Genomic DNA, 144,179 nt, shown 5'->3' with positions numbered 1-144,179 from the left:
AATGGTTTGTTGCGCTTCAATAATCAAAACAGCCATGACAAGGAGCTTAAGCATATTTTCAAATGTGAATGCAAGAGGAAATGAACTTCGATGGTTTAAGAATCGTCGCATCGATAACTAGAACTATTCATCTATTGATTCCAACATCTGGTCTCATGTATCGTCGTAAAAATCAGCTTTAGGATCAACAAAGAAGTCCTTTGCGCTGCCCGATTATGACAACACAGACGATGAATTATGAGAGACGATGAAAAACTTAGAGAGGAGAAAAGCGAAACCTCATCTATTGATCGACAAGGAAAAAGAGGAAGATGCCGGAGCTGTTCAGGTTTCCTTTTCTGTATTCGTGAGTGTGTTCAGTGTTCCGCAAACACATTAGTGAACTTGTTTCGAAGCCAAAACAATCCAAGTAAACGATACATAGTCAGCTAGAACAACTGAGTTTGAGAAATGATGTAGACAAAAAAGACTCCGCAGCCATAAAACTTCCTTTGTTTTCCTGCATCTACATCAGTGTCCGTTTCAACCTTCATTTGCTCTTTCTCGGCGACCTACTTGAGTCTAAATAAATTTTTTTGCTGACATCAATAAATCATGTGGTTGAGCTGACCCTACTTGCTGATTCCCTGTACTAAGGAGGAGATATATGGATCTCTGTTTCGTTCTGTTTTTCGAGGGGATGTTTCAGTCTGGGTTGTATTCTAGTTTCTTGTTTGAATTGATTGCTCTCAATTTTCTTACACTCGTTGATTGCTTCCTGATGATTGGTAGCAAAATTTGTGCTGGAAAAGTGGATCGAGGTTCGTCAATCTCCTCATGAAAGGGATTGGGCTCCTGGTTCGATTCGGGTTCAGCAGGAGTGATGGTTTGGGGCAGTTCGCTCCTCCGGAGGCTCATCTCTTCGTTAAGGTGTGAGAAACAAGCGGCCTTGTTTTGCACTATTGTTATGGCTGAGTGAGTTAATGTTGTTTTGCATCTTGATGCGACCTGAATCCAGGAATCACTAAATAACGAAAGGAAAAAACATGCTCAAACTCCATGTTCAGTTATATGTTTTTGATGGATTTGGGCTTTTGACTCGAAACTGAACGGAATCGTACCGTTTCTTTTACTTACATACCTCAACCGAAAAGACTCGAATTTTTTTGTTCGGTTTGGGTTCGAATTTGGTTTGGTCTAGGGGTGTCAATTCCCGAACCGAAAACCGAACCGAACCGAACCGAAAAATTCGGTTTTTTCGGTTCGGTTTTCATTCGGTTCGGTTTTCATTAAAAACCGAAAATTTTCGTTCGGTTCGGTTCGGTTCGGTTCGGTTCGGTTTTTATCGGTTAACCGAACCGAACCGAACCAACAAGTAAAAATGGAGAAATCTAAGTTTAACAGAAAAAAAAAAAAAAAAAAACCGAAAACCAAAGGCTAAAAACCGAAAACCGAAAAACCGAACCGAACCGAACCGAACCGAACCGAAATTTCGGTTCGGTTCATATTCGGTTCGGTTCGGTTTCGGTTCGGTTCGGAAGATTTTCTAACGGTTCGGTTCGGTTCGGTTTTCAAAAACCGAACCGAACCGAACCGTTTACACCCCTAGTTTGGTCAATTCTTTTTTACAATCTGCGGGGAGTTGGTTGCAGCCTCACGAACGGAGATGGATAGGGGGTCATCATCGGCAGTAGAGCTGGGGAGAAGTCCTCATGGTGGGAGGCGGTGGCGGTGACGGCGACAGCGGCCAGAAGCGGTGGTGGATGAGCTAAGCCTTGAGTTGGTCTGAGAGTTTCGGAAGGGCTGAGATTTTGTTATTTGGTTCTAAGCATTCTCGGAAAGGAAATGACAAACTTGGGAATGAGAAAAATGAACGGTTCAGTAAAATCAGCGTGTAAAAGGAGTCTGTAAAGCTAAAACTCAAGGTGCAAAAAAATGTATTTCTAAATAGAATTAATACCACTTACGACCAAAAAAACAAATAGAATTAATAGCACAAAAAACTCTAATCTTGTACGTCCGTCATAAATTTACCCCTAACTAATTTTTTGATCACAAAAAACTTTCAAACTGATATGTTTATTACAAATTTACCTTAAACTAATTTTTTTAATCACAAAAATCCCAAATCAATATATCGTAATAAATTTACTTTCCATTAGTTTCCGTTAAATTAAATTAATATTGCGAAAAATCACAATCTAATATATAAATTTTTCACTAATATACCAGTTTAGGGTTTTTGATAATTAAAAAATTGGTTTGGAATATATTTGTTGTGAATGAACCAATTTGATGTTTTTATAATATTAATCCCTCTAAATTTAGAGATAAGAAAATTGTTAGGTGAGAAAAAATGTTAGGCAATTTTTCGGCATTCTCCTTATAATCTTGCTCTAAATAAGACACCGAAACTTTTGAATTTTGGGTTGGTTGAGAATTCAATTCGGAATTTATCTCAGTTCCTATTCTGAAGTGCTAGAGTCCAATCTTTATTCTTGGGTTGAGGTTTGAAATATATTTAAAGCGTGTGGACTAAGATTACGTAATGAACCCTACAAAAAAAAAAGTACTGCCACGTCAAACCAAAATGACTTTAATAAATTTGAGCTGTCCAATTTGCTTTTTGTTGAAGTGTTCGAGGGGCTAAACTTTACCTAAGTTTACAGGATCCTAAATTTGGAAGATCGCTGTTCTATTAAAGGCATCAACTTCATACATCGCATGCTGATTTAGACTACTAACTGATATATCAATTTGGGATATTTTATAGTCAAAAAATTAATTAAGAATAAAATTATTACAAGTATACTAGTTTGAGATTTTATCTTCCTAAATATATAGATAAAAAAAATTGTTAGTGAAAAAAAAATGTTAAATACGTTTTCGGCATTCCCCTTGTAATCTTGTTCCAAATTAAACGCCGATACTTTTGAATGTTGGGTTGGTTAAGAACTCACTTTTGGATTTTATCATAATGCCCATTCCAAAGTGCCAGAGTCCAATTTTAATCTCGGGTTGAGGTTTCAGATATATTCAAAGCCTGTGGACTAAGATTACATAATGATAAGCATGCCCTTGAAAAAAATGCTGCCACTTCAAACCAAAATGAATCTAATAAATTTGAACCGTCCAATTTGCTTGCTGTTGAAGTGTTCGAGAGGTTTACTTTTTGTAAGATTACAGGATCCTGACTTTGGAGAATCGCTATTCTTACGAAGGCATCAACTTCATATATCACGTGTTGATTTGGACTACTTACAATATGTGCCTAATCACATATCCAACTTTCTCAAATTAAAATTTTTATGTGATTTTTGTCTTATCTTTTTTTTCCTGGGTATGAATAACTAAAATCTTCCGTTTTGACTAATCATTACAGAGACAAGTAAATCGTTAAGTTCACGTACATCAAAGAAAATGTGTTACTAGAGTCTAGAATGATGGCATATGGTCATATTTGTGCCAGGGTTATCCAAAATCAAACTTAGAAGAACTCTCTTGCGCACATACCCATCGATGCCGTGGGTGGCAGTCGTTGCCATCACCCCCATCGTTATAGACTCGGAACGGGGAAAACAAAGTGAATTACTCTCCATCAATTCTAAATGGCTTATTCGCGATTAAAGTCGCACTTTTGGAAAAGCAAAAGGGAAAGATCACCGAAATCGAAAGTGAAGACTGTGATGCAACAGGTTCCACTTTTTGCATGTAGAAAAGCTTCGCGGTGCGAGAGCTCAAATCATCTAACCTCTGATCCTGCTAATAACCCTGCTAATATGACCTGACCGTTATTTAATAAGAGATTTTGAAGACCATAACTAAAGAAATATTGAAATGTAAATTTATGGCGTATAGTTATTTTATTACGGAATGACGAGGTCAAGGAACATTGAACTCGGAAATCTTTTTATAGTTCTTTTTATGGCATTAAAAGTGTTTTCTCTTATTATACTTCCGGCCAAATCCCAAAGATAATGCGTAGGTTACACACAAAACATAAATATCCTCACTTTTCAAATGACCCCAGGAGGCAAATGACTCATTTACTCAAGGAATAAAATAACCCATCATTAAGTTTTTTGTCCCTAAAAATTGGTAGATTCAGTCGAAATCATCAATTTGGAACACTATGGGGGCTGCATGTTTTCATTTCTTTTTTCTGTTTAAGAATAGATTTTTGTTTTTTTTTTTCCGGGAACAAAAAAAGAAGCAAATGCGTTTGTTTGCGTTTTTGTTCAAAATCTGTTTTTTTGTTCCCGAAACAAAAAAAGAATAGAAATGAGAAACAAAAAAAAATTGTTTTTTGTTCCAGAAACACTTTTGAATAAACCCTTCTCTCTCTTCTCTTTTCTTCTTCTTTTCTTCTTCTTTTTTTTGGCCGATCGCCGGCCTTAGCCATGGCCGTCGAGGGCCAGCGACGCCGTCGAGGGTCGGCGACCTCGCCGACCCCCAAGGCTCGGCCTCGCCTTGGCGGGAGGCCAAGCTCACCGATGCGGGCAAGGCGAGGCTCAACCTCCCCTTGGCCGGGCGAGCTCAAGCTCGCCCGGATCCGGCGAGGCCGAGCCTCGCCGGGGCCGGCGACGCTCGGCCTAGCGGGATCTAGGCGAGGCCAAGCCCGCCCGGCCAAGGTAGGTCGAGCCTCACCCAACCACGTGAGGCTCGGCCTCGCCGGGGGCCGGTGATCCTCGCGGTGGCTAGGCGAGGCTGCCCGGCCCCGTCGGCCCCGGTCGCCAAAAGGCGGCGACCAGCCAAAAGAGGAAAAAAAAAAGAAAGGAAAAATAAAATAAAAATATTAAAAAATTAAAAGAAACAAAAAAAAGAATATAAATTTACCAAACCTATTTCTATTTATTTTTATTTCGAAACAAGTTTACCAAACGTGTCTTTTGGTAAAAATTTGTTCCTCGGAACGAAATAGTTTTTTTTTTTTTTTTTTTTTTTCTCCCTAGAATAATTTTTGAACAAAAACGTTACCAAACACGCCTATCTTTTGGTTTGGGATGAAAGAGAACACAGTTTTTTTTTTTTTGTCTTGGAGGAACCGCTTTGACCAACAGGCCACAACGTAAACCCCCAGGTGACGCTAGTGGGAAAACCACCACCCCGACACCACGCGGCAATCACCTAATAACCCACTAGCCCCTTTGCAACTTGCGTTGCAAGGGCTTCGAACTCCTGACCTTCTTTCAAATGACTGAAGCCTACCTAGTGGAGCCACCACAGCCGATGGTTGAAAGAGAACATAGTTCACTAATCATTACTCCCTCAATTTGGGGCGACTCTTTTTCTTTTCTTTTTTTCTATTTTCTCATTAAAACATATAACTTTTTTTATTAAAAAAAACTAAAACAATAATCAATATCGTTTGAAATTCTTGGTATATGCCATCGTTTCATTTTGCGGATGTGTTTATCATACGCGTCCGCTGTTACTTTTTTTTTTTTTTTGTAGGCAACTATTTTTTTCTTTTATCTTTTAGAATTTGCCACTGTGAAAATATCACTTTTCAATGATACTTGAGGCATAGATAAAGGAAAACATTTTCTATTTAAATCATTCTGAAAAAATGATTAATTTTTATTTATTTGATAATTTAGAAAAAGTGATTGTTTTCTTTTTCTCCAATTTAAACTTATTGCTTTTAATTTATGAAAAATATTTTCCGTAAATCAATTAATTTTCTATCATCCAAACACAAAAAATCGAAAAAAAAATCAATTTTTTTAAAAATAAATGGACCTAAATTGTTAAATTTCAAACAGATGTTTCTTGCAAAATTGGAAACATGGATTTGCCTGTTTTAGGGGGAAAATAGCAGATGGAGAGTGCTTGTGAGGGTGACAAAGCCATTGCCTTCTCATATTTCTCATCTTACTACTATGTAAAAGAAGGTTTTAAATATGCATGGTGTTTCCCCGCCGTTGTTGGAGATCGAACCCAAGACCTCAAAACGTTCGAACCAAGAAAGAAAGAGATCCAAAAACTCAGAGTCATCACCCAAACACCTGACCAGACTCGGACTACACGTGATCAAGAGCCTGGCAGTCAAAACACAATCAAAATGAGCCGGGCCTCATGATCAATATCCAATTTGCCTAGCTCAAGATCTTGGGCCGGTCCAGTACTGCCCAACGATCAACTCTATGCGAAATGTTTAAAGTCCATGAATCATCAGTATGAAGTCCGGAAAAATCAAGAAGGCGAAGACCGGTCAATGATTAATTAAGCTGATGTTCATAGCCCTTCTTAGCCTCTCCCTTCCGAGCTTACGATCAAAAGAAAGTTACGATGAACTCCACCTGATTAATCATGCTGATCACCGATTAATTAAGACAAGAAACTCAGAAAGACACGCTTCGTAGTATATACTTATCTTCCCCAAACCGAACCAGACCACAATTTACACAGACTACAGAAGATCAGATCTGAGGAAGCATGGCTTGTAAACTTACAAAAAATCTAACAAGCCCGCACTCCTCACTACTACACTCGCACGATTGATCTCTCCTCGCTAATTACGATCATGATACATACACAAGAACACGCTGATATACTTGAAACCCGACTCTTAATCACTTAGACAAGAGAGGGAACCAGCGCTCCTGCAGCGAGGACTGGTAGGACACCATGAAGATCAGGAACACCAGCACCGCCGCGACGCCCCACGGCGACCCGCCGGCGCGGTGGAGCGAGTCCTGCTCGGGCATGGCCAGGAAGAAGGGCACCCGGTTCCGGTCCGCCTCGTTCGAGAGGAAGTGGACGAGGAGGAGCAGGACGACGGGGCAGAGCATGAGGAAGAGCTTGAGCTGGGACATCATGTCCTCGACCACCGACTCGTAGTTGATGTACCACGAGAAGCCCAGCACCAGGAAGAGGACGCCGACGAAGAAGCAGAGGTGCAAGGGCGGGAGGGAGAGGTAGTCGGCGTAGTAGGAGTAGTAGCCGTTGTTGCCGTAGTATCGCGCCATTGGAGAGGGACCCTTTGAAGCTCTAAGCTAGAACTGAAGAAAGACACAGAGAGCTCTCTTCCTTTCGTGTTGGATTTGAAGTGGTGAGCGTTTATGCTTCTTGATGCAGTCAATGAGCGAGAAGATTCAAGAACGTCTCGTCTATTTATGGAGAGAGAGAGAGGGAGGGAGAGAGTTTTAAAGTTGAAAACTTAGCGAGTTTGACGGGGCGTCAAGGAGAGCTTTACTTAACTCATGGGGATTCACTTTTTCGTGGTGATCTACGATCGGGGCGGTGGGATTGCCCTTTTTTCTTTCCTGTGGCCGAAAGATGCGCAGCTGACAGAGAGGCCATGACCAATATCGCAATGCCACGTAACGCCGACCATGAGCCCCCCCGTCTCGTGGGTAAGACAGACAATATTGTATTCCTCATATTATATGACTTTTTTTAGGAAATACAAATGTAAGGTGGGAGAGGCGAGGCAAGGCAAGTGTGAAAATTCAAGGTCTAGTCAGCACAAATGAACCTGGAATGGATAAGAATTGACGTATTTTCAGTTTTTATAGTTAAAGAAAGTCTATTGTAGATTTCAGACGCATGGGAGCATTTATAATTGACAAGGATATGGTGAAAGGATCGAATTATCTCAAATGCACAATAATATTGAAAAAGAAAAATTGCACTGCCCATGAAAATTGAACCAAATACATGAAATTTTTCTACCTAACACCAAGCTAAAGAAAACTTTTTATGAGAGTGATGGTCTAATGTTAGCGAGGCTGAGTCTCCTTATGTATAATCACAAGTTCAAGCAATGTCATTGATAAACATATAGCCAGTCTATATCTTGATGAATTGCTATCTCCTGTGAAATATCTTCCAGCTTGTATCAATTAGAAAGTGGTTACAAACTCATTCATTGATCAAACTTCCATTTTAAGATAAATTGAATCGTTGTAATATCTATAACGAATATGAAACCTTACCACAACACATGAAGGAGTTGCTATGAATAGCCGTTCATCCCCACCCTTTTACCTAATCATAGAGAAATTCCAACTAATGTGACAAAAAAGTTTGGTTGTGTCATAGGAATTTTTGGAAAAGGAGGCGTATGGGTTTTTTTGCAACGGAAAAGCCGTATTATAGGGGAAGTAGCTTGACTACTGGCGAATCCACAGGACCCTAGCACGTGGCCTATATCACTTTGCGGGTACGCTTTTAATCTTCTCCATGACAACGGCAACAGCTTCATAAACCAGAAAACTTTCCTAGATTATTAGGTTATAAATAATATGGGAGGATATGATGAATCCTGGTACAGAAATTATATGAGAATTTGTGCTTTTCCGAGGATTCCGAGCACGGTTTCTCAAAATTCCTACAGTCAATCACGTCTAATACACTCATTCCATTAAAATACCTATAGAATGTGAGCAAAATTGAGTGACAATAAACGTGAAGTCCTTATTTCTTCTTTCCATCTACTATTGTTTTAAAGCTTCTTAATTTACCAAACTAGCCGTTTCTGTTTTTGTTTTTTTTTTCTCAAGAGAAATTAAAAAAAAAAGTATAAAGCCTACTTTGCCTAATCGGCGGAGAATGATGAGACTTTTTTTTTACCAATTGGTTTTAGCGAGCTTCACGAGGGACGCACTAAGTCGGAGCATCAATCATTGGCCTTTTGAAAAAGAGGTACTAATTAATCATTATTGCTTTGATTGGGTGCGTGGTTTAAGGAATGTTTAGCTCCTTATGGATTCGACTGTGGGACATGTTCAAATTATATATATGTCGTAATAAATTTTGCACCGTTGCTCCGTGACTCATCTTATGCCAATACACCATCATATCATCCAATTTCTTTTATACTGAGGCTCCGTTTGTTTTTACTTTTTAGAAAAGTAAGTGATTTGGAGAACAGTTCTTAAAAATGATTATTTGTACCACTTACAAAAATAAATGAATAAAAAAATTTCATCCTCTATATTTTCAATTGATTAATCATTTTAAATGATCATTTTTAGGAATATGTTTTCTAAATCATTTAAATTTGGTGAAACAAACAAAATCTTAGATCAAATAATTCCTTTTTTTTTCAAGGCATGTGTGGGGGCAAACTTGAAGTTTTTTTTCTTTTATTTTTAATTTAGGAAAATTGAGGAAGCTTTCCTAAATAAGTTTCCTCCGTACCCACGAAATAGATCTTAACTGCACGAAATTTTCTATGCCTCATGGAATGAGGAATCAAACGAGTGTTGTGCGCATAATTCACGTACACATTTAACTCTTTGAATCAACGTAATGGAATTGATTTAATTTTAGTTGGTGTCAAAATGAAGATTACCTAAGGATGTATGATCCATCTCAATTACTCTATCTAGAGTAAGATGAACCAATCATGAATTTTCATTGAATACTAAAGATTCGTTTGTCTTAAGAAAAAAATTTATTTCCAAGAAATTATTTTCCTACTTTCTAATTTTTAAATGACGGAAAACTAATCGATTTACAAAAAATGTTTTCCATGATTGAAAAAATAAGCTTAGATTAGGAGAAAGCCGAGTTCTTCTTCTAGTTAGAAGAAAATCACTTTCCTTAAATCACTAAACTGATAAAAACTAACCATTTTTGTTGAAAATAATTTACATAAAAATATTTTTCTTGATTATCAAGTCTTTAGTAAACAAACTCACCCCATTAAACGTTGATAGGAACTGTGACCTCCAATCAATTAGTAAAACACACCCGACCCTTGAAAGCCAGACGGAAGCTGTTGATTCCTACTTTGTTGACATGGATTGATGTGGATAACAATTTGACTGAGCTCATATTCATTTCGGTGCCTAATTTCATGGGCAGACCTAACTGATTAATTTACTATATCTTGTGAATGTTATTGACGAGGTAGGGCTCACAAGGTACAAAGACCTAGGGATGGGTGGCCCGCAAATGGAGGCCAACCCATTCATCCATATCGTAAATGTCAAGGTAAAACCTCCAATATTAGGTATTAGATGTCTATTTCATTGAGTTTTAATGAAGGAAATGTGTTTCTCCTATTTTCTTCTTTCTCTCTCTCTCTCCTATTTCCATTCTTCTCCTTCTTCCTTAGCAATAGCATGTTGCACAATCGGCCATGCTCGACCTTCCGCACCAAACCCGGAACATTGTTTTTCAGGGTTGTAGATGTTGTGGTTGGGATGCTAGATTTAATCACTGAATCTACTCTGTCTCTATCTCTAACGTGTGCGCTTAAGCAATGGTACTTTCATGAGGGTGCCTAAAATCGGAGAAAACATAAAGGGGTCGGTAGCTTCTAGTGTCATTTAGATATGGGCTGCATTTTTTTTGCTCCATCAATTGGTTCGAGAAAACTTCTTTCGACTAGGCTCCTCCTTTGTGGAAGTCGTAAACTTATAATCATGGACATCATACGCATTTATTACGGGGATAGGTGATTAAAAGTTATAAAATTTATTGCAAAAATATAATTAAATTCTAAATTTTTCAAAAAGTACAATCAAGTCTTAAAAATTATTGAATTTATTCAGTAAGTACCTCCGTTAACTCTGTCCAATTTAGCTACAAGAAAAGATAAATGATTGAGTGTCGGTATTTAATCTACTATTAGAATAATTCAAGAATTTAATTGATCTACTATGGTTTACCAACTAAAAATCTTTACCAGATATGGTGAATTATCCCACAAAAAATCAAATAACAAATAATTATAAAGTGTTATGAGTTTCAATCCTTCAAGAATTCGTGAGTCACAATAAGTTGTTATTATCACAATAACCAAAAACTGTTATACTAGTAAAGCCTAAAAAAAATGTCAAATGAACTTTTTCTAATCTTTTCTCGAGACAAATGGCGCTTATGTGGTATTTTGTATTTTGTTCATTTTTTTTAAGAGAGAGACGCCGATCCGACATCTTCTCCTTTGTCAGTCCAGCTTCTTTTGCTTCCTTAGAGCTCGACCTCTTCCATGGGAACGACTTGCGAGCGAAATGCTCCACCGCGTCCGCCGACACCACCTACGTCATCCGATTGAAGTTCAACAGTGCGTTTCGGCTGCTTGGGAACCTTCTCATATGACCTAACGACGGCGCTTTCTCGTCGGAAACTCTATCAATCTCTCCCTCCCTGCGATTGTCCGTAGCTGCACCAGAAGTAGCAGATTTCCTCTTTTTTCTCGCTCTCCATCCTCTTCTCCTTCTCCAAGTTAAATGTGCCTCCTCCAATCAAGAATTCTAAAGCGCAAGAGAAAGCTACAAGCGCTCGATTTTCCAATGTCGTGGTCATCAGTTTTGGTGCCATCGTCGATTACACATCTAGATATAGAAAAAGAAAAAATGAACGCCACGAAGATTGCAGTCGATGATTTCCATCCTAAGTTCGTTCTCAGAGTGGCTCTACACATTAAGAATTCTGAGGAAGCTGGTCAAAAAATCTTTCTCGGAGTCATTCTTAGAGATTTACGTGGGATCATTACAAGCTTGCTACTATGGTTGTTCGTTGTCAACTCGAGCTTGAAGCTCACGGCTTGCTGTGGGCACTCAAGCTCGATTGATCCTCATGGCCACGGAAGAGCTCAAGTGCAAAGGAAGAAGGAGATGTTGAACCAAGGAAAGAAAAGATGCCACATCAGCCTCTCTCTTCAAATAAATAATAAGAATAAAAAAATATTATGTTGGCATCACACATCTTAAGAAACATGAGATTGGAGAGCCTAGAATGTGTCAATTTGACAAATTTAATGATTTAATTATACTTTTTAAATGACTCGGACCTTAATTTATATTTTCTTATTAATTTTAAGACTTTCGGTGTATTTTTATCTTCATTATTGATAACTCGGCATGTTCGAGGTCAACATGAATAAACCCGTCAATCAAAATTATTGTTAGAGAAAGGTTGCTAAAATTTGCATTGCCACATGGATGTTCAAGAAGGGCCTAAACAAATTCCGACATCACATGCCCAAACAAACAAAGCAAAAGCATACACAATACACGTATCATCATTACCTAACTCTGGATTTCATGTGGGCCCGGTCCAGATCTGAGTTCTTGGTATCGAGCCATGTCGATTCAATGGCCGACAGGAAGCGATGGGCCGGACGTCAACAACTCGTCCTTGACTAGTGGTATCCCATGACTTGTGATCAGTTGACCACAAGTCGGCGCTTATTTTTTTATTTTTTAACTTTTTTTTAATAACTTTGTTTCGATTTAAAAAAAAAAATCTGAAGAGAAAGTAATAGGCTACAACGTGTGACTTACAAGAAAAGGGTATTTAGGACTAACGCATTCATAATTTTGTTAATTTGCAACTCTACACATTTGATTAATAAATGAGGAAATCCTTATGAATATAAAAATTGCTACATTGACGACATCTTTTAATAGAATCTGGTTATATTTAAATATATAGACTCAAAAATTTTAATAGAGTAGATTGCGATTCTCGAGAAAACCTCATTTATGTGTAGAGCCAGGTTTCTTGTTTGTTCTCGAGAAAACCTCATTAATCTGGTTATATTTAAATATAAGGTTTCTTGTTTGTTCTAACCAAAACGGAACAATAACAAAAGAATGATGAATGGAGGCAATGCTCATTAACATTCGAATGACCACATTTGAAACTTTTTTGAGACAAGAATAGAATCTATTTATGACTTAAACATCGTGGTCTTCTTTGTGGCTCAACTACAATCATTATGACTAGATCTCCATAATCCTCTCCATTGCTCATCACAACACTCGTTTCGGCCATGAGAGAAGCAATGTTAAGTCCACTTAGCATGACATATATAAGGAAGAATCTCACCTAGTTTGCTCAACATTGGTGAGACGTTTCCCTCCATATCTAAATCCGTCAGTAATGACACCAGCCATGCAAGTTAGGATAAGTCTTCGACAGGCTACGATTAGGTATCAAGTCTAAAAACCATAATCTCGACCCATTCATGACAAGAAATTACTAAATAAAATTGCATTATTTATCGTCGGCCTAAAAATTTCTTCCCCTAACGGGACTAAGGCATTCACATTTTATTTATTTATTTGGAATTGTATGCATTTTATTAGTGAATGAGGAAACCCTTCTACACATAATAAATGATACACCGAAGACATTTTTAATTGAATTGGGTTATATCTAAAAATATAGACTAACAAATCTTGATTCGGTGAGGTCGCAATTCTTGAGGAAACCTCATTTATCATTAGGTCTCTTGTTTGTCCTAACCAAAATAGAATAATGAGAATAGAATAATGAAAAGGGGCAATGGTGATTAGTATTTGAATGATCACATTCGATAACTTTTTTAGGATAAGAACGGAATCTATTTATGACTTAAACATCGCAGTCTTCTTTATGGCTTAGCTACAATCATTGCGACTTGATCTCCACAACCCACTCCACTACGTGTCACAATAACCGCTTTACCATGCGAGAGGCGATGTTAAGGCCACTTAGCATGACATATATGAGGAAGAAACTCACCGAGGTTGCTCAACATTGGTGAGATGTTACCCACCTTATCTAAATCCATTGGTAATGGCACTGGCCATGCAAGTTAGAATAAGTCTTTGGCAGGCTATGATCAAGTGTAGAGTCAAAAAACCCTCATCCCGACCCGTTCATGACAACAAAATACTAAATAGAACTAGGTTATTTATTGTCGGCATAAATATTTCTTTCTCAAATGGGACTGAGGCATTCATAATTATGTTAATTTGCAATTGTATGCATTTGATTAGAGAATGAGAAAACACTTCTACACATAATAAATGCTACACCGAAGACATTTTTAATTGAATTGGGTTATATCTAAAGATATAGACTAATTCGGTGAGGTCGTGACTCTTGAAGAAACCTCATTTACCATTAGGACTCTAATTTGTTCTAACAAGAACAGAACAATGAGAACAGAATGATGAAAAGGGGCATTGTTAATTAGCATTCGAATGATCACATTTGATAACTATTTTGAGATAAGAACGGAATCTATTTATGACTTAAACATCATGGTCTTCTTTCTGGCTTAGCTACAATCATTGCAACTCGATCTCTATAACCCATTCCATTACTCATCACAATACTCACTTCGGCCATGCAAGAGGTGATGTTAAGGCCACTTAGCATGACATATATGAGGAAGAATCTCATCTAGGTTGCTCAATATCAGTGAGACATTACCCGCCTTATCTAAATCCATCGGTAGTGGCACTAGCCATGCAAGTTAGAATAAGTCTTTGACAGGCTACAGTCAAGTATTGAGTCTAAAAACCCTCATCCCGACCCGTTCACGACAAAAAAAATACTAGATAGAATTGGGTTATTTAGTGTCAACATAAATATTTCTTTCTCAAATGAGACCAAGGCATTCATAATCATGTTAATTTGCAATTGTATGCATTTGATTAGAGAATGAGGAAACCTTCTACAAATAATAAATGCTACACCAAAGACTTTTTAATTGAATTGGGTCATATCTAAAAATATAAACTAACAACTCTTGATTTGGTGAGTTCGTGATTCTTGAGGAAATCTCATTTATCATAAGGTCTCTCGTTGTTCTAACCAAAACAGAACAATGAGAACAGATTGATAAAAAGAGGCAATGCTAATTAGCATTCAAATGATCACATTTGATAACTTTTTTGGGATAAGAACAGAATCTATATATGCCTTAAACATCGTGGTTTTCTTTGTGGCTTAGCTACAATCATTGGGACTTGATCTCCATAACCCACTCCACTACATGACACAATACCCGCTTCACCATGCGAGATGCGATGTTAAGGCCAATTAGCATGACATATATGAGGAAGAATCTCACCTAGGTTGCTCAACATTGGTGAGACGTTACACGCCTTATCTAAATATGTCGGTAATGGCACCAGCCATGCAAGTTAGAATAAGTCTTTGATAGGCTACGATCAAGTATTGAGTCCGAAAACCCTCATCCTAACGTTCATGACAAGAAATTACTAAACATAATTGGGTTATTTATTGTCGGCATAAATATTTTTTCCTCAAACAGGATTAAGGCATTCATAATTATATTAATTTACAACTATATGCATTTTATTAGTGAATGAGGAACCCTTCTACACATAATAAAGGCAACATCGACGACATTTTTAATAGAATTGGGTTATATATAAATATATAGACGAACAAATCTTGATTCGGTTAGGTCATGATTCTTGAGGAAACCTCATTTATCATTAGGTCTCTCATTTGCTCTAACCAGAACGAAACAATGAAATCATAATGATGAAAAGGGGCAATGTTAATTAGCATTCAAATGGCCACATTTGATAACTTTTTAGAATAAGAATAGAATCTATTTATGACTTAAACATCATGGTCTTTTTTGTGTCCTAGTTACAATCATTTTGACTTGATCTCCATAACCCTCTCCATTATTGGTCACTAGTTGCTTCAATCCATGCGAGAGGCGATGTTAAGGTCATTTAGGGTGCATGACAAAATTTCTACTTTTCTATTTCTCTGTTTTTTTCTTTCTCATAATAGGTTTAAAACAGAAATCCGTTTGATAACGTAATTTCATTTTTCTACTTTTGGAGCAAATTTCTATTCCAAAAATAAATTTGGAGTAAAAATCATAAGGTAAAATTTTTAACTTTTCTATTTCTGACATAGAAATAGAAATGATTTCTTCTTCTCTTCAATAAAGAGAATTTGGGCATCCTCCCTCTACAGATTTCGGGCTTTTCTATTTGGGCGTCCATCCCCCTTAACAAAGCCACGCTTCAACCAAAAACCCTACCACTGTCGACTCTGAATCCATCCATCCTCGCCCTCAACTCCAAATCCATCCTTCTTGCCATTGTTGACTCCAATGCCATCGGCGTCCTCTTGCCGATCAAATCGTCATTCATCTCACCGTCAACTGCAACTCTATCCTCCTTACTACCGTCGACTCTGACTCCGTCCTCTTGTCGGTCACATCGTCGCTCACCTCACCATCGACTCTGACTCCATCCTCCTTGCCGTTGATGGCTTCAACTCCAGCTCCATCCTCTCGCCAGCATCCACTCCATCCGCTCACAAGCATTCACTCCGTCCTCCTTTGCCATCGACTTCAACTCCATCCTCAACCCTAGACCCTCATTGATTGCATGAGCATATCTTCTTGACGCCTCTAGGTAATTGTGATTGACTAGTTTTCCACGTAATCAATGGCTTTCTCACTCATGCTTTATCTCCGACTCCGTCCTCAACCCTAAGAGTTTCCATGGTCATTTGAATAGGGCATGATTTTGGGCCTTTTTGCCTCTTCTTCTCGCGCGTCTAGGTTAATATGATTGACAGGCACCGTCCGGCGACTTGCAACGAATGGCGTCTTATTCATGGTTTCTTACTCCCAATTCCCACATCTCTATGAGATTTCTTTTCTACTAAGTCCAAATATCTTGTAGTTTCGACTGCCTTTGCTTTGTGCTTTGATATATTGCTATGGATGTCCTTTATGTTCATGGTTGTGAGCATAAGTCTTGAATATATGGGTGGAGTTCCAATGAAGTGAAGCATAATGTTCGTGGCTGGAGTGTTGATGTTCTTGAATTAGTGAGCAATCCTTTGGGTTTTTTAGGCATGCTTAAAGAAGAAGACGTTGAAAGGTTTAGAGAAATAGAGCATAAGAGTCATGAGTTTATTTTGGGCATATTTGGACTTAGTTTTATTATAGCAAAAGAGGTGTGAGTTTCTTTTCTTGTTTTTGGTGAGTAGTGTTCATCTTTGTTTTGTCTCTTTAAGGTATGTGCAATTGCCAAAGAACACATTAGGAAATACAAATCTTTATCATAGAATACTTTATTTCCTTCCTTTGTAGGCAGGGGAGAAATAAGTCGGCTGTTGAAAGATTTCGCCTTGGTCTGATTGAATTGTTTGCAACATTGCGGCATGTGATTTTCTTTTTATCCGAATCATACTGTGTGATCGGGAGCTAGCTGATGGATTGAATTTACTAATATGTCCGTTGCTTAGCTTGAGGATGTTATGCGAAACTTGGGTTTGATGCCCTTGAGAAATTAATTGTTTTTTGTTCTGGTATGGAGGTTTTTGAGAGTTTTTTTTTTTTTTCCAATATGAGATGTAATAGTTCCTTTTCAAAAGTACACAAGTGTTGAGAACAATTTATTTTGATATACTTCATGGAACAATTGTTTTGATACCTCTCCTTTCTTGAATTTATTCTCTAAAATGCTTATCACAATTTGTTAACGATTAGTGAGGAGCCGTGCTAGCTTTGAACTGCTGAAGTTTTGTGTGTATAGCAAGAAAAGGTAGATGAATATGGTGGATACTTTGATGGCTAACTATTCTGGCAGCCCCTTTTAGTTAGGCCTCTACACTATCAATTTGATACTTTGCTCATCTAGCGAGCCATTTAACGTAATTTGACAATTATACTAACAAACAATAGTTGGGATTGATTTGTTAAAAGCAACTATAGGGCTTGTACATTAATTTTTCATCCAAAGCTTCGAACCATATTTTTTCTCTAAAAAACCCGAAGAATGGACCTGACCCAACTCATCTGGGTTTCATTTTAGGGCTTATGTATTTTGGGTCGGATCAGGTCAAAGCACATGACCCTTATGCTTTGGGTCGGGTGGCTAACATCAAAACCTGGCCCGATCAATTCACGCGGCTTGTGCACTTCCACCTGTCTAACTCTCAATTTTTTTTGTCTAACTTTTTCTATGCCCTCGCATGGTGGACACACGAACCCAGCAACAAAAGCCAATTCGACAAAGACAATTTGCCAAAAATGGCCACGTCACTGAATTCCGCTCTCCCGATAGCCCATAATCTGCCACGTGACCAGCTCCCCACCCCCCCGGCCGGAAATTCTCCGCCAATCCACGTGCTCGATTAATCACCGCAGCATGGGCCAATTCATGTGCATATCTAAATGTTATCATTGAAACAATTACTTAGTTGAGATTGAAAAATTACAGCTGTCAAACTTAGGTTGCTTCACTTAAGTTACATCTTTGATATGGAACTCCCAAAGCATTAAGCCATCTAGAGATATGCCTTCATGATGTCTTGTTAATCACAAATTCATATGGATGATGAGAATGGGATTCTCAAATCCCCTTTGTTCACTATGCTGAATTCTTATACAAAATTTAAAATAAGAACAAGGCCTTCGAACCTACATTATTTCTTTTATCTTATAGGTAGTCCATGACTTGATGGATCATCTAATTTGCTTTAAATATCTGCTTGGTAGAATGGCTTTTTGCAATTTCCGAAATAATAGTTTCTGATAAAATTGATGCTTCATATATAGTTGAGGTGTTTTAGTAAAAATGTTTTTATTGCTAATTATTGTCGGTAGAAGTAGAGGATTTGAGGGATGGTATGCAAAAATCATATTGCAACTATGGTTAACATGACTCAGCAAATAATACTGGGTTTTCATGGACTATCGAGCATCTTAGAGCGATATATGCGTGCTTGCATAATTTGATATGGTGATGTTCTCTTTCAATTTTCTTTGTGCATTTTGTTTTATTAACAATCATAAAACATTACATTGATATGATCTTAATATCAAAGCTTTTGTTCTTGAATTGGTACATCATTTGATATGGTTCATCGAATACTCAATCAGTTAAGATTAAATGGCACCCCGCAAAGAAGCATTAATAGCAAAGTGAACTGAGCCTTTGACCAATTTGCTTATAATTTTATTGGTAGAAGAGGTAAAAAAGGGAAATCACCCTACCTGTACCTATAACAAAGTATGGAGAAATAACATACATGCCAAGTTCAATAAATAAACAGAACTCCAATTTAATGTAATTCAGTTGAAGAATAGGATAAATAAACTAAAGAGACAGTATAATAGTTTTAAAAAACTTCTTTCACAATCTGGATTTGGATGGGATAATGTAAACAAAATTATTATTGTGGAGTATCAAAGTTTATGGAAATCTCACATCAAGGTATCACTTTAGTTGGGTCCATTTGTTCTTATTGTGGATGTAAGCTTCAATTATATTGTTGATGCATGTCATTACTATGAAATTTGCAGGATAATAGTGAATGGGCTAAAATTCAAGAATGATGGATTTCCTCAGTATCTAGATCTTTGTATTGTGTTTGGTGATACATATGCTACTAGGACGTATGCAACAAGAAATGCAAAAGACTTAGTGGTGTCGGAGGAAAAGATAATGTTGTTTGTGGCGACAATGGTGGTAGTGCTAAAATAGGTGATCCAAAAGAATCTAATGAACACTATGTTGATGAGAGAGTCTTTACATCTGATGCGACTATCACCCAAATTCGTGAGAAGCACAAGTTGAATAGGACTCCAAATTCCAAGAGGAGAAGAAAGAGTAACAACTATGATGTTAGTGACACCTGCAAAGCCATTCAAGAACTGATCAAATTCAAGATGGCCCAATCATCAAGTACCTATGTGACCTCATAGGCCCCACCTCCTATAAACTCCTACTCCATAAGAGTTGTGGTTGCCGTTCTAAGTGGCATGCTTGACTTGGAGCAAAATCTTTACAATAAAGTTGTGAACTAGACATGCCTTAATGCCACTTGAAGAGAGGCTTTCATCGTGTCACTCCCCAATCCTCGAACGCGTGTTCATCCCTCATCTGGTCGATTTATAGCGACGTCTCATAACGTATCGCCAACTCTTTTATTTTAATACACATGAGGAAGCATAAAATAATCCCCAGACAATAAAATAATGGGATAGAAAGTAGGGCCATATTTTTCACAATTGAAAAACCATAACCATACTTTTATACAAAGCAAACCCCATAGTATATAATACAATACTATTCACATAGGTCTGATCTATCACACATCAATCCATAACTCGGGTTTGCAAACAGGATGGGATCTCAGTCCTCATCTGGATCATACTCTGAATCCTCCTCTGGATCATTATCTTCTTCAAACTCTTCTTCTCCTTCTTCAGGTTTGTCCTCGAGCTTTTCCTCCTCAAAATTCGCCTCAGGCTTGTCCTCAGGTTCCTCCTCTAGTTCCTCCTCCTTAGGCTCCTCGTCTATAGGTTCATCCTCTTGTCCCTCCTCCTGCTCAACAATTTCCCCTTCTTCTTCGCTCCAGTTAGCATCTTCGATGGAATACACGGGAGTATGAGAATCGTTCTCGAGTTTAGGATCCTTAACATCCACTACCAACTCGTCCTTAGGATCTGTTGTCCTTTCTCCGAACGCCTCTTCCAATATGTACAAGGGCACACTACCTTCCAATATGGGACCCTCTCTTCGCCCATCATGGTAGTGATGGTACCACAAACAATACTCATGGCGTCTCAAGGAGTCATTACCCACGTCAACCCAAACGGTTGACTTAACTAGTACATACTCTAGTCCCTTGGGGTGGTTATGTATATGGAAGTGTTATGCTATTTCCGAGATCTCTTCGGGAAAACCAAAATGCATAGGAGGATGAGGAGGTGAAGGTGCTACCATCTAGGGGCTATATACTATAGGCTGCTTAAGCACACACGGGTAAGAGAACTTACCTTGACCTTAGATTCCACATACAAATCAGTACAATTCAAACAAGCACCCAATCAAACGTTACCGATTGAAACATCGGTCAATCGACCTAATCGACTTATATGTCAAATAGACCATTCTTGGTCATTTCAATCAATACTGTCCACTCTCCAAAATAACCCATCAAGTTACCGAGCCAATATTTTATATGATTCATTCTCCGAAATGACATACTAAGTCACCAAGTATATTCATTATAACGTCCATTCTCCAAAATGACATGTTGAGTCACCAAGGCGTTATGGCATGTTGTCCATTCTCCAAAATGAAGAAAGCGGCCGTTGCACTACTAGGAGTGTAATTTCATCTATCCATCTTTTCCTTGCGAATACCTACAAAGTCATCGAGCCGACATTACATACCGTCCTTTCTCCAAAATGACATATAGAGTCACTGAGCCGATATATAATATGGTATTCCGATCGTACAATCAATTTGTCATTTTTATCATACCTGATAAAAATAACCATGTGTGGGTACACGATCGGCTTAACCAAAATATAATAATTTCCTTTCCACAAATCCTACCATTTTCTATAGTCCACCAAAACATTTTTGGTGCTATCAACCGACGTCCGGTTATTTTCCAATTAATTATTCAAAGTTAATTAATTTAGGAAAATAATCATAAAATCATTAATAAATCAATTCAACACAATTTAGCACTCAATAAATTAAACAGACTGCATCACGATAATTAGCATAAAATTCCGGTCGTCGACCATCCCAGTCTAATTTCCGGAAAATAAATAATTAACTAATTAATTTCAAAATTTTATTATTAAATAGCAATAAATCCAATTTAGGCCCGTAATGCCTAATTGAAAGCCGAAACAAGCCCAAAAAGTTATCGAGACTCGTTCAATAAATAATAGAGCATGTCTACTTGATATCTACACTAATCATTTGCCTAACATGCATTAATAAGTCTCTAATTTAATTACTCTAATCTAATCTATCCAAATAATTACACTTAATTAAATCTAATCAACCCCTAAGCATCATTAACATACTAATAAGGGATTAGTGAGCTAAACTCACCCGTTTAACAATCCGTTTGGATCAAAACGCCAGGAACGCGTGGGGAATGTTTTTCTCCAAAGCGGGCCTAGGATCCAAGGCCCGGAAACACCTCAAATCAAGCCTAAAAACCTGTTGGAAACCCACAATAAAAGCCCTCTATTTACTACTGAAACATAGAGGAATAAGCCGGGTTAGCACGGGGATTGATCGGGAAAATGGTGAAAAGCCCAAACCGGGCCTTGATAGGGGTTTACCGGCGAAAGGCGGCTCCAGTTGAGCTCCTCAGGCCACAGTACAGTAGTTGGGATGGTGAGGAGACAAAGGCAAGGCGCGACAGCGCGCGGGGCAACTCGCGTGGGCGATGGCACGGCAAGGCGGTGAATGGCGATGGGCGATCGGCTTATTGGCTGCTTCCAACGATCCTTCTTGTTTGTTGAAGTGGTCGAGTAGCACAAATGAGGGAGGAGAGAGAGCTTGGCCGATGGATAAGAGAGAGAGAGAGAGAGAGAGAGGGAGAGGATAGAGAGAGATAAGGGTGGAGGGGCCCTATGCCTTAATTTTTCACAAAAATATCTCCCAAGACTCATCCTAGGCCATGCACACATCCATGGCTACCATTGAGCCACACATACATTCCTCACAACCCTTGGAATGGTGCATCTTGGCTAGGCTATGGGGGCATACGAATTTGTTACAATTCACCACCAAATGGACACTTGATTCACTTCAATTCAACCTCAATTGGCCTTTTCAATTTCAATTGACATATCAATGTTCCCGTTGATATTTTTCCTTACCCATAAATCCATCTTGCATCTCAATTTAGTGACTAAAAATGACCTCCGACACTTTCTGAACAAAACGGTCCTGTGACGACTTTTTCCAAAAAAGTCTCAAATTCCAAAAAAATCTTCTGAGGCTGAGTCGACATTCCTAAAATTTATTGTGGCATGACGGAATCTTCAATTTTTTTGAAATCGAACTTGAATTTGCAATTAATTTTCATTCGGTGCGTTTTTAGCATGACCTAAGCTATCGGGTAGTTTTTAGAAATTTTTAGTACAAATGACCCGTGATCGATTTTCTTCGAGCCATAATGAACCCACTCGACTCAATGGTGACTCTCAATTGTCGTAAAAAATCTCAATGATTCAAATACAAACACAGGGTACCAAAACGACAGAGAAATCAAATTAGTGCCGATTAATGAGAATTTTCCAATTTAGTGGAGTCACCCATGATCAGCCACACATCTTTGTCGAACCGACTTATCTCGATCTCACTTCGATTTTTAACTGTGCCGTAATGGCCTTTAAAGATAAGCACGGTCAAGAAGGCAATTCCTAGTCGAATTCTCAAATCTATTGCATTAAAATTCTTTAATGGCTTTCCTGAATAATCTAGATATCTCGAGAGTATCAGCTTTGAGAACAGCTCATATGCGTGTCAATGAAATGCTCGATTTATTCAGTAGAAAACAGGAGTGAAAATCTGAAATGTCACACATTGTCTCTCTACCTGAAAGGAAATGTAGACTTATTGAATCTCTTTAAGTAGTTGTTAAGAAACATGTTATATATTCATATTTAGTTTAATTTCATTATATGACTTATGTATTTAAGACTTTATTTTATTTTATTTTTTTAAGTTGGAATGATTATGACATTATTTCTAGGGATAAGTGTTCCAGAAGTCCTAAAACTTGTCACGAAAATGCATTTCGATCCTAAAACTTGCAAAAAGTGCATTTAAGTCTTAAACTTGTCAAATTGTTTCAAACGAGTCCTAAAATCGACGCCATTAGCCTTTTTCCGTTAAAAATGCTGACATGGCATTTTAAATAATTTTTATTTTCCGCGTGGATTTTTAAATTTATTTTTAATTATTTTTAAAAAAATAGATTTAAAAATTAAAAATATTAGATTTATTCATTTTATCTTATTTTTCACTAAAAACTAAAAAAAGTTAATATCTTTTAAAAAATGAATAAAAATAATTTTAAAAATACACGTGGAAAATAAAAAATTATTGAAAATGCCACGTCAGCATTTTTAACGGAAAATGCTAACGACGTTGATTTTAGGACTCATTTGAAACAATTTGACAAATTTTAGGACTTAAATGCACTTTTTGCAAGTTTTAGAACTGAAACGCATTTTCGTGACAAGTTTTAAGACTTCGGAACACTTATCTCTTATTTCTATTGTTGATTACTATTTGAGTCCTTATCTAATGAGTTAATGTTCTTATTTTGTGTGATGATATAGGTAATATGGATGGGGGCGAAAGTAGCATGTATAATAATCAAGTAGCATCAGTTGAATCAGTTGAGCAGGATTTTAATGATTTTGATATTGATATATTGATAACATGGTTGGCCACTGTTACAATGGATATGTCCATGCACACAAGAGAACCTATTAGGGACAGCTTATTGTCAGGACCACACTAGATAAGGGAGGTTTTTTATAGGCATTTCAATAGAGTATATGAAGCTTTTAGAATAGAGAGACATGTCTTTCTCAACCTTTGTGATCTAATGAAGAAAAATGTTGGTTGGAAGATAGCCAATATATTGGGATAGATGAACAAATCGGGATTTTCTTATCTACAATTTATCACAAGAACTCAAAAGAGATTTATGTAAAAGATTCCAACGTTCGGGACAAACTATCAGCAAATACTTCACTGAAGTATTGCAAGTAGTTCTCAAATTGACAAAAGAAGTTATCATACCACATTCCTTTAATGTTGTCCCACAAGAGATTCTTATGGATCATAACCATAAACGTTACTTCAAAGGTAAAATTCTCTTATATTCATTTACATCATCAATTTTATTTTATTGATAATCTTGTATAATACTAGTCTTTAATAAAATGACAAGATTGTATAGGCGCTATTGATGGCACCCATATTCATACTTTTGTACTTATGTCGAAACAAATCCCATTTAAAAGTAGGAAAGGCATCACCACTCAGAATGTGATGTGCATTTGTTCTTTTGATATGAAATTTACTTTTGTGTATGATGGTTAGGAAGGCTTTGCCAAAGATTGTCGGGTGCTTTCAACAGTACTAGAGACTCCTCTCTTGGAATTTCCTTGGCCGCCACCAGATATTTGCTTGTCCTTTAAGGAGTAATTTTCTTTATGATTGTATTTATGGTTACAAATTATGACCAATATATGAATACCTTGTTGTAGGCAAAAACTATGTGGTGGATGCTGGTTATGCAACAACTTCGAGATTTTTAACTCCTTCTAAAGATTAACGGTATCATTTGAATAATTATAGGGGTACAGCTGAGACGACCAACAACGGCAAGAGAATTATTCAACTATAGGCATTCTTCTCTACCTAATGTCATTGAAAGATCATTTGGGGTATTAAAGAATCAATTTTTCATTTTGAGGCATGTGCCTTCATTTGCAATTCGAAAGCAAGCACATATTATAATTTCACGTTGTGCCATCCATAATTACATCGATGATTAGGACAAAAATGGATAAGAACTTTTCCCTATATGGAGATCTGCAATATTTGTCTGAACCTACGCAAGATGAGATTGCAAACGATACATTAACCGAGAAGGGAAACCAAATGAATACGCTTAGGAATAGTATTACCAATAAAATAGCAAGAGACCATAATATGCTGAAGATTCCATGAAATTATATTTTCTACTTTTGTAATGTATTTACTATTATTTCGACTATTATTTTATATTTAAGGATTTCCTACGTTATTATCTAATGAATTTATATCCCTAGAAATAGAAATTTTATTATGTTATGTTATCAAACGAATTTATGTTCTAGAAATAAAAATTTTGAATCATTATCAAACAGGTTTCTTTGCTCATAAACTTATATGGAGAGTAAAAATTGATTTTCGTTCGAGAAATTTTGTCATGCGCGCCCTTAGCATGAGATGTACGAGAAAGAATCTCACCTAGGTTGCTCGACATTAGTGAGACTTTACCTACCTTATCTAAATTTGTCGGTAATGGCACTAGCCATGCAAGTTAGATAATGTCTTTGACAGGCCATCATCAAGTATCGAGTCTAAAAAGCCTCATTCCGACCCATCCACGACAAGAAATACCAAATATTCTGTATCAGATGAAATCGGTCTAGGTCAAGACTGACGTTTGCCAGGTTCATGAGGGCGGTTAGTGCCCAGAAAGGGAATTACCCGTCCAAACTCGCCCATTTTGTCTTTCGGACCAACGGGGGTGGGTTCGGCAGATAATCTACTTAATGATAGGTCTAATTGCATAAATTGCATGATTGGCTTTATATGCATTATGATGAAAAGCCAGTATGAATATGCTCATTCCAGATTGCATGAGCATGAATCCGACCTATATATTTCGCTTCCTGCGGGCTGAGTGCAAGGGGGTCCATGGATGCCATTTCTATGATTGGAGGCCCACTCGTGCTCAACGAGCCCATTTAAAGAGAAACTTCAGTACAATTAAGATTGGTAGATTGACTAAATATTGATCACACATGAAGAGAAATTAGCATTTTATGGTGCAATTTTTATGCTGACCTCCACCTGCTATCACTTTCCACCCTCACTTTCAAGGTCTTTTTGTTTTTTATTTATAAAATTTCTATGAATTTTTCATTATTTTGATGCAATTATCTAAAAAGTAATTTTTTTTTAACTTTGTAATAGTTGACACAACAAAATACAATACAAATGTTATACTTTATTGTGCATTGTATGAGAATACAACTTGATCTCAACATACAATGGATGTGTTTAGATTCATGTTTAGTTATTTTTGTGTAATAATATATTTATTTCGCACTTGAATTTGACTTTTATCTGGCACGCACGCATGTAAATTTCTTGACATAAAATTAATAAAGTGTGTTCTATTATAAACAATAAACATGCATGCACTCAAATTACTCATGTCAATAAATTACTTTCAAACTTATCGCATGAAAAGCAGTGACTGGTTTTCTCAATGAAAAGTAGGTTGCCAGCTAGCTACTTCTGATATGTAGACGTTTTGAACGGAGGGTGTTTCAATTTATTTATTTTATATCATTTATTAGAAAACTTTCATTCCATAGAATAAAGAAAAAGAGTACATTTGCAGATGTAAACGACAAAATATGGAGTCGCTGAAAATCCAATATTTTATCCCTCTCATATATTTATTAAAAGATTATTCCCTTTTCACGTTAAAAAAAAAAAAAAAACCTACTTTGTCCCTCTCGTATGTTTATTAAAAGAATATTCCCTTTTCATGTCTAAAAAAATCTGACTGAAATAATAACATTCATCGATGTTCTCTTAGTGCCAAGGTCATGGGTATGAACACCATACCAAGGCAAACCCATGTAAATACCCTTTATCAATGAAAAATAGATACTATGTAACTTTATTGCATATCTCGGAGAAATGATTAATATTTGTTCTATTATTTTTTTAGTAAAAATAGGTCACAATCTTTTTTCTTTTTATCTTAGCCAATGCTTAATCAATAACTTATGTAATGTATATAATGTATAAAGTAAGTAGAATTCTTAGGATTTTTAGAAAAAAAAACAATTTTTTTTTTTTTTTTTTTGGTCAGAAGAGTCCTCCGAAGATTCTTCCAAATATTATTTTGGTCTTGGATTAGTCATCTGATTTTTTTTTTTTTTTTTTTTTGATTGGTAGATTGGAGGATTAGAAACGTGTCTAAAGAATTGTGACTGAAATAATAAAATTCATCGATGCTCTCGTGGTGCCCAGGTCACGGGTATATAACTAGTCTGAAAAGAAATGTACGGGCATCATGCCCTTTCTTTCTCCAAAGCCCCGGTGGCCCATTGCACCTGGACATGCTTGACAACTAGAGAAACCCTAGAATTATCAACATCAACTTACAAAATCAAATTACCAATTCACGTGACGAATTACAATCCATCATGGAACACGGTCTAATCAATCGAATCAAACGACTGCTCACTACATGTCGAATGACTTAATAAACCAATTCCACCGACTAATCTTAGTGCACACGAAGATTGCGTAAAGGAAATTTGGAATGGAAGGTGTTAAATTTTCCGCCTTTCTGCATAAATTAATCTCGAGATCACTCGTAGCTGGATGTAATGATATACCTGCATTATTATCGACCACAAAAAAGATGGAACTGGAGAAAAGCTGGGGACCATCCACTAAAGATAAAGCAAAAAAGGTCTACAAAAGGCAACAAAAGTAAACCAATCAATCATGATCAATAGTGCAGCACGTAGACGTTGTACTCCACGACGGCGTTGCCGGTCTTGAGGTCGAACGTGTGGGTGCTCGCCTGGGCGTACCCGCGGGCGAACCGGAGCACCCCGCACCCCGAGATCACGGGCATCTCCCGCACCTTGTGGAACACCGGGTTCCGCCCCATCACGGTGATGCCGCTGCCGTTGTACTTCCCGGACACGAAGGCGAAGTTCATGATCATCAGCAGCGCCACCTCCTCCTGCGAGGCCGACGAGTAGAGGCCCTGGGCGCGGCCGACGAGCTCGGACGCCGGGTCGGGGAGGAGGGTCAGCGGGTTGTCGATCACGTTGACGAGGCCGAAGCCGGTGGCGGAGGCGTTGGAGGGCGGGGTCGTGACGCGGACGGAGCTGGGGTTGGGGCCGCTCAGGACGTCGTGCCAGTAGAAGCGGAAGTGGCTGAGCTTCTCCTTCCCGAGGTGGACGCCCATGAGGCTGGGGTCGAGGGCGGTGGCGAAGGCGGAGGCCGGCGCCGGCGCGGCGGAGGAGAGGAGGACGAGGAGGAGGAGCGAGGAGATGGGGATGAGAGTTGCCATGGAGGTGCTAGTCATTGAAGGGGACGGTGGAGGGGGGCAGGCGAAGATGGGAGATACATATAAAGTCTGTCGGGTCAAGGAGGGAGCGGAAAGTTGACTGGCCACCTACTCCCTCCCCCCCCAAGGGATGGAAATCATGGCGATGGCGCGTGAAGGGATGTTTCCTCCCTTTGGAAATGAACGAGTTCCGACCGTATGGTGCGTCTGATTTACGTGACTTACGTGACTCGGAGTCTCGGATCAGTGTTGTCTCTCAAGCGTGGCGTACAATCACCCGACAGCATGATTCGGTGAAGTTTCTCGGTAACGAGGCGTTAAAACGATCAAATTGTTTCTCGATCATAATTGATAAGAATAATCGGTTTTAAAATGAATAGATTTTCATTTTGAAATAGAAAACCGGACAAGAAAGGTTGGTTCCCAAATTTGTGGAATTTGAGATTGATCTAATTTTTGGTGAATTCAAATGCGAGATTACAAATGTTTTTAGATAATTTAAAGTCTCATTCTTTAGTATTTTGGATCTCAAATTAATCAAAATCTCCATAACAAGACGTTAAAGGTGTGATAAAATATAATCAAGTATTGTTAATTTATTAATAAAAACATATCGCTTTGGATGGTTCGATTCCATACTTGGAAACCGAGAATCGAACTATAGAATCGAAACATCCAAACCAACAATTATTGGTTCCAAATTTTAATAATCAGGAATCGCCCAAAACTAATCAGTTCGATTTAATTAGGTTCAATTCCAATACAAATCTCTAATAAAAATTACTATCGTTGTATTGCGTACACGACCATCAAACTTTTCATCATCACACGTGACTTTGCCCTCGACACTAATTCCATTGCCGACTTTTCGGAAAACTCGCACGCTCCATCTTGGCCCACCGGACTTTTCAATCGACCTTTATTTTCCACCATCACCAACCTTAACATCTCATAAAATCTCTCTGGAAGACCCTAATGATGGTGACTTGTTTTTTCAACTTCTCTTTTAAGCAGCTTTATTGGGGTAATGAATATTAATTTAATGTTAGTAGTTTACCAATTTCTAGGAAATTCCCTCACGTTGTTTTCCAACCAGTAGCTGAGCTTGATAGTATGTCCGGACAACAGTCAAAAATGGGTCGTCTATAATGTTCAGCTCCAGCTCATACTAAACAGCGACCTTGCTTGTCAGATTACCCCCGAATATTGAATTGAATGAAGCCTGTTTATGTCTTAAGAAATAATCATGCAGTAGTCCCCACGCCCAGCCTCGCTATAATTATTCTTCACTTCCACTTTTTTGGGTCTCCTGGTTTCCACTTTTTTTAAATCTTCACTTAGATATACACGGTCATCAATCAAATCATTTGAACCGTTAAATCAATGGATCATAATTATGATGGCACCCGCATCGGACGATTTGTGTCACTTAATTCGTGGAAGTTTAGGTGAGACTTTGCTCCCATCGACGGTCACTCGATAAAACCCGCATCAGGATTGGATATCCGCTTGTCTCACGATTAAAGAGATTGCTTGGATAGCAGTTCGAGTAGAACTTTCCCTAATATAAACCTTTTGCTTGGAGGTCTCTAAGCAACAAATGAGGTGAGACTTATTAGAGTTGGTGAGAGTGGGTGCGAATCTATGGAACACGATTCGATTGCAAGCTCATTTTGTGGAAACTCTTAATTTCTTTTTTTATGTACTTCGAAAAGAAATTTGAGCTTCCGTGATTGATTAAGTGGACGATCATATGGTATTCTTCATAGGGCTTATACTTTCTCCATTTTGGGATTTATTAGTGCCATCTTTATAACTTAACTTTATTTTTATCCTATTTTCTTTTACCTCAAAGTTTTATGTGGGATATGGTAGGTCTACAATCTATAAGACCGATTAATGCAAATGTTTCTCCTTAGAAAAATAAATAAATAAATAAATAAAGACATATGATTGATTATGCACTGGTAAAAAAAAGACAGACATGATAAGTAGTTATTACTACTTTTGAATTTATGTAAAAAAAAGTTTTGTACTCATGAAATACCATGATAACGGAACGGTAAAATAGGAATATACTTCGCCAGCTAAGATAAGACCGACTTGGAATTGGCATAAACGGCTCAAACACGATATCGTTTGTATTCCGTAACATAAAGAATTGAACATGTACTGGTCCATCTAAAATTGCGAAGAAAGGTCCGCTCGGTACTTCGCTTGGCTAACCCGATCATATGATTAGCTTGAAAGCTCGATTACATCTGAACTGAAGATGATGTTTTTGATCTCTGGCCCAAGTTTTCTCGATATGTAAAAGGGAGGACCGATGGGAACCACAGGATCATCGCTTCCCTAGCTGTCTTTCTTATTTTTTTAGGTCAGAGTGGTGTCTGAGTTTTCTCTGGAAGTAGGTGAAGAAAATGGATGTGGAAAGAATGGCAGCTTCCCATTGCCTTCCTCACGCCGTGTTTGACCCGTGAACCGTGAACCACCTCACGTGATGGGCCACGAGAATTTCAGTGGGCCTGAGTGGACCAAGCCACAAATCGGGCCTAAAAGTGTTTACCAAGCCCAGTCGAGATTTTAAAAATACTAAAAATTTATTGATCAAATATGATTGGGCTCTGAGAGGGCCCACACCGGCGTATATGACCGGCATGGGCCCATGAAAGAATTGTTTGCCCATACCCGCCCGATTTGCGCCGGGGGATTTGTTAGGTCCAGAGAGTGTAAATGAGCCATCAGACTCATGATCAAATCTAATTATGTCATGAAAATTGTATCCGCTAGATATTACCCGACCAGGGATTTGACCTAAACTCGTAAGCTACCCAGGGTAGGGTGATAAGGAAACTTGAACAAGCATATCGGCCTACCCATCTTTCTTTCAATTTCTTCAGTCTTCTATGGAAAGATGGGATGATTCCCTTAGCGCATCCATAGACGCTTGTAGATGATTGGTGTAAGAATTGCGAAGTGGTCAGGTATTTAGTCCTTATGAAGTAGATTTCTGAGTTCAAGTTCATTCGGGGGAAGGATCCAAGAATGGATGTACTACCCAAGAAGTGTAGGGGGTTCAGTGTAAATTTTGTTATAGAGAGGAAGTTTATGGGTGCACAGGGAATCATCACATATATCTTAGGACGAGAAGATCTAGCAAATGAAGTTGGAAGAAAACATGGTGAATTAGGTAGAAAAAGAATGATTTAGCAACTTGTGTTCTTATGAACAACTTTGATATCTAAATGGAGCGCCTAATGTCTAGGATTGACCGGTGCCAGCAAATGCAATGCATCCATAAACTTAGTGACAACGATGAGGAAATTTTTGTCGTATATAAAGACTAGTGCAGAGAGATAAAGGGCATGTAATTGCACTCTCATTTTTGGAATTCTAGAAAGCCCAAATGCTATCTGATCCAGTGCCTTGGGACTTCAGCGGTCAACCTCGCTGAATCTTATTCGCCAAGAAATAACAGAGCAAATTCAAACCAGAGAAGCCTCTAGAGCCCCTCATTAGCATTTAAAATTGACCTTCTATTCATTTGAACCCTCCTTAAAAACCTTAGGCATCACCCCGGTGTTATGCAGCCCAAGCTCTTTTCCTGCTAGAGGCACAAGGAAAGCCAAACAAGGGAAAACCATAGCCATTTTTTGGGGACTTGGACACAAATGGGTACTTTGGTGGGTCATGTTGCACCTGGCCTTGGCTTCTTGCTCATTGGCCTATGGCACCTCTTCAACCACATCAAGCTCCACGTTCTTCACCCAAGCTCCTACAAGTCCCCTCCATGGTTTCCCACCTTGGGATTGAGGTACTTGGAGCTCCTGTCAATCATGGCCGGTTGCTCGATGTCCGTGGCGATGGAGCTCTTCATTGGACCTCAAGGTCACCAGCCCTTCGACTCAGATGGTACCATCCCGTCGAACCATCTCCACAACTTCGAGCACGTGGAGATCTCCCTCGCCTTCTTCGTCTATGCGGGCTTTGCAATCCTCCTTGATCGGGTCCGGACTGTCCCCGATGCTAAGCATGGCCTCACACAATTGCTGGCTGCAATGGCTTTTGGCCAGCAGCTCCTCCTTTTCCACTTCCACTCAGCTGACCACATGGGTATGGAAGGCCAATACCACTTGCTCCTTCAAATTGTGATATCTGTTTCTCTTCTCACCACTCTAATGGGAATTGGTCTTCCAAATAGCTTCTTGGTGAGCTTCGTGAGGTCAACCAGCATTTTCTTCCAAGGTGCTTGGCTCATTGCCATGGGATTCATGCTTTGGACACCAAAGCTTATGCCTAAAGGTTGTTTTATGAACTCGGAAGAAGGTCATCGGGTGGTCCGGTGCCAAACCAAGGCCCTTCACCGGGCCAAATCCCTTGTGAATATCGAGTTTAGTGGGTTCCTGATTTTGATATCCATCTTTGTGGTCTCTCTTTACTTGGTTATGGTTAAAACATACGCCGGCGGCAATGTCAATTACCAGTCGCTTATCGAGGCGAATGAACTCGACGAGGACAGCGATGATGTCGAATCACAAAGAAAAGCGGACTTGTAGATGAGCAAAAGGGTTTCCTTCGTGGGGTGAAGTCCTATGTACCGATCAACGGGGGAAGGTAGACCAAGGAATATAAAACCACTGGTGGTTAATTGTTTGTACAAATTACGTTTGATAGGATACCCCAAAGATGCCTGAATTTGCCGCCTAGTGTTGTGTTGGCTTAATGAGGGCATGACTTTGGAAACAAGGGTTTGCTGGTAGGGGGGAAATGTCTACTTTAATTTATTCATTTGGTCTGAACCAATCACTTTGAATATTTTATTGGCGAGCTTGGTTACTTTAATATTTGTAGAGCTATCAATACAAGCCCTGATTGCACTCTGTCCGGATTTGAGTTAACTTGCTTCTGAAATTCGATGGAAAACAGAGAAAGGGTGATGCCCAATCAAGGTGATGTGAAGGTTAAAGATACTAAGATTAATCTACTGCAATCCGCTTGTAATCACTTACATCTGCTTAAACACTGTCCACCAACTTAAATAGTCATTCACAACTTGTCGCTTATATAACCTTGCTCGTTAAAAGTGGATCCGCTCATCAAAATGACCACTGTTAAGACTGTAAGGACTATTACTCAACACCCTAGTTATTATTTTGCCCCTAGGAGTTGTTGGCGATTGACTTTTTTCATGGCTTGAGACATAAATCAGGCCCATCTCATCATTCTCCTTAAGGCTCAAAATAGTCTTTCCTTACAAGTCGTGCACGTCTGATCACGATCATTCTCATTCCAACTACTAAGCTGTTGTTCCCATTCCTCTCTTTTTTACCAATAGAAAAAGAGGCCTTTATAATCAAGAAACAAAAGTCCTCTTTTTGCTCACGCAAGGAACATCATCCTTGCGCGAGCGAGTTGCCTCCCTGAACCTGCAAGTTCCCCGTGAAAAGGTAACAATCTGCTAGACCTTGCCTTGGAATCAAGGGCAGTGAATACTTGAAGCAACATCTGAGTGTGGAACTAACTTGAGAATGATTTCAGCTGTAGAACATCACGCATCCAATCCAAATTTAGCAAAGCATAATGAACTAGGGCTTCCAACAAGAACATTAATCTGACAATCATGTTATGTTGCCATTGAGTTGGACAATGACGTGCGGATGATGCATTCTTCTAAAGTTGCTGCGGAGAGACAATTTGACATTTCTAATGTCGACAGTAATTTTAACAATTTACAACTGGGGCCAGGCAAGTGCTATAAATCTTTTCCTGCCTAAATCTGTCTTCAGTTTGCACTCTTCACACCTATCAACCTAAAATCTCAAAATCTGTTAATATCATGATGAACGGCCCAGCTTCCGATTGAAGTTGAGTTTTGAAGACCAACAGAGAAACCAAGAGCAGTCATATATACTTTGTCTCGGCCACTCCAAGGAATCAGCCACAGCCAAATGGCAATCATCAGGTGGTTTGCTCACATCTTCACCAAGTGCACATCATTCTGGCCAAATGCAGTACCACATCCAGGACATTTTCGAAGGCGAATTTCTAAATTTCTTTGTATGCACTGATTGCAGAATAGGTGAAAGCATTTCACAATTACAACCTGTCAAAGTGAAAAGGCACGACCAGTTTTACTAGTGCTATTGACATATCAACAAAACTGAAGTGGAAACACACCCAGAGAAAATTGATCAAAGTTCACAATCTAATTGATAACCCAAAAACAGAGAACTAATATGCCAACTGACCTCCTTTGGCCGGTCGAGACACACACTGCACTTGAGCATTGTCCTGCAATCCTTTATTTCGTCCTGGAGCCTCCTCACCGCAGCCTCTCCACTCTCAGCAGTCAATTCAGCAACCTTCTTATTACACTCCACAATCTCTTCCTCCAGCTTCTTCCGTTCCTCTCTGCTTCAATAACATTTGGCTTAAAGGTGGAGATAATTATGTGTAGTTTTTTATTAGACACAGCAACCATCCATAACATCTACTAGATGACCTGCCTCAGACCACAAACAGGAAGTGCTTAAGCACACAAATTTGCCTACAGTGTCTTATTCCTACCAAAGAAGAAATCATGTGATATTGCTTTCTAACCTCCTGAGGAAAACAGGCTCCCTTTAGTATAAAGGTTGAGATGGGATCATTTTAGGAGAGCCTCCCACAAATTTTACTGGCTAGGTTATCACCATGCGTCACTTCTTGCTTAGTTTTGACAACTACCAGTGTACCCCAGCATCGGCAGGACAGCGAATGGAAACCAAAGCTGATAGGAGGGAAGCATCCCCAACACCCTATATAGACACTAATTATTTGTAGAACTGTATGTTCATTGATTGACCATGATTACTCCAAAAATGCAATGTTTCATCACAATGCAATTAGAATCCAATCTATGATGCATAAACCAAGCTTAGACACTGTCATATACATATAAGTGAGCCATCTTCTGGTTTACAGATATCACCTTTCATTGTCTAGTTTCATCTGAATCTCGTTAAGATCCCATTTTATCTGGTCATATTCCTTTTCAGACGAAGCAGATGCAGATCTAAGCCACTTCAACTCCTTCTCAGCATCACCTAATTCTGACTTTGCACCTTCCAGGCTAATTGCAGAGTGCCTTTCTTCTTGACTACATTTTATTGCCTCCGACAAATAAACCTTCATCTGCAATATGCTTAGAAACATCAGTAAAAGATACTAGCAGCAGTATAGTGTCTAGAAAAACTCACCTGCTCTTCACCATCAGAAATCTTCAACTTCAGAGATTCTACTGACAAGTTAACCTGTTCAAGTTCCTTAACCAATGCCTGTTTTCTGAAAGTAAAGAGTTCTGAGCCTGCTTTATCTTCACACTGTCCGAAACCAGCTGCATTACAGATCAGGTGACAGGTTTAAGGATTGGCAAAATACAAGCTGAAAAATTCAAAGCACTGTAATAGAACTGGAAAAGTACCCAAGACAAGCTGTCAAGAAGATCCAAATACAAACCTTAATATTATAGTCATCCCTTTCAGTCACTTGATGCAATAAATGCTGATTCTGTGTCTGCATATCTTCATATGCTTGACCTATGGTCTGTTGAGCAGATAATCTTGTTACATAGTTTAGAAGATGATAATAAAACTCATGAAAGAAAGGAGGGAGCAAGCAAGCAAGGAGACAGCAAGAGGAGAGGCATCGAGGTTTTAGCCAGAAAAGAAAAGACATCCTCTCCAAACAGAGAAAAGATTACACTAAAACCACCTCAATCTCGGATATATATGCCTCTGCCTCCGCAACTTTTATCTTAATTGCTTCAGCAAGCTCAGAAGCATCCCTGCGAGGAATTATATGACAAAAAAGTTAAGTAATACCTCCATCATGCATGCACAGGGATATTTTCCAATTCCAAAAGTTAAAAGAGGGAGAAGAGTCATTGTTCCCCCTTCCTCTTTTTGGGTGTGAGTTGAAAGGATCTGAAGTAAAGAGGGAGAGGGGAGGGCGTTGTCCATTCATCCAGGGAAAACACATCCCACACAGCCATGATGTAATTACAGGCCTAAGTCGAATGTTTTTGGTCGATCACCCAAAAAACAAAAAAATTACAAGCAAGGTTGAGAAAGAGAAAAGGATAAAAGACTAGAGAGATTGACAAAATTTGCAGGGAAAAAGACATCAGAATTAGACTTGTCATCGTGCTCGCTTGCATGCGCATAGAGAAGCAAAAGGCTAAAACTGGATGCTTGAAGACTGAGGGTTCTGTTACGTCACAATCATCTTTGTATACTGCAAACAAATCTAGGCCATCAATTTCCTGTGCACATACCTACAGAACATTATATATGTCCATAAAGAGCTCCAAGCAGTAGATTACATGCATATTTCTTCATATTTATTCTGGTGAGACCTTGTGAGCTGGCAAAGGTATATAGGACTACAAAGAGAGCTTTCAGTTTTCCCTCATTTCTAAAAACAACACGTCCATCCCTAGACTAGACAACAAGCAAGTTCCATATAATTGGTGGATGAAAAACTGTAGACAAGTTGCATACATTTGTGCAATACAAAGACATCTTTTTAGTTAAGATGCCTACTCATTTTGCTGATATAATTCGCTGAAGTTTTTCCCAGCAGAAGCAAAAAGACAAAAAGGACTTGCTTTGTTCTAAGCATCTAGAAGTTTGGCTCTTAAAAGTTAGATATTGGCCTCTAGAATTTAACAGAAAAAGTGATGGAAGGGCTGTCATATGAAGATCTACTATTCAACTACTAAGTGGTGTTTAATTAGCAGGTCCAGAATTAAATTGGATTGCCTGACAAAAAAGTGAATTAGTGGTTGTGGGAAGGTCTGAAGATACTTTCTATACAAACTAAAGAGAGTCCCTAGGTCGTCAGTATCCAATAACAATTCGAGGATAAACAAGCAACAAAAAACAAAGACGAGTGGTACACGCTTAAATAACACTGATAAAAAGATCAATGAACGAGCATGATCAATCTAGACAAACGAAATAATTACCATCAACCATCTATCTTTCCAGTCATTTGAGCCCTAGTCATTTTGCCATTGTGATAAACCACTAGAAGCCAGTATGTCCAAGCTACACCCGTCACTTACCCCACTACCACAAAACAGCGTCCATCCAAAAGTGCAGGGAAGTCCAAGGAAAGGAAAAAGGTAAAAACAATTACCGAGCACAAGCATTGCAATGGAGAGGGGGATAAGAACTAACCTTTCAGATGCATCCAGTTTGGCCCTCAACTCTGCTATTTCAGCTTCAGCAGCAGAAAGCCTTTGTTGACAAGCAACTTCTGCTTCATTGGCAGCTTTAACTCTCAGCTCTAAATTATGTTCCTCCAAAGCATTTCTAAGGACTTCAGCTTGTGATAAAGCTCTGCGTTCTGATTCTCTGATATCTGCAACATCTCTGAATCAACAAAAGTGTTATTATGAGTCATAATCATATGACAAAACAATAACAGAAAAATGAGCTGCCAGAGCACAATGACCCAATATTCTACTCCCATGTCATGCAAATCAAGCAATCTCCACTTCCTTTGTGTAGCCGTCAAGAAAAAAGCATGCTAACCAAAAATCTTTCTCAAAAAAGCTACTTCTTGAGATACTTAGATAAGAGAACAGTCGCACAAGTACTCGTTTAATCACACTAAACCCTTGGAGGAAAAATTGGACCCTCCGAAAGTACACATAGCAAAAGATAGCAATTTTATAGGCATAGGGTGTCCGTGTTTGGGATTTCTTTCGATCGCGTAGGAGCAGGTGTCCATGTCTAGTGAAATAATAAGATGAACAACCATGAGCTCTCTCCATAACAAAAAAAACAGATTTCTCATCATTTACTAAAAGAAGAGGAACAGGCAACAATCAGCCAATGACTGTTATGTTATTTTTACAAAATGAGACTGAATTATGCCAAACAATGCAGTGCCTTCCTATATTCATTAGATCATTTCCAAACACAAGTCCACCACTTTTAAGAAATCATTCAAATTTTACACTGTTTTAATGCTTGAACCATAAAACAACCATTAGAAATCATTGGTTTATTTCCACAACAAATACAAAAAGTAGGTTCGCTATCTAGTGTACTGTCTGACAACAAAAAAGCGATGAGAAAAAGCAAAACCCAAGGTACATTTCATATGGATCCTTAACAAAAGATAAGACTAATTCTTGCAAAAGCTGGAGAGTGCAACAATCATCTCAGCTATGGTTGAGTGCATCATTTAGAAAACCGTGCATTGCAGCAGTAATAAGTGAATTGCAACCTCAAACAAAAACTGCACATTTTCCGCATGATCTCAGAAACAATCACATTATAAACTTAGAGCCAGTTTTCTTTGAGTAAATGCAATGAATATGTGATGAAACTCACAATTCCAACCCTAATATCTCCCTTCAAGACAATAGAAGAAAAAAAATATTAAGAACCAAAATCAAAAGCACCATGAAAACTACCTACTGCAGTTCCACATGAAGATATGGGCAAGTCAGTATTCAAGAAAACACGCTCGGTAAATTTTCGAGACAGATCGTTGTAGCAACTGTGAACTAGTTTATAAAAAGAGGAACCTTTATAGAGGAATATTGATAATTAAGTAACTATCAAAACTCGAGATTTGTTTTATATGCAAAAATCAATTGCAGTTTCCGAGAGCTTAAGGTTGAGTCAAGTGCTTTTGTAACATAGCATCAGAGACACCCAAAACCTAACAATCCCACTTACTATAAGTGAATCTATTTTCTTTTTATAGTGCTTCTGCCTCCGTTTGTCTGTCTTAACGTTTTTACATATCCATCTCTCCCGGTGTAAGTTCCAACTTACAAGTGAGGGAGTAATAACAAAAATCAATAATAATCGGTGCTGAAATTTGAGTTTTTGAGATAAATAGTCCTCTAACAACAGTCAACCAGAAGATCTCTTAACCTGACTGCACAGAACGTGTACAATATCAACTGTTTCAGAAAAATTACAACATAAAGTCCAATTTTTTTTGGCCTTATTAACTTCTCATCATATCACATATATAACCAATTAATGAGGACTTAAAAGCATGGATAAAGCCAGACTAGTTGCTCCTTGGTGATTTTATCCTGATCAAAGTCAAGTTCAATAATAACAGGTTCGAAAAGGGATCTTAATAAAAATAAAGTGTACTAGAGAAAATATGAGCACAGAGCTAAAGTTAAAAGTAAGAGCTAGATGTGTACACAAAATGGAGACTCATCAGGGAACTACCAAGCTATTATATAGAATTAGCAACTGTTGAGTGTAGCCAGTGTTCCATAAATGCGAGTAAATCTGACTGAGCAATTATGAGCCAGAAGGAATAAATAATGCATCTGAATATCATAAAGCAACCTGAAAGTATCAGAATGCAGCAAGCTGCAACTGTATCTAAAAGAAGGGAACATCCAATCTCTATCAAGTCCATGATCAGCTTTAAATCCGCTTACCTGTTGTCATAACTCTCATTTCCATACAAATCCAGGAAGATCTGAAGTTCAAGTTCTTCCTTATGTAGCTTCTCAATCTGCAAAGGATCATGATGATTCAAATAACCACTTCAGGCTCACTAGCTTTACGTTGTATTTATGTTTATTGTAATAATGATTTCTTATTAAAACTTAAAAGGAAAAGAGGGTATAGATTACCAATTCTTTAATGGACTTGATTTCCTCCTTTTGTTTAGTACATCGGTCTGCTAACCTCTTTCGCTCATCAGACTACAACAAATAATAAACCAGTCAAAAACCCAACAAAAGCTACTCTAGAGACAAATAAGACACCAAATAATCCACGTTTGCACATGTAGCATGCAAAAAAATTCCCATCCCCAGTTCTGTTTCACTAGAAATGGTTCCTTATATAAATTCTGAATGATTCATAGAAAAAAAGCTTCTTCACAACCACCAAACATTTGCAGTCAACGCCTCTCTCTCACATAAGTTACAATCAAGTCAAATTAGACCATAAAGAAATTATGTATAAAACATTATTGGTTTGAGGAATAGCTGAGCCAGCAGCACAGAGAGAGGTGAGAAGAATTGACAAACCAGATGCGGTTGACTATTAGAACAACAGCAGGCAATGAAACAAAATGTGGCATGTCATTTAAGTTTTCTCACACAAAACAGCAATCCATGAATATGCTTTGGGGAAGAGAAAGGAAATGTCTGTAAAGTGGGAGCCTCATAGGACTGCATATTTTTAATCAAGGACACAAAAGGACATAGAAGCAAGATTGTGCAGTATCCTCTCAGTGTTCAGAATTTGTTCAAAGAAATCTGGTAGTTTAGATCCAGGAGGGGTTCCAAACACAACACACACAAACGCTTCCTCTGAAGCATACAAATCAGCAGTAATGAAAGCAGAATGCATCTCATTTGAAAAATTCGTATGTATATATGTACCTATAAATCATCAGCTAGAGATTTGCGCACATATGCCAATAATAAACTGTGTGGCACATACATGTGATCCTGATTTTCTGTTCAAGATGTAAGTATATATATTACAAGGCAAAACGCACCAGACTAAGTTTTCTGCAAATTTCAGATTTGCGGTCGTTGGATTCAGGTCACTCAAGATTAGAGAAAAATTTGTTTCAATAAGCACCAACGTGACACAAGGAATTAGGAAATTTGTACAATTCTCTCAAACTAGTCGATGGGTGGTTGTGTGTGCAGTTCTATTGTATTGGGGGCATTTTGGTGAGGTGACCCATGCCATCCCCTTCGTTGTTTGGAAAACAGCGCAAAGTCTTCTTGGATGACGCTACATCACGAAATAACATGTTGAATAAATATATAAAAAGAAAAAAAAAATGTCCAAAGCTAATCCTCAGGACAGCTAATAAAAATGAATTAAGATCCATAGGGGGTTAAACCAGGACGAAGAGCGCAAAAAATCAATGTACAGATCGATATGGCAGACAACGCCAACATGAAAGCTTGCAATTCCATGCAAGAGTACCACTGTAGTTGGCAATAAGAGAAGTTGTCAATAGAGTTTGGAGTGAACAGTGTGGCAGGGATCACAGGCACGCAGAGAGAGAGAGAGTTGTGTCATGTAATGACATCCATCTTTCTGGTGAGCTCCTTTATTTCATGGAGTTCCTTTTCCATAATAATAGGCAACCCCTTTGCATTTGTTCCCATTTATTAACTTTTTCTACTTGTCTACAGAATAAATCTAACACTACCATTCAAGAGCAGCACTGCACAAATCAATGAAACAATTCATAAAGTAAATTGAAGTGACTACTCTCAGTGCTAGAATACCTTAATAGCTATGGAAGCTTTTAGTGACTGTGTTTTCTCACGCAGCAATAGTGCTTCATGAGCTGTATCTTTCCATCGACTCAACTGTGCTTCCATCATTCCCATTTCCCTAGACAAAGCAGACACCATTACACGAAACTCCGATTTGATGTCTTTTCTCCCTTCAGAAAATGATAGTAACTTCATTAGCTAATGCCAGGCATAGCACCAAACCCAAAACCAAACCAATTGTGAATTATATGAACCTGAATCTTGAACAGCTTCTTCCATTTTAATCTCAAGATCATTTTTCTCACTAATGCACTTCTGTAATTGAAGCTCCAAATCTCCAAGCCTAGACTCAGTATCAATGGCATTTCTAGCAGCATCTGCTGACTCTAATTTAGCATTCAGTTCCTTCTCTCTCCTTATGACAAAGGACCTGTCAGCCTGGAACTACACTTTTCAGAGGCCTTTGAAAAGAAAATTTATAAAATAAAGTAGAACTAAAAAAAATAAAAAAAATAAAGCAGTTTAACCTGCAGTGAATCAGTTAATGCTTTGTAGTGCTCCACTTCAGCATTGAAATGCTGGAGCTGATCATTTACCAGAGTGTAAAATCGAGATGAAAGTACATATTTTTCATCTTTCAACTCATTCTGCAAGAACACAAAGCCAAGGAACCATTTGTCATTTGAAAATATAAGGAATTTTGACATGCTACTAGTAGCAAAAAGAAATCAAGCCCCAGAAACAATTTTCACTGCACATAATTACACACCTGAACATCTTGCAATTGTTTTGACAAAGTTGCATTGTACTCTCGAGCATATTGAAGCTCAAAAAGTCGATCAGATGCCAAAATCTTTGGAACAATAAACAAGTGAGAGGGAATATAAGGAGGTAGATGGAAGAAATCAAAAAATTTATAAAATTTATAAGACCTTTTTTTCTTCAATGGAATCCTTTAATTCCCGCAAACAGAGCATCTTATCTCCCGACTTTTCAGGTGATGAATTTCCATGTACAGAACCTGCAGCAGGGTTATAAGCTCCAGAGGCAAAATCCATTTGCATTCTTAGATTGATAAGCTTCCTTCTACTTTCTTCAAGTACTGCCATGCTTTCTTCCAGCTCACCTTGTCATGAACAAAACATGTAAACAGTCAAGAGTGGCATATTGCCATTGCAACTAGCTGAATAATGACAATGCAAACTATCAATTTCCGTGTATTCTTATCGATTACAGAAAGCGATACAGATAAGAATCACGTTTCCCAGAAAAAATCTCTAAAACCTTCAAGGTGTTTAATCTCGGACGCATCTTCTGAATGACTTCTAACATAAATTTGAATGTCTTCTGCGTATTCTTTATGCTTGAGGTGGAGAACATCTATGGCTTCATGCAGACTTTTAGCCTCCTCTTTCATCATTTTATCGATCTCCAACAATAGTACTGTAGGACAACACCATGTAATACAGATTGTCAAGGAGGATATAGACAAATCTGATTGTTTGTCCACAACTCTAAAAGGATATGATACTTGAGACAAAATTTCACATGAGATTATTCATAATTTCATAACATATAGAGAGTTTCTCCAACCTTCTGCAGAAACCCTTGCCTGCAAATTTTGTGATATGGTCATAGTTTTCAAACTCTCAGCTCCAATAGTATCTTCCAGGAGTTTCATCAACTCAGATGTCGACGACTCACGCAAAGCAAGAGCTTCTTCAAAAAATTCAATAATTCCATCACCAGAAGTGCTTGGGATAGAATCTTTCTGTAGCAGTCTACACAAAAAAATGTCTTCAGGCCGAGATGACGGTATGGAACCTAAGAAAATCCCAAGTCAATCTACATCATGCGATGTCCAAAGGTTTAGTTAACTCACTGCAGTATATGAACATGATTATATATTAAAAGCTGATTAAACATGACATTTGAAAGTTCCATGCAAGCAAGGAACCTGCTTAAGCATACCACGGCAATCCTCCACAGCACCCAATATCTTCAAAGCATCCTGAGCTCCTCCTGCTCGCACTCCCAAAAGGACTAAATCATCAACCAACTACACGTCGGTAAAAAAGAAAGAACTACTCATTAATTCAACAGAAGCAGGATAAAGAATGATGACTTTGCACAATCCCACACATAGATGACATGAATTATTAAAGCTGACCTGATTCCATCGTTGGTTCACTTCAATTAATGTGTCATCATAAGAAGTTTGCTTCTCCCTTAGTCCTTTAATTTTGGCTTCAAGATCATGCAACTCATGCTTTTGTATGTCCAATTGCTGCACAAGTTTTTGGTTCTCATAATGGAGAACAGATGCATCAACCTGTGGATCAAATTGTGCTCAAAGTATAAGAAAACGAGGCAAGATCTTCATAACAAAATGCGTCAAAAAAATAAAAATAAAACGAAGAACTCACATAATTGACAGCATTGAGAAGCATCAGAGTCATTCACTAATATGACAATCAAGCATGTGAACAACCACATAAAAGCCCAGATGAGAAGGGGAAGAACAATATGACTAAAAGAATAGACCCTTCTCTGGTTGGTACATTGTATCTAGTCTGTAATCCCCGGTTTTACAATTTTGTCATACAGATTGGGATTCCAATCACAATGGCTGAGAAGGATCCATGGGCATGATAAGGCATATAGGCTTCAAAGGTGAGGAAGAAAGTTGTTTGATATGATCCATGGCATCTAAATTCATAACAGAAAACAACGAAGAGGAACTTCTAGTACCTGTACTACAAAGAAGATCTTCATATTCTGGATTCTTTTATCAGAAAGGAATCAGAGAGTTCATGGACAGTAAGGAACGCACTTGAATTGGCATAGGAAAACTCGGATTAGAACCTTTACTTCCTTTAGGTATAGTGGAAAATACAACTTTGATGTACATATTGTACTAGACATTTTTTTATGTTGGCTTGTGCAAGAAGTCCATGCTTCTTCATCAGGAGCATTTCTGATATATGTCTGTGCCACCTTGGAGCCTTTAACCAGACCTTTATCCATGAAAAGAAAGGTAAAAGGCACTGAGACATAGGTGTAAATTATCCAAGAAATTCAGTGGTGATTGACTATGACTTGATCTGCTTCTTGTTTATCATATTTTTAATCCTTTCCATGTGAGGCAGAAGGGATAAATGTTAAAACAAAGGTCTAGTACCCAAAAAAGAATTCAAATTTATTCTTGACCAGGTCTATTCTATCGGGTCAGTGTTGTCAATTCACATAAGTCCCATTGAGTGGCAATTATGCAGAACAACAAAATAGCCACAATGAGGGCTTTGTGGAAATTGGTTTGTTTTTTTTCTTTGGTTTTTTTTGGGTTGGGGGGGGGGAGGCGCATCAGGGTGTTTGTGCTAGAAGTTGATAAATACGATAATTATCTTCCTCAGGGATCTCTGAAGATGGGGTTTGCCACTTTGCACAAACTGGTCTGTTAGTGATAGCCAAGGTAAGCCAAAGATAGCTGTCATGTCAAACTGACCTATATATGTTGTTTGAGGCTTGGGTGCTCAAGTTTGACAGGGCATGTTACGATTGGTCATGATGATCAATTCGACATTTTGCAACAATCTACCAAGGGAAAATTGGCCTTATTTTCCACCAGGTGCCACACAAGTCCTCAGATAGGAAATATAGGCCCATGACATTAGGCCTCTAGCTATTACATACATATACTTCTATAAGTAGAAATCTCCAAACAAGGGAGCCTAAAGGCATCACCCTTTCCTATCACTCATTCCTGCATCTTTTCATCCGCAAGGGTCAAAATGGGGGTCTAGAAAGGTTTAGAGATTGTAAGGATCTGAACTGACTAAGCCTTCAAAACAGGTGTAGTCTATATTGATGTTAATTTGTGACTCCAACAAAGCCATGTATCTACATGAGAGGCAGAGAATCTAACAAGTAATTTAACACATGTTTTAGATAAATTTCTAATTCATACGACATGACAAAGCAACTCAACCACATAAGTAATGCGCTTATCAAGTTCAACTTTTCAGACTGTCAAGTGCAAGTCAATACCACTTTCAAGATGCTGTTAAGCTCATTCTCTTCAATTTCATGTTCCCACCGAACGCCAAAATCTCTTATCCTGCTATATATGAATCTTCTTCCTTGTCAAGTAGCTTGACTACAAAGTGGTCACTAGTTGTATTCCATAAGCTCGATATAGACCAGGGGTTACTAATAGATAATGACAATATTGCCCATTGAGGCCTTGATCTAGAATCATTAAGAGGAAGAATATGTTATCGTCACTCATCTCTCAAGCACTAGCAGAGTGAGCAAGCAGCTTTCCACATGACAAAATTACCATATTGAACGCACTTCCCATGAAGAATATACAAAAGCAAAAAAAGCGAGTAACATCAATCGAAAACGCCAACTTTACCTGTTATAAACTCCTTCAGTATATAAGCAACCAGCTATGCAAACAACGACAGATAAAAATCCTCCACTAAGCCAAATGAACGGGGAAAATCAGAATTTGTTCAATGGAATTTCCCATCATAACTAAACCCCCGCCCCCCAAAAAAAAAAAAAAAAAATTCTTCCCTCATCAAAGTGAGCTCAACTGGGCCAGAACACCTCTTTCCTTCCACCAACAGCACCATACAGACAAAGAAATCACTGATTATCGCCATTTTCATCGCTCGTAAAAAATTGCAGCAATGGCGGGGAGAGACTTACGGTGCGGTTATCGGCAGGAGAAGCGTTCGACGGAGGCCTCTTCCTCTCTGGCTCTTCAGCTTCTGAATTCTCCATTCGACTGGAGTTTCGCTCGAAGAGAAGAAACTCACGGTGGCGGGCGAGCTCTAGTTCGAGCCCTAAATAAGGAGGAGGAGGGCGGGCGGGCGATCCGGCCGGGACACGGAAGAGCTGGAAGTCCGGGACCGTCGGAACGGCGAGTCGCGGCGGCGGTCCGCCACCGGCGAGCGACGTCCGCCGTCGGCTGGGCCGTTCGCTGGAGAGCGGCTGGGGAGGAGAGAGAGCGAGTGGCGGAAAGCGCAGAGCGCGGAATTGCCGATGGGGAAACTAAACTCATTTCTGGGGTTTTATTCAGTAATTTCTCTTATTTACCCACAAAATCTTTTTTTTTTTTTAATTTTTGTTCTTATAGTTCTTTGATTTTTTTTTAAATTGAATAATTTCTGACAAAATTGTCCAATCAATTTTTCAGCTATTCATTTGCAGTTGGTGGAGCTACGGTGTGACGAGCTCGCTAGATGGGCAATTGACATTTATCGCGGCAATTAACGAAATAGATTTCAACCTCTCCGATTTATTTTTATGCCAAAATCAGTAGTGAAATGTTAATTTTCGAACATCACAAATTGGGAAATGCGTTATAATCTTTCACTGGGTTATAATCATTGAATAATGCCTCGAAATAAGATGTTAATTTATATGCAGCATTTGACAATGATGCGAATAAAATACAAAGCGATGCAAAGAAAGATTTATTAGTGTTCAATTTATGTTTGTTAGAAATAATGATATTTCTATTTTTATTATAGGTCATGAGTCCTTTTTAAGTTTTCAGCTTTAATAAATCTAACCATTAACTCGTGGGGAGTGCGCTTAATTGAGATTTCTCCTTCAGCAAAGGAAGACAAGGTTCGAAATCGTGCGTTATTAGCGATTAAAATGGGAGCCCCGACAGTGGATCGTTGAACCAATTTCCCCCGAGATATAGTCGTTGTTAGGCCTCCACTGCAGAGGCTCGTGAGACCTCAAATCAACATAAGCCGACAAGGGTAAACTCCAGCGGATCCTCGATCACCATTAAAAAAAAAAAAAATTCTAACCGTTGACCTTTAATAATTACATTGAAGAACGAAAACATTTGTATCTTTATTTAACTAGAAGTGTGTATATACTGGTCAGTATAATATTTGTACTCCAACCAAAAATATAATATCTTACATATAATAAGGGAACAAAATATTTATACCTTTCACTTATGTTAAATCAAAATGTTTAAATATGGTATTCTCACTTAAGTATGCAATACATTACAAAAGATTTAAATTATATATTCACCTAATGATAAGTTTTCCTTAGATCTTAAATAGGTAAAGTATTAGCTATATTTCTCAAATTCTCTATTACATCACATGCAAAATGGAAACATAGGAGAAATAACAAAGAATAAGACTTACCCCCGCACGAATGAATTTCTAATTTTGCTTTAAAAATGTGTACTATAACGTCAAAATATTCTTCGGAAAAACGTCCATTTCATGTACACGTCAAAATACGCTAAATACTAACATCAAATTCACGTAGTCTAAACTTACAGATTTTCAAGTAATAGCTTGGCTTTATAAAAATAATTGACTCAGTGCTTACATTTATTTATAAAAATAATAATCATTTTGCATTGTCGAGGGCACAAATCAACTCTGTCCCATGGAAAACCCCAGAACACCTATGAAATATTTCATGTGAAAGAGAGAAATACCGGAAAAGAAAATAAAATAACAAAAAGAATAACCCTACCAGACCCACTCCACATCAGTTGCCATGTCTCAAGGAGCTGTAGGATCAAAATCCTCCTCTATACATAAGCTTATGTGGATTGTCGTTTTAAGGATATAGAGTATCACATGATCCAGCCAATGCCTGCCTCAGGGAAGGGAGGAAAAAGAGGACACACAGAAAAGTGCAAACAACATGGTGCTCTAATCAAATCTGCTACCAACCAATATTTTTCCCATTAAAAGCACATTCTAACTAGTCATTCAAATCTACTCTCGTTGATCAGAGCACATTAGGGAAGATTCAAAACACCAGTAAATGCAAAAGTACAGTTGAAGATTGCTGCACTTAAATTGCATAAACGAAAATGAGTACATTCAACACCGTAATGACGCGGCTACGCTGCTTTCACAAATGATGTCCCCGTGTTCAGGCCTGCACTAGAAGAGAGACTCCTTCATTTCACTCCAACAGAGGCCATCAAGTCCTCATACTCGGGATCATTCTCCTGTCTCTTTACAATTGCTGGATTCACTCCGTGCTGCTGAGGTGCATTAGCAGTCGAGGTCGGTGAAAACGGATCGTAAATTTGCCTCCCACCAGGGCCTAGGGCCGGTCTGCCAGGAAAGGCAGATGGACCGTGTATGAAGTGGTGTCTCGGCGGTTGATTCATCTGACCATGGAAGGCCCTCTGGACTTCAATTGGATTGCCAGGCCTGGAGGGAAAACTGCCAGCAAGGTCAGGTAGTTGCGCCGCTGGATTCATGTTCCTTGGCCGCATCTGGGGTACTGGTGTGGGACCCACCACTGGAAATGAGGGAAATCTCGATGAGTCTCCTGGAAAGGGAATCGGGGACGGGCCACCTTGAGGTCGAGCTGTCTGCGTTCCCATTGATGGCCTTAGGAGGACAGGCGTGATAGATTGAGGATCATGTATTGCTGGGCGGAAAGAATTCGGTTGAGGCACAGGAGTTTGGATGCCTGGCCCAGAAAAGGTCTGTGAGGCTTGCTGCTGCTGAGGCTGGAAAGTAAAATCCCCAAAATTTGGACGATGTGGACTCGGAGCAGCATTAGCTGGTGATCTAATGGGGGTAAAATTGGGTATATTTCCAGTGAAAGTACTGGGGCCCGACTGGAAAGACAGGGCAGGTGACCCAGATGACAAAGATCCTGGAAAAGGGTTCATTGTCACACGAGGGGGAAGTGCCCCTTGTGTGTTGTTTGCAGATTGAATTGGCATTGGTGGTGGCATAGAAGATAACATAGGGACACCAGCCGGACGACTCCCTGACATAGCCATCGAATGTGGAGTTGATTGACCAGATGGGTAGGTAGGACCTGTGATCATGCTTGTGCTCCCTGCTGAAGCATTTGTAATTGGTGCCGAAGAAGCAATGTTTGGTTGTAGGTTGATGGATGGCGCTGGGGGTGGACCCACCTGCATCATATTGCTAGGGCCCCCAGCTGGTAGTATGGGCCAATCTGATTGTGGTCCGGCTGTAGCATTTGCTTTGAGCTGAGGAAATGAGGGTATTGGTGGTGGTCTGGTTTGCAAGGATTGGCTCACAGAAAAAGGAATAGGAGCTGAATGAACTGGTGGAGCTGGTGACGAGGCCTGCGGAAATGAATGAAAGTTTCTTGGTGGAAGGCCAATACCAGAAGGATGCATCATTACTGAATTTTGCATATATTGAGAGGACGGATTTTGTCTTGGCGGGAGCAGAGAAGGATTCTGAGATAAGGAGTTAAATCCAGCTACAGAAGCTGGTCGAGCACCAAACAGAGAAGGCATTGGATGGCCAGGACTATTCAGAATTGGTGCTGAAGTATTTGGTGATGGAATGAAACCGGGAAATTGATTTGCTGGAGCATTGTGGGGAGTGTTGCCAAACCATGGATTTGAATATTGAAACTGAACCTGTTGAGAAGTCTGTGAGGGACCCATAAAATCTTCAATGTGTCCCTGACTTGACACTGGAACAGTGTCCATAGAAGATGAGTTTGCATAACTGGGGACATTCTTGCTCTCAGCCGGACTCGAAGCAGATGTTGTAGAAGCAGGAGCAAGATTACCCTACACATAAAGGTATACAATCACCACAACACAACCAGACAAAAGAATGGCAGAGCACATATGATATGAAAAGGTAAAGCTTAACATGCTGAACAACGAGGATTGTACATAAATATAAAACAAATGAAACTCACAGATACAGATGTTACTAGCAATTCAATGACGGACACTGCTGCATCAACTTTCTCAAATGTATCAGCAGATACATGGACATTTATTTCTTCAAAGGAACCCTGGAAATCGTTTCCATCAGCAGAAATTATTTCGCCCTGGAGAAAAATGAAATAAGGCCATCAATGCGGCTCTGTCAAAACTAATGTTAAATCTTCAACCTTTCTGTAATAATATGAGGTGTCCATCACCGCCGGGATAAATATTACAGCGCAAATCTTAATGATGAGACTGATAGTAATTCCAGACAGCTTACCTTATCCCTGGTCCCAGACTTGACAGCATACACCTGTATCTTAGCTCCAGTTTCCTACATAAAGATTCACATGCATTTAGTTCCATGGATTTTACAAAACCTGGGGGATCCATAAATCCTCACAAAGTGTAACATCAATTTCTCTTTTACCTTTTCTAGTCTCTTTCTATTATCACCTCCAGGCCCGAAGATCAAGCCAATGAAATTGTATCCAGGATATTCCTTTACCTGTCAATGCAAGATAACACTTGATCTAGGAGATTGGCTTGAAAAATGTAACATTTTCTTATACTCTCTGTCAAACATTTAGGGATTTGTACTGCTCCAATCAGCTATTCGTAGGGGTGAGCACCAATCCCAATCCAACCTAGGAACCTGACCAAACTGACCAATTCTCGGTGATTCTTGCCAGAACCGGTCCGGTTCCCAGTTCCAATTTTTTGGAACCGGCACTGTTCAACACCTTAACTTTTGTCTTTCGTTATAAAAGAGCCCTGAGTAGGTTATAATATTCCCAAAACTATGAGAAAAACTCACTAGTCGATGAGGGATCTCACACTTGGGCTCTTTTTTTTCTACTTTTAGTCATCTTAAAAAGTAAAAAGGCAGCATGTCTACTTCCTTGCAGATTGATGTGGGATCTCTATTTTGTTTTTTGTACTTTTAGTCATCCTAAAAGGGTGATCCACATCAATTTGTAAAGAAATAGGCATGCTGCCTTTTTAACTTTCAATCCATTTAGAAGAATAAAAGGCGGACAGCTGTGCTTAGTCCCGGTTGCGAGAACCAGACCAGACATCAGTCTGGTTCCTGGTTCCCAAATTTTGGAACCAAAAGCCATAGAGTCGGTTCCAGGCCAAGAACCAACTCACCTAGGAACTAATCAATCCTATCTATTTGAAGCAGCAGTTTCATGTTTAGCATGGACAGTCAAGTAGCACATATTGGACCAGCCCTCGATGAAAAATGAGTAATTATTATTGAAAGGGCCTTGGAACATCCCCTTCTGGCCGGCCAATGCCTTTATGTTCAAGTATGCGTGTGCGAGCACATACACTATATATATATAACCAGCTTGGTCAAATGTATCAACAGTAGCAGGAAAAAAGCTGACACTGCACAAACTTACAGGAATGAGCACTCTGTCCTCTTTCAACAGGGGTTTATAATCAGGTGGTGCCTTGAAATTTGCATTCAACTTGAGGATTTCGCCTGTTACAAATCAACAACATGATCAATCTATATGGAAGCAAAAGATAACATGGACCAACAGGGATTCTCTTAACCATACCTATAGCTTCCCGCTTTTCAAGCGCCAACAATTTTGTCGACTTCATATAAAATGAAAATAAGTGTTAAGAGTGTAACCAACAAAGGGATTTCAAATCACCACAGAAACAAGTTGATATATACCTCTCTGTCAAGGACATTATCAGAAGATCTTTCACCAGACTGTTCAGCTGCTGACAGTGACTCCACATTCTCATCAATCTCCAAAATTCCCGATCCTAGTTGTTTTGTAATTTGGTCCACCCGAGTCTGCTCAAAATTGTGCCACCATACAGGCAGCAATATCACTTAGTGGCACCTGGAATAGGAAACTTTCATGTGTACTTCTCACATGGATAATGCCAACATATCACCAACAAGAAAAGGAAATACTCAATTGCTGCAGGAACATGTCATCTTCTGACTTGCTTAGATACATTGACTAGATCTCAACCCATTTTCAGTAATAACATTAGAATCTTTAAGAATGATCATTCCCCCACCCGCGGGGGTGGGAGTTTTGGGGGCCGAGAAGTATAGAAGTCAAATGAGGATAAATGCACACTTCCGACAAAATCACTGCAATTATGTCAAGTAAATTAGTTTAAGGTGATAAAACAAGCACTGCTTTTCTTCTTTTTACTTTCGGAGATGTGACAAGTAACTCCAACCCTACTTTTGTAATGCAATTGAAACCTTCAAAAATATCTCCTCCAATGTGGAGTTTAGGGAAATGAGGAGCACTGGAATTAAATGAGGACTCAAATACACACTTTCCATAGAAGTTATGCAAGTACTTCAGATAAATTAATTTAAAAAGATTATAACAAGCATCAACCCGTATGTCCTGCAATACCTGATAAGCCAAAGATCTTGCTCTCCTGACTGCAGCATCTTGGGTCAAGTCAGGTCCCCATTTTGTTTTCCTTTGCCCCTGTTTGCCACTTTCCTCACTAGTTGTATCACCGCCACCTAGCTTCTTATTTCCTCGAAAGATGGGAACCAATGAACCTGATAACTTGTTCTTTGGTATGACAAAACCAGATTTCTTGCCAAACATGGAGACCTTTGAGCTAGATGTTGATGCTGCTGACGCCCCTGCCATCTTTAATCCAGCAGGTTCAACATCAGATGATTGGTCAACCTTCGTGTTCATTCTCTCTACTACGGTAGAACTGGAGTCCTATTTAAGAGATGAGCCGTAAGGTGGTGGCACTCAAAAGACTTCAACTTAATTCACCTTGCATGTTTGCATACAATACTGAGATAGACAAAGCACTTATATAGTCAAAGAAACAGAACTTCCAAGCCAGTATACATTCAAGTTCAAGACATTGGCAACGCTATTCTTCTAATTCAGCATCCTTCCGAGGAAGACAGATGGCTCGTTCACAAGCTAAAAAGAAATGCAAGTTGAGAAACTCTGGTTTTCATCCCAAAGAAGGTGCTAAAACTACCAAGTGTACAATTTATTTATTTTTTTTGTGGTATAAATAATGGACAATTGATGCATCTTAATCCAAACAAGGCTTGCACACACCCTCCACCTACAGCAATGCTGTATTTCTTCTATCCTCCCACTTCTGATGGGCTCCCCCCCCCCCCCAAAAAAAAAAAAAAAAAAAACACCCCAGGGCAGGGGCGCCCCACCCTGCCCTTCTCTCTTTCTCTCCCTCCCGCATTACAAACCGAAAAGGTAAAAGTAAAAGCACAACCAAATCCATCAAGACAAGCAAGGAGAATGGAAGGAATCTTTAGCTTATCAATAATTGACAAGAGCACGGAGTAAACTGAAAGAATTTTAGACCAGTAGTTTTTTTCTAGAGCTAGCAATTGTTTAACTAGCTCAAGCATTTTTCATGTGGTAGTATACGAAGTAATCAATCAAGTGGCGCCACAAAAACAAGCCCACTAATTATGCTCCGTTGGCCATTGGCAAAATTGACATATAGATGTGGTGATTGCAAAAGTAACAATAATCGAGTCATTCATGAGGGTCAGCTACTCAAGTGTGCTTATTCTACCAGTGATCAACGAGGTCCCGTGAAAAAGGAATAAAAAGTGGAGTTTCATAAATTCACAATATATCACAAACACACGGGACTCTAGCAAAGTTATTTTGAGATCCATTCGTGCCGATCACGAAATATGTCCAAACAAGCAAAGCGAGCAACAATTTCCACATCTACTTTTTCTCGAATCATTCTCTACATCAAGTCATGCTCCAAGTCCCAACCCACATCACCACCTCCTCCAACCATTCTCTCCTCTCGCCAGAACCAGAAACCGCCTTCGCCCAATATATCGCATTGGCAACACACTGCCTTGTAAAAAGATATGATCACTTCGACCCGCCAAGACCAGCCCATCGAAATCGACAACGCAAATCATCATAAACCACACTGTTCTGTCAGTTCAAAACGTGTTCACCATCCCATAACCACTACCACCCATCAAATTCGACAAGGGGACTCCGGACCCGACAAACAAGCCCCAAAATTTCCACATTCCCAATCCCGGGTAACTTCGAACGCGGCCGGAGGGAGCTAATTCGATCTTCTTACGACCACTGCCGACAAAAAGAACGCAAAAACGCTCCGGGAATCGATCACAACTGAAAATACAAGCGAAATACAGGAGGGAGTACCGATTCACGCCGAGCCCAGCATCGACGGCTTCGCAGAGGAGAGTCGGTGGCGCTTTGGGGGTGAAGTTCGGGTGCGCTGAAGCTTTCTCTGCGAATGGAGAAGGAGAGGGTTTTGCTTCTTTCGTCTCTTCGTTATCGCTGTCGGTTCTGGTCCTTCTTCTCTTGTTTAGGGCGTCGATTTTGAGCGGGCCCTCGCAGATTTTCTTGACTTTTGGGCTTTTCTTCTTCTTCTTCTTCGTAGCCCAATGCCTTTCTTAAATCTTCCGCCCCGAGAAATCGAATGTGTCCGGCCGGCCAGCGCGGCGGCGGCGGGCCGGGTGGCGTGGAATTTGATCGTAGGTTCTAATGCCTCGCGGTTCCAGTACCATGATATAGGATTGTCTTGACTCTATTCGCGATGGCATATTAATAGAGTGGTGACGACGGACGATTTATTTAAAATGAGCAATAGTTATGACTCAAATCGAATGTTCTATTTGCATATACGGATTTTCTACGATGATGTTTTAGAGGAGATTGTCGATGCCAATCAATCCTTATTTTTTCCCTTTGATAAAAATCATCAAAACCGCATTTCTTAATAAAGTTAGGTGGTGTAGAAATGATATGTTAACACTCTAAACATTTGATGATGTTATTTGACAGAATATTAATGGTGCCATATTTGACATGATAGATCATTTTCATTGCCATGTTAGATTTTGAGAACAAGATTTAGATATAGAGAAAAAATTTATGATTTTTTATGAGGTCAAAATGTAATCAAGCATGGAATTAGTACTTGACATCAAGTTGGTACTTTTTGAGAGAATTGATCATTTATCTCTTTATCCAACTCTCCTCTTCATTTTAATTATTTAAAAAAAATGTGTTTTTGACATTGTTTTTGTGCAAATTACTAAATAGTAGAAGGAAAAAGGGAAAGCTCAACGGGAAATCAAATAAGATAGAGGAAGAGGGGAGAAAAATCGATATGAATATGATCAAAGACACCATTGAAAAATGAAGGTGCGAGGTATCTCGAATCTCTAATCCCTTTTTAACATAGAATCAATTAAAATATTAAATAACCATGACTAAAATATGTATTTAAGCATAGATACATACGGCATCAACGTATTGTACCCGTATAAAACACACGTCGTAATTATACCCTAGAAAAGTACTTCAAGTTTTAGCCTATATATACTTTTTTAATTAGTCAATTAATTATGTAATATGTCAATTATCCCTCATGTACTAAAAATATCGATCATTAGATGCCGCCTTCACAAAAAATAATATACTGATTTCTTGTTTAAAGAAAGAAGAATTATTTACGGAACTCAATCATTAGATGCGACGTGAATGTATATAAAACTTTGTAATTATGGTGGTCCTAAATTCATGCGATCTTTTCTCGTTTATAACACGGTTGATTTGATAAGCTTGTGATAATATGAAGTTTGGATTGTATGATAATAAATTCAATTTTTATTGCATTTTCTTTTATTAAAAAAAGATTTATAGCTGTTCGCAATTCGTGATGTATAATTACAGTGTCCTGTATTAGTAACAAACGCTAGAAAACAATTGAGACAGGATTAGTTCCTAAGGAATAATTCGTGTTTTCCCAAAAAGATAAATCATGGCTAAAAAGTCAGACTTTTTTTTAATAAAACGGGACATAATTTGAAAGGGAATGTAGCTTCAAAGAGGGGAGGTTTTCGAATTAGAGTCACTCAACTTCTAAATTAACGAGGCTTTGTCACTCTTGAATTGATTTTCATGAGTTTCGGCTTGGAAAATAATTTCATCGTGGCGCAATCAGGGTCTGTTAGATATGCTTATTTCTAATTGGTAACACAATTTCCAGCCTAAAAGTTTCTGCTTGCGCCAATGCATAGCTTCCAACAATTAACTCCTCGTACTTATATTAAAAGAAAAATCTTCATCTGGTCCAGCTTCTATTAATTCAGACATTGGCAAAGAATCCCCCATGGTAACAACTTTTCCAGCTTGTGATGTAGCTTTCCGCAGCCACCGTTCGGGAGAGGGGATTAGATATTATTGCGGCCACCACACGAACGCGACACAACTTATGACCCAATTCCGACTTCATTTGGGCGAAATTTCCGCATTTGAGTTTCATTTGGATTTCGTGTGGCTTTTTTGACCCGACAAAGGTCGATCACTTCCTCCCTTCCCCCCTTCCCCCCTCTCTCTCCCTCTCTATAGAAAGCGAGTGTGGAGTTGAAGCTTGATAACCAGAGCCCGCCTCTCGTCTCGTCTCCTCTCGCTCGCCTGCGCTTGCTCTGCTCTCCGCATGCCAAGGTCAGTCCCGGGGTTGGGTCGGGTGTTCTTGTTCTTGTTCTTGTTCTTGTTCTTGGATGATCGTTGCTTTCCGTGCGTGTCTTCGAACCCGGGCGCAATCTTTGTGCGGGGTTTGATCGTTGCCCTGGTTCTGTCCCTTTGTTCTTTTTGTTTTGAACTCGCCGTTCTCTCTCTATGCCTAACCCTAGCTCTCCTCCGATAGTCTACGAGCTCCTCCCCAAGTTCAGCCTCCCCGGCGGCCTGCTCCCGGACTCCGTCCGCTCCTACAACCTCTCCGACGACGGCCGGTTCGCCGTCGACCTCGAGGGCCCCCGCTACGTCCAGTTCGACGGCCTGGTCTACTACCGACCGGCGGGTCACCGGGAAGCTCAGCTACGGCTCCATCACGGACCTGAAGGGGATCCGGGTTCAGCGGCTCCTGTTCTGGCTCGACGTCGACGAGATCGGGGTCGACCTGCCCACCCCCTCCGACGCCGTCTACTTCCAGGTGGGGTTCGTCAACAAGAAGCTCGACGTGGACCAGTTCAAGACCGTCCACTCGTGCAGGGACAAGGTCGCAGGCCCGTGCGGCGGGACGTGGAAGCAAGGAATTGAGGTAAATCCGCGAGAGATCATGCGTGTGGATGCGTAACTGCATGTATCGTCATTAGGAATTTTGGGCAGTTAGCTGCGATTGATCTGTTGTCAATTTCTCTGGTGCTGATTTTGATCGTTTCTTCGTGGGTCGCGCGGTTCGTGTCTTCCTGACGGATTTGTTGGCCTGAGATTATTGCTCAATTCCTCAGGAAAGCTTCATATGTTGAAATGTTTTAGCTTTTACTATGTACTCATGCGGAAAGTGAACAATACTTATAGAACTGGTTGTTCCTTTAGTACAGAATAGTTGCTTCTCCGTGATCAACCTTTGATGTTTAGGTGCATGGTATCGAAGTGGTTGAATTAAAGTTACTCCTCCACCTATTTGCATAAGCTATCTGATGGGCTGTTCATGATATAACGTGAGTTCAATGCGGAGGTGAAGATGGGGAAAATCACGTTTCCAGTTTCTGTTTATGGCTTTTACATTAGTTGGGAGCCACAAATTTTAGTACTTGTAAGGACCAACAATGCATCTCATTCGTGCAGCTAGTTTTCTTTATCAGCATTCTGTGCTACTGGTTTGTTGACTTGATTATCGCATGGCCATGCACTAAGTAAATACAACAGTAAGAGTGGATACAATGAACGGGCCTCCAAATCCTCCACCTGTTCATCCGTTGCATCATATTATGGCGGCCATCGACCACCTCCGTCATTCCCCATGGCTGATACGCGTCCAACAGCAACACCGGGATCCCCGGCCGCGCCAGTTTCTGGAACGCCTTTTCCTGGTTATGGACAATATCCTGTCTTACGTTGACCGCCATCAGCTCCTTCCGGCCACGGTGCACCGTCACATAGGGGCCAACCAGCTTCAACCCCTCGAGCACCGCCAATATATGGATCTCCTCAACATCCATCAGCATCACCTCCGCGAGTTTTTCAACCAACTCCGGCGGTTCATCAACCCCCTACGCCGTTACTTCCTCCGGCTCCCCCGAGAGCGGTTTGCTCAGCACCGCCAGGACGTCGACTTGCTCTACCAGTTCACATACAACATGTAAGTCCACCACCTCCTTATAGGCGACCAAGCCCACCCCCCGTGCAATAAGTCAGGTCCCCATTTTGTTTTCCTTTGCCCCTGTTTGCCACTTTCCTCACTAGTTGTATCGCCACCACCTAGCTTCTTATTTCCTCGAAAGATGGGAACCAATGAACCTGATAACTTGTTCTTTGGTATGACAAAACCAGATTTCTTGCCAAACATGGAGACCTTTGAGCTAGATGTTGATGCTGCTGACGCCCCTGCCATCTTTAATCCAGCAGGTTCAACATCAGATGATTGGTCAACCTTCGTGTTCATTCTCTCTCCTACAGTAGAACTGGAGTCCTATTTAAGAGATGAGCCGTAAGGTGGTGGCACTCAAAAGGCTTCAACTTAATTCACCTTGCATGTTTGCATACAATACTGAGATAGACAAAGCACTTATATAGTCAAAGAAACAGAATTTCCAAGCCAGTATACATTCAAGTTCAAGACATTGGCAACGCTATTCTTCTAATTCAGCATCCTTCCGAGGAAGACAGATGGCTCGTTCACAAGCTAAAAAGAAATGCAAGTTGAGAAACTCTGGTTTTCATCCCAAAGAAGGTGCTAAAACTGCCAAGTGTACAATTTATTTATTTATTTTTGTGGTAGAAATAATGGACGATTGATGCATCTTAATCCAAACAAGGCTTGCACACGCCCTCAACCTACAGCAATGCTGTATTTCTTCTATCCTCCCACTTCTGATGGGCTCCCCTCCTTGCCCCCCCCAAAAAAAAAAAAAAAAAAAAAACACCCCGGGGCAGGGGCGCCCCACCCTGCCCTTCTCTCTTTCTCTCCCTCCCGCATTACAAACCGAAAAGGTAAAAGTAAAAGCACAACCAAATCCATCAAGACAAGCAAGGAGAATGGAAGGAATCTTTAGCTTATCGATAATTGACAAGAGCACGGAGTAAACTGAAAGAATTTTAGACCAGTAGTTTTTTTCTAGAGCTAGCAATTGTTTAACTAGCTCAAGCATTTTTCATGTGGTAGTACACGAAGTAATCAATCAAGTGGTGTGACAAAAACATGCCCACTAATTATGATCCATTGGCCATCGGCAAAATTGATATATAGATGTGGTGATTGCAAAAGTAATAATAATCAAGTCATTCATGAGGGTCAGCTACTCAAGTGTGCTTATTCTACCAGTGATCAACGAGGTCCCGTGAAAAAGGAATAAAAAGTGGAGTTGCATAATTCACAATATATCACAAACGCACAAGACTCTAGCAAAGTTATTTTGAGATCCATTCGTGCCGATCACGAAATATGTCCAAACAAGCAAAGCGAGCAACAATTTCCACATCTACTTTTTCTTGAATCGTTCTCTACATCAAGTCATGCTCCCACGTCCCAGCCCACATCAGAACCTCCTCCAACCATTCTCTCCTCTCGCCAGAACCAGAAACCGCCTTCGCCCCATATATCGCATCGGCAACACACTGCCTCATAAAAAGATACGACCACTTCGACCCGCCAAGACCAGCCCATCGAAATCGACGACACAAATCATCAAGAAACTGCACTGCTCAGTCAGTTTGAAACGCGTTCACCATCCCATAACCACTACCACCCATCAAATTCGACGAGGGGACTCCGGACCCGATAAACAAGCCCCGAAATTTCCACATTCCCAATTCCGGGTAACTTCGAACGCGGCCGGAGGGAACTAATTCGATCTTCTTACGACCACTGCCGACAAAAAGAACGCAAAAAACGCTCCGGGAATCGATCGCGACTGAAACTACAAGCGAAATACAGGAGGAATACCGATTCACGCCGAGCCCAGCATCGACGGCTTCGCAGAGGAGAGTCGCTGGCGCTTTGGGGGTGAAGCTCGGGTGCGCGTCGATTTTGAGCGGGCCCTCGAAGATTTTCTTGACTTTTGGGCTTTTCTTCTTCTTCTTCTTCTTCTTCGTAGCCCAATATGCCTTTCTTCTACCTTCCGCGCCGACAAATCGAATGTGTCCGGCCGCCCAGTGCGGTGGCGGCAGGCCGGGTGGCGTGGAATTTGATCGTAGGTTCTAATGCCTGCTGTTCCGGTAACATGACGTACGATTGTCTAGACTCTATTCTCAGTGGCACATTAGTGTAACGGTGACGACAGACGTCTCATTTAAAATGAGCGATAGTTATGATTCAAACCGAACATTCTATTTGTATGTGCGGATCTCCTATGATGATGTCTAAGAGAGGAGGTCGTTGATCCCGATCATCCCTTTTTATCTTTTTCCCATTGCTAAAAATCATCAAAAACGCCTTTCTTAATAAAGTTAGGTGGCGTAGAAATGATAACACACAAAATTTTTGACGATATTATTTGACAGAATATTAATGGTGCCTTATTTGATATGATGGATTATTTTCTTGTCACGTTAGATCTTTAAAGGCGCTATTGGATGAAATGTTAATGAGAGCAGGAGTTAGACATAGAGATAAAAATTTGTGATTTCTTTTTCACAAGGCCAAAATGTAATTAGGTGTGGAATTAAGACTTGACATGATGTTGGTACTTCTCGAGAGAATCGATCATTTGGTACTTCTCAAGAGAATCGATCATTTATCTCTTTATCCAACTCTTCTCTTTGTTTTAACTATTTAAAAATATATATAGATGTGTTTTTAACATTGCTTTTGTGCAAATTACTAAAAAGTCGAAGGAAAAAGGGAAAGTTCAACAGGAAATTAAATAAGATGGAGGAAGAGGGGAGAAAAATTGATAGAATAAGATCAAAGAAACCATTGAAAAATGAAGGTGCGATGCATTTCGAATCTCTAATCCCTTTTTAACATGGAATCAATTAAAATATTAAATAACCATGAGTAAAATACGTATTTAAGCGTAGATACATACGGCATCAATATATTGCACACGCATAAAACACCAATCGTAATTATACCCTAGAAAAAGTACTTCAAGTTTTAGCCTATGTTTACTTTTTTAATCAGTCAATTAATTATGTAATATGTCAATTATCCCTCCCTCGTGTACCGAAAATATCGATCATTAGATGCCGTCTTCACAAAAACAATATATTTTTTTTTTGGTAAGGTAAAATATACAAAAACAATATATTGATTTCCTGTTTAAAGAAAGACGAATTATTAATGGAACTCAATCATTAGATGCGACGTGTATGTATATAAAACTTTGTAATTATAGTGGTCCTAAATTGATACGTGATTTTTTCTCGTTCATAACACAAGTGATTTGATAAGCTTGTGATAATATGAAGTTTGGATTGTATGATAATAAATTCGAATTTTTATTGCATTTTTTATTAAAAAAAAAGATTTCTAGCTGGTCGCAATTCATGATGAGTAATTACAGTCTCCTATATTAGTAACAAACGCTAGAACACAATTCATCAACATAAAGCTAGAGGGTTGTTTAATTATGTTTGGATAGCAATTTTTTAAATGGTCTTTAGGGAAAATTCTAAATAAAGGTTCAAAATGCTTTCATTTTCTCAAACGAGGGCTTGAAGTCAATATTGTTTCAAATAATGATTTAAAGTGTCATCAATTTCTCTAGGACTTGAAGTAAACATTATTTCAAATAAGAATCTGAAGTGACTATATCAATCTCAAATAAGGGCTTGAACTCACTAGTTATGAAGGATGATTTCATCTTTTTAAAATTTTTCCTTTTTCCTTTTTTCTATTTTTTGTAAAAAAATGAACTAAATAAAAGTAAAACTTAAGAAAAATAAATAAAGGAAAAAAATAAGCTCCCTCCCGCCTGTGGCCACCACCCCATTGTTGGTGGGGTAGTGATGACGGCAAGCAAGGTCGCTGGCACTTGGGTGAGGCCCAACGACCCTTGTCAATTAGAGGCGTGGGCCTGCTAGCCCTAGTGAGAGACAAGAGAGGGCAAAACCCTCTATCAATCTAGGCAAGGGTTGTCGGCCCTCACATCGGCATGGCGGCCCTTGCCTAGGGCCCCTAAACCTTACCACCTAGGTTTGAAGGTGTTGGTTGAGGGCCTCGCCCAAATCTAGGAGAGGGTCACCACTCTCTCCCTACCTTGGCTAGGGCTTACAAGCCCTTGTCGTGCCAGCCCTTACTCAAGCAGTAGCAACCTCTTCGAGTGTTGCTGTGGCCCCACCAGCAAGGGGACGTGCAGCCAAAGGCGAGAAAAAGCCCTCCTGTCAGTTATTCTCCTTCCTCTTCTTCTTCTTCTTTTTTTTTTTTAAAGTTTTAATATAATTAAATTAAAAATTAAATTGTGTTGGTCAAAAATACCCTTGATGGGTTGAAAATTTTTGCTAACCGGCGAGTCAATGAAACTAGGTCATTATTTGAAACAATGATAACTACTTTAGGCCTTTCTTTGAGATTAATATTCGGTGGCTTTCCCCTTTCAAAATTTCTCTCATTGTGTTAGCCGTACAGCTAGTGAGCTATGTCACATAGGTAGCTCTCCTAAGTTTTTTCATTGGATTCTGCAAAGAAAAAACTTTAGGATCTTCCATTAAAGTATCGTGGAGACAATAACAAGGAGCCCGGCAACATCCAAAATATTTGAGTAAATGATATGGTTCCTTATTCCTTGGGATTCCAGTTGCTGGAGGAGACTCTTTCTGTGTAGAACGTGCTGAACTAGCTCTTGAACTGTTTAATTAACATTGAGAAACTTGAGAACCATTTCAGTGTGAGCTTCTTATTAAGTGAATATTTGACTGGCTTGAAAGCGGTGTGAAGGTGTAATGTCTCCTCTACACACTCTTTCCCTGCGCTGATCAGCAAGGTGTCTTCGGGTGCATGTAGCTTGGACCAGGGCAAAATCGACCGTGGCTTTTGGTCAGGATGCTTCAGAACCCACAAGAAGCTAAGATGATTTGTTAATAAAAAAAATCTAGCTTAGGATGTACTACTGTTTGCTCAATAAATTGAAACGTCCAAGGATTGAGATAATCAGTCCTTGGACCAATCGCTCATTGTTAGCTGCTGTAATGTTAGGAGGACCAAGGTTCTGAAATTTATGCAGGTCTACCTACTTATTTACAATGTAGACATGTCAAAATGGGTCTTAAACTTATTTGTGACCCAATTTTTTTTTTAAATGGGTCATATGGGTCACTTCAAAATTGAAATGCACACCCTTAATGGGTCTTAAAACTCAAAGGTTAAAATAAATGTGTCTATTCAGCTTAAAACCCATTTTCAACTCACTTGGATTTTGAAATTATGCAGGTTCACTTGCTGTCCGCAACGCTAGATATGGAACTTAGCATGTGGAATTTAATAATCTAATATTCATTTTTAATTGAAAGAGCAGTTCTAGGGAATTGCTATTGTGGATCTATGTACAAAGAGCTCCTTGTGAACTTATGATGTAGAATTTAATCAAGTGATATTTCATTTTTAATTGAAATAGTAGTTCTAGGGAACGGCTACAGTGAATTTATGTGCAAATAGCTTGTTGTGAACTTGACAAGTGGAATCAAATCGAGTAATATATCAGTTTTAATTGAAATAGCAGTTCTAGGGAATGCTTATTGTGGATTTATGTGCAAAGAGCTTCTTGTGAACTTAGCATGTAGAATTTAGCCAAATAATATTTCATTTTCAATTAAAATAGCAGTTCTAGGGAATGGTTATTGTCGATTTACGTGCAAACAACGTCTTGTCGTGTGTGGAAATACTCTTTGGACTCTGTTTCGCCTAAAAATTTGAATTGGAACTTAAACCTGACAGAGATGAGACAAAAGTTAATTTCTTGAACCACCGAATCACACATCTTCATTAGTAATAAGCTTATACCCGATCTCCATCTGCAACTACAATTTTGCCTTCCAGCAGTGTATATCTAGATTTAGTGTCCCCAACACCATCACCATACGGAGATAACATAAATATATAGTGACACGAAATGCCAAAACTTTTAACACAAAAACGTTGAACGATCGCAAATTTAACATTAAAGCTGCTATGAACATAATTGAAATTGGAGATGGAGTAGTTATTCATTAAAACTCTTAAATATAAAATTAGATTGGAGAGAAAAGCTTCCGGATTTAAAATTGAGAGAGAAAAGCTCTTGGATCTAAAATTTGATCGGGAGTGCAAAAAAAAAACAAAAGGAAATAAAAGGCTGCCACATTTAAGTAGTGGAATTGCAAGTAATTTCAAAGAGAAGAAGCATACCTCCCAACCCTAAACATCGCCAAACGATCGCTCGTCTCACATGATGGAATTTGTCAAAGCGTGCCTAATTTAAAGCAGTGCCATACAATGCAAATAATACCAAAAAGTGGGGATTTAAAAGATATTGAAATTTGATGCATGAATACAGTTTGAACAGCTATGGTAGAATTGAATTCACAAAGCATGCAACCACACAAAAATTTCCTCAAAACAGGCGGGAATGTCCACAGTTCGCCGCAGGAGCAGAAACTAAAAGAACAAATTCAGTTCTACTCCGAACTTCATTTCTTCAGGGTTGACTTTGGAGCTTTCGAGTGGATAAGGTCTCGACATGACGCGAGTTAGAGACCTCACTCAGAAAGCTCGAGACCGAACTCGGGTCAGTCATTTCTTGCACCATTGAAACAAACGAAACACAGCACATAAAACAAAGACAACCCTCCGGTGATCAGTGTCAGATGTCCCCCGAAGTTCCCCCAAACACTTCAGTAGGGCTGTAGTTGAGACAATCCTTTATTCTGCATGAAGGACCATGCGCCCCAGTGAAGTGATCAGGGGAACTCCAGGGAACAGCTGACTTTTTTGCTCTTCTTTTCCTTCTTCCCTGTGTTTTGCCTGGATGCTGAGGGTGCACTAAGTAAGGACTGCTATTTATATGGATAACTTAGTACCGGTAATTCCTTTGAAAAAGAAGGCTGGGTTTGGTGGGGGAAACTGGAAAAGAGGAGAAATTTATCAATCCTAGGTTGGCCGAAATGAACCTGGTCAGATTTGCTGGGTAGATCGATAAGTTGGGAGAGGAATCATATCAAGCTGAATGTCCACAAGTTTTGTTGCTATCGCTTTTTCTGGATGTGAAAGTTCTGCGTTTAGATTTCTGGCATTTAACATGCTGGGATTGCTCTCGGTGCTTCTGAATAAAGGATAATTAGCCCTGGTAATGTGGCGGAAAATATGAGTGACTCGAATCCACATGTTAGGTGAATGACCTCAAAAACAAGTTTGAGAGGGTACTTGCATGCTTTACATCAAAAGCAATGCCGGAGTTATGGGTAATCTGATAACTTCACTTGTTTCAGATGATATGGTGATTATTGATTAACCGTGTGCAATGTCATGTTTTAGGCGAGACGCCAATTACTCTAAAACTCAATTATGACCCAAGTTATGTTTTGATTTAGAAATTTTAGTCTGCCAAGAATTCCTGTGGTGCAAGGAATAGCATGCTTTTTGAGATAACATTTGAACTTTTGTGAATGACCTCAAAAACAAGAGATGATTTGCTTTTTGGGACCTGGACCATCTGATGGGATCAGATCCATGCAATTAACAGAAATGAATCCGGTCGTCTTCATGCGTCAGATGAGCAGCAAGAATATTATTTGATGGCATGCTGCCACAAGCTTTTTCTCCATGCCAGCCTTGTCTTGCTTGCCCCATCCGCTCCAGTCTTCTCTTTACCCTTACACTTGAGGGGCTCTTTCATGCTTTATTAGGTATTGGAACTAAAAGGGGAAGTTAACGCGAAAATACAGAAAATAACCACTATAAAAGGGAACAGAAAGAGCTAGGACAAAAACCAGTAGAATTACGAATCCATCGATAAAAATTCTGTGACATCTCGTCGTAAATAATGTCTCAAGGACCATAGAATTACAAATTATAGATACTAGTTACATCAGTCAAGGATGTCTCGAACACTTTAAAGGATTTCCAACTTTGAATTAATAGAGGTTTTCACTTAAACAATTCATACACATCTGAACATCCAGATCATACATTTATGTAGTATGTCCAGTTGACAGAACCATATTCTTTGGTGCTAGGTGAAATGGAACTTCAATCACAAACACTTTTGTAATCATCTAATGAAAACTGGATTCTGAAGGCCAAGAAAGTGGATGCTCGGTGGCAGATGAAGCAGGCCGAAAAAGGGGCAAAATTCATGCTGAGCCACAGATTAATCACTAGATTGTCAGAAGACGAGGAAAAAGCGACTTGAAACTGATAACGAAGTAAAAAGGAAAGGAATCACATACCACAATAATTCATGTTGATGCATTCCGGGGACTTTCATGTTGCTCAGAGGCACGTCTAGGTACATGGCAAGAGCCTTATCCTGACACACAATGCTCCTTCCTCAAGTGGAGCAATTCCTATATATAGAGCACTGCATTGTTTCTTTTGCTCATCAACTCAAGGCAGATGACTCACTAGAAGAGGAGAGGAACATTATGAATCGGGTGTCCCCTAGAGTTCCCCCGAACACTTCAATGGGACTTTCTATGAAAGCACTTCCCAATGAAGTGTTTGGGGGAACTCCTGGTGTCGCTTGATGCTATAGCCGGAACTGAATACATAGCAGAAAACTCTTTTGAGGCAGTGTGTCACTGTACCCTTATATCCTTGCTATATCAGACTTCATCCTTTGATATTCGGTGGCTTTCCCCTTTCAAAGTTTCTCTCATTCTGTTAGCCATACAGCTAGTGAGCTATGCAACACAGGCAGCTCTCCTAACTTTTTTCATTGTATTCAGCAGGGAAAAAACTTCAGGATCTTCCATTAAAGTATTGCGGAGACAATAACAGGGAGCTCGACAACATCCAAAATATTTGAGTAAATGATATGGTTCCTTATTCCTTAGGATTCTAGTTTGAGGTTTTTGGTGGTTTTTTTTCCCTATTTGAAACAATGATAACTACTTCAGGCCTTTCTTTGAGATTAATATAACAACTTTAAGTTCTTATTTGAAACAAAATTAATTTCAGGCCCTTATTTGAGAAAATGATGACACTCATATCCTTATTTGGAATTTTCCCTAATTTTTATTGAAAAACATCGTTTGGGCAATTAAAAATAAAATTAGTGACGTAAAAACAAAACCCTGTGTAATCAATTATCTTGATAGCCAATTATTCTTTTCATAATTTAAAAAGAAATTGTGCTTATTTCTAATTTCAGAGCAACAAGGAGAAATTTCAGTGCCTAAAGGTCCCAAATCTCTTCTATTAAAAACTAATATGTATTTTCTTCTTCCTCGTAATGAAGTCGATTGTGATTCCTTAAAGTGTATCTAGATATGTTTTTCTCTTTAATAAGATAAAGGGTTTTATGCATAAACGGAAAGATGATATGCCTTAGTAAACAACCTCTAACAAAACTCACTACTTCCAAAAATTGATTGGGATCTTGCATTTACAAAGTACTTACTAATGCCGCTAGACCACCATCAATGTTGATAGTTATATCAATAATTGGTTATTATTATGTTTTAGGGACTTGGGTTCTTTCCATTTAATATTAAATTGACATTTTCAATTTTGCACTCTTATAAGTACAATGCAATGAGTCACTTCAAAATTAATAATTGAGGTGCATTTGCAATGTTGTTCCATTTTTTTCCCCTTTCCTTCATGTTCTTCGAAAAACCCTATGGTACCCTCACCACTAATCGCAATCACTGCCATCAATACCTGATAAGCCAAAGTTCTTGCTCTCCTGACTGCAGCATCTTGGGTCAAGTCAGGTCCCCATTTTGTTTTCCTCTGCCCCTGTTTGCCACTTTCCTCACTAGTTGTATCACCGCCACCTAGCTTCTTATTTCCTCGAAAGATGGGAACCAATGAACCTGATAACTTGTTCTTTGGTATGACAAAACCAGATTTCTTGCCAAACATGGAGACCTTTGAGCTAGATGTTGATGCTGCTGACGCCCTTGCCATCTTTAATCCAATAGGTTCTACATCAGATGATTGGTCAACCTTCATGTTCATTCTCTCTCCTACGGTAGAACTGAAGTCCTATTGAAGAGATGAGCCGTAAGGTGGTGGCACTCAAAAAACTTCAACTTAATTCACCTTGCATGTTTGCATACAATACTGAGATAGACAAAGCAATTATAAAGTCAAAGAAACAGAATTTCCAAGCCAGTATACATTCAAGTTCAAGACATTGGCGACACTATTCTTCTAATTCAGCATCCTTTCGAGGAAGACAGATGGCTCGTTCACAAGCTAAAAAGAAATGCAAGTTGAGAAACTCTTGTTTTCATCCCAAAGAAGGTGCTAAAACTACCAAGTGTACGATTTATTTATTTATTTTGTGGTAGAAATAATGGACGATTGATGCATCTTAATCCAAACAAGGCTTGCACACGCCCTCAACCTACAGCAATTCTGTATTTCTTCTATCCTTCCACTTCTGATGGGCTCCCCTCCCCTCCCCCACAACACAAAAAACAAGCCAGGGCAGGGGCACCCCACCCTGCCCTTCTCTCTTTCTCTCCCTCCCGCATTACAAACCGGAAAGGTAAAAGTAAAAGCACAACCAAATCCATCAAGACAAGCAAGGAGATTGGAAGGAATCTTTAGCTTGTCAATAATTGATAAGAGCACGGAGTAAACTGAAAAGAATTTTAGACTAGTAGTTTTTTTCTAAAGCTAGCAATTGTTTAACCAGCTCAAGCATTTTTCATGTGGTAGTACATGAAGTAGTCAATTAAGTGGTGCGACAAAAACATGCCCGCTAATTATGATCCATTGGCCATCGGCAAAATTGACATATAGATGTGGTGATTGCAAAAGTAACAATAATCGAGTCATTCATGAGGGTCAGCTACTCAAGTGTGCTTATTCTACTAGTGATCAACGAGATCCCGTGAAAAAGGAATAAAAAGTGGCGTTGCATAATTCACAATATATCACAAACACACGTGACTCTAGCAAAGTTATTTTGAGATTCATTCGTGCCGATCACAAAATATGTCCAATGTTGGGAATTACTGATTCCCTAAAACGGATTTGACACCAAATCAAACCCCTAAAACGAATGCAGAAGACGAGCCTAGGAAGAACATGTATCACTGATCAAAGACACACCACGAAATCGAGCGTACCTTATTATCCACGGATTAAACACCAATGTTGACGATCGAGGAAGAAATTCTGATCCCGTTCTATCAAGGAGCGTGCCGTTGCTTTTAGGGGGAGAAAAAGCGTATACTTCTTTTTTGTTTTCTTCTTTTTCTTTTTGAGAGAGAGAGAGATTGACGTCCGTTGTCTGGAGGGGGAGAGAGTGTCTTCACATATGTACATCCAAAAGGTACGTGCCTTTTATTCATTTCCCTCAAAGCGTCTCCTCCAAGAGACGCAACCCCTCAACGTAACATCTCATCCAAAAGACACAACCCTTTAACGCACTCTTTCATCCATGGGCCCTAATCTTGCAGGCTAGGTTCTTAGGCCCAACATGGGTGAACGGGCCTTAAGCCCATCATAAAAAACCATCGTCTCCCACTTGCACATGGTGGGCTAAACAAGATCCTCCTTACCTCTCTGTAGCATTCATACCGGTGAATAATTTGTGTGACCAGCATACTTTGAGAGCTCGTTGCCATATATCTGTTAGGAATATATAGCGCTCATAATGGACATCACACTTTGAGTAGATTTACTATGCAGTACCCTAGATCAATCGATCACATTTATATCTCTCTTGATCTCATTTCAAATAATGATATATTGTATTCACAATTACGATTATCCCAAAGACAGTCATAATTGGTCGACCAGTGAATACAAAAACTACAATGTGATTCTCCAAATTCGATCTTCCTCTTTCCTTTAAACTCTCAATTTCAGTTCAGCTTATTTTTCTAGAAATGTCCTATTAGATCGAATCAACTCATGATCATTGGCAATATCCTAAGATAGCAATCACTGAATAGAAATCTTAAGAATAAGTAAAAGTCATGAGGGCACTAAATCGAGGGACTCTTTTCCTCAAGAGTCTCACACGGCATAAAAGTTGAAATCAAACTTTTGCCACTCTTATTGGTTGTCTCATGCATACGTAGTATGAAATACGTATTACGGTATTAACTCATTTCCCATGGAGCATATATCTACACCTTTAATACCGTACAAATGATAGTTCAGACATACCCAATGTCTAACTTGAGTTCACAAATCTACATATACACAAAATTCATCAGAACTCACATCTGGCATCATAGACAGATAAAATAAAATATGTGGGTTATTTTACTTTCGGACATAGTAAATATTATGTCATCATCTTAACACTTAGTTAATGTGACATATATAATTTAAGTTTGAGTTCTCGATTATCACCTAGATAATAAGCTTAAAAAACCGTCTCATCTCTATTTATCACACAGTAAATAGAGGCGATTACCCATGTGAGTGGGCTAATCTTATATCTGTCCGACATACTTTCTCAACTTAATATAATGCACTGAGCATTAAGATGCATAAAGATCAAACAAAAATTCATAGGCATTAATAATGAAAAAACACAAGTTCATAAATGTGAACAACTCAGGGAAATTACAATCCAGTACATCAGACTTTACGCAATCCTAGAGATTTTACATGACCACAAAACACATCTCTAGGTATTGACTTTGTCATAGGATCTGCTATCATTCTATGCGTAGATATGTACTGAATCTTTTCGTGCAACCATATCTTTGATAAAGTTATACTTGGTATTTATATGTTTGGTCTTGCCATGATATTTTGGATTTTTGGTGTACGCTATAACTACTTAGCTATGATAGTTAACCAATAATGGATTTGCAGCTTTCTCAATAACACCTAAATGATCCAAAAATCTCTTAAGCCAAACTCCTTCTTATACTGCTGCTGATAATGCCACGAACTCAGCTTCCATCGTGGACAAGGCTATACACGTTCGCTTCTTACTGCTCCATGATATAGCGCCATTGTTCAGTAAGATAGCAAATCCAGAGGTAAATTTTCTTTCATCTAAATCTTCTACCCAATCAGCATCTGAATAGCCTTCAAGTCGCAGATCATTTCCTTGGTAATTTAGCTTGTAATCAGCAGTTCCCTTCAAATACCTCAGTATTCTCTTAACGGCTTTCCAATGTGCTTAACTTGGATTGGATTGGTATCTACTCACCATTCCAACTGCAAAACATATGTCAGGTCTTATATACATCATAACGTATATCAAGCTCCCAACAACACTAGCATAAGGGACATGTTTCATTTGTTCCTTCTCTTGTGGAGTCCTTAGACACAGTTTATGGCTTAATCCTTCACCTTTTGCAATAGGAGTGTTTATGGGTTTACAATCTTGCATATGAAATTGTTCAAGAACCTTATTTATATATGTTTCTTACGAAAGAGATAACGATCTCTTCGAACGATCTCTTGAAATCTTAACTCCAAGAATGTATGCAGCCTCACCCATATCCTTCATCTCAAAGTTGGAAGACAACCAACTCTTGACAGTATTAACAAACTCCATATTACTTCCGGCAATTAGTATATCATCAACATATAATGATATAATCACAAATTGATCTTTGGATCTTTTGATATATACATAATGATCCTCATCTATCATTGTAAAATCAGATGCCATTATGGCATTATGAAAACGTATATACCATTGTCTTGACAACTGCTTAAGGCCATATATCGATCTCAAAAGTCGACATACCTTTTCTTCTTGGCCTTTCATTATGAAACCAGTAGGTTGTTCCATATATATTTCTTCATCTAATTCTCCATTAAGGAAAGCAGTCTTTACATCCATTTGATGTAACTTAAGATCCATACTAGCCACTATTGCCAGAATAATGCGAATCGAGGTAAATCTCACTACAGGAGAAAATGTTTCTTCATAATCAATTCCTTCCTGTTGATTATACCCCTTCGCCACAAGGCGAGCCTTATGCCTTTCTATCGAGCCATCAGCTTTTCGCTTTATTTTGAGAACCCACTTGTTCCCAATAGCTTTGCGTCCTTTTGGAAGATCAACCAGTTCCCAAACTTGGTTTGACTTCATTGACTTCATCTCCTCTTCCATTGCATAAATCCATTTTTCCTTACTAGGGCAATTTGAAGCATCATTAACATTTCTTGGCTCATCCTCATCATGTGAAGCAACCATGAAAGTTTCCCATTCAATGTCAAAATGTCGACGGGGAATACTTTTGCGACTTATTCGCCGTATGGGAGATTGTACACTTTGCACATCATTCCCCATCATGCTCCCACTAGGATTAGATAATGATGATGTCGTCTCATCTTGTGGTTGTAATTGAGAATGAGTTGAATTCAATTCATCACTTCTCATATTACTCTCACTTGGACGAACTCCACGTATATTATTATCTTGATCCAATGTTTCAAATAGGAAGTAATCTTCACTTATTTCGCCCTTCTTAGGAAATTCATTCTCTAAGAATGTGATATCCCATGATTCAAATTCAGTTATACTCCAACTTTCCTGCTCACCTATGAATACATACCCTTTCGAGTGTTCGGAGTATCTTATGAAAATACTCTTCTTTCCTCTGGGACCTAATTTCCCATACTTGTGAGAGGGCTCATGAGTACATGCAGCACAACCCCATGGCTTAAGAAAACTTAAGTCTAGTTTTCTACCTGTCCATAACTCATATGGAGTAAAAGTAACTAATTTAGAAGGCACCCGATTAAGTATATAGGCAGCAGTTAACAACGCATCACTCCAAAAAGTGATAGGTAAGTTAGCATGCGCCATCATGGACCTAACTATTTCCAATAGGGTTCTATTTCTTCTTTTCACAACACCATTTTGTTGAGGAATATATGGAATAGACAACTGTCTTTCTATTTCTTTTTCATCACATAATTTTCTGAACTCATCAGATAAATATTCTCGACCTCGATCGGATCTCAATACTTTTATTTTCTTGTTTAATTGATTTTCTACCAAGTTCATAAACCTTTTGAAACAACTCAATGCTTCAGATTTATGAAAAATCAAATAGACATATCCGAATCAAGTATAAATATCTATAAATGTGATGAAATAAACAGGCTCATGCCTTCCTCTTACTTTCATCGAACCACAGACGTCAAAATGGATTAATTGCAAAGGAAATTTAGCTATTTTACATTTTCCAAATGGTTTCCTTGTCGTTTTCCCTACTAGGCAATGCTCACATATGGGTAAATCAACTTTTTCAATATTGCCTAACAAGCCCTCTTTGGCTAGTCTATTCATACGTTGTTGGCCAATATGACCAAGTCTAGCATGCCACACATTCACATCATTATCATATGAATTAAAAGACGTGAGAAGGGAATAACAAACATTTGCATTAACATAATCAATATCTAATACAATGAAATCATCCAGAAAATAACCACAACCATATAAATTTGTATCCAAAAACAAATCCACACCTATATTATGGAAATTCATATTAAAACCTAACTTGACCAACGCTAAAACAGACACTAAATTTCGACGAATCTCCGGAGCATATAAAACATCATGTATGAACAAGGTGCGTCCATCACGCATGTTCAATTGGCAGGTGCCAATCCCTTTAACTTCAGCTCTGGAGTTATTTCCTACATAGATCCACTTAGTTCTAGTTGGTTCTTGTCGGAATTTTACGAAGGATTCTCTATCCTTCGCTACATGGTCTGTTGCTCTCGAATCTATAGTCCACAAAGGATTAGATTCAGTTAAGAATACCGAACTTGACACATTAGCAAAGCTCTTAAGAGTACAAGGGGTGAGTACCTTATTTGACTCGCGACAGTTGCGAGCGTAGTGACCCTTATGGTCACAGTTGTAACACTTCACCCTTGAAATACTCTTCACTCGATGACGTTTTCCTCTCTTATGTTGGTCAACTCTTAGTTTCTTGCAAGAAGGACTTGATCCATTGCATTTCCACATATTGAATGAATCAATGCGCTTGCGCTTAGAGCTCGAAGCTCCTTTTAAGCTGGAAGCAATATAGGAAATATATGTTTCCTTCTCAAATGCCTTGAGGCAATCCTCTGCTAACTTAAGGTGGCGCACAACATCCTCAATTTCTTCCATAACATGGTCAAGAGCTTCTAGTGCTTCTTACTTTTCAAGCACACATTGAATTTTCATATTTAATATTTCACAATTCTCGCCGTTCATTTTGTCTTCTTTGTTCAAATCAGTAATTATGTTCTTAATTGCTGAATCCATCGATCTAAACATATCAGACACATTTGCACGAATTATTAATGCCTATCATTTATGCATCCATTTTGAACAGACCCATCATATTAATGAACAATTTCAAGTAAGGTTTCAGAATCAAAAGGTCACCATGTTTCCAATCATCATCCAAAAATCCTAACTTAAAACTATCATTAATATAATTGTCTTATGCAAAATAAATTCTATGAAGCTACAAAAACTTCTATGAACTATCCACAACAATCAACAATAACATAAAGCAAATAAGACTTGATATCAAACAATGATATAATAATAATGCTTTCACATAATACAACTAACATATCAGTTGCCACACCATCAATAACTAGGTAGATAACATTACATAAGCTGTCCACAAAGTACACTAAATAAAGACCAGCCAAAACATCTAGCACCAAGTCAATATACGAACTGGGAAAGATCCTATTTTGTTCAATTTATTGATCTTTTCCCTTGTAACAATCAAGTAATAATCATTTTTAAAAGCCATTACAATTTTCCTATACAAAGCAGCTCTGTTGACTTCCCATAAGCGATTCAACACTCCTTGCCATTCTTGTGGAAGAGTGTTCATGAAAAATTGCACCATCTCAGACTGTGGCATGGGACGACCATTCCATATGACCTTTTGTATTTTCCCGTTGACTTCAAGAACATGATCAATTAAGTCGCCACTCTCCCATCGATGATCAGTCAGCTCAGCTATCAACTTAGAAAGCCTTTCCTTTTGTTCATCGGTAATTGCACGAATAGGTGTGCGCAACCTAAGGAGAGGCATTGTTCCTGCAACAAATGTAGAACAAATAAGGGATCACATATAATCCACATAGACTTAATTGGAAAAAGAAACACATTCTTTTCCTCTTTTTTTTTTTTTGGTCAACAGTCAACGGTCAAAGTCAACGGTCAACCGGGTCGGAGTCAACGGACGGAGGGTCGGACCGGACGGGCCGGTCGGACCGGTCAAACCGGTCAGGCTGGTTGAGCAAACCGACCGGCACATGCCGCGCGCGTGTGCGGGCTGACGTCACGCAAACGTCAACCGGCGGGCTAGGCTTCCGCGTGTGCATCGCATGCGCTTGGGCCAAAACAGCGCATGCGACGCATGCGCCTACGGGGAAACCGAGTTGACGTGTGCGTTGCACGCGCCGATGACCCCGTTTGTTCCAGCCGCGCATGGCGGCGCGTCTGGCGGCGATCCGCCACTCGTTTTTCTCGTATCGACGAGGGCTTCAATCCTACGCTTTTAGAAAAAAATTTTGACTTACAAAAGACCACAAAAAAGGACAAACGGTACATGGGTGTCGGGTTTTTTTCATCCTCGATCCACCGGTAGCGGCTTCTCTCAATTTTCGACCACAAAATTAATTCAATAACATAAAAAGGGGATCGAGAAACATGAAAGATGGCTCTGATACCAATGTTGGGAATTACTAATTCCCTAAAACGGATTCGACACCAAATCGAACCCCTAAACGAATGCGGAAGACGAGCCCATGAAGAACATGTATCATCGATCAAAAGTTACACTACATAATCGAGCGTACCTTATTGTCCACAGATTAAACACCAATGCTGACGATCGAGGAAGAAATTCTGATCCCGTTCTATCAAGGAGCGTGCCGTTGCTATTAGGGGGAGAAAGAGCGTATACTTCTTTTTTGTTTTCTTCTTTTTCTTTTTGAGAGAGAGACTCGACGTCCGTTGTGCGGAGGGGAGAGAGTGTCTTCACATACGTACATCCAAAGGTACGTGCCTTTTATTCCTTTCCCTCAAAGCGTCTCCTCCAAGAGACGTAACCCCTCAACGTAATATCTCATCCCGAGAAGACACAACCGCTTAATGCACTCTTTCATCCATGGGCCCTAATTTTGCGGGCTAGGTTCTTAGGCCCAACATGGGCGGACGGGTCTTAAGCCCATCATAAAAAACCATCATCCAAACACGCAAAGCGAGCAACAATTTCCACATCTACTTTTTCTCGAATCATTCTCTACATCAAGTCATGCTCCCAAGTCCCAACCCACATCAGCACCTCCTCCAACCATTCTCTCCTCTCGCCGGAACCAGAAACCGCCTTCGCCCCATGTATTGCATCAGCAACACACTGCCTTGCAAAAAGATACGATCACTTCGACCTGCCAAGATCAGCCCATCGAAATCAACAACACAAATTAGGGGTGAGCGTGGTTTTCGAGTAGAAGCGAGAACCGGAGGGGGTTCGGTTCGGTTCCCGGCTCCTTTTTTTTTTTGAAGCCGAACCGGTTTAGGGCCCCAAAAAGAAGACGAGATCCATTCTTCACGTTAACCGTGCAAACGTCTCCAAATTAGGCGGGAAGTGGAAGAGCTCAAAACCCTATAATTCAATTCATCCCAAGCGTCTTCATTATTCAGTTCGACCTCTATCTCCTTCAATCCCATAATTTTCCATATGTTGTTCATCGAGTCTCTTCCACTGATTTCGATAGGGACTGACTAAGCTACTGGCAGACAATGCCCCGAACACCATGAAGGAGCAGAAGGTCGAGAGCTACTTCAGCCGGAGGATTGCCATAGATGCCAGCATGAGCATCTATTAGTTCCTTGCAGTTCCTTATAACATCCCGAGCTCCGCTGTGTAATATTGTCCGCTTTGGGTCACCGCCCGGGCGCGGACGGACCGCCATCTAGCCACGGTCTTTTCCCTCACGGCTTTAAAATGCGTTACACAGATTAGAGGGACCCAGAACTCTTATAAGCTAGTCCAGGACTCTCTCCCTAGGTGATGTGGGACAAGAGAGGGACCCCTTCCTTGCACACGTCTGAGGATCGTCGCTTGGGCTGTCACACTCTCCACCTCTTAACAGAACAGTGTCCTCGCTGTGGCCAACACAAGGTCGAGAGTCAGAACAACATTCTTGCTGTGGCCCGACACGCGGTTGGGAGTCGGCTCTGATATCACTTGTAAAGACCCCGAGCCTCACTGTACACATTGTCCGCTTTGGACACTAAGTCCTCACGGCTTTATTCCTCTTAGGGCAGCCCATACTACCCCAAGAAGAAGCGTATTGCAGGGGCGGAGGTGTGGACGCACCGCCATCCCTCTCCCAAGCCAATATATTGTCCTCTTTGTATATATACACCCACATCAGAGTGCACAGTGTAGCAGTCCCACTCAAGGCTTTGTTTCCTCTGCCCACAGGCTCAGAATGCGTATTGCAGTTAGAGGAACCCAAGCCTTGAGTGAGACCGTTGCGCTGTGCATTTTGATGTGGGCGTATGTACACAAAGAGGATAATATATTGGCTTGGGAGAGGGATGGCGGTGCATCCGCACCTCTTCCAAGAGAAATAAAGCTGTGAGGACTTAGTGTTCAAAGCGGACAATATGTGTACAGTGGGGCCCGGGGTCCTTACAAATGGTATCAGAATCGACTCCCGACCGCGTGTGGGGCCACAGCAAGAATGCTGTTCTGACTCTCGACCCCGTGTTGGCCATAGCGAGGACGCTGTTCTGTTAAGAGGTGGAGAGTGTGATAGCTCGAGCGATGATCCTCGGACGTGCGCAAGGAAGGAGTCCCTCTCTTGTCCCACATTGCCTAGGGAGGGAGTCTTGGACTAGCTTATAAGAGTTCTGGGTCCCTCTAATCTGTGTAACGCGTTTTAAAGCCGTGAGGGAAAAGACCGTAGCTGGGATGGCGGTTCGTCCGCACTAGAGTGGGTGACCCAAAGCAAACAATATTACACAGTGGGGCCCGGGATGTTACAAGTGGTATCAAAGCCGATCATATATGATTGTAGAACCCATTTTGTTTTATTATTATGGACATTCGAAATCCTCCTCTTTGAGCCGAATATGGGCATTATTTTTTCGTGTAGATTTTTTGCTTGATTGATCCGGAACCATAGGGCTTTTGTTCTACATGTCGAGATCTTTCCAACCATATATAATTTGCATAATTTCATTGAGAATTGAGAGAGAATTTTAAATTCGAAATTCTAGGGTTTATGCATGAAAAAGTTCTAGAATTTTCAAATTACTTACAATTAATTGATTGTTGTTCGTTGCAAATTTTTGTATGGATATTGTTATATATTTGTTTTAGTATCCTTTTGTTGTATTAAATTGAGTTTTAGGGCTTAAATTTAAGAAAACCTAATTTTCGGCCATGGGAGGCTTGGATCCGAAATCTTCAAGCTTGTATGTGGTGGATTTAGTTGGTTTTTCTTCGTTTAATTAAATCTATTTAATTAAATTGATGTTATAAGCAAGACCCATGAAAAATTTAATCAAAAACCATGTTAATTTGTGCCTTTGGAGCTTCGGGTCGACGACCCGGTTTGCTGCAAATTCGTGACCCGGCTGGAGGTTGAAGAAGACCTCCAGCCGAGCCTGGGCCTAAATATGGGCTTTTACCCATATATATATATTTATTTAATTTCGTAGGCTAATTTTGTAGCCCATTTCATGGGCCAATTTTAATGAAAAGGCAGATGTGCCTCTCCATTTCATGGGCCATTCTCAATTTAAAAGGAGTGGGCCACATGAGGGTTTAGGACTCGCGAGTTTGGGCCACGATTTGATTAAGGCTGCTCGCGGGTCCTAGGCTCGCGGGAGTCCGAAATATTTAAATAATATTATAATAAAAAAATTGTGGCAAAAATTGTTGTTTAAAAAGTGCAATATGATCATTGGAAGCACATGTTGTAAAGTGTTTCGTATTGTTTGATGAATTTTGAGCATAAATTTTTGGAGTTCCTTATTGATAAAAAAAATTAGTATATACAATTACTCGCCCAAAGTGAGTTATTGTGTATATTAATGTGGAGAATATCATGAAGTTTAATTCTCATATTTAAAAGATGGGGATGTATAATTGAAAAATATTTATCTGCCCAAAGGGGATAAATGTTTTGAAAATTATATGTAATTTTCCTCTATATTGATATTATGGAGATGTATGATTTAAAGGTTTTGTCTGCTCAAAGGGAATGCATCCTTGACAATTATATGTAATTCTCCTTGTTGTTGCTTTATAAATTCCATGTTGAAAAATAATAGTGCATTATACACTCTACCCAAAAGGGAGTTTATATGTACTAATTATTTTTGTTGAATCACTTATTGCCCATAATTGATCTTATTGCATTATATGTATTAAACAATCACATTTGCTGTAAATAACAACAATGCCACGGTTGAAATGTTAACTGGATCAAACTTCAAGAGATGGAAGCAAGATATAGAGTTTGCTTTGGGCATCATTGATATGAACTTGGCTCTACGTGAGGATGAACCTGCTAGGCCTAATGATCAAAGTACTGCAGATCAAAAGGCCCATTATGCTAGATGGGAAAAATCTAATCGACTGAGCCTCATTGCTATGAAGAGGTCAATTGTTGAGCATCTGATTAGTGGTTTGCCGGAAGATACGAATGCCAGACAGTTCCTTGAAGCAATGGGAGAAACATATAGAGTCTCAGATAAAGCTGAAGTTGGGAACTTGTTGAGTGAGTTAACGAACATGAGGTATGATACTGCTATGGGTGTTAGAGAATTTATATTGAAAATGGTCCACATTCAGTCCAAACTTAAGGCCCATGAAATTGTCCTTTTCTGAAAATTATATTGTGCATCACACCTTAAATGTTTTGCCAGCTGAATTTAATCAGATTAAAACTGTTTATAGTGCTTAGAATGAGACATGGAGCGTTAATGCCTTGATTACTAAGTGTGTGACTTAGGAAGAGAAGTTAAGGAATGAAAAGTATGAGTCTGCCCACTTAACTACCAATGCCAAGTTGAGTTCGTCTAGAGGCAAATGGAAGCCTAAAGGGTCAAATGCTCATGGTCCAAAGAAAGGGCAAGACTTTAAGAAAAATGGGAACTATGGGAGAAATGGAGATAAGGATTTTAAATGTTTTCACTGCAAGAAGCAAGGTCACAAAAGAGCCAATTGCTACAAATTCCAAGCTTGGCTAAAAACAAGAAAAGAAAGTCACCAAGGGTCTAACAAATCTAAGAAATCCAAGTCTGAGAGAGTCAAAGCTTAAAGTTGGAAACAATACTGGAGTTGATGTGGAGCGCATAGGGAAAATTGTTTTGAATTTAGATTTTGGTTTTCAACTTATCTTGAACAATGTCTTTTATGTTCCTAATTTTAAGAGAAATTTAGTATCTCTTTCTTCGCTTGACAAAGTTGGATATTATCTTTATTTTGCGAATAAAAGAGTGGATTTGAGTTATAATTCCAGAATTATTGGGAATTATGTTTTGTCTGATGGATTGTGTTCGTAAGGGTAGTCGCGATTAGGGACCAAATAAAATCAATAACTATCGAATTATGATTCATTTTGCTGTGAATACTATTGGAAGATATCTGTTGAATCCAGGTCATGAACATTGGGTTGTAGCTAAAAAGGTGAGGAGATATCTACAATGAACAAAGGATTTCATGCTTATGTATAGCAAAGATGAGGACCTAAAGGTGATTGGATATTCAGATGCTGATTTTGCTAGTTGTTCAGATGATAGAAAATCAACTTATGGATATATTTTTATGATGGTTGGAGGTGTTATTTCTTGGAAGAGCACAAAGCAAACCTTGATTATGAACTCTACAATGTATGCTGAGTTTGTAGTGTGCTACGGCGCGTCAATTCAAGCAATTTGGCTTAGAAATTTGATCTCTGAATTACGAGTTGTGGACTCTATTGCTAAACCTATGGTGATCTACTGTGACAACATTGCAGCTGTGTTTTATTCCAAGCATGACAAGATTAGTAATGTGTCCAAACACATGGAGATCAAATATTATACTTTTAAGGACTTGGTAAAAAATGGAGATGTTGTAATTGAAAATATCAGAACTAAGTTCATATTGGCTGATCCTCTAACAAAAGGCTTACGACCCATTTTGTTTAAAGAATATGTAAAGAATATGGGTGTTTTAGATTCTTTTGATTTCTTTTGTTAGTGGGAGTTATATAAATTGTATTTCTGGATATTATAATTATATACAGACTGATAATGCTTTTATGATGTTTATTAAAGCATTTATTTTAATAACTGTTGTTATTGATTGTATAGTTATCCTTTCTCCTGTTGATTGAGAAATGGAAGTATATAACAATATCTTTAAACAAATTTTAGTTTAAAGATGATTAGATGTCACTGATTATGAGATCTCATGTTGGATTGTGACAGTTGTGCAATTTCATATTGTTTAGAAATTGCATTAATGCAGTTTCATGTCGTTGAGAAATTGCATTGAGGACTGATAAGAAATAGTGTATATTTTGATCACATGTTAGCACTATTTCTTACTACACTACTAGGCCCATGATCCATGAAAATATAATACTTATTATATGTGATTATGGAAGGTCTTGTGTTGTGGCATTTTCTTAACACATTGATCTCCATAGTCCTATACTGAGGTTATATAGGATTGTATTGGTATTGAGATGCCATTATTGGAATATTATTTTTTTAAAGTTGTGGCCACATAAAACAAAATTTTCAGTTTTTAACCCGATAGTGTCGTTTTCAATATAAAATCTTTTTCAAAATAAAATAAGTTAATTAATGTAGCCCAAGTGGGAGAATGTTGGAAATTTCTTATAATATGGGCTTACAATAATTAATTAATTTTTATTTTTAAATAATCGGGTTAATTGATATTCCAATATTTGTTAAACCCTAAAGTGATCTGATTGAATTGGGTATTGGCATATATTGATAACGAGCCTGATTAAGCAGCAAAGTGTAGGCAATTGTGTTTAACTGAAGCCCGTAATGGGAATGGCCTAATTGACACGCTATTGATTAGGGTTTTCTAGGTCCCCTCTCTAGCCTATAAAATGGTAGGTTATACCTATCAGTTATTTTAATCCCATTGAAAACTGCTCTACTGAAATAGGTTATAGAGAGGAAGATCATGCATTGCAATAGATCCTTGATTATTAGAGTGATATACTTTTCTTCAAGTGAAGCAATAGCTCAAGCATATACGCTTTAATTCTGTTGTATTTATTCATCTCGGTGTTTTACAATTATATATGGATCCATTTTTCATGATCGATTAGTTTTTTATGTGAATAAATTTTCTACATTCCTCGTTAAATTGCTTTTTATGGATTGATGCCTGTGATTGCGCGTTTCGGTTGTTGGTTGGGATTTGGATTTTGAGTGCTGGGGTTTTTTGGTTCTTTTGATTGGGGGATTAGGTTGTGGTTGGGAGGAAGGGGACTCAGATGCTCACCAACGAGGCTGGTGAAGTCACCAGGTACACTGGCATTGTGATACTCCATAAAAATGAAAATCCACTTTCGATGTGATCTTTGTGCTTGGAAAGTTTTTGATTTTGAGCTGCTTTCTCGTGCAGTCATCTGCAAGGCATGTTTTACCAGACGATTAGGCTGTTGGAGGCGGGGATAAAGCCAGCGTAAACTTTTTCTTTACCTCCTTTGTTTTCGTTGGGATGGAATACTGGAAGAATGATGCTCATCCTTCTTTGAACTATGCTTTACTGTTGTTACGATAGCTATGTATTTGATGGTAAACCTCCTGATTTGAAGAAGCAAGAGCTTGCAAAATCGTACTTTATTATTATGAGCCTTCTCTTTTCTCGTTTATGGGATTACCTATGGATACGTTTAGTTACCTTAGAAAAGTCTCTGAGCAGTTTTTCAAAGAGGGCAGCTGCCTCTGAGGAGTTGGCAGTAGCCATTGCGGTATCTGCATCTCTCTCTCTCTCTCTCTCGCACATGAGCACCCAGAAACACAGAGTACAAAAATGCTTAGTGAGCTCTGTATATATTGTGTCTGCAATCTCAGAACAAGGAAGACATGGAGAAATTCAGTAAAAGAACTGTGAAGGTTGGTCTCGTTTTGGTTTTCTTATGGTGCGATATTTTTGTCTTATTCAATATGAAGTTTGATTTTGGTCTCTGCTTCGCAGAAAAACCTATCTACATAGCTAAATGGATATGAGTGTGCTTGTGGATGATGGCCTTCATACACTTGTAGGTGACACAACAGCACAATAAAGATTGCAAAAAACTAGTAAGACTTATGGATGTCCCAGTTGTTGAGGTTACAATTCTGTTTGAAAAGTTTTTTTTTTTGGTCTAAATTCTTTCTGAAAAAGTTTATTCGTTATTATTTCTAACAAAAAGTTTAGATACCAAGTTCAGTTTTTGTATGTTAGGCTCCTTCAGAAGCAGAGGCACAATGTGCTGCACTTTGCAAAGCTGGAAAGGCATGTATCTTCCCATTTGATTGTCTTTAGAATCGTTCACTGTTTTTCCATGATAATTAATCGTTTAACTCTTTGTAAATTACGAATTTATTTCCATGATTTAAATTCCTTTTGCACTCGCACATATGCTTGCTCACTTGTCTATTGTCTTCTTATGCGTAGTCATTTACAATTGGAATATTCTTTACTAAGTAATTTTTGTCCAGGAAATTTTCACTGACTTTGAATACTTATCATTGCTTAATTGTTTTGTGGTAACTATAATTCATCTATCATGAATGGTGCTTTAGCTGTAATATTTGTTTTTCAGGTTTATGTAGTTGCTTCTGAAGATATGGTTTCCCTTACTTTTGGAGCTCCTTCCTTCGCTATTTGATGGATCCCATCTCAAGAAAAGTTCCAGTTATGGAATTTGAAATTTCCAAGGTACTTAGAATTTTTTTTTTTATTTGGTAAAGGTACTTAGAAAAGTTTATTCACTGGGATTGCTTAATTTTTTTTCCTCACTTTCATGACTTTTAGATCTTGGCGGAGATGAATTTGGATATGGATCAATTCATTAACCAGTGCATTCTTTCTGGATGTGATTATTGTGAAAGCATTCAAGGTAGAGTTGGTAGTGTCGCATATGCAATGGGTCCAGCGGTTGAGAAGTCAAACAAGGTTTTTTGTTGGCTTTGTGCTGCTTTAACTGTGCGGAAATTGATTGATGAACAACTTTGTTTGTCGTAATCTTAATGCAGGCCCCTCTTATGCACATTGAATTTTTAAACTATGTTGTTAAAGAGTTTAGGAGCCTTTAGATGGGCAAAATGGCATGCTTCATGGAATATTATCGATTTTGATTTTTTTTTTTTTTGTCTTTACTTAGGATTTTGACTGATTTTCATCCATGTCTTTGCAAGGTTTTGTTATGCCAAATGAATCACAAGGAAATGTTGCAGAGTTCGCACTATGGAGTAGATGAAAATTTGAGATCTTGTTGGCACTTCTGGTTTTTCATCTCCTTAGTATATTTTGCTTCATCATTTTCATTTGACTCAGCTGATAAGACATATGACATATGGCAAATGTGACGATTTAAGCTTTAGTACACATATATTGACATATGTTAGCACAATAATTATAATTAATCAAGCATCTCATTTCCTCTTTGGAAATTTCTTATTGGTTTTGATTATGTATATCCAAATTCTTGACGATTGGCATTGGTATGTTTGCTAAGATGTGGAAAGTTACCGTATGCGCATACGTTATAGTTCAAATTTGAAAAAGAATAAATGGTATGTTTGCTAAGATGTGGAAAGTTACCGTATGCGCGTACGTTATAGTTCAAATTTGAAAAAGAATAAAAAAGAAGAACTTTTTAGAACCTGGAACCGACCTGAAACCTATGACAGGTAGATTTTAGGTTCCTAAAAATGAGGATAGGTTTCAGGTTCCAGACGGAAACTGAACTAAAACTTGGAACCGCTCACCCCTAACACAAATCATAGGAAAACTGCACTGCTCAGTCAGTTCAAAACGTGTGCACCATCCCATAACCACTACCACCCATCAAATTCGACAAGGGGACTCCGGTCCCAATAAACAAGCCCCGAAATTTCCACATTCCCAATTCCGGGTAACCTCGAACGCGGCCGGAGGGAGCTAAATCGAACTTCTTACGACCACGGCCGACAAAAAGAACGCAAAAAAAAAACGCTTCGGGAATCGATCACGACTGAAACTACAAGCGAAGTACAGGAAGGAGTACAAATTCACGCCGAGCCCAGCATCGACGGCTTCGCAGAGGAGAGTCGCTGGCGCTTTGGGGGTGAGTTTGGGTGCGCTGAAGCTTTCTCTGCGAATGGAGAAGGAGAGGGTTTTCTTCTTCTCTTCGTTATCGCTGTCCGTTCTGGTCCTTCTTCTCTTGTTTAGGGCGTCGATTTTGAGCGGGCCCTCGGGGATTTTCTTGACTTTTGGGCTTTTCTTCTTCTTCTTCTTCTTAGCCCAATATGCCTTTCTTCTATCTTCCGCGCCGAGAAATCGAATGTGTCTGGCCGGCCAACGCGGTGGCGGCGGGCCAGGTGGCGTGGAATTTGATCGTAGGTTCTAATGCCTTGCGGTTCCAGTACCATGATGTAGGATTGTCTCGACTATATTCTCATTGGCACATCAGTGTAATGGTGGTAACAAGCAATTCATTTAAAATGAGTAGTAGTTATGACTCAAATCGAACATTCTATTTGCACATGCGGATCTCCTATGATGATGTCTAAGAGAGGAGGTCGTTGATGCCGATCATCCATTCTTATCTTTTTCCCATCGATAAAAATCATCAAAAGCGTCTTTCTTAATAAAGTTATGTGGCCTACAAATGATATGTTAACACACAATAAACTTTTGATGATGTTATTTGACAGATATTTGATATGATAGATCATTTTCGTTGCCACATTAGATCTTTAGTGGCACCATTGGATGAAATGCTAATGAGAGCAGGATTTAGATATAGAGAAAAAATTTGTCATTTTTTACGAGGCCAAAAAGTAATCGGGCATGGAATTAGGACTTGGCATGAAGTTGGTACTTCTTGAGAGAATCGATCATTTATCTCTTCATCCAACTCTCCTCTTCGTTTTAATTATTTAAAAAACAAATGTGTTTGTAACATTGTTTTTGTGCAAATTTCTAAAAAATGGAAGGAAAAAGGGGAAGCTCAACAGGAAATCAAATAAGATAGAGGAAGAGGGGAGAAAAATTGATACGAATATGATCAAAGAAACCATTGAAAAATGAACGTGCGAGGCATTTCGAATCTCTAATCCCTTTTTAACATGGAATCAATTAAAATATTAAATAACCATGAGTAAAATACATATTTAAGCATAGATACATACGGCATCAATGTATTGCACACGTATAAAACACACATCGTAATTATACCCTGGAAAAAGAACTTCAAGTTTTAGCCTATGTATACTTTTTTAATCAGTCAATTAATTATGTAATATGTCAATTATCCCTCCCTCGTGTACTGAAAATATCGATCATTAGGTGCCATCTTCACAAAAACAATATATTGATTTCTTGTTTAAAGAAAGACGAATTATTAATGGAACTCAATCATTAGATGCGACAGTATGTATATAAAACTTTGTAATTATAGTGGTCCTAAATTGATACGCGATTTTTTTCTCTTTCACAACACAAGTGATTTGATAAGCTCGTGATAATATGAAGTTTGGATTATATGATAAGAAATTCGAATTATTATTGCATTTTTTATTAAAAAAAGATTTCTAGCTGTTCGCAATTCATGATGTATAATTACAGTCTTCTATATTAGTAACAAACGCTAGAAAACAATTCATCAACATAAAGCTAGAGGGTTGTTTAATTATGTTTGGATTGCAATTTTTTAAATGGTCTTTAGGGAAAATTCTAAATAAAGGTCATAAATGCTCTCATTTTCTCAAATGAGAGCTTGAAGTGAATATTGCTTCAAATAAGGATTTAAAGTGCCATCAGTTTTTCAAATAAGGGCCTGAAGTAAATATTATTTCAAATAAGAATCTAAAGTAACTATATCAATCTCAAATAAAGGCTTGAACTCACTAGTTATGAAGGATGATTTCATCTTTTAAAAAATTTTCCTTTTTTTTTTTTTTGTTTTTATTGTGAAAAAATGAACTAAATAAAAGTGAAACTTAAGAAAAATAAATAAAGGGAAACAATAGGCTCCCTCCCACCTGTGGCCACCACCCCATTGCCGGTGGGGTAGCGATGATGGCAAGCAAGGTCGCTGGCACTTGAGTGAGGCCTAGCAACCCCCGTCAATTAGAGGCCACCACCCCATTGCCGGTGGGGTAGCGATGATGGCAAGCAAGGTCGCTGGCACTTGAGTGAGGCCTAGCAACCCCCGTCAATTAGAGGCGTGGGCTTGCTAGCCCTAGTCAGAGACCAAAGAGGGCAATGACCCTCTATCAATCTAGGGAAGGGTTGTTAGCCCTCACATCGGCTGGCGGCCCTCGCTTAGGGCCCTCGAACCTTACTGCCTAGGTTTGAAGGCATTGGGCGAGGGCCTCGCCCAAATCTAGGAGAGGGTCGCCACTCTCTCCCTACCCTGGCGAGGGCTAACAAGCCCTCGTCGTGCCAGCCCTTACTCAAGCATTAGCAACCTCTTCAAGTGTCGCCGCGGCCCACTAGCAAGGGGACATGCGGCCAAAGGCGGGAAAAAGCCCTCCTTCAGTTATTCTCCTTCCTCTTTTTTTTTTTTTAAAGTTTTAATATAATTAAATTAAAAATTAAATTGTGTTGGTCAAAAATGTCCTTGATGGGTTGAAATTTTTTGCTAACCGGCAAGTCGATGAAACTAGGTCATTATTTGAAACAATGATAACTACTTCAGGCCTTTCTTTGAGATTAATATTCGGTGGCTTTCCCCTTTCAAAGTTTCTCTCATTCTATTAGCCGTACAACAAGTGAGCTATGTCACACAAGCAGCTCTCCTAAGTTTTTTCATTGGATTCTGCAGGAAAAAACTTCAGGATCTTCCATTAAAGTATCGCAAAGATAATAACAGGGAGCCCGATAACATCCAAAATATTTGAGTAAATGATACGGTTCCCTGTTCCTTGGGATTCCAGTTGCTGGAGGAGACTCTTTCTGTGTAGAACGTGCTGAACTGACTCTTGAACTGTTTAATTTACATTGAAAAACTTGAGAACCATTGCAGTGTGAGCTTCTTATTAAGTGAATATTTGACTGGCTTGAAAGCGGTGTGAAGGTGTAATGTCTCCTCTACACACTCTTTCCCCGCGCTGATCAGAAAGGTGTCTTCGGGTGCATGTAGCTTGGACCGGGGCAAAATGGACTGTGAATTTTGGTCGGGATGCTTCAGAACCCACAAGAAGCTAAGATGATTTGTTAATCGAAACAATCTAGCTCAGGATGTACTACTATTTGCTCATAAGTTGAAACGTCCAAGGATTGAGACATTCAGTCCTTGGACCAATCGCTCATTGTTAGTTGCTGTAATGTTAGGAGGACCAAGGTTCTGAAATTTATGTAGGTCGAACTGCTTATTTGCAAGGTAGACATGTCAAAATGGGTTTTAAACTTATTTATGACCCAAATTTTTTTAAATGAGTCAATATGGGTCACTTCAAAATTGAAAAGCACAACCTTAACGGGTCTTAAAATTCAAAGGTTAAAATAAATGTGTTTGTTCAGCTTAAAACCTGTTTCCAACTCACTTGGATTTTGAAATTATGTAGGTTCACTTGTTGTCCGCAACGCTAGATATGGAACTTAGCATGCGGAATTTAATCATGTAATATTCATTTTTAATTGAAAAAGCAGTTCTAGGGAATTGCTATTGTGGATCTATGTGCAAAGAGCTCCTTGTCAACTTAGGATGTAGAATTTAATCAAGTGATATGTCATTTTAATTGAAATAGCAGTTCTAGGGAACGGCTTCAGTGAATTTATGTGCAAAGAGCTTGTTGTGAACTTGACAGGTGGAATCAAATCGAGTAATATATCAGTTTTAATTGAAATAGCAGTTCTAGGGAATGCCTATTGTGGACTTATGTGCAAAGAGCTTCTTGTGAACTTAGCATGTAGAATTTAGTCAAATAATATTTCATTTTCAATTAAAATAGCAATTATAGGGAATGGCTATTGTGGATTTATGTGCAAACAACGTCTTGTCATGTGTGGAATTACTATTGGGACTCTGTTTCGCCTAAAAATTTGAATTGGAACTTAAACTTGGCAGAGATGAGACAAAAGTTAATTTCTTCCTTCAAGAACAAATATGTGACTACCACCGAATCACACATCTTCATTAGTAATAAGCTTATACCCCATCTCCATCTGCAACTGCAATTTTGCCTTCTAGAAGTGTATATCTAGATTTAGTGTCCCCAACACCATCACCATATGGAGATAACATAAATATATAGTAGACACAAAATGCCAAAACTTTTAACATAAAAACGTTGAACCATTGCAAATTTAACATTAAAGCTGCTGTGAACATAATTGAAATTGGAGGTGGAGTAGTTATTCATTAAAACTCTTAAATATAAAATTAGATTGGAGAGAAAAGCTTCCAGATTTAAAATCGAGAGAGAAAAGTTCCTAGATCTAAAATTAGATCGGGAGTGCAATAAAAGAAACAAAAGGAAATAAAAGGCTGCCACATTTAAGTAGTGGAATTTGCAGTAATTTCATAGAGAAGAAGCATACCTCCCAACCCTAAACATCGCCAAACGATCGCTCGTCTCACATCATTAGTTGAATCGAGACATGTGGAGGCCGAATCAATGTCACATGCAAGAGCCATACCAAACATCCTAAGAGATGGAATTTGTCAAAGCGTGCCTAATTTAAAGCAGTGCCATACAATGCAAATAATACCAAAAAGTGGGGATTTAAAAGATATTGAAATTTGATGCATGAATACAGTTTGAACAGCTATGGTAGAATTGAATTCACAAAGCATGCAACCACACAAAAATTTCCTCAAAACAGGCGGGAATGTCCACAGTTCGCCGCAGGAGCAGAAACTAAAAGAACAAATTCAGTTCTACTCCGAACTTCATTTCTTCAGGGTTGACTTTGGAGCTTTCAGTGGATAAGGTCTCGACATGACGCGAGTTAGAGACCTCACTCAGAAAGCTCGAGACCGAACTCGGGTCAGTCATTTCTTGCACCATTGAAACAAACGAAACACAGCACATAAAACAAAGACAACCCTCTGGTGATCAGTGTCAGATGTCCCCCGAAGTTCCCCCAAACACTTCAGTAGGGCTGTAGTTGAGACAATCCTTTATTCTGCATGAAGGACCATGCGCCCCAGTGAAGTGATCAGGGGAACTCCAGGGAACAGCTGACTCTTTTTTGCTCTTCTTTTCCTTCTTCCCTGTGTTTTGCCTGGATGCTGAGGGTGCACTAAGTAAGGACTGCTATTTATAAGGATAACATAGTACCAGTAATTCCTTAGAAAAAGAAGGCTGGGTTTGGTGGAGGAAACTGGAAAAGAGGAGAAATTTATCAATCCTAGGTTGGCCGAAATGAACCTGGTCAGATTTGCTGGGTAGATCGATAAGTGGGGAGAGGAATCATATGAAGCCGAATGTCCACAAGTTTTGTTGCTATCGCTTTTTTTGGATGAGAAAGTTCTGCGTTCAAATTTCTGGCATTTAACATGCTGGGATTGCTTTCGGTGCTTCTGAATAAAGGATAATTAGCCCTGGTAATGTGGCGGAAAATATGAGTGACTCGAATCCACATGTTAGGTGAATGACCTCAGAAACAAGTTTGAGAGGGTAACTGCATGCTTTACATCAAAAGCAATGCCGGTGTTATGAGTAATTTGATAACTTCACTTGTTTCAGATGGTACGGTCATTAACCGTGTGCAATGTCATGTTTTAGGCGAGACGCCAATTACTTTAAAAGTCAATTATGACCCAAGTTATGTTTTGATTTAGAAATTTTAGTGTGCCAAGAATTCCTGTGGTGCAAGGAATAGCATGCTTTTTGAGATAACATTTGAACTTTTGTGTGGCAAAGGCAAATCTCATGAACCTAAAAATGTAAGTGCAGATTCTCTCTACGCAAGAAATGATTTGCTTTATGGGACCTGGACCATCTGACGTGATCAGATCCATGCAATTAACAGAAATGAATCCGGTCGTCTTCATGCGTCAGATGAGCAGCAAGAATATTATCTGGTGGCATGCTGCCACAAGCTTTTTTTCTCCATGCCAGCCTTGTCTTGCTTGCCCCATCCACTCCAGTCTTCTCTTTACCCTTGCACTTGAGGGGCTCTTTCATGCTTTATTAGGTATTGGAACTAAAAGGGGAAGTTAACGTGAAAATACAGAAAATAACCACTATAAAAGGAAACAGAAAGAGCTAGGACAAAAACCAGTAGAATTACAAATCCATCGATAAAAATTCTGTGACATCTCGTCGTAAATGATGTCTCAAGGACCGTAGAATTACAAATTATAGATACTAGTTACATCAGTCAAGGATGTCTCCAACACTTTAAAGGATTTCCAACTTTGAATTAATAGAGGTTTTCGCTTAAACAACTCATACACATCTGAACATCCAGATTATACATCTATGTAGGTAGTATGTCCAGTTGACAGAACCATATTCTTTGGTGCTAGGTGAAATGGAACTTCAATCACAAACACTCTTGTAATCATCTAATGAAAACTGGATTCTGAAGGCCAAGAAAGTGGATGCTCGGTGGCAGATGAAGCAGGCCGAAAAACCGGCAAAATTCATGCTGAGCCACAGATTAATCACTAGATTGTTAGAAGACGAGGAAAAAGCGACTTGAATCTGATAAAGAAGTAAAAAGGAAAGGAATCGCATACCACAATAATTCATGTCGATGCATTCCGGGGACTTTCATGTTGCTCAGAGGCACGTCTAGGTACATGGCAAGAGCCTTATCCTGACACACAATGCTCCTTCCTCAAGTGGAGCAGTTCCTATATATAGAGCAGTGCATTGTTTCTTTTGCTCATCAACTCAAGGCAGATGACTCACTAGAAGAGGAGATGAACAATATGAATCAGGTGTCCCCTAGAGTTCCCCCGAACACTTCAATGGGACTTTCTATGAAAGCACTTCCCAATGAAGTGTTTGGGGGAACTCCTGGTGTCGCTTGATGCTATAGCCGGAACTGAACACATAGCAGAAAACTCTTTTGAGGCAGTGTGTCACTGTACCCTTATATCCCTGCTATATCAGACTTCATCCTTTGATCTTCGGTGGCTTTCCTCTTTCAAAGTTTCTCTCATTCTGTTAGCCGTACAGCTAGTGAGCTATGTCACACAGGCAGCTCTCTTAAGTCTTTTCATTGGATTTTGCAGGGAAAAAACTTCAGGATCTTCCATTAAAGTATCACGGAGACAATAATAGGGAGCCCGACAACATCCAAAATATTTGAGTAAATGATATGGTTTCTTATTCCTTGAGATTCTAGTTTGGGGTTTTAAGTGGTTTTTTCCTTATTTGAAACAATGATTACTACTTCAGGCATTTCTTTGAGATTAATATAACAACTTTAGGTCTTTATTTGAAACAAAATTAATTTCAAGCTCTTATTTAAGAAAATGATGACACTCCATATCCTTATTTGGAATTTTCCCTAATTTTTATTGAGAAACATCGTTTGGGCAATTATAAATAAAATTAGTGACGTAAAAACAAAACCCAGTGTAATCAATTATCTTGATAGCCAATTTTTTTTTTCATAATTTAAAATGCAATTGTGCTTATTTCTAATTTCAGAGCAACAAGGAGAAATTTCAGTGCCTAGAGGTCCCAAATCTCTTCTATAAAAAACTAATATGTATTTTCTTCTTCCTCGTAATGAAGTCGATTGTGATTCCTAAAGTGTGTCTAAATATGTTTTTTTTATTTAATAAGATAAAAGGTTTTATGCATAAACGGAAAGACGATACACCTTAGTAAACAACCTCTAACGAAACTCACTACTTCCAAAAACTGATTGGGATCTTGCATTTACAAAGTACTAAATGATGCCGCTAGACCATCATCACTGTTGATAGTAATAACAATAGTTGGTTATTATTATGTTATAGGGACTCGGCTTTTTTCCATTCGGTATTAAATTGACATTTTCAATTTTGCACTCTTATAAGTACAATGCAACGAGTCGCTTAAAAATTAATAATTGAGGTGCATTTGCAATGTTGTTCCATTTTTTCCCCTTTCCTTCATGTTCTTCGAAAAACCCTATGGTACCCTCACCACTAATTACAATCGCTGCCATCAATCCCCGTAGTAAATCTCCAACCACCGCATTATTGCCAGCATCTCTCTCCCACAGCCGCACTCGTTCGAGATCACACAAGGATGAGCCCCGTCGTGAGGTCGGCTTTCGTGGATGGATCCAGGATTGGGGAATTTCAATCTCGAAGTTTTTATACGTGTGATTTTTATTAAATCAAGAGGCATTTCAATCTCTGTCGGGATTAATCAAAAAGCAAACAAATTCTCTAATGGAGTGTCGCTATCAGGCATCGTTCAAACATGTTGGAATCACGTCGGGTGTATGCCCGATTTCCATATAAGACGAGGCCTGTGTGCATCTATTGTTAGCACGCATTGGACTTATACACGAGCCATCCCCTCTGCAGCGAATTTCATGAAATGAGAGATTTTCATTTATTCATTAGAATACTTGTTCTTTTATCTTTGATTATCATTAAGATTCGGAAAAATCTCAAATAAGGACCCAAAGTGAGCTTACTTTCTCAAATAAGGATTTGAAGTGACCATTATAAAGACCCGGAGTAGCTAACAAGTCTCAAATAGGACCTAAACCCGCTGGCCAGCCAAAATGTTCACTGGCCAGCAAGCGTGTGACATTTTCGATGGCCGGAATATGGGCAATTTTGTCCCAAAAAAATATAGATAGAAATTAACAAATCCTAAAAACAAAATCCTCCAACTCTTCGCGTTCTTCTTCTTTTGTTCTTTATCTTTGTGAAGAGCAGAAGAATTCCTCCTACCATCACCATCCTCGCTGCCATTTGTGTGATATTCCGCCACATGCCGGTGCCTTGTCAACATGTTGCTTCGACAAGTTACAACCACTTTGAACGAACGAAGGATCAATTGCATTAATTTGAACAAAACTAACCTCGTTTGAATGGAAGTGTGGATGAAAGTGTATAGCAAACCTAGGAAAAGATAATGAAGAATCGAGGCCCTCGTGTTACACACTAGTGTCTCAATAACGAAAATACGACTTTACTTGAGATTTGTCTTATTCGTTGGAAAGAAACGAAGACATAAAAAAAAGAAAAAAAAGAGAGAAGAAGATGTGAATAAACGAAGGTAGGGGTTTCTTGTTATGTTTCGATTCATGTTCCATTAACAGAAAATTCCAATGCTTCAAGCGAGAGAGGACAAAGAATGGAGAAGATGAAGAGCAAAAGAAGAAAAACATGAAAACGTAAACGTGAAAAGTTTTTTTTAGGTCAAAAGAATGTAAGAGTTTGAGGGATTTTGTTTTTAGGATTTGTTAGTTTCTATCTATATTTTTTGTGGACAAAATTGACCACCAGAAATGTCACACGCTTGCCGGTCAGTGAACATTTTGGCCAGCCGGCGAGTTCAAATCCTTATTTGAAACTTGTTAGCCACTTTGAATCCTTATTTGAGAAGATAGACTCACTTTGGGTCCTTATTTGAGATTTTACCTAAAATTCATTAATCGGAATTTGACACCTTGGAGCTTCCCTCCGGTTTTTCTCTCTCTAAACTCTCGTCTCCATCCTCGCCCTCTTCCCTCCCCTTTCTCTCTCTCTATACCTAACCCTAGCTCCCCTCCGATAGTCTACGATCTCCTCCCCAAGTTCAGCCTCCCTGGCGGCCTGCTTCTGGACTTCGTTCGGTCCTGCAACCTCTTCGACGACGGCTGGTTCGCCATTGACCTCGAGGGCCCCCGCTACGTCAGTTCGACTACCTGGTCTGCTACGACCAGCGGTCACCGAGAAGCTCAGCTACAGCTCCATCACGGACCTGAAGGGGATCCAGGTTCGGTAGTTCCTGTTCTGGCTTGATGTCGACGAGATCGCGGTCGACCTGCCTCCCTCCGACTCCGTCTACTTATAGGTGGGGTTCGTCAACAGGAAGCTCGCCGTGGACCAGTTTAAGACCATCCATTCGTGTCGGGACAAGGTCTTCGGCCCCTGCGGTGGGTCGTGGAAGCGAGGGATCCAGGTAAATCCGCAAGCGATTATGCGTGTGGATGGATAAATTCATGTGTCTTCGTGGGGAATTCTGCGGAGTTTGTTGCGATTAATATGCTGTCGTTTCTTTGGTGCTGATTTTTATGGTTTCTTCGTGGGTTGGGATTCGTGTCTTCTTGAGTTCAGATGGATCTTGTGGCATTTGAAAGCTACGTCGATTGTATCGCTTTTGAGATTGGTAGGTGCTGCTGCTGCTAGTTGTTTGCTTACGAAGAAGCGTGTTGAAATTCAAGTCGGTGGAAGACGACTTACCTTTATCCAATGCACAAACAACAATTAGCCCTGGAACAAACGTTGAATCGCGGATGAATCATGAACAAAAACACTTCACTTTGGTCTGAATGCAATCATGAGGAAAGCATTCGATTTCCATAGCGTAAATACCGGTTGTTCTTTGTAAAAGTCAAATGAAATGCCTTCTTCTTTGATGGAAAGGGAGAGAAATTTTTGTGCGAATGATCTGCCAACCGGTGCCAATGGTTGTCTACAAAAAACTTATATACGACACCCTTCATACCCTTTCAAAAATTATATTTCCATCGTAACGTATCAAGTCGATATGGTGCGATTTAATTGCACCCCATCATGGACGTACTAGCTAAAGTACAACATCTCTCACTCAGACATGATGGGCTTGATAGCACTCTATCAAGAATATGAGACATTCAACATTCATCAACTTTACAAAACAATTCATACTGGCAAGTAAGTCGTGCGATCAGTGAGTACACCTGCACTTAGGAGCTCAAATTATGCAGCTGTTAGGGATGACACAATGGCTACAACCCCGAAAAGAAATAAACAATCGATGTCTCACAGTGCCCCAGACATATTTTGTTACATCAATCCAAGTATACCTATCCCTTAAAGGCTATACTTGACTATTCTCAAAACACCATGTATTTACAATTATATCCGCAACCACATAGAGCGATATAATTGGTTGACCAGCAAATACATGTGATAGATGTAAAATAACAATAGCCTTCCTTCGCACTCATGTTTCCCTCCATTTCAGAACAATTGCTTTCCTAGACACGTTCCATAAGGCCATATCTATTCATGACTACCGGTAACATACTAAAGTAGCAACATTGATCTTTCACTTCGAGAACATAGTCAGAAGTAACATAGGACACAAAATTGAGGTAAATTATAAATTACCTCAAGGGCTCACACGATGAGTAAATAAGGATAATTGTACTCATCTTCCCTTATTGGTCATACAATGCACATGTAGTATGAATTACATGATATAGTGGATTTTTCTTTCTATAAGAGCGTACGTCATTTATTAAACATATCCACTATATGGATCTTAGCCTAAACATAGTCATGTGCTCCTCACGTACTCATGTTTAGCTCGAGTGCTATATCAGCTCACTTTCTATAGCGCCAAATTAAGTACTCACATCCGACATCTTACAAGCATACCTGATTATGGGACTATCATGTTCGGTCTTATTATAAATAAATCACAGACCTCATCTTGACTCCAATCAAGGCGACATATCATTTTATGTATTAAACTTGCTCCTCAGCGTTTATTTGTACATAACGTCTCATTTCAACGTGCTATCTAAAGCACTTGAGGCGATTGCTCGTGTGAGTGAGCCAGTCATTGCTTACTGACATACTTTTCAATAATATATGTGTGTTTGTGCAAGTCTCATAGTGGATTTGTACTTATTGATAAAATATCAAATCACTAATAAACAAACAAATACAATACATCTGTCCACAAATACATAAACCAATGATCCTCCACAATAACATATATCACATTCTACGCAATCCTAGTGACATCTTATGGGTCAAGAATATGTCTCTAGGAATAGCCTTCGTAAATGGATCAGCAACCATTCTATTGGTTGAAATATATTGTAGGATCACTTCTTTCTGCGCTATTATATCTTTTATGAAGTTGTTCTTTATGTCAATGTGCTTTTTCCTTTCATGATACTTGGGATCATTCACATAAGCAATGGCTGCTTGACTATCACAATAAACTATCATCGGTCTTGGAACTTCAGTGATAATGGCTAAATTTTCCAAGAAACGTTTTAGCCATACTGCTTCTTGCACTGTAGTAGAACATGCAATAAATTATGCCTCCATCGTAGACAAGGCCATGCATGTTTGTTTCTTGCTATTCCAATAAATTGCATCTCCATTGAATAAGAACACATGTCCAGAAGTCGATTTACGCTAATCAAGGTCTCCACCCCAATCAGCATCTAAATAACCTAATAGGCGAAAATCACTCCCTTGGTAACAAAGTCGATAGTCCATGGTGCCCTTCAAGTATCTTAGGATCCTCTTCACTGCTTTCCAGTGTACTTGACTGGGATTTGATTGATATCGGCTTACCAATCCCACGGCATAACATATGTCAGGTCGAGTACACATCATAGCATACATCAAACTTCCGACTGCACTAGAGTAAGGAACAGTTTCCATTAATTTAATTTCTTCTGGAGTTTTAGGACACATCTCAGTACTTAGGCTTTCACCTTGCATGACAAGGGTATCAATGGGATTACAGTGCTGCATATTAAAACATTCAAGAATCTTCATAATATAAGACTCTTGTGATAAAGTAAGGAGTTTCCTTGATCGATCTCTTTCGATCTTAACTCCTAATATATAAGCAGCTTCTCCCATGTCCTTCATCTCAAAATTGGAGGACAATCATTCTTTTATGGTGATAACTAAAACCTTGTCATTTCCAGCCAACATAATATCGTTCACATAAAATGATAAAATCACAAATTTATCTTTGGACCGCTTGACATATACACAGTAATCTTCTTCGATCATCGTGAAACCAAAAGTTATTATTGCTCGATGAAAACAAAGATACCACTGTCTAGATGATTACTTAAGGCCATATATTGAGCGATGAAGCTTGCAAATTTTATGCTCTTAACTTTTAGCTATGAAACCTATTAGTTATTTTATATAGATTTCCTCATCTAGTTCTCCATTGAGAAATGCCGTCTTTACATCCATTTGATGTAATTCAAGGTCCAAATGTGCAAGGATAGCTAGAATAAAGCGTATTGAGGCAAACCTTACAACTGGTGAAAAAGTTTCCCCATAGTCTATACCCTCTTATTGAGTATAACCTTTTGCCACAAGGCGAGCCTTATACTTTTCAATGGATCCATCCGCTCTACGCTTAATCTTGAAGACCCATTTGTTTCCAATGGTCTTACAATTTTGTGATAGATCAACCAAGCACCAGACATGATTTGCCATCATAGACTCCATCTCATCTTCCAAAGCTTTTCTCCATTCTTCTTTATCAGAGGATGAGCGAGCCTCTTGAACAGTCTTAGGCTCGGCATCGTCTTTTTGAGCAATTATAAATGCTTCACCTTTAATCTTAAAATGACGACGATGAATACTTTTACGATTACTTTTACGCAATTGAATTTCTCTTGAGTTCAATTCATCAGGCGATGTAACACTCCCACTAGGTCTTGTGTGTTGAGGTAAATCTTCATTTCCCTCTATAACATCAGTGGGTGTGTTATCAGGATCTTCCATCTCATATAATTAGAAATCCTTATCAATCTCATTTCTATTAGGAAAATCGTTCTCCAAGAACGTGACATCTCGTGACTTCATTTCGATTACACTTCCATCAGCTTGTTCACCTATGAACACGTATCCTTTAAAGTATTCGGAATATCTTATAAAGATATATTTCTTCCCTCTATGACCTAATTTACCATATTTATGGGAAGAATCATGAACATAAGCTACACATCCCCATGGACGTAGACTACTCAAGTCTGGTTTCCTACCAATCCATAATTCATAAGGGGTGGAAGTGACCGATTTTGAGGGCACTCAGTTAAGTATATAGGCAACAGTTAATAACGCATCTTCCTAATAGGAGATAGGTAAATTTGCTTGCGTCATCATAGACCTAACAATTTCCAATAGGGTTCTATTCCTTCTCTCAGCTACCCCATTTTATTGTGGAGTACCAGGAATAGTCAATTGTCATACAGTTCTCTTTTCATCACAAAGAGCCTTGAATTGCTCCGATAGATACTCACATCCACGATCGATTCTCAATGCCTTTATTGTTTTGTTCAACTGATTCTCTACCATCGCTATATATCATCTAAAGCAGTCTAATGCTTTTGACTTATGGGAGATTAGAAAGACATAACCGAAACGTGTGAAGTCATTTATGAAAGTGATGAAATATGAGGCTCCATGCCTTGACCTCACATTCAAAGGACCACAAATGTCAAAATGTATGAGATGCAATGGAAATTCAGCTCTAGTTCCTTTATCGAATGGTTTTCTAATTGCTTTTCCCGCTAGACAATGTTCACATACGGATAGACTAACATTAGTGAGTGACCCTAAAATGCCTTCTTTAGCTAATCTTTGCATTCTTTGCAATCCAATATGACCTAATCTAGCATGCCAAGTACTTGCATCAATCTCAACATTACTAGAAGATGCAATTAAAGAAAAACAACCATCGACATTAACATTATACTGATCATAATCAATGTCTAACACCATAAAAACATTCGATACATGACCTGAACCATAATAAACTGTTCCATACAAAATATCAACACAATCACCATGGAAATTCAATACATAACCTAAGCTAAGAAGAACAACTACAGAGACCAAGTTTCGTTGAATATCTAGAGCATAAAGGACATCATGCAAGAATAGGTTTTGACCACCACGTAAGATTAATTTACATGTGCCGATACCATTCACTTCAACTCTTGAGTTATTCCCAACATATATACACCTTCTTCCAAGCTGTATCCGACGATACTCCACAAATGCTTCTCGGTCTCTAGCTACGTAGTCTGTTGCTCCCGAGTCTACAATCCACATTGGATGAGATTCAGCAAGCATTACAGTACTAGAAACAAAAGTTTTACTCAAAGTAATGAAGTAATAGGGTACCTTTTTTTGGCTTAGTGCATTCACGAGCAAAGTGGCCCATCTTGCCACAATTGTAGCACTCCATCTTGGTCTTGTCCTTCTTCCCACCATACTTCTTGTGTTGGAAGGTCTTAGCCCTTTTTGGTACTTGATTAGTCTTCTTTCCTTGTTGTTGAACTAAAGATTCCTCTTGCGCTTGAAGCCTAAAGCCTTTCGCGAACTCGATTCAGCAACATAAACATGGGTAGAGGATCTCGCAGCCTCTAGGCGCTCATCCTTTAATTCCAAATGACGTGCAATATCATCAAAAGTGACAATATTCTCATTATGCGTCATATTGATCTTCATATGCTCCCAATTGTTAGGAAGAGACCTTATAACAGCCTGAACTTGCTGTTCATCAGTAAGGGAGTGACCTACCGACTTCAGCTCACGAATCATGTTTGACATCTCCCAAAGATATTGTCTCATCATTACATTTGGGCGCTGTCGGAATGTGTCAAACTTGATGATAAGTCTCCTCAGCTTAATGGCAAATGTACCCCCAAACTTATCTTTCAAGGCAACCCACATAATTTGAGCTTTATCATAACTTTTAAACTCACACATGAGATCATCTTGTATACAGCTTAGCAACGTGATGCGAGCAATGCTATTTTTCTTCTTCCAAGTTTGATAAACTTATAGATCTCTCATGTGTTGAGCTGAAGTTCCATGTTCAGGTTTATCCATGATATGATTGAGGGTTTCCAAAACCTCTTGCTCCTCAAGGATGTACTCAACCTTTCGGTGCCAAATATCATAATTGTTACCGTTCAGCTTCTCACGCTTATTGAGGTCAGTCACAATGGTCTTGGATGATGAAGCCATAATAAATTGCTATAACACATTGACATAATAAATGTAGAATCAATACTAGCACACTTTACAGAGTAACACACATATTTAATTTGCAGCAATGACAAACTAAATTAATGATAATTCAACAAAAGACACAGAAACAATTGTTCTATTATCATTAATTAGTTTAATTTGCGCAAATTTTAAGTTCTAGGTGAGAACTCTTTCAAATTCTACCAACCTACGAACTCCCACTAAGAAAAATAATTACATAACCTTATATAATTTCTACATTTTTCCTTAACACAGAAACATAGCATGATATTAACCAATGTATAAACAACAATCATGCTTCAACTATAATCAAAATCACAATTCAACATGTAATGGATTTCCTACCATTGTTAGAAATTTTTAGCAACTAGAAAATCGCATGTATATTAAACTATATACATGATATCATCGAACTAAGATCTACATAGCATATATGACATCATTTACATACAAACTAGATACTGTATTTCTTAAATCAAAGGAAATTACAAGCTACAAATGAATAAACTGCATTAAAACCCAAAAAATACGCGTACTTAGGGTTTCATACGCATTTTCATACATTTATAAAATTCAAAAGTATAAAATAATTATACCATAGTGTAGAAGACACTCATACGAACCAAACGCTACTGACCACGCTCCAATCAGAGCTCCCACGCACATACACGCGCCGCCTGAGTGCGTGGCGCGTGTGGCGCATGCGCCAACAGCCAAATGGCTCCTAGCCGGTTCGACCGGTCCGACTAGTCCAACCGCTAATCGGTCCGACCGTTGACCGGTCAACGGTCGGGTCGGGTCAGGTCAACCCGGGTCGGATCTCTGGTCACGGGTCATGTCGCCAGCCAGTGACCGGCCAGCCAACTGCCGTCGGCGGTGATGTCATCGATGACATCATCCTAATGGTTATTGATCTTTGGGTGACGTCACAGTGACGTCATCACACGCCAGTTCGCCGACTAGTGCATGACGCACACCTGCTGGTTCGCTGACCGGGGCGTGTTGTGCACGCGCTGGCATTCCCAGCGCTTCAGGCACATGGCCTCCATGCGCAGTGGCTTTTGGCTGCTTGTATGGATGGTCTAGCGTCCTTTGGCGGCACTCTACCCATCAACGAACTCGTCTCGATGAGTACTTTCACCCTGTATATTTAAAATTAATTTTGGACAAAAAATTATTTCGAAAAATGCCAAACCGCATGGATGCACGCGACCTCAAACCGTTCTTCGCTTCGGTTCAAATTTGAGTTTTCAGATTGCAATTCCAACCAACAAACATAAAAAAAACAATGTAGAATACAATCTCTTGATCTCAATATCAAATGGTAAATGAGAAAACTCGATGAAAAACAAGGCAGAAATCACGACCGTGCTCTGATACCAATGTTGGAATTCAAGTCGGCGGAAGACGACTTACCTTTATCCAATGCGCAAACAACAATTAGCCTCGGAACGAACGTTGAATTGCAGATGAATCACGAACAAAAACACTTCACTTTGGTCTGAATGCAATTACGAGGAAAGCACCCGATTTCCACAGCATAAATGCCGATTGTTCTTTGTAAAAGTGAAATGGAATGCCTTCTTCTTTGATGGTAAGGGAGAGAAATTTTGGTGCGAATGATTTGTCGACCGGTGCCAATGGTTGTCTACATAAAACTTATATACGACACCTTTCATACTCTTTCGAAAGTTATATTTCCATCGTAACGTATCAAGTTGATACAGTGCGATCCAATTGCACCCCATCATGGACGTACTAGCTAAAGTACAACAAAGCGTTATGGCATTGCATGCATAACTTGATGGATTTGTTGGATTGACAGATTATTGCTCTTTGAGTTCCTCAGGAAAGCTTCATACGTTGAAATGTTTTAGCTTTTACTATGTTTTTCATTACCTTCTGGAAATTTGCTGTCGTCTACTTTTCCTCGCTGAAATTACCTGATAAAGGATGGATCTTTATTCAAACATTTGCTTCTGGACTGAAGGAATAAAAAAACTAATGATGGGAAGATGACAGTATTGTGCAGTTGCTTGTACTCCTGCAGAAAGTGAACAATACTTATAGAACTGGTTGTTCCTTTAGTATAGAATTGTTGCTTCTCCCATGATCAACCTTTGATGTTTAGCTGCATGGTATCGAAGTGGTTGAATTAAAGTTACTCTTCCACCTATTTGCATAAGCTATCTGATGGGTTGTTCATGTTATAACGTGAGTTCAGTGCGGAGGGGAAGATGGGGAAAATCACGTTTTCAGTTTCTGTTTATGGCTTTTAGATAAGTTGGAAGTGGCGCCACAAATTTTAGTACTTGTAAGGACCAACAATGCGTCTCATTCGTGCAGCTGGTTTTCTCTTATCAGCATTTTGTGGCGACTGGTTTGTTGACTTGATTATGTCAATGGCCATGCAATAAGTAAATACAGGAGTAAGAGTTTGTCTAGTGTCTCCCATTCGATGGAAATATTAAGAATCGGGAGATTCACAAAGCGTTTGGATTGGTATCGATGTGAACCCGTAAACACCGTGCCAAAAGATGCCGGCATCTCCTCCTTAAATTGAGTCCAGCTCCTGAAGATTGTCCTGGTCGTCAAGTTCATCCCATCCTTCGACTATGGCCACTTCAGTTGCATACAAAAGCTCGACTATTTAACCTGCATTTTAGCTTTCCTGCCCAAAATTAAAGTGAGTTTGAGTGCTTCGCTGTTGAAGGAAAGCATTGTTGTGTACATCTTGATCATCTTGCTCAGTGTTGTAGCGAGTGGATACAATGGACGGACCTCCAAATCCTCCACCTGTTCATCCTTTGCATCGTATTATGGTGGCCATCCGCCACCTCCGTCATTCCTCGTGGCTGATACATGTCCAACACCAACACCAGGATCCCAAGTGGCGCCAGTTTCTAGAACGCCTTTTCTTGGTTATGGACAACATCCTGTCTTACGTTGACCGCCATCAGCTCCCCCCGGCCATGGTGCGCCGTCACATAAGGGCTAACCAGCTTCAACCCCTCGAGCACCGCCAATATATGGATCTCCTCAACGTCCATCAGCATCACCTCTGCGAGTTTTTCAACCAACTCCGCCAGTTCATGAACCCCCTACGCCGTTACTTCCTTCGGCTCCCCCAAGAGCGATTTGCTCAACATAGGCAGAACGTCGACTTGCTCTACCGATTCAGATACAACATGTAAGTCCACCACCTCCTTATAGGCGACCAAGCCCACCCCCGTGCAATAAGTCAGGTCCCCATTTTGTTTTCCTTTGCCCCTGTTTGCCACTTTCCTCACTAGTTGAATCACCACTGCCTAGCTTCTTATTTCCTTGAAAGATGGGAACCAATGAACCCGATAACTTGTTCTTTAGTATGACAAAACCAGATTTCTTGCCAAACATGGAGACCTTTGAGCTAGATGATGATGCTGCTGACACCCCTGCCATCTTTAATCCAACAGGTTCAACATCAAATGATTGGTCAACCTTCGTGTTCATTCTCTCTCCTATGGTAGAACTGGAGTCCTATTGAAGAGATGAGCAGTAAAGTGGTGGCACTCAAAAGACTTAAACTTAATTCACCTTGCATGTTTGCATACAATAGTCAAATAGACAAAGCGCTTACATAGTCAAAGAAACAGAATTTCCAAGCCAGTATACATTCAAGTTCAAGACATTGGCAACGCTATTCTTCTAATTCAGCATCCTTTCGAGGAAGATAGATGGCTCGTTCACAAGCTAAAAAGAAATGCAAGTTGAGTGGTTTTCATCCCAAAGAAGGTGCTAAGACTACCAAGTGTACAATTTATTTATTTTTTTGTGGTAGAAATAATGGACGATTTTTTTTTTTTTGGGTCGAGAAATAATGGACGATTGATGCATCTTAATCCAAACAAAGCTTGCACACGCCCTCAACCTACAGCAATGCAAGCAAGGAGATTGGAAGGAATCTTCAGCTGATCATTAATTGACAAGAGAATAGAGTAAACTGAAAAGAAATTTAGACCATTAGTTCTTTTCTAGAGCTAGCAATTGTTTAACTAGCTCAAGCATTTTTCATGTGGTAGTGCATGGAGTAATCAATCAAGTGGTACCACAAAAACATGCCCACTAATTATGATCCATTGGCCATCAGCAAAATTAACATATAGATGTGGTGATTACAAAGGTAACAATAATCAAGTCATTCATGAGGTTCAGCTACTTAAGTGTGCTTAGGCTCCGCATGAGAACGTTTTTGTTCCTTCGGATTTCTATTTTTTTGTTCCCCGGAATAAATAAATAAAACAGAAATCCGTTTGGTAACGCCAAGTTGTTTTTCTATTCCTCGGAATAGAACGTTAACCCAGCCGGTGGGCTGTCAGTGCAGGAGAGTGGACGTAGGCTTGGATTAAGCCGAACCACTATAAACCTTGTATTCTTATTCTATTCCCTAAACTCTTTTACTTTACTTGTAATATTATTTAACTGTTAGAGTCTCGCTTCTATTTTAAAGTCTATTGCTAAACAGACTTAGGTTAAACTTAAGGTTTTACACTGTACTTTGCAAAAGTTTGTTTTCACACCTATTCACCCCCTCTAGGTGCTCATACTAGCATTCACAATTGGTATCAGAGTCTGTGTACTCATTTAAATTGAAGTGTTTTTACTTCAGAGTTAACGATCCATGGTTAGTATGTTAGCTCCAAGCTTGGTTGAAGGGTAAAGCAACACCAGACCGCCATACTTTGATGGGAATGAATACAACATATGGAAAAACAAAATGAAGGCATTCCTAAGATCGAAAGACCCTCTTGAATGGGATGTGGTAGATAAAGGAATTATTCTAAAACTACAACAGTCTCAAAAAGGGGAAAAGAAGCTGTTGAGTCCAGCGATATGACTCAAGAAAAGATAACCAAGAGACAAGCTCTTGATGCAAAAGCAATTTATTCTTTATATTGTGCATTATCTCTTACTGAATATAACATAATATCTTCTTATGAAACAGTTAAAGAAGTCTGGGATAGATTACACATCACCTATGAAGGAACCGATCAAGTGAAAGAAACCAGAATCAATATTCTGCTCGGTCAATATGAAGCATTCAGGATGAAACCAGGAGAATCTATCGCTGACATGTTTAGCCGTTTTACAGAAATCGTGAATAGTCTTGAGTATCAAGGTCAATCAATCTTTGGACCCATGAAGGTTAACAAACTACTACGTGGACTTTCCAAAGATTGGAATCACATAAAGACCTCAATAATGCCACTCTCTGTTGACAAATTGGTTGGCACTCTTCAGTCTTATGAAGTGGAGCAAATAAATGAAGATGAGGATCCCAAAGGTAAAAAATCTATTGCATTAAAATCTAATGACCATTCTGATGTTACAGATTCTGAAGACGATATGGACGATGAAGAGCTTGCTCTCATGATAAGAAGGTTCAGAAAACTGAACAAGAATGGAAAAAGATTCAATTCAAATAAACAAAGTTCTCAAAAGTTTCAAAATAAATCAGTTGAGGATGATGATTCCCATAAAGATGTGATTTGTTTTGAATGCAAGAAAAAGGGACACATCAAACCCAACTGTCCCTTACTGAAGAAAAATAAAGGAAAAGTTGAGAAATACAGAAAAGCTCGCAAAGCAGAAACTTGGAGTGATACCGAATGTGAAGAGAGTGATGATGACTATGCTAATATTTGTCTAACGGCACAATCAGACTCAGATTCAGGCTATGAGATAGACTCAGACTCGAGACTCGGACTCGAGATAGTGAAATTGAGGTAAGTAATTTAAAAATTCCTACTAAAGTCTTTAAATATATTGATGAATTGTGTCTTAGTTTCAAAACCTCTCTCAAGAGGATTTCCGAACTAAAAAGAGAAAATTCAGTACTAAAGCAACAAGAGATTGTTTGGAAAGAAAAAGTCGAAAATTTGGATAAAAGTGTTATTACTTTGAAAGAAAATGCAAATTCACTTTCAAAAGAAAATGCACTTTTGAAAAATGATATCTCAAGTATTTCAAAAAGGTTTTCTATAGGTTCTGAGAAATTAGAAAAGATTCTTTCAGCACAAAGACCTTACTTTAACAAATCAGGTTTGGGAATGACTGCTGAAATCATTCCTCTAATTGATTTTCCTAAAGTAAAGAAAAGAATTAAACAAAGACCTACAAAAGATTTTTATAGAAATCATTTTCGGAAAGTCTTTGTAAAACCTGTAGGCCGCAGTACTCTTAAATGTGCTAAGTGCAATAACTCAGATCATTTTGAGAAAGAATGTCCTATGGTTTGAAAACCTATTAAGAAGGTTTGAGCAAAGACCGTATATTGCACTAACTCCATTGGACCCAAGAAAGTATGGGTACCAAAGAAAGCTTGAGTTTCTTTTCTAAATGTAGGTAATTATCAAGAAAAAGGTTAAATGGTACTTGGATAGTGGATGCTTAAGACATATGATAGGAGACTCAAATTGTTTCATAAAGCTTGTGCAAGTTAATGGTGGAAAAGTCTCTTTTGGATGAAATAACAAAGGCAGAATTGTGGGATACGGAACCATAAAGATTGGAAGTCTCACAATCAGTAACGTTTCCTTAATGGAAGGACTTAACTACAACTTGTTGAGTATCAGCCAATTGTGCGACACAGGTTACAAAATCAACTTTCAAGAACGAATATGTTCAGGAACCAGTAAAGACTCCCCTCAGACATTCATAGGGCGAAGACATGGGAATATATATCTCTTGGATATCAATCTAGAAAAATCTCAATGTCTAATTTCAATTAAAGAGGAAGTAAATCTCTGGCATAGAAAACTTAGGCACATTAACATGAAGCAAATAGCCAAGATCTTTGCAAAGAAGCTTGTTCGTGGACTACCCAACCTGACATACCAAAAATCTGATCTATGCACACCATGTGTGTAGGGAAAATGGGTAAGAAATTCATTCAAACCAATAAATCAAGTTTCCGCTAATCGTGTACTGCAAATCTTGCATATAGATCTCTTTGGACCAACCAAAACCCAAAGCATTAGAGGTAAGAAATAGTGACTAGTAATAGTGGATGATTATTTACGATTCACTTGGGTATATTTCCTGGCAAGTAAGTCTGAAACCTTTTCTTATTTTATCAAATTTGCTAAGAAAGTCCAAAATGAGAAAGGGTATGTTATTTCAAGTATACGGATAGACCATGGAGGTAAGTTTGAAAATTTAAGACTTTGCTAAATTCTGTGATGAATCTGGTTTTCAGCATGTGTTCTCCTCACCATATACTCCAGAACAAAATGGAGTTGTGGAAAGGAAGAATAGATCATTGCAAGAAATGGCTAGAACTTTATTAATTGAAAGTAACATTTCCTCTCGTTTTTGGGCTAAAGCAGTTTTTATAGCGTGCTATATTATTAATAGAGTCTTCTTAAGGTTAAGGCTTATTCTGGAGAAAACTTCCTATGAGTTGTTCAAAGGAAAGAAGCCAATTGTTTCCTATTTTCATGTGTTTTGATGCAAATATTTTATATTGAAAAATGCAAATGATCGAATTGGTAAGTTTGAAGAAAAATCAGATGAATGTACCTTCCTTGGATATTCAACCACCAGCAAAGCTTACAGAGTATACAACAAAAAGACTTAATCTGTGGAGGAATCGATGAATGTCAAATTTCAAGACTTTATGCAAAATCAATCAATTCAGACCCAACCTAAAGAATCTGAATCTGCTCCAGACTCTACAAAATCTAAATCTCCAGAAGCAACTCAGATTTCAGAAGACCAGCAACAAATGATCGTTGAAGAATCAAATGAAGAAAAAGAACAACAATTTGACAAATCAACCAGCAATTGGAAGCACAAGTCTAGTCATCCCAAAGAACTCATTATTGGTGACATTAATGAAGGAATTCGTACAAGATCCAAAATGCGTGAAGAGTCTAGTGCTGTGGCTCTTATTTCTGAAATAGAACACAAGAGCATAGAAGAAGCTTTAGCTGATGAAAGCTAGATTGAAGCTATGCAAGAAGAACTCAAGCAATTCAATATCAATGATGTTTGGGAATTGACTCCTAAACCAAAAGGTAAATCTATTATTGGAGCTAAATGGGTTTTTAGGAACAAGATGAACGAGAAAGGAAAAGTTATAAGGAACAAAGCAAGACTCGTGGCCAAAGGATATACGCAAGAAGAAGGGATAGACTATGATGAGACTTACGCACCAATAGCAATGTTAGAAACAATTAGATTATTACTTGCTTTTGCGTGTTATAAGAATTTCAGGTTATTCCAAATGGACGTCAAAAGTGCTTTCCTAAATGGATTTATCCAAGAGGAAGTCTATGTGGAACAACCTTCTGGTTTTGAAGACCCAAAGAAATCAGACTCTGTATTCAGACTGAAAAAGGCATTATAAGGTTTAAAGCAAGCACCTCGAGCTTGGTACGACAGGTTAAGTAAGTTTTTAATTCAAAATGGCTTTGTTAAAGGTAAAGTAGATACTACTCTGTTTTTCAAAAGAGAAAGTAAAAACTTTTTACTTGCTCAAATTTATGTTGATGATATTATTTTTGGATCACCTAACGAAAATCTGTGCAAGAAATTCTCTAAGATTATGCAGGATGAGTTTGAAATGAGCATGATGGGTGAACTATCCTTCTTTCTTGGACTTCAAGTAAAACAATTGAAGGAATGAACTTTTATCCACCAAGAAAAATATGCTAAAGAACTTGTTAAAAAGTTCGGCTTGGAGAATTGCAAAAAGACTAATATACTAATGTTAAGCTCCTTGAAGCTAGACAAAGATGAAGGAGGAAAGAAAGTTGACCAAAAGTTATACAGGAGTATCATTGGTTCACTTCTTTATCTTACTGTTTCTAGACCTGACATTTTGTTTAGTGTTTGTATTTGTGCAAGATTTCAATCAGATCTTAAAGAATCTCATTTAAGTGCTGCAAAACGCATCATCAAATACGTTGCCTCAATTTCCAATTTGGGTCTTTGGTATCATAAAAAATGAGACTTTACTCTCCTTGGATATTCGGACGCAAACCTAGTAGGATGTAGAGTTGATAGAAAGAGCACCTCGGGCACTTGTCAATTACTTGGGAATAGGACAGTATCTTGGTTTTCAAAAAAGCAAAGTACTGTAGCTCTTTCAACAACAGAAGTAGAATATGTGGCTCTTGGAAGTTGTTGTTCACAAATTTTGTGGATAAAGCAACAGCTAAGAGACTTTGGAATCGAAGACTCATGCACTGAGATCAAATGCGATAACACCAGCGTGATTAATCTCACCAAGAATCCAATTCTTCATTCGAAAGCAAAGCACATAGAGATTTGACATCATTTTATTAGAGATCATGTTCAAAATGGAGAAGTCTCGATTCAATTCATTGACTCAAAGAATCAACTAGCAGACATATTTACAAAGCATTTGGAGAAAAGTCAATTCAAGCTTATTCATTCCAGACTCAATATCTTAAAGTCTGAAGAAGTTCAGACTCAGGGATAAAAGTATAAAGATACTCAGACTCAAACGATCAAGATTCACGACTATAAGTTATTTCTATTTTAGAATTTTATTTGTCGGATAAAATTTCGAAAAGGTACGATCATCTATTAATCTGTAATTGATTGATGTTATCTTCCCCAGTTTTCATGATTATTGCAATCATTCCTTTTTGAAAAAGAAGTTATCTTTTGAAATGACGGTTATCTATTTTTCAAAAAGGTAGTTATTTTTGAAAAGGCATTTTCTATTTTTCCTTTTACATCATTTCGTATACCTCTTTTCAACTGCCTTATATACTGATCGTCTTCCTCACAAACCCTAAAAGCACAGACCATCACTTTCTTATTTTTACTCTCTAGTTTAATCTGCAAAGTTCTCACCTTTTTTGCGAATCGAATTTGGAATCTCTCAAAGACTGTGAGAATGGCTTCCCAAAGAAAGTCTTCAAGGATAGCGAACAGGGGACCACAACACATGCGTGAGGGTCCTATGCATTTTGACCTCACCGAGGAAGAAGAATCTCCAAGACAGCAACAAAACCCTCAACAATCTCAACCGCGTCAATCTCCTCAAGCTAAACCTCAAGGTGTTGATCAAAGAGCGGAGGAAGAAATCATTGAAGAGGCAGAACCTGTAAGAACTCAAAAGCCTGCTTTTATCTTTAAACTTTACTCTACTTTGAAGAAGGGAGGCACTCCCTTAAACTATATTAATGCATTTTTGAAAGAGAAATGATATCAAAATGAAACCCACTTTTTGCGTATAATGGAACGATTGGGAGTTGCTCCTGCGGGGTCGGCATAACGAGCTTTTGCAAATATCCCTAGTGATCCACGTATTGGAGGTCTTAGTCAGCCTGATGGGAATGATGATGACAAAATGTACACTCATTTTAAGCCTAGAATGGGTGTTGCAGCGAATATTCAAAGCAAAAGGACAGACTTGTTTCACTCGGAGGAACACAAGCGACTTTACTCCAAGTTGCTAAAAAGAGGGGTGATCAATCCAAGAAGTGTGGACTTTGATTTTCTTGATTCTTTGAATGTGAAGCTGAGAGAGAAATTCACTCAACTTCAGTTTGAGCAATTTTGTTATGAGACGACAGAGGCATATCGAGAACTTACTGCCTATTTCTATTCTAATATGAGTTTCTTGGATGCAAATAGATTTTCTTTTAGTGTTCGAGATCAGGACTATATTATTGACATGGACACATTGGCGGATGTGATTAGAGTAGAGCGAGGGGCATTCCAATCAATCAATGTGTCTGTTGGTCATGCGACGGTAGAGCTTGTGTGTGATGGAATGGCAGAAGGAAAGATTTCGTACTTGAGGATGAATGCCTCAAATATTTTGCTTCACAAGATCGTGATCAATTGCCTTAGACCCAAATCGACTTTGAAGACCGACGTCTCCAACTCGGAAGCAAAGTTGATGTATGCTATCAACGCTGGCAAAAAGTTCTCTCTGCCTCACACAATCTTGTTTCACATGTATAGAACGATGCTGAAAGACAAGGGACAACTTCCTTACTTAGCGCTTGTTACAAAGTTGTTTAGACATTTGAATATTCAACCTCCCAGGATTCTGTGTGTTCAATCTTGTGATCAAATGGTGGTAGGACTGAAAAAGATTTCCAAAATGCGTCTGAAAGAGCTGGACAAGGCTTTGGAGCGATTAAATGAGAAAACTCCTGTCAAGACTCATCAAGTTTCTTCGGCTGCAAAACGGAAAGGGAAGAAGCCCATGACAGCTCCATCCAAGAAAAGAAGAGCACTCATCCTAGAGGATGAAGAGGATGAGGACGATATAATCATTTCCGCTCTTGCATTGAGAAGCTTACATCATTCTGTTTCAGTGACAGAGGAGAGAAAGGATCAAGATAGAGAAGAGTTCGAACAAAGGAGTGGAGAGAGAGAATCAATGCAAAAAGAAGCAGAGGAAGAGAGGATTGCAGAAGAAGAAGAAGGCAGAGGTGAACAAGAGGAAACAGAGCATGAAGAGTACTTCTCACCGCCTGAAGGCAATGAAACAAGGGGAGTAGTTGAGAAAAGAGGTACATCTTTAATTGCCTTTACAAGTGAAGGTGTTAGTCGTTCACCTGCAAATCTAGAAGACATCTATGCATCTCAATTTCCAGAGAAAGGTCATGAGATTTCATCGCCAAATCTGAGTGATCATGCTGACTTGCCATCATCTGCCAATACTCCTACTAATAACGCAAAAGCTAGCACTCAGACTGATAATTCACCAAACTTTCGAAGACTGCTTGATATTCTTATGGAGATGCGAGGATAGATTTATGCCCTGGGATGTGAAGTTCAAAACTTGCAGAATGTAGGTCAAGCATCTTTAGTTTCCTTACATGATCAAATCCATGCCTTTGCTCTTCAAGTTCAGGCAAATGCCAAGGGTGAAGAAGTGGCTTAACTGAAGGAGGATTTGAAAAAATTGAAAGGGATTGTCCAGTTGATGGGAGATTTCCAACTTATTCACGTTCCAAAGCAATCTTAATTTCATTATCTTTTTGTCTCTACTTTTTTCATGTTGACAAAAAGGGGGAGATGGTGCAGATTTGAATTGACTCTTGTTTGACTTGACTTTTGATTAACTTTTACTTTTGTTTGGTTGTTTGGTTGTGACTTGATTTGGACTAGGATTGTTTGATCATTTGCTGCAGTATCTTAAGCATTGTTGGTATTTCATGGCAAAGATAGTTGTTTATTTACAGGACTAACTTTATTATTTCCTGTGGATGCAGATCTAATGCTATCTTTACTAAGCCAATTATCTTTTGTGAAATATTCATGTTTGCTTGAGTATTGTCTTGCAGGTCAAAAATATCCATATTTGCAGGAAAGTTTTGTCACCATCAAAAAGGGAGAGATTATTGGAGAAAACTTCTGTATTTGTTTTGAAGTTGACAAAACATTTCCATCAGTCTAGTCTGAAGACTTGTGGACTCTCTCATCAAAGTCTGAAGACCGCCGAACCTCTAGACTTAAGATTCAAAGTCTACCCTCATCGACAGTTTCTAGACCGTCAAAGAAGACTTATCCAGAATTGAGTATTTCTTTAATGATTTGATTCTATCAACTGAAGAAGATCTCTCGGCTGGATATAGCATCTCGAAATCTATTATTCGTTTTGATTTCAATTCGGGTAATTTAGATCCGTTGATTGGCGAAGCATACTTGGAAGGTTTTACTTATGGAAACCTAGATCCTGATTGTATGAGCGAGCATGATTGGTGGGCTATCGTCATGTTTATTAAATAACTCGAGATCTCTCTAATTGATTCTGTCCAATGGGTAGATTGGAAGAGCTCATTTGGAAAGTGCCAACGGCTATAAAGGCATGGAGGAGTATATAAGGAAGATGTTCTAGTTATTCAAGTGTGTGCGTGATAGATAAATTCCAAAGTCTGAAACTCCTTGTTCTTTGTCAATTCAATTGTTGAGCGTAAACTTGTACTCAAAAGAGAGTTTATACATTTGTGAGACCTTGAGGAAGTGTAGCAGAGTCTCTACACTGTGGAATCAAGGACGTGATATTGTAACGACTCTTTTGATTCATAGTGAAATCCAACCGGTGGGCTATTAGTGCGGGAGAGTGGACGTAGGCTTGGATTAAGCCGAACCACTATAAACCTTGTGTTCTTATTCTCTTCCCTAAACTATTTTACTTTACTCATAATTTTATTTAACTGTTAGAGTCTTGCTTCTATTTTAAAGTCTAATGCTAAATAGAGTCAAGTTAAACTTAAGGTTTTACACTGTACTTCGCAAAAATTTGTTTTCGCACCTATTCACCCCCTCTAGGTGCTCATACTAACATTCACAGCTAGTTCTCCATGTTGGCCATGCGTATGCTGACATCCTCATTCTCCATCCTGGCTTTTACGCAAGTACGAATTAGAGATCTCCTCTTAGCCGTGTTGACGGTCGGATAAAAATAGACAACCTGTTAGTACCTAAACAAGGATAGATAAGCATATATAAGCATTGAGTAATGATTAGGCGGTCGGTCCATGACAAAGATCTAATCGCCTCAATTTGTTCATTTCATTGAAAGCAAGATTGCTACATAATGCAGGAGAAGACATGAGGGATACCCCCTAAACAACGAAGCTAATCATGACTCTTATCTCCCGATATTGTGACACAAGACAAGTTCTTTAACATTGTAACATATGTGGGTATGGGCCCATTACATATCACATTTGACTCAATCTAACTAACGAGGACAGCTCCCGCTTGTGGCAGCTCCACTAACTCGGGTCAACTTCGAGGCGCGCTCCTCAGCTTCTTCGAGCTTCCTTTTGAGGCACTTGATCTCGGCTCGGTGGGTGGTCTTTAATGGCACGTCGGGAATTTTCGGGCGTAGGCTCTTTGGGATTTTGTGCCTAAGGATGTATTCCATCGAGGCATAATAAGTCTTTTTTTGCCCTTCCAACTCCTCTTCAGGCCATATTAGCTTCCGGGGGTGGCACATATCCCACATCGACTTGACTAACACGACGGAGTCTTCGTGATCTTGGCATCTGTTAGGGAAGTCTATCCTAAGTGGGTCTTCTTGAATCGTCGGTGGAAGTTGTTGAACCTCTTGAAACTAGTGGGCAACTCGGGTCGGGTAATACTCAGTGACTAGGTAATTCCCAACAAAGGAACAAGTCCAGTAAGCCCACACACGAACCTCGCTTCTCAAACTCGAGCCATTTGGCATGCCGTTGAAAATCTTCGGGTCCAGGGTTGGTCATGAAAACTAACCACTCAAAATAATGATAATTGGGGGCATTCCAACTTAGCACCCTTTGTGATTTTGAGAAGAGTTGCTCTTTGGAGAGCACAGTACGATGAAAGTTGTAAGCTGTGTTTGGGGGGGAGTTATTGTCTATCGTTGGCCTTTATGGTAGAATCAGCCGGGGGGCCAAAGAGGTGATGGTTTACCCTGTGGTAAATGTCAGCGGTTTGAGTCCACTTATCTCCAACTTGTTATCTCCAACTCGTGAACTTAGCCGATACAAAGCTATATGATAGCACCCGATTTTTCCGATTCGGCAGTTAACGTCTTCCTATCTTTGAACTTTAGGATAGGGTGGCTAGAGTCAGGGATGTCGTTCACGGTCATCAAGCTACCAAACCCCTTAACGTAAGAAAAGAACCAAATTTGTAAGAGTTCTGGAGGAGTATGGAAAGTTTTGTTTTTGTTTTCTTTAAAACAAGTAAGGGAAAGAAAAGTTTCCGTCAAGATGGCGTTAACAAAGCCCTTTCCCATACATACCTCACGAACTACCCATGCCACGGAAGGGTTAATAGTGTTCCTTCAATGTGGGAATAACACGAATCCAAAGAAAGCTAACAGGAAGATCCTATTTTTTTTAAAAGATTGGGCATTTTGAAAAAGCTCATTTAGGAATGAAAACGGATAGGTCTTGCGATTGGCTTTCAAAACTTTCCTCACGTCATCCTCCTTAACTCTAAAGAAATTAGATAAGGTCGATATGCTCAGTCCCTACAGGTGGGCCAATTAACTCCGACACCAAGAGTTTTCCCATGGCAACACTGCATTCTTCTAGGGTTGGAGTGAGTTCGTGGTCACTGAATATAAACGTGCAAGTCTTGGGACACCAGACATGCACCAACGCTTGTACAACACCATAATGAGTTTCTATTTCTAAGAGGGGAAGTAATCGTCCGACATAGGATCGTACCCAATTATGGCCAGTCGGGTCTAGTCTATCCCACCATGTGCGAAGCTCGGCTTTCGAGGCAGCAATGATGTGAAGCTCGGGTATCCCCATCGTATACTACTCACAGTTACAATCAACCTAATTTGCCATGAACCAACCAAAAGGAAAGCAAATAAGTAAATTGCAAAGGAAAGAATTCGAAAATCTTACCCTACTCATTGAGTAGCAAAGCCAATGACATAGACATACGCATGGACGGTGGTTCAATTTATACTATAAATGGCTCAAAATTGAGCCACAAGATCACCGGACTGAACCAGCAAGGTCGCAGTTAGGTCGAGTTACCCATAACTCCGACTTTGTCAAAGAACTGACCCGTTTCGCGCGGTTGCAGACCGGGGTGGGTACCTTCGACATGAAGAAAGAAATTTCGGGGTTAAGGTGGGCGACTTGTACTACGCGGTTGTAGTTGGAGTGGTATCCACCTCAACACCATCCTAGGTGATCCTATGTGGCCCAAGTCCGGCGGTAGGTTGTGTGTGCTATGGTGTAGTGTAATGCAAGAAATGCAGACATGACAATTTATAAACAAGGAACACTTCATACATACATAAAATTTAAATAAAAAAAAAAAACCATACATTTCTACACATTTTGGCAAGACAAAGGTGAGCAAACACTTCCCCTTATACCTCCCATTCAGCATGAACATTAAACAACCGACATGTTAGGGATGTACTTAGGATCCTCGCTACAAAACGAAAATATTTTTGAACAAGATTAATTTTGGCCTAAGTCATCTAAGGTCTAAAACCAAATCCCCAACGGATTCACCAAGCTGTCGCGACCTACCCTTAGGGGAGGGAATAGGTTTAGGGGTATTGCCTAAAAGATGGGCCTAAGGCCCATGATTAGGCTAAGCTCTCCCAAGCCCATACCCCATGTGACATTGGAATATTTTTTAGGAATTTTGCAATGAGGAGTCGCCACTAGCCTATTGGGGTCAGGCTAGAAACCAAGTGAGGCATGGGAGTGCACCTCACTTCCTACATAACTAGAGAATCTAGAATCGGGGACTTGATTATACTAATTGACCAATTAGTGCCATTTCGGTACCTAATCTTGTTCATTGTAAGAGTAAAAAAATTTGTCAGGCAGTTTAGATTAATTTTATACCTATCCACTAACATGCAAGGTGATCATGCCGGTGTGCAGTAAAATTGCAATAAAATTAAACACGTGCAATTGAATATTCACAAACATAATTAAATATGCAAATTAAACATGCTATATAATTAACATACGAGCAAATAAAGGCTTAATTACACTAAAAAAAAATGCAATACATAGCGATTCCTAACCAAATCCTACGTTTTTAATTTTCAAAATTTTTATTTTTTAAATTTTTTAAATTTTTTTTAAATTTTTTAAATTTTTTTTTTAAATTTTTTAAATTTTTTTTAAATTTTTTTTTTTTTTAAATTTTTAAATTTTTTTAAATTTTTAAATTTTTTTTTAAATTTTTTTTTTTTTTAAATTTTTAAATTTTTTTAAATTTTTTAAATTTTTTTTTAAATTTTTTAAATTTTTTTTTTAAATTTTTTAAATTTTTTTTTTTTAAAATTTTTTAAATTTTTAAATTTATTTTTTATCTTTTAATTAATAAATTTTTTATTTTACAATTTTTTTAAAAAATTTAATTAATTTTTAATTAATTTTTTTAAAACAATAATTTTTTTAATTAAAAAAATTGGCGAACCAGTTTGTCTAGTTTGACCCGACCCGAGGTTCAGCCAGGTTGTTACGTTGTTGCTCGGGTCTGCCCACGACCGGACCCGGGTTTGACCTGGCCGGGCAGGCTTGACCCGAGATCCTTTTTTCCTATTTCCTCTCTCTTTTTAAAAAAAAAAAAAAAAAAGAAAAGCCTAGCCCGAATCGAAATTAGACCTTATTCCCTAAAAAGAGAGGGGCCCAACCTAGCGATGAATCATGCCATTCGCACAGGCCTGAAGCGAAGCCCATTTCCTATTTTCTATTTTCAGCCTTTTTGTGTTTTCTTTTCTCTTTTTCTTTTATTTTCTTTTGCATTTTTTCTTTTGGGTGTCTTCTTCGAGCCCTCCTCCTGCAACCACAGCTCGCCGAAGCTACTGCAGCTCCTCCACCGGACCGACACCGCCTATGCCATGAGTATTGACCGCCCTAAAGAAAGTCGCCGGGCCACCACCTAGCGTCGGTGGTTCTATTCGACCGACGCCGAGCACCACCGGCTGCTAGTTAGTTGGCATTCCGAGAGGCACTGGGTAGACCCCGGCAAGGCGCGCGCTTCATCTCACCCAAATAGCACAAAGGAACCTACTAAAAGCTAGGAAAACAACGAGAATGGTGTGTGACAACAGTATAATCCCGAGCAACGCAGAGAAACCAAGAGCCAAGCTCCGATCGAGGGTTGGGTTCGGCGGTTTCAAAGAGGCATTTCGTCGAACAGCTATTGGGCACTACCAAACTCAAAGGTTTCCGGCTCAACCGAGCTTCGACGCGCTTTAGGGGTCTTCGAACATGATGTACGAGGAAGACGGGAGCAAAATGCAAAAGCAACATGGATCGGAGCTCACGCGGTTGGACGCGAACCGGTTGGCCGCGAGCTTCGGTCCGGAGTTTTCTAGAAACAAGACCAAGGGGTTCAGGAGACCTACCTTGTCTGGTGTTGGGCTACGGCGGACGATGGCGGGCGAACGAACCTCTGGTGACAACGAGCTACTCCCTCAAGCTCTTTGGTTCGAGCTCTTCCCTTTGAACTCCCACTCCGTCTCTTTGTGTGTTGCGGTCTATTGGGCTCCGGTAGGGTTGGAGGCGAAGGGCGACTCCGGTAATGATCAATGGTAGTGGTCGACCGTTCAGAGGGATCCTCTCTTCCTCGCGCCAGTCCTCTCTTTGGTTTCTCCCTGTGTTTTTCGCTTGGTGTTTTTGTGGTGCCACCCCTCCGCTCTCTGTCCTCTCCTCCGATTTTATGCTCGGCCAGCGCGCGTGGCCTTTGCAGTTGCCAACTTGCCGGCCGGACTGCCCCCCCGACCCGCGGATCACGCCACTCGCCTACTACCCCGAACCCCTACTCTCAGTCGCTGCTCATGCTTTTCTATTCTCTGCAGGTCGTCGCGCGAAGGACAGCAGGAGGGAGATGACCAACTTGTGCACGGGCTGGGCTGAAGGGAAAAATAAAAACAAAGGCTAGGCCAGGCCTAGCACAAAGTAAAGAGGAAAGGAAAGAGAGGAATGAGCCTGCTCAAGGCTTGTCCGAACTTGGCCTAATTGCCCCTCTTTCTTGTTTTCTTTTTCTTTTCTTTTTTTTTCAAAGTTTTTTTATTTTAAATTTTTTGTAATTAAATAATTAATTTTTTGATAAATTTTAAAACCAGTGATGCAAATGCTCCTAATGTCTATATGTGATGTGATTTTAAAGATTTTTTTTTGTTAAGGGGTTAGAAATCAATCCCCAATTTTCCAATGCAATTAATAAACACTTAAACAAATCACCAAAATTTAGGTGTCAACACCTGGAAAAAGTATTTCAAGTTTTAGCCTATTTATACTTTTATAATTAGTCAATTAATTATGTAATATGTCAATTATCCCCCCCTTGTACCGAAAATATCGATCATTAGATGTCGTCTTCACAAAAACAATATATCGATTTCTTGTTTAGAGAAAGATGAATTATTAATGGAACTCAATCATTAGATGCGACGTGTATGTATATGAAACTTTGTATTATAGTGGTCCTAAATTGATACACGATTTTTTCTCGTTCATAACACAAGTGATTTGATAAGCTCGTGATAATATGAAGTTTGGATTGTATGATAATAAATTCAAATTTTTATTGCATTTTTTTATTAAAAAAAGATTTCTAGCTGTTCACAATTCATGATGTATAATTACAGTCTCCTATATTAGTAACAAACGCTAGAAAACAATTCATCAACATAAAGCTAGAGGATTGTTTAATTATGTTTGGATAGCAATTTTTTAAATGGTTTTTAGGGAAAATTCTAAATAAGGGTCTGAAATGCTTTCATTTTCTCAAATGATGGCCTGGAGTGAATATTGTTTCAAATAAGGACTCAAACTGTCTCGGTTTTTTAAATAAGAGACTGAAGTAGACATTATTTATAATAAGAATCTGAAGTGACTATATCAATCTCAAATAAAGGCTTGAACTCACCAGTTATGAATGATGATTTCATCTTTTTAAAATTTCTCCTCTTTATTTATTTTTTTTCGTAAAAAAATGAACTAAATAAAACTAAAACTTAAGAAAAATAAATAAAGGGAAAAAATAGGCTCCCTCCCGCCTGTGGCCGCCGCCCCATCGCCAGTGGGGTAGTGATGATGGCAAGTAGGGTTGCTGGCACTTGGGCGAGGCCCAACAACCCCCGTCAATTAGAGGCATGGGCCTGCTAGCCCTAGTTAGAGACAAGAGAGGGCAACGACCCTCTATCAATCTAGGCAAGGGTCATCAACCCTCACATTGGCCTGACGGCCCTCGCCTAGGGCCCCCAAACCTTACCGCCTAGGTTTGAAGGCGTTGGGCGAGGGCCTCGCCCAAATTTAGGAGAGGGCCGCCACTCTCTCCCTACCCTGGCGAGGGCTAACAAGCCCTCGTTGTGCCAACCCTTACTCAAGCACTAGCAACCTCTTCGTGTGTTGCCGCGGCCCCACTAGCAAGGGGATGTGCGGCCAAAGGCGCGAAAAGCCCTCCCGTTAGTTATTCTCCTTCCTTTTCTTTTTTTTTTTTTAGTTGTAATGTAATTAAATTAAAAATTAAATTGTGTTGGTCAAAAATACCCTTTTGGGTTTTTGCTAACCGGCGAGTTGATGAAACTAGGTCATTATTTGAAATAATGATAACTACTTCAAACCTTTCTTTGAGATTAATATTCAGTGGCTTTCCCCTTTCAAAGTTTCTCTCATTCTGTTAGTCGTACAACTAGTGAGCTATGTCACACAGGCAGCTCTCCTAAGTTTTTTCATTGGATTCTGCAAGGAAAAAACTTCAGGATCTTCCATTAAAGTATCGCGGAGACAATAACAGAGAGCCCAACAACATCCAAAATATTTGAGTAAATGATATGGTTCCTTGTTCCTTGGAATTCCAGTTGCTGGAGGAGACTCTTTCTGTGTAGAACGTGCTGAACTGACTCTTGAACTATTTAATTTACATTGAGAAACTTGAGAACCATTGCAGTGTGAGCTTCTTATTAAGTGAATATTTGACTGGCTTGAAAGCGGTGTGAAGGTGTAATGTCTCCTCTGCACACTCTTTCCCTTCGCTGATAAACAAGGTGTCTTCAGGTGCATGTAGCTTGGATCAGGGCAAAATTGACCGTGGCTTTTGGTCGGGATGCTTCAAAACCCACAAGAAGCTAAGATGATTTGTTAATCGAAACAATCTAGCTCAAGATGTACTACTATTTGCTCGATAAGTTGAAACGTCCAAGGATTGAGATATTTAGTCCTTGGACCAATCGCTCATTGTTAGCTACTGTAATGTTAGGAGGACCAAGGTTCTGAAATTTATGCAGGTCTACCTGCTTATTTGCAAGGTAGACATGTCAAAATGGGTTTTAAACTTATTTATGACCCAATTTTTTTTAAATGGGTCATATGGGTCACTTCAAAATTGAAAAGCACAACCTTAACGGGTTTTAAAATTCAAAGGTTAAAATAAATGTGTCTGTTAAGCTTAAAACCCGTTTCCAACTTACTTGGATTTTGAAATTATGTAGGTTCACTTGCTGTCCGCAACGCTAGATATGGAACTTAGCATACGGAATTTAATCATGTAATATTCATTTTTAATTGAAAAAGCAGTTCTAGGGAATTGCTATTGTGGATCTATGTGCAAAGAGCTCCTTGTGAACTTAGGATGTAGAATTTAATTAAGTGATATATCATTTTTAATTGAAATAGCAGTTCTAGGGAACGGCTTCAGTGAATTTATGTGCAAAGAGCTTGTTGTGAACTTGACAGGTGGAATCAAATCAAGTAATATATCAACTTTAATTGAAATAGCAGTTCTAGGGAATGCCTATTGTGGATTTATGTGCAAAGAGCTTCTTGTGAACTTAGCATATATAATTTAGTCAAATAATATTTCATTTTCAATTAAAATAGCAGTTCCAGGGAATGGCTATTGTGGATTTATGTGCAAACAGCGTCTTGTCGTGTGTGGAATTACTATTTGGACTCTGTTTCGCCTAAAAATTTGAATTGGAACTTAAACCTAGCAGAGATGAGACAAAAGTTAATTTCTTCCTTCAAGAACAAATATGTGACTGCCACTGAATCACACATCTTCATTAGTAATAAGCTTATACCCGATCTCCATCTGCAACTACAATTTTGCCTTCTAGCAGTGTATATCTAGATTTAGTGTCCCCAACACCATCACCATACGGAGATAACATAAATATATAGTAGACACGAAATGACAAAACTTTTAACACAAAAACGTTGAACGATCGCAAATTTAACATTGAAGTTGCTGTGAACATAATTGAATTTGGAGGTGGAGTAGTTATTCATTAAAACTCTTAAATCTAAAATTAGATTGGAGAGAAAAGCTTCCAGATTTAAAATCGAGAGAGAAAAGCTCCTAGATCTAAAATTAGATCGGGAGTGCAATAAAAGAAACAAAAGAAAATAAAAGGCTGCCACATTTAAGTAGTGGAATTTGCAGTAATTTCATAGAGAAGAAGCATACCTCCCAACCCTAAACATCGCCAAACCATCACTCGTCTCACATCATTAGTTGAACCAAGACATGTGGAGGCCGAATCAATGTCACATGCAAGAGCCATACCAAACATACTAAGAGATGGAATTTGTCAAAGCGTGCCTAATTTAAAGCAGTGCCATACAATGCAAAGAATACCAAAAAGTGGGGATTTAGAAGATATTGAAATTTGATGCATGAATACAGTTTGAACAGCTAGGATAGAATTGAATTCACAAAGCATGCAACCGCACAAAAATTTCCTCAAAACAGGCGGGAATGTCCTCAGTTCGCCGCAGGAGCAGAAACTAAAAGAACAAATTCAGTTCTACTCCGAACTTCATTTCTTCAGGGTTGACTTGGGAGCTTTCGAGCGGATAAGGTCTCGACATGATGCGAGTTAGAGACCTCACCCAGAAAGCTCGAGACCGAAGTCAGGTAAGTCATTTCTTGCACCATTGAAACAAACGAAACACTGCAAATAAAACAAAGACAACCCTCCGGTGATCAGTGTCAGATGTCCCCCGAAGTTCCCCCAAACACTTCAGTAGGGCTGTAGTTGAGACAATCCTTTATTCTGCATGAAGGACCATGCGCCCCAATGAAGTGATCAGGGGAACTCCAGGGAACAGCTGACTCTTTTTTGCTCCTTTTCCTTCTTCCCTGTGTTTTGCCTGGATGCTGAGGGTGCACTAAGTAAGGGCTGCTATTTATAAGGATAACATAGTACCGGTAATTCCTTAGAAAAAGAAGGCTGGGTTTGGTGGAGGAAACTGGAAAAGAGGAGAAATTTATCAGTCCTAGGTTGGCCGAAATGAACCTGGTCAGATTTGCTGGGTAGATCGATAAGTGGGGAGAGGAATCATATCAAGCCGAATGTCCACAAGTTTTGTTGCTATCGCCTTTTTTGGATGTGAAAGTTCTGCGTTCAGATTTCTGGCATTTAAGATGCTGGGATTGCTTTCGGTGCTTCTGAATAAAGGATAATTAGCCCTGGTAATGTGGCGGAAAATATGAGTGACTCAAATCCACATGTTAGGTGAATGACCTCAGAAACAAGTTTGAGAGGGTAACTGCATGCTTTACATCAAAAGCAATGCCGGAGTTATGAGTAATTTGATAACTTCACTTGTTTCAGATGGTATGGTGATTAACCGTGTGCAATGTCATGTTTTAGGCGAGATGCCAATTACTCTAAAAGTCAATTATGACCCAAGTTATGTTTTGATTTAGAAATTTTAGTCCGCCAAGAATTCCTGTGGTGCAAGGAATAGCATGCTTTTTGAGATAAGATTTGAACTTTTGTGTGGCAAAGGCAAATCTCATGAACCTAAAAATGTAAGTGCAGATTCTCTCTACGCAAGAAATGATTTGCTTTTTGGGACCTGGACCATCTGATGTGATCAGATCCATGCAATTAACAGAAATGAATCCGGTCGTCTTCATGCGTCAGATGAGCAGCAAGAATATTATCTGATGGCATGCTGCCACAAGCTTTTTTTCTCCATGCCAGCCTGGTCTTGCTTGCCCCATCCCTCCAGTCTTCTCTTTACCCTTACACTTGAGGGGCTCTTTCATGCTTTATTAGGTATTGGAACTAAAAGGGGAAGTTAACACGAAAATACAGAAAATAACCACTATAAAAGGAAACAGAAAGAGCTAGGACAAAAACCAGTAGAATTACGAATCCATCAATAAAAATTTTGTGACATCTCGTCGTAAATGATGTCTCAAGGACCGTAGAATTACAAATTATAGATAGTAGTTACATCAGTCAAGGATGTCTCGAACACTTTAAAGGATTTCCAACTTTGAATTAATAGAGGTTTTCACTTAAACAACTCGTACACATCTGAACATCCAGATCATACATTTATGTAGTATGTCCAGTTGACAGAACCATATTCTTTGGTGGTAGGTGAAATGGAACTTCAATCACAAACACTTTTGTAATCATCTAATGAAAACTGGATTCTGAAGGCCAAGAAAGTGGATGCTCGGTGGCAGATGAAGCAGGCCGAAAAAGGGGCAAAATCCATGCTGAGCCACAGATTAATCACTAGATTGTCAGAAGACGAGGAAAAAGCGACTTGAAACTGATAACGAAGTAAAAAGGAAAGGAATCGCATACCACAATAATTCATGTCGATGCATTCCGGGGACTTTCATGTTGCTCAGAGGCACGTCTAGGTACATGGCAAGAGCCTTATCCCGACACACAATGCTTCTACCTCAAGTGGAGCAGTTCCTATATATAGAGCACTGCATTGTTTCTTTTGCTCATCAACTCAAGGCAGATGACTCACTAGAAGAGGAGATGAACAATATGAATCGGGTGTCCCCAAGAGTTCCCCCGAACACTTCAATGGGACTTTCTATGAAAGCACTTCCCAATGAAGTGTTTGGGGGAACTCCTGGTGTCGCTTGATGCTATAGCCGGAACTGAACCCATAGCAGAAAACTCTTTTGAGGCAGTGTGTCACTGCACCCTTATATCCCTGCTATATCAGACTTCATCCTTTGATATTCGGTGGCTTTCCCCTTTCAAAGTTTCTCTCATTCTGTTAGCCGTACAGCTAGTGAGCTATGTCACACAGGCAGCTCTCCTAAGTTTTTTCATTGGATTCTGCAGGGAAAAAACTTCAGGATCTTCCATTAAAGTATCGCGGAGACAATAACAGGGAGCCCGACAACATCCAAAATATTTGAGTAAATGATATGTTACTTATTCCTTGGGATTCCAGTTTAGGGTTTTTGGTGGTTTTTTCCCTATTTGAAACAATGATAACTACTTCATGCCTTTCTTTGAGATTAATATAACAACTTTACGTCCTTATTTGAAACAAAATTAATTTCAAGCCCTTATTTGAGAAAATGATGACACTTCATATCCTTATTTGGAATTTTCCCTAATTTTTATTGAAAAACATAGTTTGGGCAATTAAAAATAAAATTAGTGACGTAAAAACAAAACCCAGTGTAATCAATTATCTTGATAGCCAATTATTTTTTCATAATTTAAAAAGCAATTGTGCTTATTTCTAATTTCAGAGCAACAAGGAGAAATTTCAGTGCCTAGTGGTCCCAAATCTCTTCTATTAAAAACTAATATGTATTTTCTTCGTCATCGTAATGAAATCGATTGTGATTCCTTAAAGTGTATCTAGATATGTTTTTCTCTTTAATAAGATAAAAGGTTTTATGCATAAACGGAAAGACGGTACACCTTAGTAAACAACCTCTAACGAAACTCACTACTTCCAAAAACTGATTGGGATCTTGCATTTACAAAGTACTAACTGATGCCGTTAGACCACCATCACCGTTGATAGTAATAACAATAGTTGGTTATTATTATGTTATAGGGGCTCGGCTTTTTTCCATTCAGTATTAAATTGACATTTTCAATTTTGCACTCTTATAAGTACAATGCAACGAGTCACTTAAAAAATAATAATCGAGGTACATTTGCAATGTTGTTCCATTTTTTTTCCTCTTTCCATCATGTTCTTTGAAAAACTCAGTTGTACCCTCACCACTAATTGCAATCGCTGCCATCAATCCCCGTAGTAAACCTCCAACCACCGCATTATTGCCGGCATCTCTCTCCCACAGCCGCACTCATTCGAGATCACACAAGGATGAGCCCCGTCGTCAGGTCGGCTTTCGTGGATCGATCCGGGATTGGGCAATTTCAATCTCGAAGTTTATATACGTGTGATTTCTAGTAAATCAAGAGGCATTTCGATCTCCGTCGGGATTAATCAAAAAGCAAACAAATTCTCCGATGGAGTGTCACCATCGGGCATCGTTCGAACATGTCGGAATCACGTCAGGAATATGCCCGATTTCCATATAAGACGAGGCCGTGTGCATCTATTTTTAGCACGCATTGGACTTGTACACGAACCATCCCCTCTGCAGCGAATTTCATGAAATGAGAGATTTTCATTTATTCATTAGATTACTTGTTCTTTTTTTTTCTTTTTTTTTTATGACCAAGGGATCACCGGAGATCACCTTTCGGGAATCACACAACCCTACAGCGAATTTTATGAAATGAGAGATTTTCATTTATTCATTAGATTACTTGTTCTTTTTTTTTTTTTTTTATGACCAAGGACCGCTGGAGATCACCCTTCAGAGATCACACGACCTTCCAGTGCTCGGTAGCACCGGTGGGGCCTCACCACAAGCTATTTAGACATAAATCCTCGGGGGCTGGCTTAGTAAACCACCCCGGGACCCCACTTAAGTTGCGAGCATCCAGCGATTTGAACTTGTTTCCTCTACGATGAGGTAATAAAGTCCAACTATCATGGCTACATACGGGTGGGTAGATTACTTGTTCTTTTATCTTTGATTATCATTAAGATCCATTAATCCAAATTTGACGCCATGGAGCTTCCCTCCGGTTTTTCTCTCTAACTCTCGTCTCCATCCTCGCCCTCTTCCCTCCCCTTTCTCTCTCTATCCCTAACCCTAGCTCCCCTCCGATAGTCTACGAGCTCCTCCCCAAATTCGGCCTCCTCGGCGGCCTGCTCCCGAACTCCATCCGGTCCTACAACCTCTCCGACGATGGCCAGTTCGCCGTCGACTTCGAGGGCCCCTGCTACGTCCAGTTCGACTACCTGGTCTGCTACGACCGGCAGGTCACCAGGAAGCTCAGCTACGGCTCCATCACGAACTTGAAGGGGATCCCCAGGTTCAGCGGTTCCTGTTCTGGCCCGACGTCGACGAGATCGCGGTCGACCTGCCCCCCTCCAACTCCGTCTACTTCCAGGTGGGGTTCGTCAAAAAGAGGCTGGACGTGGATCAGTTCCAGACCGTCCACTTGTGCCGGGACAAGGTCGCCGGTCCGTGCAGCGGGTCGTGGAAGCAAGGAATTGAGGTAAATCCGCGAGAGATCATGCGTGTGGATGCATAAGTGCATGTGTCAATTTCTCTGGTGCTGATTTTGATGGTTTCTTCGTGGGTCGCAATTCATGTCTTCTTGGGTTCAGATGGGTCTTGTGGCATTTGGAAGTACATCAATTGTGTCGCTTTCGAGACTAGTAGTTGCTGCTGCTAGTTGTTCGCTTATGAAAAAGCGTTATGGCATTGCATGCATAACTTGACGGATTTGTTGGACTAACAGATTATTGCTCTTTGAGTTTCTCAGGAAAAGCTCGAAATGTTTTAGCTTTTACTATGTTTGTCATTACCTTCTGGATATTCGTTGTCGTCTACTTTTCCTCGCTGAAATTACCTGATAAAGGATAGATCTTTTTTCAAACAATTGCTTCTGGATTGAAGGAATAAAAAAAAAATGAATATGTTCAGCAGAAGTCCTAAAACTTGTCAATAAAGTGCAATTGAGTCATAAAACTTACAAAAAGTGTAATCAAGTCCTAAAATTTGTCAAGTTGGTTCAATTGAGTCCTTCCGTTAACATCATTAGTTTATATTAACGGAAATTGCTGACTTGGCTTATTTTAATACTTTCTCTCTCCTACGTGGCAATTAGGGCAAGAAAAATTGTGCACATCAGCAAAACGATGTAGTTTTGTGGATATTGCCCATTATCAAAACGACGACGTCTCCCCTCCGTTTTTTTACGACATCTCCCCTTGCGTTTTTCGTCCATCCCTTCTTCCCCTTTCGAATCAACGCAACCCTAAGCCCTAAATCTCGATGCAGATCACCGGTGCCTCGCGAGTTGCAGTTCTTCGCCAAACGCTGGTGCAAGGACGTGCGACACTCGTCCCACAAGAGCCTTGGTGGTGGATCGAGCGGTGCCGACGATGAAGGCACTCACTATGACCGAGCTTCACAACTGATTTCCCTCATAAGAAACGGGATTCATGCTCGAGTTCTGGACAATTCCTAGATGGTTATCCTCTTCCATCACCTTCTAATGTCCTCGCCACTGCTGATCAACACCAATGGCCGCTCCTCCGCTTGCTTTGTCGAACAGTACAGCAGAAACTTCAGCAGTAACTTGTAAATGAGGCCCGTGTTCGTGAAATTGAAGTAAGCTCATCAGTTCTTGTTTTCGAATCATAACAATTCGTGAAACAAATATCTTTTTCTCTTAAAATAAATTTGATGCTTCTTTTAATTCACCTACCATAAAATAGCCCTTTAGTAAAGCACAATGAGAAGAAGAAAGTGACAAAGAAGACTTATCTCTCCGCACAGCCTCGTTAACTGCAGTTGCTTCAGTAAACCTTCTTGCTTTCCAAAGAAGAGGAATTACAAAAACTGAAGCATCCAGATGAGGGAATAGTCCCTTCGCTTGCATGGTATCAAATATACTTAAGGCTTCTAAGTATTTCTTTTTCCTACAAAATCCCCTTATAAGGTGACTATATGCCCTATACTCTATTAAGCAACCCCTCTTATGCATTTCTTTTGCAAATGCATATGCAATGGTACTTAAACCTGCATCACAGAGTTTCTCAAAGAAGACATCAATAACATTAGAGACATGGAAGGCCATAAGAGTGCTTTCAAAAAGCTCTAGTGCTTCACTGATCAATGCATTTTGGATAAGACAACTGACAAGAGGTTCAAGTTCTCTCAGTCCTGGAACCCACTTAGATTCTCTAACCAGATCCAAGCAACCACTTCGTTCTCCCAGAAATCCTTGCTCAAAAAGACTTGTCATAAAGATGTTATAAGTCTTGTTCTCAATCATAAAGATGTTATAAGCCTGCATGTGTAAGATCATCCCTAGGCAGCATATCAAGTAGGAAATAGCTACCTAACAATAGGCTGAGTTTATATGCACGATGATTGTTCAGTGACCTGAAATAGGGAGGCTGCTCTGATTAATATAAAATCGGAAAGCAGCATATATAAAATGAAAATGTACCTTTTTTGTGACCGAGAGATGAAACGGTTATACATATTTCTGCTGAGTTGCATTTTAGTCTATCTTTTTGAGTAAAAAAATTGAAAATTGTCGATTGACATCACGAATTAATGGTAGAATAATAGCTTGAGAGCTATCTAGTATAAAAAGCTAAAATGAAGGAAATCTCTTGGGAATGCTTACATCACAAGAGTAAAGTGATGCGGTTTTGTGCTAAACCAATCTGTGAGATATGTCCCTGCTGTAATGTCCCTTACCAAGTGCTTTAGTTAGTTCTGTCTGCAAGTGCAGGAAGGATGGTGTGATAGCGTCGGTTCTGTTGAACAAATCCAATCCAAATTACATTGTACATAGATCATCACATTGTATCCTTATCCACTTAATTCACTCTTGCAATCCGATTTGGGAAGTGTCTGGTCTGTTCGCGGAAATGGTTCAGCATGGACTAAGATGTATAGCTTTTTGTACATCACGTAAACTCTGTGAACTCGTTTTGTCCTATACGTAAGTTACATCAGATAAGCATTATCTATTAGCACTTTTGTGGCCTTATCTAATCCAGCATTTAAGGCTGCTGTAAGAATTTATCATCAAGTCAAAGAACGATGGACTAATAGGTGCTGGGAATTTTTTTTCCTCATTACCTTTTATCTAATAGGCAAGAGATTCTTCGTGAGACAGCTCCAAATCTGGTTGACTCAATAAGTTCTTATCGATCTGGATATACTGCTGAGGATTCTAATGTGAAGTTGGTCTTCCTACAAACTTCCTAAATGAGTTGTACTACAATAGATTTTGAATAACTTGAATGTTGTTGGTACTTAATGTATTCAAACAATTTATCTCATTGCTCAAGATACTTTTTAATGAATTAACTTGCCTTTATTCTCCTATGGTGTAGGTTTTGCTAGTTTGCAACTGTGATATGCTTTTTTAATATGGTGATAAGAAGAACGAGGCCAACAACTTCTAAATCAAGTGGTGTAACTCCTAATGAGGTCGAATCAGAGTTAACTTGCTATTGTGGTCTTCAATCACCACTTCTTATTGCAAAAACAAAGAAAACGCAGGAATAAGGTTTTATGGATGTGCTAAGTTTGATGGTCTAGGTTGCTGCAATTTCTTCATGTGGTTTGACCCAAAAATACCGGATCAAGTGAGGGACATGATAGTCGAATTGCTTGAAAGAAATCAAGCACTATCGAAGTCAAGCCAATCTATATGCAACGACGATTATGTGAGCTCACTGATAGCTAAAATGAAGACGCAAAAGGCGAAAAACTGGACTTTTAAAGGAAGAGCTTGCACGAGTGAAGAAAGAGAAGATGGTCTATCAATTGGGATTTTTTCTATGCATGTGTTATATCATTATAGGGATTATATTTAATGTGAAAGCTAGTGAGAAGTTTCTGAGTCTTCCATAGTACTTTGTTTCTAAGTTTGTATTTAATTACTTTATCCCAATTCTCTTTTGCCCTGTAAAATTAGAAAACTCATGTTGCGTGGAAATGTAAACAAGCTTAATTCATTTCGTGTGTTCTTTTAGTGAATGCTATTTGGATGATGATTTTTTTAAATGTTCCATCAAAGGAAAAAAGATAGAGCACTCTCATGTATTTATGGAAATGAAGTCTGGGAAGCAGCAACGCAATAGACAAAAGACAGAGCACACAAGAATTTGAAAGCAAACCAGGCCTTTCATGACTACATACAGTTGAGTGTGGCATACGTGTACTTTGAAAAATAGAGAGGAGATGGAATTAGATAGGAGCCACATATTACAGGAGTCTACGTTAATAATGCAGCAACTTATTAATGTCCTTCGAGGTGATATCTACGGTACAAACTTTCTTACATTCTCCAAAGATGGGAGAAGTAAAAAACATATGGTACCGTTGTTAAAAGCGAGAGAGATTTACAAGTTATTACAACTCCAGCAAAGATCTTAGGTCAGAAGTTGGGAACTTGAAGCAACCCATGATAGCTGGATCTGATTTGTGATTTGTCATGTACAAAATATCATTATTGAGTTTCAAGGAATCTGCAATTTTCAAGCAATCAAAATGAAGCAGATGAAAAGGCCAGACGGGTAGTGCATAGATTTGGTCACATTCATCAGAATCAGCACAATAATAATCTATAGACATTTTGAAATGAGAAAAATGTTTTGAACATAGACTGCTTGAGTAATAAGCATGACCACTTAACTTGAAGTTTATACAAAGATAAATGAAAGATACTTATTCCATAAGTACTAGTAGCCTTGTGCAACAGAGGTGCTCAACAGAAATAAAACTCCTATTCAAACAAAGAAACTGAAAAGGAATATGCACGTTCCACGGCATGCTGCCTCAAATACACGGATGCAAAACAAAGTTGCTCTTTTATTAGGCAGATAAATTTGCACATTGCACTACTGCAGCCAAGAGGTAGAGACACGAATAGGATATTCTCAAATGTATACAACAGAAGGGACGAGTCATTAAACACAATCCCAACACGTTCTTTGATAATTACAAAATCACTGAAATTGATTGCTACAAAACACTACAAACCACAAACCATATAAGAAATTGGCCAGCAAAACTAGCACCTAAGATAATGTTAAAGGAGAATTTCTTGTTGCAACTTTCATGAGACCTGACACATTTAGCAAGCACATCAATCCAAGTCTACTGTCTCGGGTGGTCCAGCAGGTTCAACGTGCACTTGATTCATAAGTCGTGAGCTTTTCATTGTATATGGTGTGCCTCCTGTGACTCTCTTCTAAATAGGCTTTGGGGGAGCAATTGAAGTATGAGATGACTGAGGCTGTAAACTCACTGGCGGTTGTGATGGTGGCTTCGGCTTCGGCTTTATGGCAACATGTTTTCAGGATTGAGGCTGAGAACTTGCCTGGGGGTGCAATGGTGGCTTTGGCTTTACACCGATGTGCTTTCGAGGATAAGTTCTTAATGCTTGAAGCTGCAAACTGTCTTGGAGTTGCAATGGTGGCTTTAACTTCACAACAACATGCTTTCAAAGAGCACTTAGAGATGATTGAGGCTATGCACTGGCTTGGGAAAGCACCTTTTCCATTGAAGCTCCCAAAACTACTCCTATGTCTGGTTGTTTCAATAATCTTGTATCAGTTGAGCCAAGTTACAAAAGAATGGGTATGTTTTTAGTTCAAGGAGACAGTCGGTTCCCATTGTAAAGTGTTAAAACATACTCACATTGAGAATTTGAATGTTGTTTTTAGGATTTGTGTAAACACCCAACCCTACCATTTTCTTCTTCTTCAATTGTGACTGCCCTTGTATCATTTCCATTTCAATGGCAAGTCTTTTAAACTGAAAAAGAAAAAAAAATCGAATGTGAGAATGTAATCACAACACATGAATGCATGGGTGGTGATGTATTACTCACTGGGATTTTTTGAGGTCTGCTGCTAGCTATTGCATTGGCTTGAGCATGAAAAAAAATTTGTCGTTGATTAACACTAGCTTCAACAAAAGAATTGGCATGTCCACTACATCCACTTACATTAGCAGTAGCCCAACATCCTCTTTCATTTACACTAGACTGAGTAAAAGCATTGGCTGAATTATCTTGCACTGATCCACTAAGTTTTGTACAAGCATTGACTAAAGTATCTTGTGCTGGCACATCAACTTGAGCAAAAGCATTGGTTGAAGTATTTTGTAAATGTACACTGACTTCTGCAAAAGCATTGGCTAAAGTATCATGTATTGGTGCACATCCTTCTACGAAAGCATTGGCTGAAGTATCTTCAATTGGTGCACTAGCTTCTGCAAAAGCATTGGCAGAAGTATCTTCTACTTGTGCACTAGCTTCTGCAAAAGCATTGGCTGAAGAATTCGTCTGCCCACTATTATCTTGTACAAGTGCACTAGCTTCTGCAGAAGCAATGACACGGCCTTTGGATCCTCCTTGAGTTGTACTTGTCATTACAGTAGCTTTAGCCTGCATATATATTCATCATTAGTAAATCGAAACCTTCACATTTATAACTTATAATGCATGAATCTATCACAAAATACTTGTCTTTTTGTAGGCCTTGATCCACTGGAATTGGCTTGAGATTGAGCTTCAGGTGCATTTGCATGGGCCTAAAAAGCACATAGTAAGCATTCATGACAAGACAACGAGCTTAGAATCAACAAAATCAATTAGTTAAGAAATGCCTTTTTCATAGGACATTCTTTGCAATTATGTCCAACCACATGGCAAGTAGAACAAGTCATTCGTTTACCCTCTTTAGTCATTATGTTCTGTCTTACAAATTCAAGTGGTTGCTTTCTTCTACTTCTTTTTGGCCTACCAGACATCTTTTTGATCGGTGGGGGCTAAGGGGCTTCTTTATTAGTTTTGCCCCAAAATTTATGTCCTTTCACAGTAGGCATCATGAATTGATAAGCACTTAAGTATTTGTTATTGTTGAAGCACTCGGCTAAGTAGTCACTTGGATCATTTTTCTTGTGGTGTATTGCACATATAGCATGGCAACATGAAATTCCACTAACTTCCCAAGCTCTACAAGAACAAGTCTTCAAATTCAAGTCTACAACATATTTGTCACCATCTTCCATAATCTCGTATCTTTGATCTCCATTCCATATCAAATGGCAATATCTACTAGCCATTGTATTCTGATGTAACTTATGCACAATCCTTGGACCATAATTTCTTATCCACTTCGCACATGCATCCCTTTGACTATGCATTTTATTCATAATCATGATTCTAATATCTTCAAACATACTCACAATGGCCTTGCACCTAGCTTCCACACACCTACCATTGAAAACTTCACTAAGATTATTATCAACAACATCACATTTTATGTTGGTGTCAAAGAAGGCTTTAAACCAGTGCTTTGGCTCAATCTAAAATAGATCATCATGACCTTGTGGAGTCATTTCCTTCAATCTCTGTCTATGCACCTCAAAATCTGACATATTAGTACACTTAGCACATCTCCAGAATTGTTTCATCAATTACTTTCCTTTGTATTTTTGACCCAATTAGAATATATATGCCTCGCACACATTTTATATTCTGCATTTGGCAAAAGTTCAACTACTGAACGGATGAGGCCCCAGTATATAAAAAAAGAAAAGAAAATATTAATATTGAAAATCATTATATACATTGTTGCAAACAAATTCAAGATGAGCGATAGTAGTATTACATACCTTTTGTTGGTCACTTATTAAGGCCCAACCATTACTATTGCACATGTCAAGATCTTTTTTCAACAAGTTAATAAACCAGCTCCATGTGTCCTTATTCTCAATTCTTATAACTGCCCATGCTATTTGATACATTTGATTGTTAGCATCCCTCCCCACAGCACACAACAACTCACCATTGATTAATCCCCTAAGAAAACATCCATTTAATCCAATGATCTTTTGACACCCTGCCAAAAATCCTTTCCTACAGGCATCAAAGCAAATGTAAGCCCTATCAAATAATGGTAAGGAATCTGGTCGTGGTCTTTCAACTTTCAATTTAAATGTGCTCACCCGGCTTACAATGTAAAGCTCTCCCAAGTAATCGTACATCAGTGCATACTTCTTCTTATAATTGCCTTGTAATTCCTCGAACACTTTTAGCTTTGTTCTCCTGCATTGACTCACAGTGACATTCACCCCAAACTATTCTCTAACTAATATCTTCAACTAAGGTGCATTGATTTTAGGCATTGCAGAAATGCGAATCATAAAGTGTTTAGCTAAGAAAAAACTGGAAACTCTCTTATTCTCAAAAGTGATAGCACATGTATGCTTATCAATGTACTTTTTCAAATGAAATAATCCGGTTTTGCTATCGAGAGCACCATAAATCATCCAGTTACAATTAGCTTAGGCACACCTAGCTCTTACAAATCCAGTGGTGTTCTTGGTATATTTAATTGCTCTTTGCTCAGCCACCAAGTACCTCAAAATTGCATCTTTGAACTCACTTGAATCTTCAAATGTCATACCAACAACAAATACTGGATTCTTATCATTTCGATCATATGATAGAAACCTACTCCTCCTTCTTGAAATAACACATTTTCTTCTTTTTCACTCTCATCATTTAAATCTGAATGAAGACTTTCTTCTTCATTTGAATCATAATACTCTGTTTCGTACCCAGAAGCATCCACCATTAGAGGATCAACTGATAATGGAGTTTGAGAGTCAATGTCTAATTGAGAAGTTTCTTCAATGTTAGTTCCAATTTTGAGTTTATGTCTCGCTAAAAATTCCTTTAAATTTCTTCTTGCATTAACCAATTCAAAATCATCATCGTCACTCGACTGTTCAGCATCCACCAAATTACATGCATCATCATTCTCATCATCCAAATCCTTACTTTCACCCTCAACCTGATTCCCATCACCATCGGCATTTCCAATTATATTTTCAAACACATTATCAGCCAGATTGTTAACACTTTCCATATTCATATCAAACAAATCTCCAATTTCCATCTCAACTCCCCCTATCTTAGCAAGTGTTTCTTCATCATCGACATGCTCAACATACAATTCAATATTTTCAGAGTGAAGATGATAATAAAATTGATCTATCACATCAGAGTTATCCCATAAATACCTAAGAGTTATTCCATCTTCAAGAATATTACATCCAGAACTCTATAAAAGATTTTTTTCTATTTTACGCCCACATAGAACCTCAACAGCTTCAATTATGTTGGATAATGAACCCTTACTTAAGTCTACTTCAACAACATCAGCCCTTCCATCTACGTATTCTAAGGGCGGTTCAACTTGAAATTTACCTCCGAAGAAAACAAAGTGACATAAACTTTGTTGTTGCCCGTTGGACCTATAAAGGAATAAAAACAAATAGCACTTTCAATTGTAAAATTTCAACTAAAAATTACTAATGACTTCACTTGTAAAGAGAAATGGGTAGGGTAAACATACCCATGTTGATGGATGACCTTAAGAGTAGTCAACCCTCCAATAAACTCATTCCAAATACAAGTATTAGCAACCAGCATCGACAAAAAAGGAGCTGAAAGTGATAGTAAACTGAACTAATTTAGAAGAAAGGAAGTCATCAAATCTTCATGTACACATCTCACAGATTGGTTTAGCACAAAACCGCATCACTTTACTCTTGTGATGTAAGCATTGCCAAGAGATTTCCTTCATTTTAGCTTTTTATACTAGATGGCTCTCAAGCTATTATTCTGCCATTAATTCGTGATGTCAATCGACAATTTTCAATTTTTTTACTAAAAAAGATAGACTAAAATGCAACTCAGCAAAAACATGTATAACCGTTTCATCTCCTGGTCACAGAAAAGGTACATTTTCATTTTATATATGCTGCTTTTCAGTTTTATATTAATCAGAGCAGCCTCCCTATTTCAGGTCACTGAACAATCATCATGCATATAAACTCAGCCTCTTGTTAGGTAGCTATTTCCTACTTGATATGCTGCCTAGGGATGATCTTACACATGCAGGCTTATAACATCTTTATGATTGAGAACAAGACTTATAACATCTTTATGACAAGTCTTTTTTAGCAAGGATTTCTGGGAGAACTAAGTGGTTGCTTGGATCTGGTTAGAGAATCTAAGTGGGTTCCAGGACTGAGAGAACTTGAACCTCTTGTCGGTTGTCTTATCCAAAATGCATTGATCGCTGAAGCACTAGAGCTTTTTGAAAGCACTCTTATGGCCTTCCATGTCTCTAATGTTATTGATGTCTTCTTTGAGAAACTCGTGATGCAGGTTTAAGTACCATTGCATATGCACTTGCAAAAGAAATGCATAAGAGGGGTTGCTTAATAGAGTATAGGGCATATAGTCACCTTATAAGGGGATTTTGTAGGAAAAAGAAATACTTAGAAGCCTTAAGTATATTTGATACCATGCAAGCGAAGGGACTATTCCCTCATCTGAATGCTTCAGTTTTTTTAATTCCTCTTCTTTGCAAAGCAAGAAGGTTTACTGAAGCAACTGCAGTTAACGATACTATGCTGAGAGATAATTCTTCTTTGTCACTTTCTTCTCATTGTGCTTTACTAAAGGACTATTTTATGGTAGGTGAATTAAAAGAAGTATCAAGTTTATTTTAAGAGAAAAAGATATTTGTTTCACGAATTGCTATGTCTCGAAAACAAGAACTGATGAACTTACTTCAATTTCATGAACACAGGCCTCATTTACAATTTGTTGCTGAAGTTTCTGCTGTACTGTTCGACAGAGCAAGCGGAGGAGCGGCCATTGGTGTTGATCGGCGGTGGTGAGGACATCAAAAGGCGATGGAAGAGGATAACCATCCAGGAATTGTCCAGAACTTGAGCATGAATCCTGTTTCTTATGAGGGAAATCGGTTGCGAAGCTCGGTCATAGTGAGTGCCTCCATCGTTGGCGTCGCTCGATCCACCACCAAGGCTCTTGTGGGATGAGTGTCACGCGTCCTCGCACCAGCGTTTGATGAAGAACTGCAACTCGCGAGGCACCGGTGATCTGCGTCGAGATTTAGGGCTTAGGGTTGCATTGATTCGAAAGGGGAAGAAGGGATGGACGAAAAATGCAAGGGGAGATGTCATAAAAAAAAAGAGGGGGAAATGTCATAAAAAAAAATGGAGGGGGAGACGTCGTCGTTTTGATAATGGACAATATCCACAAAACTACGTCGTTTTGCTGACGTGCACAATTTTTCTTGCCCTAATTGCCACGTAGGAGAGAGAAAGTATTAAAATAAGCCAAGTCAGCAATTTCCGTTAATATAAATTGACGGTGTTAATGAAATGACTCAATTGAACCAACTTGACAAATTTTAGGACTTGATTGCACTTTTTGTAAGTTTTAGGACTCAATTGCACTTTGTTGACAAGTTTTAGGATTTCTGCTGAACATATCCCTAAAAAAAACTAATGATGGGAAGATGACAGTATTGTGCAGTTGCTTGTGCTCCTGCGAAAAGTGAACAATACTTATAGAACTGGTTGTTCTTTTAGTATAGAATTATTGCTTCTCCCGTGATCAACCTTTGATGTTTAGCTGCATGGTATTGAAGTGATTGAATTAAAGTTACTCTTCCACCTATAACGTGAGTTCAATGCGGAGGGAAAGATGGGGAAAATCACGTTTCCAGATTCTGTTTATGGCTTTTAGATAAGTTGGAAGTGACGCCACAAATTTCAATACTTGTAAGGACCAACAATGTGTCTCATTCATGCAGCTGGTTTTCTCTTATCAACATTTTGTGCGACTGGTTTGTTGACTTGATTATGTCAATGGCCATGCAATAAGTAAAATACAAAAGTAAGAGTTTGTCCAGTGTCTCCCATTCGATGGAAATACTAAGAACTAAAACATTCATGAAGCGTCTGGATTGGTATCGATGCGAACCCATAAATACCGTGCCGAAAGATGCCGCCATCTCCTCCTTAAATTAAGTCCAAATCCTGAAGATGGTTGTCGCGACCAAAATTTCGGGTGAACCACCTAAAATTAAGCTAATGGATTACTAAGTCTCACTTAGGCTCTTCCAAGCCCATACCAATTCGCGACTTAGGTTCAAATATTTCATAGATCTTCCAAGCCCATACCAATTTGCGACTTAGGTTCAAATATTTCACATGCAAAAGGGAGTTGCCACTAGACAGTTTACGGTAGGTCGATTAGATACTTAAGTAAAATAATGGGAGAATTATTTTACTTCTACGAATCAGACATTGTGAGTTTGGGGACTTGATTACGTTAGATTTCTTTAACGCCCTTTCGGTACCTTTCTCTTTTATTTCCGAAAAAATATTTTGCAGGCAGCTTGAATTGATTTTAAATCTATCTCCTAACATGTGAGCTGATCAAGTAGGTGCACAAACCACCAATTTAACACCCAAGAAAGTAACGAATAAATTGCAAAACTTACCTTATAGCTACAAAAGCATCTGCGTTGTTGATTAGAATTCACATCAACGGTCCTAGATATGATTTCTAATTAACAAACAATCACTCAACTTTTAGTTTTCACTTATTCAATAAGAATCTAATCTATATGCAATGCCATGCTACTAATCTAACATGAAATGATATGGTATGATAATATGACCTAAGCTATATGACATAAGTAAAGTAATTTATAAAGAAACGCAATAATTAAATGTGTAATCTAAATTAACCAAATGACCTAATTCTAATGACGGGGAATTTCTAATTAAATGAACCTAGCAACAATCACTAAATGACGTGCATTTCATGAACATAATCCTACATGACATGCGCATGATTTATATATATATTTATGAAAATTCGTAATTAAAATTGCTAAAAATCAAAATCTAACTAAAGCGAGACATTATCTATTTTAAGTTAGGAATAGATCAATCTGAATCCTATCTTAATCTAGAAAATTATCTCATCATGCAATCCAATCCAAAAAATATTATCTAACCTAGATACTACATGCATTTAAAAAAAAAAAAAAAAAACCTATTTTATCATGCATACCTTATCTAGGAAACAATTCTAATCTACATGGAATGCAAATGCAATTTTTTTTTGTATTTCGGGATAAATAGAACAATTGAAAGATAAACACTAAATCATCCATGGTCATCATAAATGTTATCCACCATTCAAATTGAAATTCAAACTTGATTATTTCACTAATAAAATCAATAAATTGATCTTAAACCTTAAAAATCAATATATCAATTTTACTCCCCGCATGAATAATTATTCCATCTAAAGCCTTATAAATGAAATAAAAATTCGTGCGGTTACAAATTGAATGCTACATCAGGGATTTCCATCGAGAAATATTTCAAACCACGAGACAAAATATATATATAAAAACAAACAAACTAAATAATAATAAATAAATCTACCTAAAAATAAAGTAAATCTCTAACTAAATTTGAATTTTTTCCCAAAATCCGAATGGTATAATGGGCTCGGCGCGGTACACAGCCCAAGGACAGTGGCTGTGGTGGTGGGTCGCCAAGGTGCCCGTGGGTGGCTGGCGAGAGTAGAAAATCCTGCTAAAAAAATCATCAAGAGAACGAAATTGTTTCACTAAGCTTCTCGGTTGAGCACGTCAAGGATCGATCGTTCTATTCCACTCCAACTCTTTTACTTTCTATTTATCTTTTCTATGGAAAAGTCCACGAAAGAGATGAGTGCAGGAGAGAACTTCAGCAAATCTACGTGCGATGGAATGCTCTTGGACTTTTTATTTTAATCTTCAATCCACCACTTGACTTTTGTCTTCTTATCTTCTACCAACTCTCGGCCATCGACGGTTCAGCAGTGTGGAATGGACTGAGATTGCGAAGACGCCAGAGAAGACAAAAGAACTTGCCAATCGCAAGAGAAATCATCAATAATCTGAAGCTCGCTGGACCGCTTTGATGTTCACTTCATTCGCTAGATGTCCCGGCTGAGCAGCTCTCGGTGACAGGAGCAGCAGCAACTGGTCATCGCTGAAAGTTCAGCAGCGGTTTAAGGAGGCAATAGCAAGTCGCCAAGGGCTCGCAGTGCGGTTGGGACTAGTCAACATGCAATGTGCAGACGTTGCAACTCGTTGATGGGGCTTTGCAGCAACTGCACTCTCGTCGATGCAGCAAGTCGTCGGGAACAGCAGGCGGCGCTAGAGTCGTGGCCGTGTGGGTCGATGGAGTGGGATGTTTGGCTGTGAAGTGTTCAGCCGTCGTCTCCCTTTCTCCTCTATTCTGAGTGCCGACCCTCTCTTCACGCTTTTTCTCCTTGACTTTTCTCTCTAAAGTTCTTTCTATGAGGCCATGTATTCAATGTGTGGCCACCCGAAAACCCTACGCGTTTTAACCTATTTATAGACCACAGACTAGGGTTTTTAAGTTTCCAAAACCATATCCATGAATATTTCTTTTCCAAACGCATATTCGCTTTTTCCAAACTCAATATTCGCTTTTGAATTAAAATCTCACAAAGATAAATCCGTAAAATCTCCCCCGATAATATGGGCTTGGGCTGATTTGCTTTCTTCGTGAGCTTTAGCCCGACTCATCAAATTAAAGTTTTTTAACCATAAATTCGAATCCATCCGTCACCGGTCCAATGTAAATGCAAATTAAAAATAAATGCATCTAAAATTATATGCTATGCAATTAATATTTTTCAGGATAAAATTAACCCCTAATTTTCTATGTAATAAATAAATGACCGGATCGCCAAAATTTAGGTGTCAACAATGGTCCTATATTCAAGCTCATCCCGTCTTTCGAGTATGGCCGCTTCAGTTGCATACAAAAGCTCGGCTCTTTAACCTGCATTTTAGCTTCCTGCCCAGAATTAGAGTGAGTTCAAGTGCTTCGCTGTTGAAGAAAAGCATTGCTGTGTACATCCTGATCATCTCGTTCAGTGCTGTAGCGAGTGGATATAATGGACGGCCCTCCAAATCCTCCACCCGTTCATCCTTTGCATCGTATTATGGAGGCCATCCGCCACCTCCGTCATTCCTCATGGCTGATACGCCTCCAACAGCAACACTCGGATCCCCACGGCAGCGCCAGTATCTAGAACGCCTTTTCCTGGTTATGGACAACATCCTGTCTTACGTTCATCGCCATCAGCTCCTCCCGGCCACGGTGTGCCGTCACAAAGGGGCCAACCAGCTTCAACCCCTCGAGCACCGCCAATATATGGATCTCCTCAACGTCCATCTGCATCACCTCCGCGAGTTTTTCAACCAACTCCGCCAGTTTATCAACCCCCTACGCCGTAACCTCCTCCGGCTCCCCCGAGAGCGGTTTGCTCGGCACCGCCAGGACGTCGACTTGCTCTACCAGTTCACATACAACATGTAAGTCCACCACCTCCTTATAGGCGACCAAGCCCACCCCCCGTGCAATAGGTATATAAAACTTTGTAGTTGTAAATAAAATTAGTCATGTAAAAACAAAACCCAGCGTAATCAATTTTCTTGATAGCCAAAAAAAAAAAAAAAAAAATTCCATAATTTTAAAAGCAATCATGCTTATTTCTAATTTCAGAGCAAGAACGAAAAATTTCAGGACCTAGAGGTCCCAAATCTCTTACATTAAAAAATAATCTATATTTTCTTCTTTTGGGCAATGAAGTCGATTGTGATTCTTTAAAGTGTATCGTTCTTTCTAATTCAGTAATAAATTGACATTTTGAATCTAGACTCTTATCAGTCAAAGCAACAACCACCCAAAAACTCAAAGATTTGCCCCTTATGAAAAAAGGGCCTCACTAACGACTTTTGATGATATGGATCAGCTGCTGGATACACCATTCAAATATGGGAAGGCGAATCAGCAAGGCTGCGGTGGCTAGCCCTAATAAGCCACCAAGAGCCATGAAAGTATTAGGCTGAACTCAGGTTTAGGCTCTCCTTGACAAATCCAGCCACCTCAGCCTTAGTGGCTCGTGAGAGACCTAATCTGGTTTTCTTATGGAAACGAAGAATCAATTTCAGGTGGTTGAAAAATCAAAAACAGACTTAAGTATTCATCTATGTTTGCTATAAATCCTATAGGTATTGCGGGGGTTTGGTCTTATTTTGGGATGAGTCGGTGCATCACGGTGGAGTATAGCAGTCCGGAGATGATTGATAGTGTATGCACTGAGATCTGGTACTGGAGTTCAAATGAAGATTTCCTTCTACACGCCTCTACTAATTTTCAAGAGAGAGTCTCTTTGGAACCTACTTCGAGCTAGAAACGGTATGATATCATTACCTTGGCTTTGCTTAGGTG

The 144,179-nt window shown here is 39.0% G+C and overlaps 6 protein-coding genes and 3 pseudogenes across 9 annotated transcripts; 4 read left to right on the top strand and 5 right to left on the bottom strand.

Moving 5' to 3' along the window:
- Nucleotides 1-6,282: 6,282 nt before the first annotated feature.
- On the bottom strand, nucleotides 6,283-7,150 carry LOC104422297. Its single transcript, XM_010034578.3, has one exon. It carries the CDS (start codon nucleotides 6,948-6,950, stop codon nucleotides 6,555-6,557), a length of 396 nt encoding a protein of 131 aa, XP_010032880.1. The 5' UTR covers nucleotides 6,951-7,150; the 3' UTR covers nucleotides 6,283-6,554.
- Nucleotides 7,151-19,856: 12,706 nt separating this feature from the next.
- On the bottom strand, nucleotides 19,857-20,284 carry LOC120293468 (glutamic acid-rich protein-like). Its single transcript, XM_039312818.1, has 2 exons — nucleotides 20,222-20,284; nucleotides 19,857-20,138 (listed from the first exon to the last, which is right to left on the bottom strand). The coding sequence occupies exons 1-2, from the start codon at nucleotides 20,282-20,284 to the stop codon at nucleotides 19,857-19,859; spliced, it is 345 nt and encodes a 114-aa protein (XP_039168752.1).
- A 7,342-nt stretch (nucleotides 20,285-27,626) lies between these two features.
- Nucleotides 27,627-28,486, bottom strand: LOC104422298 (dirigent protein 19). The gene has a single exon (XM_010034579.3). It carries the CDS (start codon nucleotides 28,396-28,398, stop codon nucleotides 27,811-27,813), a length of 588 nt encoding a protein of 195 aa, XP_010032881.2. The 5' UTR covers nucleotides 28,399-28,486; the 3' UTR covers nucleotides 27,627-27,810.
- Nucleotides 28,487-31,777: 3,291 nt separating this feature from the next.
- Nucleotides 31,778-33,260, top strand: LOC104422299 (transmembrane protein 45A). The gene has a single exon (XM_010034580.3). The coding sequence runs from the start codon at nucleotides 32,052-32,054 to the stop codon at nucleotides 32,934-32,936; it is 885 nt and encodes a 294-aa protein (XP_010032882.2). The 5' UTR covers nucleotides 31,778-32,051; the 3' UTR covers nucleotides 32,937-33,260.
- A 675-nt stretch (nucleotides 33,261-33,935) lies between these two features.
- Nucleotides 33,936-46,722, bottom strand: LOC104422300 (E3 ubiquitin-protein ligase BRE1-like 2). Its single transcript, XM_039312637.1, is given in 20 exon segments — nucleotides 33,936-34,483; nucleotides 34,629-34,791; nucleotides 35,351-35,553; nucleotides 35,619-35,704; nucleotides 35,707-35,755; nucleotides 35,878-35,964; nucleotides 36,133-36,205; nucleotides 37,602-37,796; nucleotides 39,848-39,924; nucleotides 40,046-40,117; nucleotides 41,675-41,835; nucleotides 41,920-42,103; nucleotides 42,193-42,312; nucleotides 42,435-42,518; nucleotides 42,598-42,791; nucleotides 42,950-43,108; nucleotides 43,259-43,489; nucleotides 43,637-43,724; nucleotides 43,836-43,997; nucleotides 46,382-46,722. Coding segments are annotated over 20 exon segments (2,595 nt in total). The 5' UTR covers nucleotides 46,457-46,722; the 3' UTR covers nucleotides 33,936-34,351.
- Nucleotides 46,723-48,368: 1,646 nt separating this feature from the next.
- LOC104422303 (splicing factor 1) lies at nucleotides 48,369-60,412 on the bottom strand. 4 transcript variants are annotated; one of them, XM_018864097.2, is made up of 9 exons: nucleotides 60,345-60,412; nucleotides 52,799-53,125; nucleotides 52,087-52,212; nucleotides 51,965-52,004; nucleotides 51,803-51,885; nucleotides 50,824-50,901; nucleotides 50,674-50,727; nucleotides 50,381-50,515; nucleotides 48,369-50,246 (listed from the first exon to the last, which is right to left on the bottom strand). In XM_018864097.2, exons 2-9 carry the CDS (start codon nucleotides 53,096-53,098, stop codon nucleotides 48,630-48,632), a joined length of 2,433 nt encoding a protein of 810 aa, XP_018719642.2. In that variant the 5' UTR covers nucleotides 53,099-53,125; nucleotides 60,345-60,412; the 3' UTR covers nucleotides 48,369-48,629. The 4 variants fall into 4 exon arrangements, with proteins under 4 accessions (XP_018719642.2, XP_010032892.2, XP_010032893.2 ...); XM_010034590.3 differs by lacking the exon at nucleotides 60,345-60,412 and adding an exon at nucleotides 54,590-54,762 and having other exon boundaries at nucleotides 52,799-53,203; XM_010034591.3 differs by lacking the exon at nucleotides 60,345-60,412 and adding an exon at nucleotides 54,590-54,762.
- On the top strand, nucleotides 57,077-59,226 carry LOC104423801 (annotated as a pseudogene).
- Nucleotides 60,413-75,908: 15,496 nt separating the features above from the next.
- LOC104429891 lies at nucleotides 75,909-84,730 on the top strand (annotated as a pseudogene).
- Nucleotides 84,731-95,113: 10,383 nt separating this feature from the next.
- On the top strand, nucleotides 95,114-95,899 carry LOC120293467 (annotated as a pseudogene).
- The last annotated feature ends 48,280 nt before the right edge of the window (nucleotides 95,900-144,179 follow it).

Source organism: Eucalyptus grandis, chromosome 5 (genome assembly GCF_016545825.1).
Source record: "Eucalyptus grandis isolate ANBG69807.140 chromosome 5, ASM1654582v1, whole genome shotgun sequence".
Taxonomy (NCBI): domain Eukaryota; kingdom Viridiplantae; phylum Streptophyta; class Magnoliopsida; order Myrtales; family Myrtaceae; genus Eucalyptus; species Eucalyptus grandis.
The sequence above is the reverse complement of the archived record's forward strand: the minus strand, read 5'-3'. Positions and strand labels throughout refer to the sequence as shown.

What these genes read in the sequence shown, in the direction of transcription:
- LOC120293468 (XM_039312818.1), bottom strand. Translation starts at nt 20,284, where the DNA reads ATGAGTATTGTTTGTGGTACCATCACTACCATGATGGGCGAAGAGAGG. An exon ending in AGAGGGTCCCATATTGGAAG is followed by an intron (nt 20,139 to 20,221) that starts GTAGTGTGCCCT and finishes GTGGATGTTAAG; the next exon opens with GATCCTAAACTCGAGAACGA.
- LOC104422298 (XM_010034579.3), bottom strand. Translation starts at nt 28,398, where the DNA reads ATGACTAGCACCTCCATGGCAACTCTCATCCCCATCTCCTCGCTCCTC.
- LOC104422299 (XM_010034580.3), top strand. Translation starts at nt 32,052, where the DNA reads ATGGGTACTTTGGTGGGTCATGTTGCACCTGGCCTTGGCTTCTTGCTC.
- LOC104422297 (XM_010034578.3), bottom strand. Translation starts at nt 6,950, where the DNA reads ATGGCGCGATACTACGGCAACAACGGCTACTACTCCTACTACGCCGAC.
- LOC104422303 (XM_018864097.2), bottom strand. Translation starts at nt 53,098, where the DNA reads ATGAACACGAAGGTTGACCAATCATCTGATGTTGAACCTGCTGGATTA. An exon ending in TGAAAAGCGGGAAGCTATAG is followed by an intron (nt 51,886 to 51,964) that starts GTATGGTTAAGA and finishes GATTTGTAACAG; the next exon opens with GCGAAATCCTCAAGTTGAAT. An exon ending in AGTCTGGGACCAGGGATAAG is followed by an intron (nt 50,516 to 50,673) that starts GTAAGCTGTCTG and finishes ATTTTTCTCCAG; the next exon opens with GGCGAAATAATTTCTGCTGA.